This window comes from Ylistrum balloti, unplaced genomic scaffold (assembly GCF_031769215.1).
Source record: "Ylistrum balloti isolate Yb309-2 unplaced genomic scaffold, AGI_CSIRO_Ybal_v1 Utg369616, whole genome shotgun sequence".
Classification (NCBI taxonomy): domain Eukaryota; kingdom Metazoa; phylum Mollusca; class Bivalvia; order Pectinida; family Pectinidae; genus Ylistrum; species Ylistrum balloti.
The window spans coordinates 1,021,632-1,165,810 of record NW_026781889.1 but is presented as its reverse complement, the minus strand read 5'-3'; the positions used below and the strand labels follow the sequence as shown (position 1 = coordinate 1,165,810).

General features: G+C 35.2%; 8 protein-coding genes across 9 annotated transcripts; 4 read left to right on the top strand and 4 right to left on the bottom strand.

The window, feature by feature from the left end:
* Nucleotides 1-37,941: 37,941 nt before the first annotated feature.
* On the top strand, nucleotides 37,942-41,894 carry LOC132548428 (post-GPI attachment to proteins factor 4-like). Its single transcript, XM_060212296.1, has 2 exons — nucleotides 37,942-37,966; nucleotides 40,053-41,894. The coding sequence occupies exon 2, from the start codon at nucleotides 40,063-40,065 to the stop codon at nucleotides 41,308-41,310; it is 1,248 nt and encodes a 415-aa protein (XP_060068279.1). The 5' UTR covers nucleotides 37,942-37,966; nucleotides 40,053-40,062; the 3' UTR covers nucleotides 41,311-41,894.
* A 1,675-nt stretch (nucleotides 41,895-43,569) lies between these two features.
* On the bottom strand, nucleotides 43,570-54,577 carry LOC132548327 (trichohyalin-like). The gene is made up of 11 exons (XM_060212187.1): nucleotides 54,425-54,577; nucleotides 54,028-54,177; nucleotides 52,389-52,524; nucleotides 51,784-51,833; nucleotides 51,272-51,388; nucleotides 50,590-50,707; nucleotides 50,049-50,162; nucleotides 49,021-49,216; nucleotides 48,012-48,203; nucleotides 46,617-46,765; nucleotides 43,570-46,076 (listed from the first exon to the last, which is right to left on the bottom strand). Exons 1-11 carry the CDS (start codon nucleotides 54,575-54,577, stop codon nucleotides 46,027-46,029), a joined length of 1,425 nt encoding a protein of 474 aa, XP_060068170.1. The 3' UTR covers nucleotides 43,570-46,026.
* Nucleotides 54,578-54,703: 126 nt separating this feature from the next.
* On the top strand, nucleotides 54,704-64,235 carry LOC132548372 (transforming growth factor beta regulator 1-like). Of its 2 annotated transcripts, none has more exons than XM_060212245.1 (10): nucleotides 54,704-54,910; nucleotides 56,124-56,251; nucleotides 56,722-56,839; nucleotides 57,056-57,126; nucleotides 58,135-58,346; nucleotides 59,282-59,418; nucleotides 59,968-60,114; nucleotides 60,449-60,546; nucleotides 62,887-63,110; nucleotides 63,596-64,235. In XM_060212245.1, the coding sequence occupies exons 1-10, from the start codon at nucleotides 54,713-54,715 to the stop codon at nucleotides 63,712-63,714; spliced, it is 1,452 nt and encodes a 483-aa protein (XP_060068228.1). In that variant the 5' UTR covers nucleotides 54,704-54,712; the 3' UTR covers nucleotides 63,715-64,235. The 2 variants fall into 2 exon arrangements, with proteins under 2 accessions (XP_060068228.1, XP_060068220.1); XM_060212237.1 differs by having other exon boundaries at nucleotides 59,267-59,418.
* A 2,279-nt stretch (nucleotides 64,236-66,514) lies between these two features.
* Nucleotides 66,515-69,747, bottom strand: LOC132548418 (uncharacterized). Its single transcript, XM_060212285.1, has 2 exons — nucleotides 69,391-69,747; nucleotides 66,515-67,117 (listed from the first exon to the last, which is right to left on the bottom strand). The coding sequence occupies exons 1-2, from the start codon at nucleotides 69,692-69,694 to the stop codon at nucleotides 66,885-66,887; spliced, it is 537 nt and encodes a 178-aa protein (XP_060068268.1). The 5' UTR covers nucleotides 69,695-69,747; the 3' UTR covers nucleotides 66,515-66,884.
* Nucleotides 69,748-69,982: 235 nt separating this feature from the next.
* On the top strand, nucleotides 69,983-120,097 carry LOC132548399 (uncharacterized). Its single transcript, XM_060212267.1, has 8 exons — nucleotides 69,983-70,118; nucleotides 70,994-71,102; nucleotides 75,024-75,114; nucleotides 75,523-75,629; nucleotides 76,426-76,549; nucleotides 114,299-114,469; nucleotides 118,493-118,587; nucleotides 119,465-120,097. Exons 1-8 carry the CDS (start codon nucleotides 70,018-70,020, stop codon nucleotides 119,834-119,836), a joined length of 1,170 nt encoding a protein of 389 aa, XP_060068250.1. The 5' UTR covers nucleotides 69,983-70,017; the 3' UTR covers nucleotides 119,837-120,097.
* On the bottom strand, nucleotides 81,717-113,166 carry LOC132548704 (testicular haploid expressed gene protein-like). The gene is made up of 7 exons (XM_060212586.1): nucleotides 113,132-113,166; nucleotides 101,019-101,049; nucleotides 91,975-92,037; nucleotides 89,732-89,866; nucleotides 85,489-85,626; nucleotides 82,550-82,805; nucleotides 81,717-82,088 (listed from the first exon to the last, which is right to left on the bottom strand). Exons 1-7 carry the CDS (start codon nucleotides 113,136-113,138, stop codon nucleotides 81,798-81,800), a joined length of 921 nt encoding a protein of 306 aa, XP_060068569.1. The 5' UTR covers nucleotides 113,139-113,166; the 3' UTR covers nucleotides 81,717-81,797.
* A 2,789-nt stretch (nucleotides 120,098-122,886) lies between the features above and the next one.
* On the bottom strand, nucleotides 122,887-130,221 carry LOC132548438 (uncharacterized). The gene is made up of 7 exons (XM_060212307.1): nucleotides 129,860-130,221; nucleotides 128,747-128,939; nucleotides 127,080-127,321; nucleotides 125,626-125,724; nucleotides 124,864-125,012; nucleotides 124,243-124,450; nucleotides 122,887-123,798 (listed from the first exon to the last, which is right to left on the bottom strand). The coding sequence occupies exons 1-7, from the start codon at nucleotides 130,095-130,097 to the stop codon at nucleotides 123,452-123,454; spliced, it is 1,476 nt and encodes a 491-aa protein (XP_060068290.1). The 5' UTR covers nucleotides 130,098-130,221; the 3' UTR covers nucleotides 122,887-123,451.
* A 4,549-nt stretch (nucleotides 130,222-134,770) lies between these two features.
* LOC132548586 (uncharacterized) lies at nucleotides 134,771-136,868 on the top strand. Its single transcript, XM_060212454.1, has 2 exons — nucleotides 134,771-134,816; nucleotides 135,940-136,868. Exons 1-2 carry the CDS (start codon nucleotides 134,771-134,773, stop codon nucleotides 136,866-136,868), a joined length of 975 nt encoding a protein of 324 aa, XP_060068437.1.
* The last annotated feature ends 7,311 nt before the right edge of the window (nucleotides 136,869-144,179 follow it).

The following is a 144,179-nucleotide window of genomic DNA, read 5'->3' as shown; positions in this document are numbered from 1 at the left end:
GGGAACTGTGACATCTCTTCTCCCTCTCTTACAATACACGACTACAACAGGGAACTGTGACATCTCTTCTCCCTCTCTTACAATACACGACTTCAACAGGGAACTGTGACATCTCTTCTCCCTCGCTGAGAATACATGGCTACAACAGGGAACTATGACATGTCTTCTCCCTCTTGAATAATACATGGCTAAAACCGGTGACTGTGACATGTCTTCTCCCTCTTGAATAATACATGGCTACAACAGGGAACTGTGACATCCCTTCTCCCTCTGGTAGAATACATGGCTACAAAAGGGAAATGTGACATGTCTTCTCCCTATTTTAGAATACACGGCTAAAACAGGGAACTGTTACATCCCTTCTCCCTCTTGTAGAATACACGGCTACAACAGGGAACTGTGACATCTCTTCTCCCTCTCTTAGAATACACGGCTACAACAGGGAACTGTGACATCTCTTCTCCCTCGACTAGACTACACGGCTACAACAGGGAACTGTGACATCTCTTCTCCCTCTCTTCGAATACACGGCTACAACAGGGAACTTCAACAGGGAACTGTGACATCTCTTCTCCCTTTCTTAGAATACACGGCTACAACAGGGAACTGTGACATGTCTTCTCCCTCTCTTAGAATACACGGCTACAACAGGGAACTGTGACATCTCTTCTCCCTCTCTTACAATACACGACTACAACAGGGGTCTGTGACATCTCTTCTCCCTCCTACAGGGTACATATCTATTACAGGGGACTGTGACATTTCTTCTCACTCTTACAGGGTACATATCTACTACAGGGGGCTGTGACATCTCTTCTCCCTCTTTTAGAATACACGGCTACAACAGGGTACTGTGACATCTCTTCTCCCTCTCTTAGAATACACGGCTACAACAGGGTAATGTGACATCTCTTCTCCCTCTCTTAGAATACACGGCTACAACAGGGAACTGTGACATCTCTTCTCCCTCTCTAAGAATACACGGCTACAACAGGGAACTGTGACATCCCTTCTCCCTCGCTGAGAATACATGGCTACAACAGGGAACTGTGACATGTCTTTTCCCTCTCATATAATATATGGCTACAACAGGGAACTGTGACTACAACAGGGAACTGTGACTCTTCTCCCTCTCATATAATATATGGCTACAACAGGGAACTGTGACATCTCTTCTCCCTCTCTTAGAATATATGGCTACAACAGGGAACTGTGACTTCTCTTCTCCCTCTCATATAATATATGGCTACAACAGGGAACTGTGACTTCTCTTCTCACTCTCATATAATATATGGCTACAACAGGGAACTGTGACTTCTCTTCTCCCTCTCATATAATATATGGCTACAACAGGGAACTGTGGCCTCTCTTCTCCCTCTCTGAGAATATGTGGCTACAACAGGGAACTGTGACATATCTTCTCCCTCTGGTAGAATACATGGCTACAACAGGGAAATGTGACATCACTTCTCCCTCTTGTAGAATACACGACTACAACAGGGAAATGTGACATTTCTTCACCCTCTCTTACAATACACGACTACACCAGGGAACTGTGACATCACTTCTCCCTCTTGTAGAATACACGACTACAACAGGGAAATGTGACATTTCTTCTCCCTCTCTTACAATACACGACTACAACAGAGAACTGCTTCACCCTCTCTTACAATACACGACTACACCAGGGAACTGTGACTGTGACATACAACAGGGAACTCTTCTCCCTCTCTCTAGAATACACGGCTACAACAGGGAACTGTGACATCTCTTCTCCCTCTCTTAGAATACATATCTACAACAGGGTACTGTGACATCCCTTCTCCCTCTCTTAGAATACACGGCTACGACAGGGGACTGTGACATCTCTTCTCCCTCTGGTAGAATACACGGCTACAACAGGGAAATGTGACATTTTTTCTTCCTCTTTTAGAATACATGGCTACAACAAGGAAATGTGACATCTCTTCTCCCTCTCTTACAATACACGACTACAACAGGGAACTGTGACATCTCTTCTCCCTCTCTTACAATACACGACTACAACAGGGAACTGTGACATCTCTTCTCCCTCTCTTACAATACACGGTTACAACACGGAACTGTGACATCTCTTCTCCCTCTCTTAGAATAATACAACAGGGAACTGTGACTCTCTTCTCCCTCTCTTACAACAGGGAACTGTGACATCTCTTCTCCCTCTCTTTATATAATACATGGCTACAACAGGGAACTGTGACATCTCTCTCACTCTCTATAATATATGGCTACAACAGGGAACTCTGACTCTCTTCTCCCTCTCATATAATATATGGCTAAAACAGGGAACGGTGGCCTCTCTTCTCCCTCTCTTAGAATACACGGCTACAACAGGGAACTGTGACATCTCTTCTCCCTCTCTTACAATACACGACTACAACAGGGAACTGTGACATCTCTTCTCCCTCTCTTAGAATACACGGCTACAACAGAGAACTCTGACATTTCCTCTCCCTCTCTTAGAATAAACGGCTACAACAGGGTACTGTGACATCTCTTCCCACTCTCATATAATATATGGCTACGACAGGGGACTGTGACTTCTCTTCTCCCTCTCATATAATATATGGCTAAAACAGGGAACTGTGGCCTCTCCTCTCCCTCTCTTAGAATACACGGCTACAACAGGGAACTGTGACATCTCTTCTCCCTCTGGTAGAATACATGGCTACAACAGGGAAATGTGACATCACTTCTCCCTCTTGTAGAATACACGACTACAACAGGGAAATGTGACATTTCTTCACCCTCTCTTACAATACACGACTACACCAGGGAACTGTGACATCACTTCTCCCTCTTGTAGAATACACGACTACAACAGGGAAATGTGACATTTATTCTCCCTCTCTTACAATACACGACTTCAACAGGGAACTGTGACATCTCTTCTCCCTCTCTTACAATACACGGCTACAACAGAGAACTCTGACATTTCTTCTCCCTCTGGTAGAATACATGGCTACAACAGGGGACTGTGACATCTCTTCTCACTCTCATATAATATATGGCTACAACAGGGAACTGTGACTTCTCTTCTCCCTCTCTGAGAATACACGGTTACAACACGGAACTGTGACATCTCTTCTCCCTCTCTTACAATACACGATTACAACAGGGAACTGTGACATCTCTTCTCCCTCTCTTAGAATACAAGGCTACAACAGGGTACTGTGACATCCCTTCTCCCTCTCTTAGAATACACGGCTACAACAGGGTACTGTGACATCTCTTCTCCCTCTCTTAGAATACACGGCTACAACAGGGAACTGTGACATCTCTTCTCCCTCTCTTAGAATACACGTCTACAACAGGGAACTGTGACATCTCTTCTCCCTCTCTAGAATACATGGCTACAACAGGGAACTGTGACATTTCTTCTCCCTCTCTGTGACATCTTCTCCCTCTCCTCTCTTCTCCCTCTTGATAATACATGGCTACAACAGGGAACTGTATGTCTCTTCTCCCTCTCTTATAATACATGGCGACATGTCTTCTCCCTCTTGAATAATACATGGCTACAACAGGGAACTGTGACATCCCTTCTCCCTCTGGTAGAATACATGGCTACAAAAGGGAAATGTGACATGTCTTCTCCCTCTCTTACAATACACGATTACAACAGGGAACTGTGACATCCCTTCTCCCTATTTTAGAATACACGGCTAAAACAGGGAACTGTTACATCCCTTCTCCCTCTTGTAGAATACACGGCTACAACAGGGAAATGTGACATGTCTTCTCCCTCTCTTACAATACACGATTACAACAGGGAACTGTGACATCTCTTCTCCCTCTCTTAGAATACACGGCTACAACAGGGTACTGTGACATCTCTTCTCCCTCTCTTAGAATACACGGCTACAACAGGGTACTGTGACATCTCTTCTCCCTCTCTTAGAATACACGGCTACAACAGGGGAATCTGACATCTCTTCTCCCTCTCTTAGAATACACGGCTACAACAGGGTACTGTGACATCTCTTCTCCATCTCTTAGAATACTTGGTTACGACTGGAAACTGTGACATCCCTTCTTCCTCTCTTAGAATACACGGCTACAACAGGGAACTGTGACATCTCTTCTCACTCTCATATAATATATGGCTACAACAGGGAACTGTGACTTCTCTTCTCCCTCTCATATAATATATGGCTACAACAGGGAACTGTGGCCTCTCTTCTCCCTCTCTGAGAATATATGGCTACAACAGGGAACTGTGACTTCTCTTCTCCCTCTCATATAATATATGGCTACAACAGGGAACTGTGACTTCTCTTCTCACTCTCATATAATATATGGCTACAACAGGGAACTATGACTTCTCTTCTCCCTCTCATATAATATATGGCTACGACAGGGAACTGTGACATGTCTTCTCCCTCTCTGAGAATACACGGCTACAACAGGGAACTGTGACATCCCTTCTCCCTCTCTTAGAATACATGGCTACAACAGGGAACTGTGACATGTCTTTTCCCTCTGGTAGAATACATGGCTACAACAGGGAAATGTGACATTTTTTCTTCCTCTTTTAGAATACACGACGACAACTGGGGACTGTGACATGTCTTCTCCCTCTTGTAGAATACACGGCTACAACAGGGAAATGTGACATGTCTTCTCCCTCTCTTACAATACACGATTACAACAGGGAACTGTGACATCCCTTCTCCCTCTCTTAGAATACACGGCTACAACAGGGAACTGTGACATCCCTTCTCCCTCTCTTAGAATACACGGCTACAACAGGGAACTGTGACATGTCTTCTCCCTCTCTTAGAATACACGACTACAACAGGGAACTGTGACATCTCTTCTCCCTCTCTTACAATACACGACTACAACAGGGAACTGTGACATCTCTTCTCCCTCTCTTACAATACACGACTACAACAGGGAACTGTGACATCTCTTCTCCCTCTCTTACAATACACGACTACAACCGGGAACTGTGACATCTCTTCTCACTCTCATATAATATATGGCTACAACAGGGAACTGTGGCCTCTCTTCTCCCTCTCATATAATATATGGCTACAACAGGGAACGGTGGCCTCTCTTCTCCTTTTCTTAGAATACACGGCTACAACAGTGGACTGTGACATCACTTCTCCCTCTGGTAGAATACACGGCTACAACAGGGAACTGTGACATCCCTTCTCCCTCTCTTAGAATACATGGCTACAACAGGGAATTGTGACATGTCTTTTCCCTCTGGTATAATACATGGCTACAACAGGGAACTATGACATGTCTTCTCCCTCTGGAAGAATACATGGCTACAACAGGGGACTGTGACATCTCTTCTCCCTCTCTAAGAATACGCGGCTACAACAGGGAACTGTGACATCCCTTCTCCCTCTCATATAATATATGGCTACAACAGGGAACTGTGACTTCTCTTCTCACTCTCATATAATACATGGCTACAACAGGGAACTGTGACATCCCTTCTCCCTCTGGTAGAATACATGGCTACAACAGGGAAATGTGACATCTCTTCTCCCTCTCTTACAATACACGACTACAACAGGGAACTGTGACATCTCTTCTCCCTCTCTTACAATACACGACTACAACAGGGAACTGTGACATCTCTTCTCCCTCTCTTAGAATACACGGCTACAACAGGGAACTGTGACATCTCTTCTCCCTCTCTTAGAATACACGGCTACAACAGGGAACTGTGACATCTCTTCTCCCTCTCTTAGAATACACGGCTACAACAGGGAACTGTGACATCTCTTCTCCCTCTCTTACAATACACGACTACAACAGGGAACTGTGACATCACTTCTCCCTCTCTTAGAATACACGACTACAACAGGGTACTGTGACATCCCTTCTCCCTCTGGTAGAATACACGGCTACAACAGGGAACTGTGACATGTCTTCTCCCTCTCTATAATAATACAACAGGGACACATCTCTTCTCCCTCTCAACAATATATGGCTACAACAGGGAACTCTCTCTTCTCCCTCTCTTAAACACGGCTACAACAGGGAACTGTGACATCTCTTCTCCCTCTCTTAGAATACACGGCTACAACAGGGAACTGTGACATCTCTTCTCCCTCTCTTTCTCATAATACATATGGCTACAACAGGGAACTGTTAAATCTCTTCTCCCTCTCGTATAATATATGGCTACAACAGGGGACTGTGACATCTCTTCTCCCTCTCTTAGAATACACGGCTACAACAGGGAACTGTGACATCTCTTCTCCCTCTCTTACAATACACGACTTCAACAGGGAACTGTGACATCTCTTCTCCCTTTCTTAGAATACACGGCTACAACAGGGAACTGTGACATGTCTTCTCCCTCTCTTAGAATACACGGCTACAACAGGGAACTGTGACATCTCTTCTCACTCTCATATAATACATGGCTACAACAGGGAATACAGAATACACGGCTACAACAGGGAACTGTGACATCTCTTCTCCCTCTCTTACAATACACGACTACAACAGGGAACTGTAACATCTCTTCTCCCTCTCTTACAATAAACGACTTCAACAGGGAACTGTGACATCTCTTCTCCCTTTCTTAGAATACACGGCTACAACAGGGGACTGTGACATGTCTTCTCCCTCTCTTAGAATACACGGCTGCAACAGGGGACTGTGACATGTCTTCTCCCTCTCGTACAATACATGGCTACAATAGGGAAATGTGACATGTCTTCTCCCTCTGGTAGAATACATGGCTACAAAAAAAGGTCACGGTCGCGTGGACCTGGTCAGTCGACTGCTACATCGCTCCTGTGAAATAGCCATTTCTTATATTTATACAGTCAACGTTGAGATCCAATTCTTCGACATGATCTAGATAAAAGTGTAATCTGGTCTTGTGTGTAAGGATCTTGAGTTTCATTCAGCGGAAATTGTATAGTTTGTGATAAACAGTTTTGACATGGATTGAGCTTCTCGACTGACCACTACTCAGCACTAGCCTTTATACGTATAATGCATACCTGACCGAACCTTTGTTTTGGCAGGCTTAGCACACTCTATTCGCAATTGTATATGTAACAGAGGTCATTTTTTATCTAAATGCCTCCGCTAGGAATCGAACCCGGGACCCCTGGCTTACTAGTCTGACGCTCAACCAATCGAGCTAAAGAGAAGTTCTCTCTAGCCGAGTGGTATATTGCGGCTAGTATTTTTACCAGGGTTACATACTCCCCCTTCAGGAAAGAACTCGTCCTCGAGTTTCCAGGGTTCACAGCGGTACTTGTGAAAGTAACGCTGGTGGTACTCGAGTTTCCAGGGGTTACAGCTACGCCGGTGGGGCATGGCTAAGTACTATTCCCGGGTCCCTACATGGTGATAGGTCTGGTCCCAGCACATCTCACCACAGCTAGTCGGTCATGGTGTCGCTCCAACTCTTTCTCCTGTAGCGTCATGCATCGAAATGCTAGGTAGAGCGGAGTCACTAGCCTTGCAGTCTGTAGGAAAGATGCGCCATGCTGGTCCCTGACACGCGTCATGACTTCTGAAAGTACGTTGGTTCCTATTAAAACGGGAACTGTTGTATTGTAGGGGCTCTGAGGGACAACTAAAAATATTCCCTTCATGATCTTGTTCTTATCTCCTAATCCAGTTCCGTTGAACTCCAGGTCAGTCTCAATGTAGCCTTCATAGGGTAGCATTTGTCCATCAGCGCACTCTATCTTCAAGATGGTATGCAATGGCTTTAACTCCAAGTGATGGAGATGCTGCTTGTAGAAAGCGTAGCTTATGGTAGAGACTGTAGATCCAGTGTCCAAAAGTGCTTTTGCAGGTAAATTTTCAATGGTCACTGAAATCTCGGTGGGTGAACCAACTAGGTCTGCAGGCCTACGTTTCGTCGCATGCTGCATAAAGTTTGTCCCTCTTGTCTCTAGACCTGACGTTTGCCCCTCCACGCAGGTCTGTTGGCGTTTAAAGGATGTCCGGTCCTTCTATCTACATGTGCTCGGCAACCAACAGCTATATGTCCTGGCTGGCCACATCGGAAACATGTAGGCTCCCCTTCAGCAGCTGGAACAGCGTCCACTCTCTGGGTCGTATGGTCCAGATTCTGATAGAAATTCCGTTGCTGATCAGAATACTGCTGTGAAGACTGTTGACGACCATGATTGGGCCCTGTCCTCTGGTTCCTCTTCTTATCCTTAGCGGTCTGGGTCTTCAAGGTATTGACATCAGTTGTCAGCTGCTGTTATCACTATCAAACCGAACTCTGACATCATCATAGATGGATATACAGATAAGTGCTTAACTTACCCTCGAGTTTGTGCTTTGTTGCATCATACTGAAGGGTCAGCCATTCCAGAGGACTTAGATATTGTGCCTACCCTAGTGCCGTATTATTACAACCAGCGGAAATTAGTTCAGGTCCACATTAGCAACGTGTCTACACGCACAGTTACCATACAGCCCAAAGCTTTGCTTTGTGAGCTGCAGGCTGTTACAGTGGAGGACACTGGGAATGTTATAGGAGATAACGAAGAAGATGTACTAGAGAAGGTTGAAGTCTGCACTGATGGACTTACCAAGGAGGAGATCAACAGAGGGAAACAGTTTCTGGAGAAGCACCGTAACATCTTCTCTACAGGTGACACTGACTTAGGACACACATCAACGGTGAGGCACAGGATTGAACTTACCAACGAAGTACCTTTCAAACAGAGATGTAGACGCATCCCACCATCGATGTTTGAGGAGGTGAGGAACCACCTGCACCAATTATTGGCTGCTGGAGTCATCCGCCGGTCCCACTCCCCTTGGTCATCTAACGTGGTACTAGTCAGAAAGAAAAATGGCAAATTACGTTTCTGCGTCGATTATCGTCAATTGAATGACAGGACGGTGAAGGATGCCTATGCCTTACCCCGTATTGACGAAATCCTAGACTCACTCGCAGGGAATAAGTTCTTTTCTACCATCGATATGAAGTCGGGGTATCACCAGGTTGAGATCCAACAGGAGCACAAGGAACGGACTGCCTTTACTGGGGGCTCCAAATGTAATCGGGGGTTGCAAGAAACGTCACAACACCGGAGTTCGTTCTGTATATTTATTACGATCATAAGGACGACACCCTGTAACAAATACAAATAGAACACATTACACTCTTGCCTCTTACATACTATTACAAACAAAAAAAAAGAAAACAAGGGGAGGTAACTCGTACAAGATAAAAAAGTGATCTTATTAACTGAAATATGTCACTGTACATTTCGTTTATCTCTTATAATTATACATATAATCTGGTATGAGGCTATATGCTTGGTTATTACAAAATATAACAATATATATCATACCTGCATGTAGTGCAGGGCCGATGATCGTCGAACCACACCCAATAAACTGAGGATCAGGATCACATTCTAAAAATAACAACATACACACTCTTACACACCGATATACACAAAGTCAACAGATATATAAAAAAAAACTCTCATGAGATAGACACATCTGACCATCATGTACTTTGACAATGAGACTTCATATCACACACGTTTAGCCATTGCCAATTGCATAAATTCAAATAAATAAATAAATAAATAAATAAATAGAGTAAAGTGTGAGATTAATAGTAAGACATTATAGATAATAAGACTTACATTAAATCGTCTGTCTTTGTCGGAGCCAGATCTATAGCACAACTGCTAGTTCCAAAACAAACTTGTCATCTGGCAAATTCCCGCCAACTGACCACACAAAGAACAACAAACACAATGACCACACCAACTGACCAATCAGAACACAAGACATAATAAAACACTATGACACTAACGCCACCAAAGGCAATCACACCTTCGGACACGGACGGACGCGGATATATATATATAACGACGTCAACGATAAAATAGGCAAAGCGAAAGCTGGTACTTACAACATGAAGTAATTATATTAAATAAAACAATAACAAATAACCCTGTTATATATAGTTACATATTTTAGATAGATAGATAGATAGATATTCTTTATTTCCTCTTTTTATAAGAGATCACAACATTGAAAAACACACAAACGGAATTACATAAATTATAGAGCAGAGTTCATATCATTCAAAAGAAGCTTGATGTTTTTGGCCACAGTCACCATAAGGTCGTCCAATTCAGTATCATCTAACGCCACTTTCGTACGATCGCCCAACAGGAAGCTGGCCTGGTCTACTTCATCTAATGCAGAAAATTCAACATAGGAATGGACGTTTATAGCATCTAACACTTTCTCTAAGAAAATATCTCTGCTTTGAAAAAGCACTGGACATTCAATAACAAAGTGCTTTACAATGTCGTCACTTTTCTTTGCACATAGCTTACACATTACCTCCTGCTCTGCCCAAGTAAACGATAATTTTAGTAGATCAACGAGATCCCACGTAAACCGGCTTTTCCTTTGACTCAAACACAGCAAATGATTGGGGCCATCTATCCTATGAATAAGCGAGTAGCGCTCTAGCTCACTTCTGAAGCTCAGCTTTTCTCTCCACTTATTAAAATACCAGTCTGAAAGAAATCTTTCCACAAAGCACTTCCATGCATGTTTCGGCAACGGAATTGAACAGGTGATAAAATCCCGGAACAGGTGCTGTATTTGGAAATTTGTAAATATATTGCATATGTCTGGGATGAATCCTCGATACTTTGTCAATGGATACCCGTACAAGAAACTACTGAGCCTTGCAATGAAGATGAGTTTCCACATAAAGTTGATCGTTCCATTACAGAGCTTTCTCCAGAACATCAACTTTCTTGTCTCTATTTCTCTAGAAATATCATCCAAACCGAGACATCGCGTTGTAACCGCAGTCGAGGATCGTTTCGTTAAGCCCAGACAACGTCGACACGCGTATCTTTGGGTTCTTTCAAGTAAATCTATCGATGTCTGATTAAAATCGTTCCACAGCTCACATCCGTACGTTATACTAGGTACGACGATCTTCTTAATTATCTTAACACTGGTTAGTGGATTGAGACCGTCCGGATGTAAACCAATACTTAGTAACGAGTTCAGTATTTTCCTTCCATTTGAACACGCTTCCCTAATTCCGGTATTAGATTCAAGGCTTCCGCTAAAATAAATGCCCGCAAACTTATTGACTTTAGCCAATGGTAGATCGTTGTTTCCAAGCTTACAATGCACTAAACACTGACTAACATTTGATTTGCTTTGACTGGTTGTAAATTCATTACAGAGCTTTTTGAATGGTTGTAGTTCAGTCTCCATTTGCTAGCGTACGCATACACAACATCTAGTTCATTTTGTAATATCGTTTTCGACGCTGCCAGTAGAAGTGTATCATCCGCTTATAAAACACATGGTATGTGCAGACTACCAATTTTCAGTCCTAGGTATAGCTCATCAAGCTTAACGATAAGGTCGTTAATGATAACTAGAAAGCACCACGCAGATAATGTCCTCCCCTGACCGACGCCCTGCAATATCGGGTACGGCTCGCTCTTCTTTCCATCGAGTAAAACAGAAGAACTCACATCCGTAAAGGAATCGAATAACAACCGCCAGAATTTGCCATTGAATCCTAAATGGTACAACTTGTACATAAGTCCTTCGATCCAAACACTATTGAACGCTTTCTGATTGTCCAAAAACGCGGCAAAAACTTGAGTTCCTCGTTCAATATAGTGAGCTATTGATTCCTGTACAATAAAAGCGGCAGTGATACTTCCACATTGTGGACGGAATCCTTGTTGTAGAGGATGAGGAAAAGACATCGTAGACATCACGGAACATATCCGTAGATATAACACTTTCTCAAGTAGCTTCTGTAGAACAGGGGTTAACGTTATGTCCCTATAATTGTTAACATCGAGTCTGTCTTTATTTCCGCCTCTGAACAGTGTTATAACTATCCCACGCTTGAAATGAGATGGATAATGTTCAGTATCCAATATCTGATTGTAGAGCTTCACAATAGCACTCAAAAAATTATCTCCAAGTGATTTGATATGCTCGACAACGATCCCATCATGACCTCCCGCTTTCCCATTGTTCATGTCAGAGAGCGCGTGCTTAACTTCCTCTATGTAGATTGCATTTTCGCATATACCATCGATATTCTGGTAGCTCTGATCAAATAATTCCCTGACACAGTGTGAAATATGCTGGCGATGTTTTTCATCGAAGTGTGGCTGTCTTAGTGGTTGGGATAATTTACTGAAATGATCCCTCCAGGCGTTTCTGATCTTGTCACTTTCGCGCAAAATATGACCATCTATACGTAGTTCGTTGACGATATTCGAATCTTTCTTTCTCGCACGAACAGCTCAGCGCACATTTCCAATTTACTGAATTGTTCTTTTTCGTATTCTTTCCTAGCGCGGTATAGCTCATTCCGGAAGTTTCTTTTCGCAGTTTTGTAGTGTTTATATGACGGGAATGCATTACCACGTGGTCATCCCATTTCAATCCACTTGATCCGCAAATGCCTCATTTCAACATGAAACGCCTTTACATTACCCCGGTTCCAATACGGTTTGAGAAAGTGCCTATAGACTTTATGTGGTAGTGTTAACTCCGCTGCCCTTTGTATCGTTGACACTATAGCTTCAAGATAGCTTTCGGCATCCGTGGCATTGCTCACTCCGTTGTTATCTAGAAGCAATGTTGCAACATCCCGGTAATTCCTTAACTGCTCGCTATTTACTGCCTTCCAATTAACCACTCGCTTTGGCTCACGAAGATCACTTCTTAAACATCCAGTATTAATACTTATTGTAATGGGCAGATGATCAGACACATTTAGAAAGTTATCATCACGAATGGCACAAGAGGTAACTAAATCCAGTTTCGTGTCGGAAATCAGAATGTGATCTATCGTGCTAGCATTATTACCATCACCAGAAAGGTAGGTATAATTCCCACCAGAAGACCATTCTTGTGAATTGACGGAAGTAAGATGTCTCTCTATCATGAACTTTTCTAATATTTTACCTCTAGCATTAGCTGCAGGATGATTCTTTACTCCAAACTCTTGCGATATTTGAGCGTTGAAGTCTCCCATAACAATAACAGTTCCTTCTTCAGAATAGCGGTCGTACATATCGGATAACATTTCCATATATTCACGATATTCGGCAGTGGATAAATTTTAAAGGGGGCATAAGAACGCCAAGTACGAAAAGATACGATCCTTTTGTTTGGACACGCACACCGATAATTCTATCATTTCCGTCATACAGTAGCGGCGAAACTCGTATCCGCCTGTTCCACTGAATTGCAACTCCTCCGAAAGCCTTACAGTTTCTAGTTTCAGGTTCCAAAGAAATTTTTTCGTCATCTTTACCAAACGCTTTAAAATTCAAATCTATTGTGTTTAGGAATCCCATTTGTTCCGGCATCAACCAGTGTTCTACAATAACACAAACATCTATCTCTTTTAAAGTTTTACATAGATAAGGAGCACCATACATGGCCCCACGCATGTTCCATATCTGCAGATTCATACCGACTGACAGCAGTAAAATTATTAGAATTGTTCTAGTCATAATCATTGCTGAAATCATTCCACCTGTCTGCATAGCTATCAGTTTCATACTGGTCCCGCCAATAGTTTCGTCTTTCTCTCAAGTCATCCTTTTCTTGATAGTCTTCCGAGTTGCCGATGAATCTCTTCCTTGGGTTTGTCTGTCAGTGCGTTCGTACCAGTCTCTGACAAGCACCCCCTCTGGCCAGAAGCTATTTTGTATTGCTACCTCATAGTCAGTTTCAAGAATGTTTAAGCGTGCTGTATAATTTGGGTCACGAGTATCCCAGAACTTCAAGATCCTGACATGTGTAACCTTGACACCATACCGTTCGGCATACGAAATAATAGAATCAATCACTTCTTCCCTTGAGCCATTTCCTTTGATTCTGGACATCAAAAGTCTTTTTGTCCTCTGCTTTCTCGACACTCCCTTGAAAACATAGCTGGATTTAGCCGGAGCAGCTTTCTTAACTTATCAAGTTTCGTAGCCTCGGCGTAAGAGTCATATCTGGACAGAGCACTTACTTTTTTGGTAAATTCCGATGTCGTCGAATCATTTATGTCGGGCATAGGACATGCTTTTGTACTGCCTGATGGTTCTACTTTACTTGATTCTTCGACATGATCTAGATAAAAGTGTGATCTGGTCTTGTGTGTAAGGATCTTGAGTTTCATTCAGCGGAAAATGTATAGTTTGTGATAAACAGTTTTGACATGGATTGAGCCCCTCGACTGACCACTACTCAGCACTAGCCTTTATACGTATAATGCATACCTGACCGAACCTTTGTACTGGCAGGCTTAGCACACTCTATTCGGAATTGTATAGTTACATATGTTATACCCTTGTATTCTCTGATATCTTAACCAGCAAGTAGTAAACCGTCTCCTGGTCAGAGTGTGTCCAGCCAAAGGACCAGTGGCATTGGAGCAAATTTGAACCTAGCAGTGAAATCTACAGATGATCGACATGATGAAATTTCTTTCATGCTAAAGTCGGTGGTTACAGAAGATGTCTTGGACAAAAAACTTGAAAAACTTCGTCTTGATATTCAGAGGGAACATGCCGAACGTATTGAGGAGTTGGAGAACAGAGTACTAGATCTAGAGAGAGAGAATGAAGATTTGAGACAAACAGTGGCGAGACTTGAGGACGAGTGTGATAATGCGAAGGACCGACATACGGAGATTTTAGGAAGATTCAACGACCTAGAACAGCAGGGACGCAAGAATTCCATCAGGATATAGGGACTGAATGACCTCGGGGAAAATGAATCGGTCGAGGATTGTGTACAGGCGGTCGTAGGTTTCGCACGTGAAAATTTAAAGGTGCAAGTTCGGGAGTCTGACATTGATATCGCACATAGGCTGGGTAAAGTGAACGAAAACACCCCAAGGAGCGTTTTTGTGAAATTCACCCATCGTCGCAAGAAACAGGCGATTATTCGCGCGAGACGGAACTTAAAGAACACTCGATATGTGATATTTGAAGACTTAACACGTTTTAATCAACAAAGACTGAAGGAAGTTTATAAGTTGGGATGTGTGAAGAGTTCGTACAGTGCTGATGGAAAACTCTTTGCAATCCTCAACAACGGGAAAAAAAGCATAGACTGACTTCTGATATGCCCATTGAGGATGATTTTCTGTTGAACGATTCCAACTTTAAGAGATTGATGTTAGAGACAACATATGATCAGTTTTGGACACTACACCAGTTTTAACTGGTACCGATCTGCTTTTTCTTAAAAGTGTGTTGGATTCTCATATATATGTGATATGTGTGTGTATTTGTGTATATTATGTGATCAGTGATGTGATTTCTTCCGTGTTTAGAAATGGATTTCACTAAACAGGCTTTCTATATCTAAGGTAAGGAAAATATATATAACTGATTCTAACAATTCTTTTTTTCTTATTGATCGTTAATAGTTATTTTAAGTATATATATATTCTTAATCAGGCCTTGATTCCGATATATTTAAGATTTTTATTCATTCTATTATAATACGGGCATTTTTTTCCAGATATCTATACGATATAGAACAATGGCTTTCGAGTAATGAAATGATTTCCCTGCCCGTTATTGAACGATAGCTATATATTTTATGTTTTCCCAATCCAAAATACACAACTATTATGTCGGAATTTAAACTTTTTATAAATCTATGAAATATATACTCTTTCTATTTAATCCGGTCCTTGGTGATTTTATGCTTGTCACCTTCTCGTATTAGAATTTATACGTAGTTTCCGGTTATCTACTTCCGATTGTGCTGGCTGCCTTTCGATGAAAATTATTTTGTTCGCGCTGTATGTTTATAGTCAGGTGTAGTTATTAAGTAAGTTGTGGAAGTGCTTTGTGGTGGGTCTGCTTTGTAATGACCTATATGATGATTTTAACTCAGCTTCTCCTTCTCTGTATCTTCTCTTCTTCTGCATATCTTCTGGGAGGTTGCCCCATGCACTTACCGTTTTGTAATGTTTACCATAGATAATATTTGTATACTTTCGGTAAATTGTCAGGGCCTTGGCGATAAAGTGAAAAGAAAAGATGTTTATTCTTATGTGAGGGATAAAAAGTATCACATTTATTGCTTGCAGGACACTCATTTTACTTCAGAACAGGAAAATTGTATAAGAAATGAGTGGAGTTATGATAGTTTTTTCAGTTCTTTTTCATCTTATTCACGTGGGGTCGCAATTTTTTAAAATAACAATTTCGAAAGCAAAGTTTACAAAGAAAAGCGTGATTCAAATGGAAATTTTTTGGGTATCGATATTGATATTGAGGTTACTAGAATAACTTTAATTACTATTTATGGACCAAATCATGATAATCCTGATTTTTATAATCAAGTCTCAGATGCCATAGACAGTTTTGGAAATGAAAAAGTAATAGTTTGTGGTGATTTCAATTTGGTATTGAGTCCAGATTTAGACTACGATAATACATATAGAAATATAAACAATGCAGCTGCTAGGGATAGGGTTTTAGAAATTAAAGATGCATATAATCTTATTGATATTTATAGAGAACTACACCCAGATACCAAAAGATATACTTGGAGAAGAAATAATTCTGTAAAACAGGCCAGACTGGACTTTTTCCTTGTTTCAGACTGTCTGTTATCTAGTGTTAAAAAATCAGTTATTGAATCTAGTTTTAGATTTGACCATTCAGCTGCAGTTACAGCCTTACAGTTAAATGAATTTAAAAGAGGGAGGGGTCGATGGAAACTTAAAAATTCTTTGTTGTGTGATCCTGAATATTTATACATGTGGTTAAAAAATGTATAGAGAATGTTAAGTCACAATATTGTTTGCCTGTCAAAAATATTAGAGCTATTAAAGATATTCCTGATAGTGAGATTCAGTTTCTAATTAATGATCATTTGTTTTTAGAAACTTTATTAATGGAAATTAGGGGCAAATCAATGTTATGCTTCATATAGAAAAAGACAACAGAACAGCCAAGAGGAATATTTAAAGAAGTTGATAGAAAGTCTAGAAGTTAGCTTAAACCCAGACCAGGAAGAATTAGATAATAGAAAACAAGAATTAGAATCTTTACGATTGAGAAAGATAAAGGGAAGTTTAATCAGATCTAGAGCAAAATGGATCGAAGAAGGGGAAAAGCCTAATTCCTATTTCTTGAATTTGGAAAATCGAAATTTCACTTCTAAAGTAATTCCAAAATTACAGAAAGATAATGGTGACGTGATTACAAACCAGGGGGATATTTTAAATGAAGTTAGATTATTCTATGAAAATTTATAGAGATTTAGAGAAGTTGATGCTGTCGATTTAAATTATCATCTTCAGGGTTGTGGAGTACCAAAATTAAGTAACACAGAGTCTAAGAATCTGGAAGGTTTGATCACTATAGAAGAGGCAGGTAAAAGTTTTGAAAGATACAAACAATAATAAGAGTTCTGGATCAGATGGTTTTACCCCTTGATTTTTTAAGACCTTTTGGAAATTTATAGGAGTATTTGTTGCCCGTTCAATAAATTATAGTTTTTCTGTTGGTCAGCTTTCTATCACTTAGAGACATGTCATAATAACCTGTATTCCAAAGGGAGATAAACCACGTCATTTCTTAAAAAACTGGAGACCTATCTCTTTGTTAAACATTTCCAACAAAATAGCTTCTGGAATAATTTCTCTTAGGATAAAATCAGTTCTAGGAAAACTTATAAATGAAGATCAGACAGGTTTCTTATCTGGGCGCTATATCGGTGAAAATATTCGTACTCTTTATGACGTAATGGCGTATACTGAAGATTTAGATATTCCAGGAATGCTCCTTATGGTCGATTTTGAGAAAGCTTTTGATTCTGTTTCATGGGATTTTATTGATAAAGTTCTTGATTATTTCAATTTTGGGCGGGATATTAGGAAATGGATAAAAAATTTTCATACTAATATTTACTCCTCAATTAATCAGGGAGGTAATATTTCTGCCTCTGTTGACATCCATCGCGGTTGTCGTCAAGGCGACCCTATCTCCCTGTACATTTTTATTTTGTGCGTTGAAATTTTAGCAGCAAAAATCAGGACAAATAACAATATACATGGTATACAAATTGATAATGTATCTATTCTTAATATACAGTATGCAGATGACACTGGTCTTATACTTGATGGCTCAGAGAACTCACTCAAGGAATCAATTATTGAACTAACTTTTTTTGCTAGAATGTCAGGTTTACATATTGACACAAATAAAACACAGGTAATTTGGATAAGAAGCAAAAAATATAGTGATGATTCTTTCCTTCCAGAATTGAACCTTCTCTGGGGCAATAATAAGTTTACTTTTTTGGGTATTGAATTTGCAGTCAACCTTAGTGAGATTCCTAGAATGAATTTTGACAAAAAAATAGTTAAATTGAAAGCAATAATTAACATGTGGCAAAGATGGAATCTTAGTCCTATTGGTAGAATTAACATTTTAAATCACTTCTAATTTCCCAGTTCAATTATTTATTTATAACTCTTCCTAATCCTCCCGACAAAGTTCTTGCCAAATTAAATTCATTACTGGTCGAATTCCTCTCGAATGGTAAATGTCATAGAATTAAAAAGGATGTGGTAATTCAACGCCATATAGATGGGGGGCTAAAAATGATAGATGTAGGAGCTTTTATTGATTCTCTTAAATTATGATGGATTAGAAGAATCACTCAGTCATCAGGAAAATGGAAAGTTCTATTGAATTCTTATGTAGAGGTAAAAAAATTGTTTCATTGCGGAAAGGAGTATGTTAAGTCATGTAGTAACAATTATAGCAATATATTCTGGAAAGATGTTTTTAAAAGTTGGGCTAGATTGAATAATTCCTTTCCTATGAGGCAAAGTAAGCCTGAGTCAATTTTAAAAACCCCATTATGGTACAATAATGACATTCAAGTGGGCAATAGATATGTCTTCTATCCAGTATGGTTTAATACTGGTATATATACCATCAATGACCTAATTAAAAATTCTGATCATTTGACATTTTTCTCCTTTGATGAGTTTCTTCATAAATTTTTAATCAATACCAACTATTTACAGTATTATGGCTTGATTACAGCCGTCAAGTGTTTCTTGAGAAAACATGACTTCCATCCATTAGGACTATTTCAGCCTTTTATACCACTTCTATGGGAAATTTTTTTATAAAAGTCAAAAAGGTGCCAAAGACTTCTACAATGCTATTATTAAACCAGCACCAACCCCTACTGGTATTCGAAAATGGAGTGATGAGTTTGACTTTGATGATCAAAAGTGGAAAAATATATTAATAATTCTGTTTACTATTACAAATGTTCTAAGCTACAGTGGTTTCAAGTAAGGATTATACATCACATTCTGGTTACGAACTCCTTTCTTTTCAATATTAATTTAATTCCTAGCCCTTTATGTACACTATGTAATATGGAAAGAGAAACTATCGTTCACTGTCTATGGGAGTGTATAGAGGTACAGACTCTATTGGAGAGATTTAAATCTCTTCTTGATATTCTTCTGATTCCTTTTTGGATAAACAAAGAAACATATTTATTTGGAATTATCCATCTTAATGCTAACACTGTAGATAACGAAATTTTAATTCTCATTAAACACTATGTTTATATGTCAAAATGTCTACAAAAATCTTATAAATATTCTTCTGATTCCTTTTTGGATAAACAAAGAAACATATTTATTTGGAATTATCCATCTTAATGCTAACACTGTAGATAACGAAATTTTAATTCTCATTAAACACTATGTTTATATGTCAAAATATCTACAAAAATCTTATAAATAAGATTAAGGATCATTTCCATGTTCAAAACATTTCCAGCAAAAACACTATTATGAAAACAAATTGCGAGAATAATTGAAAAAAATGGATGCCCATTTTGGAACTATAATATGTATGCTTACAAGTCTGTTCCCAATGACCATGGCCTTGACTTTACCAAACTGACTTTAAATTTATTGAATTTCCACAAAATTAGTGCTATATTTTATTTAATAATGATTATAACCCTCCCAATTCTCTCTCTCTCTCTCTCTCTTACTCTTCTCTCCCTCTCTCTTTTTTTGTTTAGGATGTATAATGTTTTTTATATATATATATATATAAATGTATGAATGAGTGAGTAAGTGTGTGTGAGAAAATAGCTTTGATAAGTGTGATATGATATTGTGTGTGTGTGAGTATTTTGATAAGTACATGTAAGTTTGCTATGTGAGTGTAAGTGGGTGTTGATGAGTGAGTTTGTGTGCAGTAAGTAGTAGATACATGTGCATGATGATTAAGATGATGATGATGCATGTATATGTGTAAGACATATTCAAGTAAGAGCACACAAGAGTGAGAGTGTGGGTGTATGTTTTTGTGTGGATTCTCTTGTATATTGTGTATTGTGTAATATGTAATAACTTGTCAAAAAATAAAAGAATTACAAAAAAAAAAATTTAATTAAAGAACACTCACAACCAAAAAAAAAAGAAGATTATATGGCTACAACAGGGAATTGTGACGTCTTCTCCCTCTGGTAGAATACATGGCTACAACAAGGAAATGTGACATCCCTTCTCAATCGTAAAATATATGGCTACAACAGGGAACTGTGACCTCTCTTCTCCCTCTCTTAGAATACACGGCTACAACAGGGAACTGTGACATCTCTTCTCCCTCTCATATAATATATGACAACAACCGGGGACTGTGACATGTCTTCTCCCTCTCGTATAATATATGGCTACAACAAGGAAATGTGGTATCCCTTCTCGCTCGTAAAATATATGGCTAAAACAGGGAAATGTGGCCGCTCTTCTCCCTCTCATATGATACATAGCTAAAACAGAGAACTGTGACATATCCTCTCCCTCTGGCAGAATACATGGTTACAACAGGGAACTTTGGCCTCTGGTCTCCCTCTCGTATAATACACGGCTACAACAGGGAACTGTGACATCTCTTCTCTCTCTCTCCCTCTCTTACAATACACGGCTACAACAGGGGACTGTGACCTCTCTTCTCCCTCTCTTAGAATACACGTCTACAACAGGGATCTGTGACACCTCATCTCCCTCTCTTAGAATACATAGCTACAACAGGGAAATGTGGCCTCTCTTCTCCCTCTCATATAATAGATGGCTACAACAGGGAACTGTGGCCTCTCTTCTCCCTCTCGTAAAATATATGGCTAAAGCAGGGAACTGTGGCCTCTCTTCTCCCTCATATAATACATGGCTACAACAGGGAACTGTGACTTCTCTTCTCCCTCTCATATAATATATGGCTACAACAGGGAACTGTGGCCTCTCTTCTCCCTCTCATATAATACATAGCTAAAACAGAGAACTGTGACATATCCTCTCCCTCTGGCAGAATACATGGTTACAACAGGGATTTTTGGCCCCTCGTCTCCCTCTCGTATAATACACGGCTACAACAGGGAACTGTGGCCTCTCTTCTCCCTCTCATATAATACATAGCTAAAACAGAGAACTGTGACATATCCTCTCCCTCTGGCAGAATACATGGTCACAACAGGGGACTGTGACATCTCTTCTCCCTCTCTTAGAATACACGGCTACAACAGGGAACTGTGGCCTCTCTTCTCTCTCTCTTAGAATACACGGCTACAACAGGGGACTGTGACATATTGTCTCCCTTTCTTCGAATACATGGCTACAACAGGGATCTGTGACATCTCTTCTCCCTCTTGTATAATACTTGACTACAACAGGGAACTGTGACATTTTTTCTTCCTCTTTTAGAATACACGGCAACAACGGGGAACTGTGCCATCTCGTCTCCCTCTCGTATAATACATAGCTACAACAGGGAAATGTGCCATCTCTTCTCCCTCTCTTAGAATACACCGCTACAACAGGGGACTATGACATTTTTTCTTCCTTTTTTTAGAATACATGGTTACAACAGGGAACTGTGGCCTCTCTTCTCCCTCTCGTATAATACAAAGCTACAAAAGGGAACTGTGACATCTCTTCTCCCTCTGGTAGAATACACGGCTACAACAAGGAGGTGTGACATCCCTTCTCACTCGTAAAATATATGGATAAAACAGGGAACTGTGACATCTCTTCTCCCTCTGGTAGAATACACGGCTACAACAAGGAGGTGTGACATCCCTTCTCACTCGTAAAATATATGGATAAAACAGGGAACTGTGACTTCTCTTCTCCCTCTCATATAATATATGGCTACAACAGGGAACTGTGGCCTCTCTTCTCCCTCTCATATAATACATAGCTAAAACAGAGAACTGTGACATATCCTCTCCCTCTGGCAGAATACATGGTTACAACAGGGATTTTTGGCCCCTCGTCTCCCTCTCGTATAATACACGGCTACAACAGGGAACTGTGGCCTCTCTTCTCCCTCTCATATAATACATAGCTAAAACAGAGAACTGTGACATATCCTCTCCCTCTGGCAGAATACATGGTCACAACAGGGGACTGTGACATCTCTTCTCCCTCTCTTAGAATACACGGCTACAACAGGGAACTGTGGCCTCTCTTCTCTCTCTCTCTTAGAATACACGGCTACAACAGGGGACTGTGACATATTGTCTCCCTTTCTTCGAATACATGGCTACAACAGGGATCTGTGACATCTCTTCTCCCTCTTGTATAATACTTGACTACAACAGGGAACTGTGACATTTTTTCTTCCTCTTTTAGAATACACGGCAACAACGGGGAACTGTGCCATCTCGTCTCCCTCTCGTATAATACATAGCTACAACAGGGAAATGTGCCATCTCTTCTCCCTCTCTTAGAATACACCGCTACAACAGGGGACTATGACATTTTTTCTTCCTTTTTTTAGAATACATGGTTACAACAGGGAACTGTGGCCTCTCTTCTCCCTCTCGTATAATACAAAGCTACAAAAGGGAACTGTGACATCTCTTCTCCCTCTGGTAGAATACACGGCTACAACAAGGAGGTGTGACATCCCTTCTCACTCGTAAAATATATGGATAAAACAGGGAACTGTGGCCTCTCTTCTCCCTCTCGTATAATACATTATTACCACCACTGACTCTGACGCTAATTCTCTCACCCGTAGATTCACGTTATACAGAGAAAATAACGTGATCCTTGTCTTACTACAGTATATATATCACAGGAGATTGTAACGTGATCTTTGCTCTCCACGATATTGGGAAACAGATTCATTTCTTCATGGAGGCAGTATGTAGATACATGTTATAGGTGATTGTAACAGGTTATCTGAATATTGTATAATATTTCTAAACTACACGAAATCCTAACTCCATTACCGTTGTTTCGTTAAGTATGTGAATTCCATTAACTGTTTATTGCGTACTTGAGATGTTTACTTCAGTATCGGTACGTACTACAGAGGTACTCAGTGTAATATGTGTACCTGAGATAGCGTTAGTGGCCTCTAAATATTGCCAAATTTATTTCGTATCTGATCTTAAAGAGCAGAAATCAAGGTAGAAAAATAAAACAAAAATGTGTACAAACAGATGAGATATTCATGTTTAGAATCGTAATAGAGTGAAAAATTCGCTCCTCAGAAGATTACAAAGGAGTAACGCCCAACTTCAAAAGAATTACAATATACGATTATAGGACATAGGAATTCGTTTGATGTACATCAAATAATCAAACTAGTCTTCTCCTGTCCACAAGATATCTAACATGGAACTTTCAATTTTGCCATGACTTGTTTAAGAGACGCAGGGAGCGAAAGTGATCGCAACCTCTTGAGTATCGGTGATGATTAAAATGGCGCCACAATACGGATTCTTTTTCGACTTCTCATTGTAAACCTACCATTTCCGTCAGTCTCGCGAGAGTTTACTTTTTGGTAAGTCCAAGGGATTACATACACATGTTCCATGTTTGACTGAAGTATACCAGAACAACCATGCCAGCATATATCTATATACGTGACATGTAACCGATCATTACAACAGTCATACTGAGCAGTACCAACAACTCTCATACAAACGAATGTCCACTTACTACTGACAACATCGTCACAGCCACCGTGGAATCACCATACAGAGCCACAAATTTTCATTATGATTTATCACTCAACAGATCCCTTTATGATACTGACAGCATATTCATACCTGCTAAAGGAGGAGTGCCAGTTTGGGCCTTCTGGTGGCCATGACGAATACTTTTTATTTTTTGTCTGTTAAAAAATTGAGGTCAGGCGGTAATGACATTAATCTAAGGTCAGCTCAAGGCTGTTCAGTTGTTATGGGGGGGGGGGGGGGGGGGGGGATCAAATTCATAATTATTGCAATCATTATCAAACTAAAATATATTTTTTATTTTTTTTCTCTTAAATGTCATTTGATGATATATTTCAAAACCTTCATTAGAAAAAAATGACCAAAAAATAATGCCATTGTTGAAAAATAGATCACGGTAATTAAGTGCCCTAATTACTAATTAAGTCACACTTGAGCACCGTTTTTTGTCGGAATATGTGTCTACAAAAAATAAACACCGTTTTAAGTGACGCCATATGTAGCATTTGGTGTAAGTATCTTGATAAATTTGGTTTGAAAACTGGATCACGTTCACAAGATGTGGCATGCTCAGGGTATCGTCCCCATTCTGTTGTTTCTCTTAAACTCTTAACTTAAAGGTTTATGTCAAATGAATATATATGTGCTTATATACAAGAAAGACGATATGTGCTCAAAATATTTTCTCAGTCAGAAAGGCAAGAATTGGCAACGAAAATATACATGGAACTTATCGGAGATAACAGAATTTAGCTTTACGACAGTCAATATTGTTTCTTCACTTCTGTTCTAAATCTGGAAATAATAGAAAAGGCCATAGAAGTAATTAAAGTTCGATAAAGGAATGAAAAAATATCAACATAATCATTTCACTTTAAACATGCATTGCCCGTGCCATGAGACACAGTATTATCTCGGTAGCAAAGTGAATTGGTCGACATGTAAAGACGATAAAGTATATTGCAACTGTTTCCTGCAGATGTCTATTATTCATTATTCATTTCAAGAATATATAAATGTAATGTAGATGGCACTTTATCATGTCAGACACAGCTAAATGTCTACATGATGATTTTATCCAATTTGCAACATATCGTGAAAAAAGGAGTCTGTAATATTTGAATATAGAAAAATTATACACAAAATGTTAGGTTAACTCTTTGAAGAGAAGAATTGAAAGCAGAAACAAACGTAGATATTCTCTTTAAGAATAATCCCTTGTGGTAACTGTAACAGTTTTACCATCAGGCAGTCCTCTTTAACCCGTTGTATATTGATGAGATATACACGAAAAACTCAGATATGAAGAGTAAAACATGTAAATTGTAAACCAAGAAATAACGCATACATTTGTATCGTCGGGTATTCAAGGTAATTAACTATACAGACTATTGATTACTGTATCTAATTAAAATCGGTTCCCTCCCACGAGGAAAGCCTCGGAGCGATTATTTATCCAATAAAAAGGATGATTAATATGTATAAAACACCATTCGTGTTCCTACACGCTATTTAAACAACTATCGAATTCTAACATATTAACCAAAACTCAATTCAAACTCATGATGAAACGACGTCAAAATAGAACAAAAACATTAACATGAACAGATCATGTGTTCCTGAAGGGTAAGCGTCTTCTGCTACAGCAATGACTCCAGTCATGTGATTTTTGGTTATTTCATGTAATACTAAAAAGTAAAAATAACAAACTTACTAACAAGGATCGAACACATCTAACTTCATATTGCAAAATGATGTCACTAAGTGGAAATGCTCTGAAGCCTTTAGTCAGTTGTCCAAGCAAGTGTGAAATGTGTGTAAACACTTTAGTTGGAAGAACCAGGAAGATTACATAAAAATGAAAAATTCCTATAGAGAAATGAAAATCACTACGCTTATCATGCAGTTTAGTGGAAAGTTGACCCCTTTAGTTGTATTGTGGATAGGAATCGAGAGACAATATCCTGATGTATATATTGATACTAATAAAATACGTTTAAATCAAAATCGAGAGACACTGTCGTATCATTCATTTCGACAGACATATTTCGGTATATACGACAATTATGGCCAAATTATTTCTTGTCTCTAAAATACATCTATATGTCATCAATGTACATACTGTGTAGCAATAGCGAATCCTTATCTGTTTTGATAATTTCAGACACGTATGAAAACTAGTCAGTCAAAAGGAAGACAAAGTCGTTTAAATATATACATGTAGCATGACCAACGAGGACAAGGTGCGGCAGTGTTGCCTAACAATACTTGCTTTCAATTCTACAGAGTCCGCGCCAGTCAAAGTCAAAGGTGAATCGACAAAGGAATCTATTGTAAAGAACCTGTTTTGAAAGTGATGATTGGTAGGAGTTGATTAAGATTACGGCCTGGTTCTGATATTAAACCAGTGATATCTAATTGGAACCAAGAACATTTTGGTTTTTCTCCAATTTACGGTCTCTACCAGATTACCAGCCTGGAGTTTCATAATCGATGTCATTGAAATTGACGACGCTTAACCTATCAGCTATCCGAAACTTTCAAGTACCTCGATTTCGATTGACTTTGTAAGATATTCTCATGTTTATTTCTTAGATAGAAAGAAATAAAGACAATCCAATGAAAGATTGGCTAAACAAACGTTCATGAATTATATAGGGGGTGTAATATCGCATTTGCTTGCTGCGATAAAAAACAGATATCAGACAAAAGCTGATGAAGATATATCAGGCACAGATTGTTTACACCTTATTTTATTCATTCATTTTATTTTGGACGTCACCTGTGGTTATTTAGCACGTCGAATAACGTATATTTATGTTTTCATGAATTAATAAAAAAAGAAAACGTTTACGTAAAATCAGAACGCATTTGATACGTCATTTGCATTCATTCAAATTTTAAAAGGTTTTGTAGAATATCGATACATTCTGCTTGTATGATGGTGTTTCAATCAGAATATAATTACATTCATGCAAGCTAGATTTGTCAGGAAAAATGATGCAATGAAATGTAATAGAAGAGGATAGTAATGACATTTACGTTGTTATAATGGGATCGACAGGTCACAGAGTACACAGACCAATCCTGTCGTTCGTGATTTGTCGATAAAGCGAGGGAGCGACATTATGCAAAACGATTTGGTCGAGTGTCGCAGTGGTAACCCACTATCCTTTCACCTAGCCGTCCGGGGTTCGATTCCCGGGACGACCGTGAAAAGGTATACGGGTAATCTACTCAACAACGTGGGTTTCCTCCGCTAACTCCATTTCCCTACCAAAGTAAGACCTCCCTCTAGCGCTTTAATCCAGGCCAATTCACATAAGTTGACAGCTTTTTTCGCAGTTGTTGTAAAACAAATGAGCGACAATGAGAGCTATGGGAAACACTGTGCGAAGAAAGAGAGCGATAACATGTGGCGATACGAAGGAGAGAAGTAGAGAGAGATACGCAAAGCGTAAGACGGGTAGACGAAGGAGAGAGAGATTGTGATGTATTATTTACAGCATTGGTAACAAAACCAGTGCATCAATGAAAAAACCAAAGATATTTCCACATTGTTATAGAGAATACAGCTCACAGCTGTAAACCAGAACTATCTTATACGGTAGGAAATAGGACATATTTAATTTGCCAGATCTGTTAAATTTATCTAGTATTTTTAGACAATATGTTTATAAGATTTCAATTATTTACACAAATACAAGAAGCCATGGTGGTAAAGATATACTTTTCTTGTTCAGATACAAACCATATTATCATTTCTTATATCTATTTTTAGATAACGTTCATCATAACAACGATATCATATATATCTTTCTTCTGGGAGAAAGGTCACAGTCGTCTTTGGTGTATCTCAAATAAAGATATGAACCACCCTTAGTTAATTCTTATTTAGAGTGGCTTACATTTAACAATAGCATAAAGTTCGATAAAAATGAATCGTGTTCAGTATAATTTCGATTTTCAAAAAAAAAAAAAAAAATCTTTCCTTTGATATGGTTGTCATACTAAATGTTTAAATGGTTTTCAGTAACATCGCTGGATTTTTCTCTAAACAATCTGAGTCTCTCGGTAATAACACGATTTTATCACATAAATGGTCTGTGTTGTTATTTGTACGCTCTGTCATAAGTTTTGTATAACATAGGTGTAAACCAATGTAGTGACGTCATAAGTAACACCTACGTCAAACGGCTGCCATAGTACAAAAAATGTCACCGGTTGTTTATTTGTTAAGAACTGGATGTCTTCACAACGAATATTATATGTATATATATGGACAACAACATAGAAAATCATTGAAGCATAGAGACAAGAAAAGGAAAGAAATGGTTGCTGAAATATGCAAATGTTGCCGTAATAATTGTAGCAGTTCAAATTTGGTATTTCTAATACAACTCCCGCTGTTTGAATAGAATTTTTTTGAAAAGTTGATGTTTAATAACTTTTGTGTAAAAGTTATGAGATAAATCTAAAGCTATATGACACTATTAGGAGACAGAGACAGGACATCTTCATGATCCTTTGCAATATAAACAATGTTATATTACCTAAAGTGGATTATTTAAATAGTTGCTCAGTGAGAAAACGTAGAAATCATACTACGTGAAAAACATCCTATGAAAACAAATTCTGGAAAATATTGGATACGTTCGTTCGGACGCCTTCTTAATCAAACGGACAAGTATTTGCATGATCAACACAATTATACTTTAATGACAAAAGGAATATTTCATACCACAGAGAAAAGGGAAAAAAGAGCAAACAATAAGGTCCTTCGGCATCACTGACGAGTCCTAAATGGTTGAAACAGCTGCATGGTGTAACATCACTGACAAGTCGAGAGGGTTGAAACAACAGTATCGTGTAGCGTCATTGACGAGTCCTACAAGGACGAAACGGCTGTTTGATGTAGCATGACTGACGAGTCCTACAAGGACGAAACGGCTGTTTGATGTAGCATGACTGACGAGTCCTACAAGGCCAAAATAGCTGTATGAAGCAGCTGAATACATTATTTGACTCTACTATATAAAATTCTTGATTGTTTTCAGCCATGGACGCTTTCGAACCTGATCCACTTTTTTTCTTATCAGTTTCAAAATCAAGTCAAACATATACCTTAATTCGTGTTATACCGAATAGTGCATTGACCAAAGATTTCCTCTGCTAACTTAAAAAAATCGAATATTATTTATAAAAGGTCCTATTTAAACAAGCGATGATTGTTTTACTCATAAACATTGACTCATTTGGGAAAGAAACAGTTCGTTTTTGGTGATGAATACCCTTAATGACGCAGAAATCTGTTCTTTCTTTCATGGATATGTTTACGATTATCATCAGATCGAGTACAGCCATCGCTTTTTCCAATTTCAAAGCGAGAATTTTTTTTATAATGATCTGACCAGCCTGCATACTGACACTTCCTTTAGTTACTTTATTCAATAGTGTTTAGATTTGTTCCGCTTCGTCATGCCTCCGCATTCAATGAACAGAAAGTGTTACGTTTGCTGGAAATCGCGTCTTATCTGCAATATGTATCAACGTAGGCTTAAAAAATTAACATATAATTTTTCAGAGAAAAATATCAATTATATATTCAGGAAGATCGTGTTTATCAGAATAGTTATGCTGTGCAAATTTCTAATTATCTACATTAATATTTATATCAAATGATTGATGCCAGTGTCCGCTTGACTGAAAAAACATCTGTTTCTATCCCCGAGCGTGAATGTCAATATACACATGTTACCTGCTTTCCGTCATAGCGAGGGCGAATATTGTTATAATTTCCGGTAGAAGTGTCAGTAATAAAAAACTGAATGAAAAAAAAATGTTTCAGTTAATATAAGTATTCTATCTATCATGGTCTCTCAAAGGCAAGCTCAGATATGCTTATTTCTCGGGAATCAAGCCAACGTCGTCATCATCGCGTTGGTTCACTAGAATACGGTACGTATGTTGTATGTATTATAGCATATCTTGTCTCTCAGAAAATATGTAATGATTTCGTCTAAACAGATCGTTTTCTGTGAAAGATGCAAACTTCTAACAAATAATTATTTGAAGCACAACCCGATGAAAACTGTTGATGACTTACGTTCGCCATCATGATCTTGATCAATGCTATATTAAGATCGATACCACTAGCTCTCATTTTGAGAACGTGACATTAAAATTATACATAGATTTACAACTGGGTGTCAGAAATGAAGCGAAGACGCCTTCTCCGAAGAAAACCCGGTCTTATTATTCTTGTTCTTCTTGAGTTATAATGAATGATTATTAAGACGCCCGTTCAACAGCTGGAATACGATGTACTACATTTTCAGAATGAATTGTTCCATTTGTCGCCACAAGGACTGGAACGTCTGTTTATTAAATCATTTTCAGAAATACAAACTACATGTGTCAAGCTGGAATTGTTGCGGTTGTAGTATTGCGCTGAAAAACAATTATGTTAATTGCATCACTTTATGTTGTTTATATAACGACTATTTTAGATGAGGAATTAATCATTGCGCTAATCTGCTGAAAAGTGATAAGACGCTTAAATTTGATTAGGTAAAATACATTTTCAAACTTTGAAAATAACTAACATTTTTTTAATCTCAAATCGGTAAAATAATGTCAGACTCTACAGTTTAGTTACACCAGACGAACCACCTAAGGACAAACACATTGGAAAGGATAGAGGTTACATGTGTCAAAGAGATTTGATAACAGATCATATATTTAGTTTAACAATAATACAAAGTTACATTTTAGTGCATGTAAATTAAAGCCCGACACGTTTCGGATAAAAAAAAAAACGTTAATCGAAGTACCAAACAGGATTTAAAATTCGTCGGAATCTTTTTCTTATTGCTATGTACTCACAAGAGATGTTATTAGTACAGCATTAGGTAAATATCATAAAGGATTCTTAAGTACCCTAAACCTGCCAGATATTCCTAATTTACATGACTTCCTTTATCAAATCCAGAAGTATAGAAACTCTATGCGCGTTCTTCTAAAGTGCCTTACATATGTCAGACATTCGGATCTGGATGTACGTGACTTCCTGTTTCGAATTCAGATATATCGAAACTCCACGAATTCTTGCATAAGCCAAAGTTCACGTATGGGATACAATTCATAAATCTCTGTCTTTCCCTTGTCTATGCACGTTTACGTGAACGAAACATCCATTAGGTCAAAGTTCAAATACTAGTAAGTTGTGGTGCATTCTAACCAAGGATAAGATGCATTTGAATATTCACACATATGTGTTATTTATTTATTTTATCGATCTCTTTTGGGATTGCTTACACTTGGTTTCAAATACATTATGTTTACTGGGGGAAATTTTGGTTATGAATAAAATTCCAGTTCAAAATCCATCCTGTTTCGGTCGAGCATCTGAAAATAAAAAAAACCGATTTAGTTTCTATAAAAGGGGTCTTTATTTCGTTTTAAACATTATTTCCAAACCTTCTAACTGTACCAGAGAAGTTTTAGATCACGGAAAAGTGCAGGAAAATGGGTATGCAATATATATATATATATATATATATCTTTTTCTAGTTACTGATATTATCAGGAGAACCTTTGGCCAAATAGTAAATTCAGTGGTGATCTAAGAAAAATTGTTTTCGATTTTCTATTGAATAATTTAAGTAGTTTTCTTGTGAAAGAAAACGATTATTCTTGGAGTAAGATTTGTACCCTTTGATATACTTACCTTTCCTACTGTAACAATAATTCTATAGTTTTGTTAAAGACCTTCCAGATCGTTTAAATGTTTGCATATGAGTGATATCTGTATTTCAACATCTATTTCGGTCGATTTCGGCTTTCCTCATTCGCCTTCTAGATTTCAACCCTTTCGGCGATCAGAATTATGACAAATCCTGAAATAACCAGACGTGTATGTTGTAGAATACTCCATTATTTAGAATAAACTATGTTTTATTATTAATACACTTATTTTGTTCATATTTTGCTCTCGTTTCGTTTTGAGTTTGAATTCAGATTTTGCAAACGTTGATATTTGTTTGTTAATTGTGTATTCGGAGATACTGTTCACTTGCTAATCTGAACGGTTCTAGATATCTATGGCTAGTTGCTAAATTATGTTTATTTCATTATGACGGTATAAATGGCAAGTTTTGTAAATTATTCAAACCCATTCTTGAGGATCAAATTTGCATATTTAAAGAAAAAACAGTTAAACTGAACTTTCATTTTTCAAATCAAACGATATTTATCTCGGATTGTCCAGTATCATACCTTACCTTTTTATATTAGCTTATGTTGACCCTGAAAGCCGGCTTCCTTGTAATCCTGTATTCGAATACTGAATCCGTTGTATACAACTTCCTTTGCATCTGTGTGTAAAACGTATCAATCTCATGGTCACTATAATATTTATGAGGAATAGATTATTTCTTTGAGTTGGGTGTGATTATGAAAAAAAAAATAATCGAGACTGAATATCGATTATGTTAAAATGTTGGCATCAACTTTGTTATTTTTGTAATGATAATTGGTAATTAATTTCTAGGTGATAACAGGGTAAAACTTTTAGCGGTATGTCTGTGTATCTCTTTGGTGTGTGGGGGAGTACTTGACTACAACAACACACCAGGTCGTTGGACTTATCCTTGCGGAGAATCTTCTCAAATAGCAACCAATCCGACGTATCAGGAAGATGTATCCCGGAACTACGTTGACGCCGCATTAGTCAGTCTTGAAGAGGCGATAATCCAAAGCACGCCATTGTTGAGCAAATTAGTAAGTGATATTTTAATAATTTAATATACCGAATGTTCATCTTTTATTGTCACCACCAACAACAAAATTGAAACAATATAATTTATTCTTTACAAATATATTTTGTTCTCCTTGTAGATTTGTTTTTAAATTAGTTTTATTAATTTTTTTTTGTTATGGGGTTGGCGTGTTTGATTAACCTCTTCTCGTTTGCTAAGATTCAGGAAGACTATCATTGACGATAATGGGGCCACTTGACCACCGCTTTAAATTTTCATCTCCCTTTTATTTCATAAGATGGTACTTCCATTATAAGCTATCAAGTAAAGGAAGTTAAATTTCGTTATTTTCATGAGCCGTCAATATTTTAATGCATTACATAAAACAGTTCGTTTTCCGGACTAGTAAATACTAGCCTTTATTTACTTTTATCCAAGTTTGAAAAGGTACTTCAATAAAAAATTGATAATATAAAAATGTTCTATTAATGTCGTGGTTAATTAATTAATTACACGTCTATAATACCACCAATCACAGGCCACGGATCGATTAGATAACCCCGAATACTTGATGGATTTGCTGCGAAATGCAACCCACGATGGACTCCCTCAAGCCGTAAACTGGGAAACAAGCAGCGACCTAAGAAATGTAAGTTAGTCGAACTTAGAAAGTCATTTTGTTGTCATATATATTAAAGGTCAGAATCTATTAAATATGTTGTTTTGACATATTTGAACCTACCAACTTTACATTATAGGCGGGATTGCCTGACGGAGTTTTTTCTACTCTCCGCCAGACTTCGCATATATACTAAAATACAAATGTAATATATATATTTTCAACGAGCGCAGTATAGCGGAGGAAAATTGTAACTTAATCAGGTTATCCTGTCTAGAATATATTACTTTGTGGATCTTCCTTTTAAAAAATGCATGAATTATCGTTTATGTTTTTAATTCATCCTGATCATGTAACCAAACGACTTAACGATGGTTTTTGCTTGTATGACTTATGAAATGTTTATTAAAGATCAATACATACAGGAGTTTTGACATAGGTAACTTTTTCTCTAAACAGTGTATTTTACATACCGTATCTAATTTTTCTAGACAGTTTGTCTGTGTTTCAATTTTCTTTAAAACCGTTGTTTTCATAAACATGTACAAATGTATCTTTTCTATCGTTAAACAGATGACAGCAAGTTTCAACGACGATTTCAGAATGCTATCGGTGTTTGCAGCGTTTTTAGAAAAATCGAAATGGGATGAACAACAATTCCATCACGGCGAATATGTAAACATGTATGAATCCCTAGAGGATAGACACTATGGTGCAATGTGTAATCTACAAAACATTATAACAAGTATCAACGGTACAATAGAGGTATTCATCAAAAGAGATGTACTACCCAGTAATTTTAATGAGGAAAATAAAGTTTCTAGAAGTATGCGAGATTACGTTTCTGTAAAGGAGGCTGAGGAGTTCTACAATGATCTCATCATCAAATACACAAATATCAGTAAGCATGACTCGGTTAACTCCTGAGTGGTTTGTTTTCACCTCAAACCTCCATGTATTATGATTAGCTTGTTACTACATTTAGGTAAACGTGGGGACATAATGTTTGAAAAATGTCTGATTATGTTGAAGTTACGATCAAATGAGCAGAAAGTGTATTATTTGTAGATTTTTTCATGAAATTAATCCTAAGATAAATTCTAGGTATATCATGACTTTTGTATAATTCACAATCAAAATACATCTTCATCACTTTAATTTCCCCGATAATATTATGTTTTGGTGATTTTTTTTAAGATGCAAGGATCTTAGGAGTCCTTTCTTTATTAATAATTTATCTTCAAGTTTTTTTTATCTTAATTTAGGATATTTTTTTTCGAACTTTTGCTATGATATTTGCCATTAACCGTATGAGAATGATATAGACAAATGTAAATAAGTATGTTAGTATGATTATGTTTATGTCTACAAACTATATAAAAGTTATTTGTTGACAGTTTGAATTCAATGTAGTATGAACAAATACATGAATAGGTTGTAACTTGTAACATGTGAACGCTAGTCATAGTGCTGTATTAATTTGAAACAGGAATATTTCATTGATATCTGACTTACGTGATAATCCTTTTTAGCAATTTATGTTGATCTCAAAATAATATTTATATATATTTATCTATATATTTTTTCTACCTATTTGTGTTCCTACACTGATTTTTTTGTGTTGTATCTTCATATTATTATTTACATACATGCATGCCCTAGTGTTAAAATGAAATCCTGCAATATCGGACCGGTGTTGTTTTTACTTTTTCGTCTTTGAGGACAAATTTGCACAAAAAAAACAACTCGTAACAATGTGTTGCTGCTGAGAATGCAAATAAAACATTATATTTATTCAACATTTTATCAACAATATTTTGTTTTATAAGAATCTAAATATCTTCCTAAACAACTAAACAACATCTTAATTCCGACCAATTTTAATTCCCCCAGCCGCTCCATTGCTTTTAATAGTTTAGGCCTTTAGCATCATTGAAGAGTCCTAAAAGGAGTAGTTGTAGGATACAGTTTGAGTCATACTTTGGCTCTAGTGCATGTTCTAAATTAGCTATTCACTTGTGTGTCTTTTAAACGATTCTATAAGATTGCTAGTAATCGACTCTGTTGGTGGATGCCTAGGTTTATTGGAATTTTCTTCATGCCATAAGTTACATAACGTAATTTAAAAGTTTCAAGTTTTCAAGTCTGTCGTTTGTTTTGGTTTTTAATCTCCATACAACTGCTAAGGTGTTAAAAGATTATGGGCCACTGACGGGTACCGTGGTGTGATCTCCATCTTGTCATATAGCATTCGCATCGTGTTGTATGGCAAGGCTTGGGGACATTATCACTTCTGTGGACGCCCTACTCTGAGGCCAACAATAAGTGCCGTCAAAAGAGACATTAGGAAGAAAAAATATAAAGACATCAAAATTAATATTATCATAAGTATGTCTCTTCAGTTTTAAATAAGGTTTGGTAGTGTACATATAGGGAAGACATTCGGACGTTCTAATATTATCTATTTATGTATATTCTTGTTTCGAATTCGACGTTAACTAATGTATATAGAATGTTTAATTTATTTGAATAGATAGTACGTCATGTTTTTATAACACTTCATTTCAAAAAGAAAAAAATCGATGGCATCTTTTTGTACTTTAAAATGTTATTCTTAGCTACTTGTCTTTATTTATCACATGGTATGCTACAAACGAATATTGCAAATTCTCATATCTTTAGCATTTTTACCTTAAATTCCATATTTAAGATTATAGAAAGCTGAAATTTTAAAACATCTTGTAAACATGCTGTATTTATAAGTGGTTGAAACCTACAGAAATATATTTGTGGAAAATGGAAGCTTGGAGAGGAGTGACATTTTTTAAAAACTTTTTATTCCGTAGCAGTGTCTGGCAAATGTATAGATAGGGTTTCTTTGGTTGTAAAGCAACCCCAATTCTTGACGAGTAAATATCGCAACATTTTCTCAATGTTAGCATACAAATCCTTGATTTTCACGGCTTGACCGAGATTACAAACAACATTCATCTCTGGAAAAATCAAGGTTTCCTCTATGATGGTACGAAAACATTTCCATTACCAAGCATTGAAAAAAACACTTATTTTTCTGGGATTGTTTACTCATTAAACTACCAACAAGTAAAGTTCAATTCAAATAAATAGATAAATAATATTAATGCAGATTTTTATGGCCTGATAAAAAACCCATACAGCCAAATTGAGATCACATCAATTGTCTTCAGTTAAATCATGTAACCGCGCCAAAATATGGCATATTTTGTCTATAATAAAACACCTTTGAAAGAAGCGTTGAAGCTTTTATTGCTGTATACTTGTAAATGTATACAGATATTATCCGTTTGAATAGAAACTGTCTTTTTGAAATCTTGAAAATGGAAGATAATTCAGTTGCATTTTTGCAAACTCTTCAATTAACGTGTATATGAATCACTGAATTAGTTACACTATTGACATCTACAGTGTACTTGCAATTATTCTTAAAAAATAGAACCAGTTTAAATTTTCCCCCATCTTTTGCCTGAATTTTTACCACTTAATCTCAAGTCAAAACTATGCCTTGTTCATTTTTTTCAACTTTGGTATATATACATATATACATATAAAATCATGAAAAGTTGAAAATTATAAAACCTAACGGGATGTCCACATAAATGAGGGGGCCAGAGATGACTTCATCCTATTTCAGAAAAAAATGAAGGTTACTCTTCTTTGGGTTCTCTAGTGATTGTCAGTTGCAATAAAAAAAATACATCAATCATCGATGTCTGCTGTCGCTTGTGCTCGGAATTGATTTAAGGTCGCTTTCGCGTAAGCGGTTAAAACGGTTGGACTGGTTAAAACTGCAAGGAAAACGCCAAGAACATATCAAATATTTCCGGAAGCATGAGTTAAATGGATGGTATTTTAATTTTCGTGAATTGATTTATGCTTGATAGAAAATTCTGAAATAGATCTGGCCTCACTTGTATAAAACATCTCAACTTGATATTTCCTCAAGCCCAGATTTTCCTCAGCTAATATCTCCTTGAAAATATCTTGTATGAAAATTCCTCAAGGAATTTCTGACATCCTAGCCAATGACTTCCTCCTGTTCCTTGAGCAAATTTTATACAAGCCGTTTTTGAGGAGATATCAGCTGAGGAAAATCTCGACTTGAGGAAATCTCAAGTTGAGATGTTTCATACAAGTGGGGCCTGGTGTATTTTGAGCTTTACATCAATTACGTCCAACATCCGGTACATGTGTTTTCGTGTACAGTGACAACCTGAACCGTTTAAGGTTTGGAATGTGACATTAAAATGGTAACCGCATGTGAAATTAAGTGAAAAATAATTATCAAGTATTGTAAACTGTATAGAACATTTTGACGCGAAAAAATACGAAACTAAAGCATAATATTAAAAGCTGACATTCAGAGCTGCAGAATGTCACATTCTTAAGGTTTGCCATTTACTTTCACTTTCAAACGACGTATTTTACCTCCAAACATAGAAGAACTCCGGATCCATATACGTATCCGGGTTGCAGAGCCTGTTTTTCGGTAAGTTTACATCATGAAAATGGGCAGCATTCAAAATGCAGGTTCAGAGTATTTCCGTCAGGTTAAAGAGAGAGCCGAAATTTAGATATGTAATAGTATGCCCTGAGATTACTTCTATAGGCAATAGGTACTTGATTACAAGTGTAGAAAATTATGGCATTGGCTAATGGGAATTTCTCTTAAGTCAAAGGAGCCGCTTGTTAATCTGGTGGTTTTCATGTCTTAGTCCTACTACAGATTTGGTGCCAAAGTCCATTCCAAGTGTAGAAGCTATAGGAGATTGAGATTCTACTTGGAGATATCGAACCAGATTTTTGTTGTAGTTTTTTTTTTACTAAATGAAGAAGGGATTAATGTAGAAGTAGTGAGTGGAGTGTTTTTCATTACTCCTTCCTATTACACTATAAAAATGTGTTTTCACAAGTGTTGCGTGCACTCAGATTCTGTTAGATTTAAGCTTTCAAACATCTATACTATTTTCAGTAAGCATAGCCTTCACATCACACTACTTTTGAAGACTAATCTTCTACCTCTACCAAATGATGGACCAATATACCAAACATATTGAGTATCATTTTTGTATAATGGAGAGTTGTTTATATGGCAAGTAGGAAAGAGAAATCTAAGGTAGTGTGTAATGGAAAGCTACGCATTTTGAAAACAAATTTTTCATTAAACCCAAGTACCTATGATATAGTCCCACTGACTGAACTGTGCTAGCTAGCTGACATCACAGGCACTCATGGACATGAATGTGATCTTTTTTAGGTAGGTTAAATGGGCCAATGCCTCAGTAGCTATGATCGCTAATACACCCGTGGGATTTATTTTTAGCATTAATATGCAAGGAGGTTCAATCACAAATTTAAATCTTTGGCAATTATTTGTATGACAATACCTATGGATGGCATTCATATTGATACAATTACCAATATCAGAGTTTTGAAGAACCTTGATCTCTATTAGCTCATCATTGGAAAATTTAAAGTCATTTCTTGATCAGCATTCGTGAAATCATGTATTTGCAAATATGTCTTTACAGATGAGTCTGCGAAATAAAGTAGCCACAAATTCTATTTGATTTACATTAGTCAGAACTTTTATATGTATGAAAGGAATGTTTAAGAATAATAAGTAAGATGTGTGATTAATGTATGTGTACTAAGGAGGTCGTAGTGCCAAAACCTTTTAATTTGAAAAATCAAAGTTTTTGCAACACAGAGGCCTAGTCATCAGGATTCTGTCCTTTTCTTGCAATATGCCAATGCTTAATAATAATTCCATTGTCACTTTTGATTTCCTTGTATACATTAGGGAATTTTGAATTCCTTGTACGCATTAGGGAATTTGGCATGGGTCTGATAATAAGTCCACCATCCCATTTTTACATGGTAGGTGTTGTCAAGGACATCTGGTCTTATTCTCCTGAATCTCTGTGTAAATCTTTTTTTTGCTCATATTTTGCCCTAGTTGTATTGAATTTGAGTTTGGATAAAGACTATGTTGGTATTTTCTTGTTTTTCGGCCTCCTGCAAGCTAACCAGGACTTCCATTTTGGTATATAGGAATGTAGATTTCTGTAAAATGAACTGAAGTCATGTACACCTTGTTTGATTTTATGCCAGTGATTTGGGCATTATGATGACTGATCATGTAATAGCAGTTGATTATACAGCTAGAGGTAATGTTCAGATGTAATGCATAGCACGATTGTATCTTGTGTATTAACATGCATACTGTTTGATACAGTAGATCCATAATCTGAAAAGAAACATACATAGCCTATATTTTGACAGTTCTGTATTATTTAGTTAAGTCAAAATTTGATAGATGATATATTTCTAGATGAATGCAGATCACTAAAACTTCTCGATAACAGAACAACCCAAACTTACCCCAACTAAATTGTATTGTCTGACCTGAACATAGAGGACACTTGATGTCACTGTTAGTGTTGAATTGTGAGTTATTAGAATTTTTCACATAACATTAAGGTCCAATTGACCTATCCTTGAAAGCTTTACAAAACTTTTGTTCCCATAATTGATTTATGGTTAATCTCTCTTTTGTTTCTTTGTTTTTTAAGGACATCAACAATGTGCAGACAATTTAAATGTTTGAAGGCAGTGGACAGAGTGTTTGTTAGCCAATTTACATGCCTGTGTGTGGTGACTTTCTGTGTTATCCTTCCAATCATCTGTCTCCACCTACGACACTCATTGTACTACCTGTTATGGGAAAAGAATGTTGCTAAAGGTCGTGATAGAATGAGGGCAGATAACAATAAAAGAATAGAAGAAGCAAATGAATATCTTAAAAAAGTCAGTGATGCAAGAACTCTTCATGAACCTAATGTGGGCCATGAAACTATGAACCACATTGATGTTGGTATAACTATAATAACTGTTTCCAGAAATCGACACCGTCTTGATAATTACGAGCCAAAATATTTGACACAAGTTGTTGCCAAATTTATGAAAGCCATAGAGGAAACATCCAACTTAAAACACACATATCAGCTATTTTTGTGTGATGTTGATCCCAATTCCTCCTCGTATGCTGAAATCAAGCCTTTATCCAAATTAGTGCCAATTTTCCAAAGATTTAGAAGTGATTTAAATGTTACTGTGGTATGGTCAACTATGAGCATCAGTGAGCGTTTGGAGAAAGAGAAAAGAGATTATGTATTTTGTGGCCGTAAGACGTTGAATGCAAATGTATCAAACATCTTTCTCGTAGAAGATGATGCTCTTCCACATGAAGATCTACTTCCAGTGTTGGATAGAGTAATTTCCAATGTATTTGACAAGACAAAATCAGATCATATACATCACCAAAAGAATGTTACTTATATCAAATTTTATCATCCAGAGCGTCTGCTCGGGTATATCAGCCTCGAACCAGAGAGAATTCCGGAACTTTTTTGTTTGAGTTTTCTTATGAGCACAGTAATGATGTTTTGTTATCGGAAATATCGTCCAATTACTTCGTCCTATACCCGCATTTTATGGTTTTGTTTTTTTGTTTACTCTTGTTCACTGTTATTACTAATTGGTCGTCAGAACTTATTAGAACTACGCCGAATGTCAAGTCAACTGTACCAGGTAACACGTGCCCCAGCATGCTGTACCCCCGCCATTTTGTACCCAAGTAAAGGCATGGAGGAAGTTTTAAGTTACTTATCATCAGTTCGTTGTAAAGAGACATTTGGAAAAGATTATGCACTTGAAAAATTTAGAACAACTTTTAAGAAAACTGGTCTTATGGTGCAACCTAATCTTTTTACTCACATTGGAATGTACTCATCTTTACGCAATGAAGTATTAGATCCATTTATTGTGTGATTGGTGCAACACGAGACGTCATTGTCTCATGAATCAGGGAACCAACTTTCATGACCAGTTCTGCAATATATTTCTATATGCCAATGTATTACAAGACCCACCACACAGTTGAAAATTTTGACATGTATAGAATTAGCCTTTAAAAGATATGAATCACAACGCTGTTGCATGTCTGTAATGCTTAGTTTTAATATTCACAATGATCAGAATATCTGAGTAGATAGGAAATGACTGTAATCTGATACTTGTATACATTAAATATTCCCTGGCAAATATATCTTTGAAAAAATATGTATTTAAATTGCCATATACAGTTCATTTTTGAAAGTATGAGATTATGGCGTTATGATCAAAACAACAATCTTCAGCCAATCACAGCTCAGTAAGGTGGTTTTGTATCTATGGTCATAACAATCTAGATAATGGGTGTAACAGAACCTATCTTAATTATGTGATTAATATAGGTTTAAACATTTTTTTTCTTACAAATTTTGTCTTTAAGTTCAAATTTATACATAAAGTAGAAATAGATTATTTATAACATTTTTGGGGTTTAAATATTGTACTTGTGCCATTTTTGATGTCTGATCTAGATACATTCAGTTATATTAATATTTTTATATCACTTTTTTATGGTCAATCCTTGTGAGGTATTGCAATTTTATGTCACATTTTCTTGTGAAAAAATTTCGTGTATTTTGATGTTAAAATTTACTACTGCAAGTGTAATATATAAAATGTACTGGTTACATTGCATCAAATGATGTGTGTCAATGAAAATATTAAAATAAAAGTTTCATTTATGTTGCTAAAATTCAGCTACTTTATGTGATAATGATTTGTCAGTTTTCTCTTCAGTCATATTGGAAGTTCACATCTATAGTTATCTACATTTATGTCTGCTTGATGTTGGGCTAGCAGTATGCTGGTGTGAATGACTATAGAGTTTGCTGAAATAAATTACCCTGATCCTCTTTCAATGTCACAGGGGTCAAATACTATTATATTAGGTCAATGACATAATTTGATGAAGGGCTAATAACTGGTCTAATAATAATGATAATAACAATATCCTTGGTTGTCTTATTTCACATGGAACCTACTGGAGAAAAAGGTATAACAGGAACATAATTTTTTTCTGACTATACTCTTCAAAGTGTTTCCTTGTGAACAGATGAGCTATAAAATTCTCATTTAGTCTCTGTATTAAATATGAATGCCTGTGGCTTTTACCACGCATTAAAGAATAAAATGTTAATTGTATTATCTTGTTTTCTCTTTTAATGTTCAGAATTAGAACTGTCTGCTATTAGTGTTGAATTTATTTACCTTGCCTGCAGAGCTGGTAGATCATACACTTTTCTTATTTCATTTGATCAAAATTCAGCATTTGAAATCATGCGAAAAAAGATGTAATTTCGCAAAAGAGTAGACAATACTATATGCATTTGCATTTACATTTGTCCATCGATCAGAAATGAAAGTAAAAAAATATTTTCATGCAGTTTTCATCCAATCTGTTTCATGCTCTGTAGACTTAAAACTCTGTGACATGAAAATGCATCTTCCTTGATAGCACACCATAATTTGATTTTACCATACTAGGAAGAGTTACTGATTAATTTTCTGAATCATGGTAGTATTAATAACAAACGCATGAAGTTTTGTTTTCCTGAATGATAGTTTGATTCACTTGTATTAAGCAGAGTTAGTGCCCCTTGTTGTTCATAATGTTAACCTTGTCTGGAGATTATCCTCCCTGTTTTCAACTCATTTCTCAGTATAATTATGACATAAAATGGTGTTTTCTTGAAAGACATTTTGTTTCAGCAATTTCAATCTTGTTCAGTCATCATCCTCAACTTTTCTCCAATTTTTCTGCAAGAGTAATGATGAACTTTATAGCAATGACATGTAATGATGTTTCACTGAATGGCATTATGATTTTGAATTTTTCTGCTGAGTTATTTACTTTTGTTTTTTCCAGTATTTTAATCCTGTCTCTATATGATTAAGAACAATGGATTAGAAAAACCAATCAATTGCTTTTATTAGAGAAAAGATCCGGTATTTGTGCAGTGTAAAATGATAATGTAATATCATGTCAATATAATCCTTATTGTATTCTCAAGCAAATTTTAATTTAGTATCCAATATCCAGTAAATTTTCTTTTGACCATAATTCTGTTTAAGTGTAATCAACTTGTGAAACTATTAAGTATGGTATTTGTGTATGGATAAAATAAATGTTTTGACTCTCATATATATAAATACAACAGCATACAAGGCTTGATATTATAAATATCTATTACAATTGATGAGAATTTTAAATAATGACATTATAAAACAAAACATAAAGCAATATTAATATCCCCTGTCACTTAGAACTCATTCTGACATCACTCATTCATTCCTAGTCTTTATCTTTTGTCTAACAGTCACAGCTTTCCCATGGATTCACAATTAAATATTACCTGTAATCTGAATTATTCTGACATTTTATCAACATTTATTTATAACAGTGTAGCAGCGAAGAGTAAACAACACCAAACTAATACCAAAACATTGATGGAGCATTTGAATAATTTAGACTACTTTGGTTTATGAACATATAAAAGTTCATGACATGAATTTGTCTATAGAGCAGCCAATTTGTTAAAAAAGATAATTTGTGACCGGTACCAGAGTGTTGTTTCAATTTGTTTCTTCACTGAATTACCTTTTGACATTTCTGTTTGATTTCTATACATGTATTTCTGATGTGTAATGATTTTGTCTTTTGATTAAACAAACTCCTTTGAAAATAGGGAGCACTTTTGAAATGTGCAAGCTCTCACCTTAAGGAAAACAAAACCAAATTTCAGCTTCTATATTTTGGATCAAACACTTAGATTTAAAACATATCTGAAAGATATATTTTTCTCTTTCTAAGATGGCATTTTAAAACATCATGGTCATGACATCAAAGTAACCTCCATTAGAAAAATTAATATCCTAAAGCAATTAGCAGGGTGATAATGTGGACAGGTCCATGGTCAAAGCTATATGACCTTGGTCATTTATTGGTGTGAGCATAAAAATACAGTATTACAAATATGTAACACAGTGCATTCATTAAAATTTCTGAAATCATGTTTTATTTATGACTAAAAAGAATTTCAAAATTGTTTTAAAATGTGATGCCAAAATAAAAACTGATTAAAAAATAAACAGAAAAATGTCAGAGACTGTTGTTATTATTATTATCATATTCTTAACGGCCTGGCAACACATAAAAGGTCATAAGGGCCATCATCCTTCACAAATTGTGTATATTTTTCATCAGACAAGGTGGTTTGGCTTGCAGCAGGGAAAGAGTTGAGTCCCTCAAACAACTTTCAATCTCGTACCCACCCTGATCATAACCTAATCATGACTAACTGTTTCATACATTCTCTCTCCTTCACTATTGACTGAAACCATGAATACAAAATTTAACACTATGGGTCTGACTAAATCTTTAAATTAACAATGGGAATAGCCTTTATACTTACATACATTAACAAAACCTGAAACTAATTAAATTATTACTAAATACAATTTTTCAAATGAAAAATGGCTACAATTTATACTAAGAATAATTCATTAATATCGACCATATTTACCTGACAATAAGTCTGTGTCTTGTTAAAAGTCCACCAACATATCTCATTACCCTGTAATAAGCCCTGTTCCTAACATAAGTGAGAGTTGTGTGTTTGCCCCTTTGACTTATTGTCATGTAATAAGCCAAGTTCCTGACATAAGTGTGTAAATGTGTGTTTGTCCCCTGGGGTTATTGTCTTGAAATGAGCCCTGCCCCTTTCATTAGTGAGTAGATAGGTGTTGGCCCCTTGTATTATTTTCCTATAATAAGCCTAGCCCCTGATATAAGTGAGTTAATGTGTGATGGCCATATGAGCTTATTGTCTTGTAATAATCCTTGCCTATTACATAAGTGTATAGTTGTGTTTTACCTCTGGGCCTATTGCTGGATAAATCAATTATATATGTGCATCAAATTCTAAAATAACATTAATTTTGATCACTTCTTTTCACATTGCAACTGGTATTTGTCCATTATCAAATACAATTTGCAAAGTCAATGCTGTTGTACAGTATACATCACAGATCACTTTCCTCTTAGATGTGCAGTGACTGCCATAGACAGACTTATCTTCCACCAAAAAAAACTTGTGAATGCATTCATTCTGTGGAATTCTGTCTGGAGTTTCTCTGATCTTGTACAAGATATCGAAATTCTGTTCCTTTCCTTAGGAAATATAAAAATACTACAGGTCTCCGGTTTTGGGAGAAACTAGATGTAAGCTATAGGTTCAGTACAGAAAGCTTTAAAGAAGGAAAAGAATCATGTGACCTGCACAAGCTTTCTGTAGCATCTTCAGGCCAGGTGTCTTGACTTGCATTCATTTTTTTTCAGTACTGCCTGTTAGGATGAATTCATTCTGTAATGAACATCAGACTTCACCACACATCATTGATAGCCTATCACTTCCATAATAACTTGCTACAAGATGCGGTCTGTCTACTTGTATGTTCCAAGTGAACAGGTATTCCCTTCAACTTATTGGTACAAAATGTTACATCCATCCATTTTGATGTGATACACTGTAATTCAGTTTTACATGATGAATGCTGAAATAGTGATCTTTGACTAGGCAGGACCAAGTCCCCTTATCAGGATACATCACAAGAAATCAGCAATGACTGCAGTGCTTTGGCAAAACCTTTGGAAAAAAAGCAGAACAGAACAATATTTAGTATAACAATTACTGAATGATATTAATTTCTTTTTTATGAATACTCAATAAATTCTTATTTTTTTCACTTTCCAATTATTTTTAAATAATTAAGAGACTAGAGAAAATAACTGGCTAGCAAGAATATCAGAAAAAAGTCTAACATGTTTTATAACAAAAATGATTTTGACCTATTATCCCATCAGATGTAGAAGAAAAAATCTTTTAATGTGACATGCCCACTTTGACACCCATAAACTAAGAGAGGTGTATGTAAAAGGTGTGACATGCCCACTTTGACACCCATAAACTAAGAGAGGTGTATGTAAAAGGTGAGTCATACTAGCCAAATGCACCTCTTTTATATCCAACGAGACAAAACCAGACAAAAATATTATTTTCAAAAGAACTTTTTACACTACGAATATGAGGAAATGCTTATCTTACTTCAGCGGATAGGTTAATGAACGTGAAATTCAAAAGCTTACAATAAAAACATATATGATTCACATTATAGGTCTGTCTCACCTCTGGGGTTTTTGTAGAATACACAGTTGTTTGCACATGTTTCTGGATTAGTATCCCACACTGTGTTGCCGCAGCAACAAAGGGGAGGTAACTGGATCCCTTTTAGTTCAATCTTCTCTCGAAGCTGTGCTCTAAGCGCCTCCACAAACCTTAAATACCAATGTAAAAAAACTGAGATTTACATGAATTGAAGTAGATATTGAATTATCAAAATATAAATTAAATAATGTAAAATGTTATCTGAATAAACTGTGAAATGGTAAATCATAGACATATCTACAAGTATATAATGCTTAGTCAAAGTATTTTTGTGGTATATTTCAGGCTAGTTCAACAACAATTTCTAAAGTTCCGTAACTTATAGATATGGGTTTTAAAAACTTGAGCGAGTCCCATATGACAAGCTGAAGTCAAATATCCGAGTCTCAAAAATCACTGTGTCTAAATATGGTAGTTATAGTCATTTTAAATGAAACAGCTCTGGAGACAAAAAAAAATAGCACCACATGATATGTTTGTTTGTAGCAATTAAAAGATGACATGTACTGTACTCCATACACCTAGCAATTCACAGGTCTCAATGTAATGTACTCTAAACACCTTGCAATTAACAGGTGGTTATGTTAAGCATTCCATACACCTAGCAATGAACAGGTGGGCATATAAGCATTCCATACATCTAGGATTAACAGGTGGCCATGCACGGTACACCATATACCTAAGAATTAACACGTGGGCATGTACTTTACTCTATAAACCTATAAATCAACAGGTGGGTATGTGCTGTGCTCTATACACCTAACAATGAATATGTTGGCATGTACTGTACTTATGTGCCTAATAATTATCAGGTAAGCATGGAATGTACTCTATACACATAGCAATTATCAGGGGGCCATGCACTGTATCCCATACATATAGTAATTAACAGGAGGGTTAAACTGTAAACCAAACTCCAAGCAATGAACATGAGGGCATATGCTGTAAGCCAAACTCCTAGCAATGAACATGAGGGCATATACTGTAAACCAAACTCCTAGCAATTAACATGAGGGCATATACTGTAAACCAAACTCCTAGCAATGAACATGAGGGCATATACTGTAAACCAAACTCCTAGCAATTAACATGAGGGCATATACTGTACTTTATACCTTAACAATGAACAGGCTTGCATGTATTGTACGCTGTACACCAAATGATGTAAATGTGGGCCTGGTATCTAAGAATTAATGTAAATATCCATGTGGACTATTCCTGGTAAAGCTAATGACCGATCACTCTGATATGACTACATATACCCTTAAAAAAAGTTCTTCTCTGTCTGGTAAAATTTAGATATCTTATATCTACATCTTTAAGAAAGAGATTTTTCTAAAAATAGAATGATCTCACCTTTCCATCTCACGGAGCTTTTTCATTCTGAGTTGATTCTTGCGAATTGTTTCCTTCACTTGCTCTTGCTCTTCTATTTCACGTGTCAAGGCCTGGAGTGATGTTTCTCCTGTGATGGGGTCCCGAGGCTCAACAAAACGACGTGACTTCTCCTCTTCTTCTCGTCTCTCTTCTTCCTTTTCCTTCTTCAATCTACAATTTACAGAAAATAAATGTGATTATATAGTTATCCATTCTTAGGATATGAAAGAACATGCTTTGTAAGGTTTACTTCCAGCATTCTAGTGCCTATTTTTATAGCTAGGTAAGCCTTTATCCACGTAATGAAATTGATGGTAGTTTTGCCATATAAGGATAATACTTTGGCAATGTTAGTTGTTATATTACTAAGAGAAGGTATTGTTTTGCCCACTTAGTCTAGTACAACATTTGGTCTGGGCCAGTCGTATGATAAGGTCTAACAGGCATTGTTTTGCCCACTCCGTCTAGTACAACATTTGGTCTGGGCCAGTCGTATGATAAGGTCTGACATAGTGTTTGTTTTTATAACCATACAATATCCATCAATACAACTTGATTAACCAATCCACATTACTTACCTACAATATTAATTCAGATATAAAATTCGAGATACTTTTTCAATAAATTACTTCAAATGATAATTATAATCAATGAATTTAACCTTTGACCTTTTGTAAAATATGTGTATTAATATTTACATACAGCATACAATATATCAGGAAAAGAAACATGTATCACTTTTGGTTCAATGTAACCTGTGACCTTTGGTGACCTATTTATAGATCTCACTACTATTTCCTGATATCAAACCTTTCAGTTCTTTCAATACTTTGATTTTTGTCTGTAACTGCCTTGTAATCAAAAGCTCTTATTCATGGAAAAATGCGGGTTAACCCTTTAAGTTCCTGTCAAAAAATTTGATTGCTATATCTGAGAAAACTTATCACAACCTCACTGCACTTATGATTATTAGAAATAAATTATTTACTTCTGAATGCGTTTCCTGTGTTCCTTGCGTTTCAGATTCTCTTTGACTTGTTCCCTCTCGATGTCCATAAACAAACGTCTATAGGTTGCTTGTTGACTTTTGAGACGTTGCTTTTCTTCTTCTGACTGCACGCCCATGTAAATGTTTGGCACATGTGGTATATTTCTGTTGATTTGTGTACCACTTATTGTTGTGACTGTAATTCAGATAAATACTCCCACTTATCCAACACAAAATCAGCATTAACATGAATGACATTAATAGGATAGAAATGTAAGTTTTGATTAAGATCACTAATCAGATACATTATAACATATGATATGTACATGTGCAGGAGAGGTTGAGTGTAGGTGTTGCTAACACACCTATCTTCCCTGAGGTTTAAATTCCCTGATCAGACAAGAAAAGAGATGGGATCACCTGCTTCCCAATTCCAACAATGTTAATGGTTTTAAGAACAAGTTACCTATAATTTATACACCGTAGTTAAATAACTTACACAATGACTGAATATTTTGATATTTACTGGTAATGATATAGTAAGTTCTACTGTGATCAAGGAAATGACATGAGGTGCACAACACCAAAACTGAAAGTATGATTATTATCATCAGGTTTGACTTTAAAGCTACTAACAAGAGTCATTTTTGAAACTTTCTTTCCTTTAGGATCTCTTGCAGAGAGACCATAAAGTACATTGAAAAGAAGAAGTTGAATTCATGATAAGTTAAAGGACAACAGTCTCCACACCTATGATATATATATATATTGTTTAACAAAAGCTGATAAACTGCTGTAAAATATCTAAATCTTAATTACATAGCACAAAATTTAAACATAGATTCTAGATCATAGCGATATGAATATTAAATAATTCAAAATCTTAACCTTAGTTATATTAAGAACACACTGATATTTCACTGGAACTTTAACCTTTGTGATACAGGCCATACAATTTTTTTAAAAATGCTGACAAACACATGAAATGTAAGTAAAATGATAGAAAATCTGAGAATCTAGATATCTACTTGTTTTTCTTGCAATTCTCTCCTGTCTCGATTCATCTTTGCTTGGTTCCAAATCAAAGTGGACCATTTTCATCTTCTGCATTTTTTCTACATTGTCATCCAAATCTTGACTTCCTAAGAACCAAAAATGATTAACAATACAAAAAAGATTGAATTCAAGACAGAATTATTCTATGCAATCAAATTAAGTTAAAAAAATTGAAATTTTAATTAAAAGATTTTTGCATGGTGTGAAAAATATTCCTGTAATTATTGTTTGATATCACAATATATAATAATAATTTGTACCTGTAAATAATGGTTATTTATAATAATACAGTGTAACTGTAATAATTGTTATAATAATGATAGAGAGTACCTGTAACTATTGTTAATTATGATAATAAAGAGTACCTGTAATTACTTTTTATTATAATGATAAAAAGTACCTGCCAATATTGTTCTCTATAATAATCAAGTGCACCTGTGGTGACAACTAAAGACATCCTTTGTACATATAAATGTTCATTTACTTTACTCCAAAAGAAAAAAATGATTCTACCTGTAGGAATGACAATTTTTGGCTGATCTATTTGTATTTTCAACATGTCAATCTCATTTTCATCTTCATCATCTAATTCAATGACAGTTGGTTCCATGGTGTATCGTGAGGATGGATGCTGTGAAAGTATTCAGATTAAAAGTGTAAAAGTACTCCGGTATAAACAAATCCCACAGAACAACTTAAAATGTACACAGAGCAACACAGCTGAAGTTAATGAGAGTCCGACAAGAGAACAATCAGGTTGTCCCAGATCAACTAAAGTAAGGACTGATGGAAACTGGGGTGATTAATATGGATTTTTCTCAATTATTTGAAGACAACCATCTCTCTTGAGTGTGGTACATGCATTTCATTGGAGCACCTTAGCGGTGTTTGAATAACCAATAAAGCAACTGATCAAGTTCTTCTCAAAAGAAAACATGTTTATCTTTCTATGTAAGATTTATAAGTATTATATTGAGAAAAGAAAAGAGTATTTCTGCTAGAAATGATATTTGGTTTGTTTGATTTGTGTTTGAGACAATTCAAGACAAGCAAAGAAGAGTATCAATTACTGTAAAACCATTGCATTTTTGTGAGGCTCAAATTTTGTAGTTTTCCATTAAGATACATTTTCATTGGCACTAGAGTTCATGAATAAATCTTGTACGATGAGATAAGGCTTTAGCCTGTCACTTACATCTCTCGTCCTAGAGACTTTCCAGACACCACCTGGTAGATCATCAGGAATGAAATCCTCTGTTATCACCTGCTTGGAACTGAGTTTTTTACGAGCTTGTGTTGTGAATTTATGTATCTAAAAAACAGCAATTGACATTAAAAACCTACATAAGCTGTCTAATTGTGAAGTAACTTTAAAAGAATCTAGCAATAAACATATATAAAAAAATTGACTAGCCAGTAAATTAATTCATCAAAAAAATTAAGAAAACCATGTCTATAAAATACTTTATCAATAAAACAAGTGACGTAATATCTGAATTCATTGTAAAAAGTGTATTTAACCTCACTCAGAGTAAAACCTTGTTTATCTATCAAAATCTACCATTAATTTCATAATCATCCCCTAGCTGGGAATAAAGGCATACATAATGGTGGCAGTATGTACCAACAATTGTGTGAAGGAATAGATGCACCATCAACTTAGTACATACAAGTCTTCAAAATGCACTTAAGATAAATTGAACTCACCTGGTTTGTCTGATCTTGAAAAGCTTTACTTGTAGAATCCCTATGTTCCTCTGTTAAAAATTGAAATGCAAATATATAATTTCATGCAAAATCAATCAAAGTAAGCTCATGCAGATACATGTGTATCTTCTGTCACATCTTAAACTGGCCAACAATAATATTATTACAAAAGTGGTTAAGTGTAACCCCTAACCTATAACCTTAGCCGATGATACCAACATTCAATCAGGCATAGATCTTGACGTTGCCATACTATTACAAATCACATACTTTTGTGAGGTTTAATTTTCCTTTTTTGTATTTTTTAAATGTCTTTTTTCAAACTTATACTTATTTTAAACAGTTCGTGAACATATACATTCCTGGATTTAAAGTACTCATGAAATCAATGTACATAAATTTCTACCAAAAATGATTTCAGGGTATGATATGAATATGAATCCAATGTGTTATGGGGTTCATGAGATATCTCATACACAAGCTTACTTGCAAGGCTATTTTTATTTTGCCAGTCCAAATGTGCCAGATGAGCTGAAAGAAATTTACCAAGTACATATAAGTGTAAATTTGAACCTGCTTTTACACAAATATTATTATCTACCTACCAGCAAAGGATAATGATGTATTTCGCTGTTTGATCGTCAAGGCATGGTTCTTCTGTACAATACAGTTATCTTTCCTTGGAAGTGTGTTTTCCTTTGAAAATGCACTCTGACGAACAATTTTTCTTTCATGTTCCACCTTGTGAAAAATATATACTTCTGATATAAACATTTATCTAATCTATTTTCCTGAACATGAATTAGAAACAATTGCAAAACAAGTGTAAAAGTATTAAATTCGTCACAGTACACAGGTACTTCTGACAGAGTGATCGTATAGTGGAATATTTTCTAGTTCGTCTTCTCTGTGGTTCTGTCTTATTATTCCATGGCTACAGACCAATAACTCAAGACAGGAATAAAAGTTAACGAGTTTATTAGTTACAACAGACAAATAAACATGGAGATATTTACAATGATGAACAAGATACACCGGCTCCGACGACGGCTATGACTTTACTTGGTTACACTACCAGTAAATTCCTACTATCCTAAAACAACTGCCACCCAGTTGCCCAACCCTGGGATATGTAACACTACCGTAAACCCTACCAGAACATAATAATAACTTTAAACAACTGCCTGCTAGGGGAAAATACCGCCCAACCCAGAGTAATTTAGAGGTCTAAGGCCGAAAGAGTCCTACTTACCTTTCTAGGGAGAAAGAGAGCTGACCAGCTGCATGAAAGCTACTGCCAGACTGACTTATACCACCCGAACACTCTGCTATATAGCTAAATTTAATAGTATGCCATGAATTACACGTGCGACCTGTCACCGGAGTAGGTATAGTAATGTACAGGTGTGGTGACAAGTGCCTAAAATATTAACCAATCAGAGCCGTCTAAATAATAAAAGTGCAAGGGAATCCCCAAACTGGAATATCCCTAGTAAACAAACAAGGCGGCGACGTAACAGAACTCTGACAACACATGACAGACACAATGATTTAACAGGGCGTAAGTACAATGAACTCACTACTTTTACACAAGTTTTTCCAAATTGATCACTCTTGTTGACCCTGGGAGGAAACCAGAGAACCCATGGAAAACCCACATGGTCAGGCAGGTGACCCCATACCTTTTCACATCCATTCCTGGAATTGAACCCTGGAGGGCCAGGAGAAATGCTAGTGTGCTACCACTGCAAAACCCGACCATCCACTAAACATAGTTTCTTTCAGGTCCTGTAATGCATTGCATTTTGGTATCTGATTCTTCACAACACAGTAGTGTCGTAACATATACATGAAATCTATCCTGACAAAATGGTTCTTATATTTATATCTTGCAACAAATCTAAAGAATCGCCCCATTACATCAGACTTAAAGTAGGGAGATGTGGCTTATTACAGGATAACAGCATTTATTGACATTTTCCATGAATCTTCTATAGGCCTAGATGTGATCAGGCTTATTTTTGGCTACGGATTTTAATTTGCCAGGTAAACGGGGAAAATCCAAGCATCAGATTTTGTTTTTTTTACTTTTGTCCAATAGCTATTTGACTTCTTTGTGTATTGTTGCTAAACTAGACAAGACCAATGAAGAATAGGGTATTTAAGGATGAAAACACCAACTACTGTTCAAAATTCTGTTTTACAATGTGAAATCATTGAAAAAGCCATCCCTTTCAAACTTACAGCTCTGTAACTCTTTTCAATTTCTTGCTGTTTTCTTGCTTTTTCCATTAATCTTACTCTGTTTTTAACATCATCTTTAAACTTTTGCAATCTCGCTTCTTTTTCATGTTGTATTTTTTTAATTCTTGCATCCTCTTCATAGGCTGCATTCTGAAAATAAGTACAACGTATTTAATTATATCTTAAATTTTTGTGTACGTGGATCTTAGAGTTAAGTCGACAAGTTTTATTCAGATTATATGAAATAGCATTTTCCAAATTTACTATCTGAAAATAATAATGAATCTATATTCATGTTATCAGTTTATAGGTTTGCAAATTTAAATCAATTAAAAAATATATGTACAAGTTTAGACATGTAAATTGTAACTTTAAACAGTATGTTTTATATACGTACAACGCCTTCTGAATGTACAGAAACGGCTGGTTGAACCCAAGCACCAACGGCCCTTATTTCAACATTTCTATTTCCCATAACATCCGTGCTAATAACCGGTTTTGATATCTTTCTAAGACAATTTTCACTTGCAGGCCTTGTTTTGGACGCCATCTTCAAACAACGATCTGTGTCACATAAACGTTTAAAATTTTCTTCCGTGAGAAGAGTTTTAAACACTTCAAAACACAGACGAGTGTTTCTCACGCAGGAGAGTTCCAGAAGTCAATTTGCTTAAAGAGAACGATCATGGAAAGAAATCACATACCGGGAGAAGCATCAAATAACATTTTCAGTCAAGATTCCGCATTTTTGCAACAGTATGAAGCTGGACTCCAGAAGCAAAATGTAAAACCAACAGCGTCGCAACATATAAGTCTACTGACTGGTAAAGTTGGAACGGCATTTACTGCAGATCAAACTGTTATGCCAGGGATGGCAGCCCAGGTACTGCAACTACTCAAACTTAAGGTTTCTTGTTTATAATTCGTTATCCAGCTAAAGATTAACTCGACTGACCAGTGCTCGAACACAAATATATGTATATTTTTGCTGTTTTGGTCCGAATAATTGTCAATGATTTTTCTTATTGATTTGTAAACTCCTAAAAGACATGTCGTGACCATTTTCATCTGTATTAAAATCACACGAAAAATCATTTAGTTATCGACAGTTGGTCCAATCGCTTTGGTGTGATATCGACAGAAGGTCTGAAATGAAATGATAATGAAAAACTGATTTTCAGTTTTTTATGTTATGAATATTAGTCATAAATCATCAAATTAAAATGTTCCTACCATAGTGTGATTTCATCATAAGCATCTGAAGAGTCAGGAAAAGTGTTGGTTTCAGATGTTGGTCAACTCAACATCCTGTGCCAGCAGTCATGTTTGATGTGATGGAAGTCATGGTTAAAGGCAAAATGTGCCAGTTGTAGCAACCTCAACATTAATAAACAGTCAATATTTCATTAATGAAATTGAAATTCCCTATTCCCATTTTTGAAAAAAAAACACAGAAATTGCAGCACACAGATGAAATTTTCAACTAAACACCATTATTTTAACATCCAAATATTCTGAACCTTGAGGTTCAACACTAACATAAATATCAAATATTTGATGATAAACATTAAAAATCATGTTATGAAACTTTGAAGGCATATATAATAGGTTTGACCCCCCCCCCATGTAGATAACTCTACAAAACCCTTGTGGACTAAGCACAGGTAAATATACTTGTTACTTGTTGCATGTATATTATATAGATCATTCTGATATACAAACCTTGACTGGGGTGATGAAATAAGCAAGGCTATTTACCATTATCATTATGCATCATTATGCAATCAATCTTTAACCATTATAATTTCTGCTTTGATCTATATTTAGTCAGATACTGAAACAAATCTGAGGGGTTGTTGAATGTCTTCCCTACAACTACTTCTGTCATTCATGTCAAAATGTCGTGTATGTATAGCCTTTACCTATAACCGACAGTGCTTCTGCAGTGCTACTAAGCCGATAAAAATATTTCTTTACTTAAAAAGTACCCAGATGGAAAGAATTGTTAAAATGTAGGTTTATTAAGGTTTTGTAACTGACCAGATATTGTTCTGGATTTTTTTGTGATATTCATGTTCTTTTGCAAATCATTACAGACAATAATGCAACCTGTTGGAGGTGTATCCAAGGTGAGACCAAATGTTATACAAGCCTCTCATCCATCTTTAGTCTCTGGATCTCCAGGCTCAATAGCACACTCAATGCTGGCTCGCAATCCTGTCCGGTAAGGAGAAAAAATGAGAGAAATGATATATCATTTTCTTTGAAAGAAATTCTCTTTCTCTTTAAAAATGATCTGATTTCGGGAATTCATTAATGGTGAATTGAATAAGATATTATTGAAAAAAGAAAACAGTTGACTTCATTAGGTTTTATTGTAGTTTACCAAGATCTGTTGGTCAGAGAAGTTAGTGTAAGTGTTTCATCTTGATTCAGATATTCTCTATTATAAAGCACAACTCTGAAACCAAATTTAGGTTTGTAGCCAGGTTCTGAAAACACTCAGCATTAATGATTAAATGATTACAAAATAAATTCATTTTGAGCAAATATCTAATTATCAGATCTTGAAAGAAATGAAAATGCGACATTTGTTCTTGTAGAATAGTTTAAAGTTATGAAATATTTCCTTTATAAGATTTAATTTGCATTATCTATGCTGAGGTATTCCTGTACATTTTTTATCTATCGTAGATTTCCAAGCGGTACCCATCCTGTACCTGGGAGAATCATCACCAGGCCTATCTTAGCTCCAAACCCTTATATAAGGAAATGGAGACGACTAAAAAAGGTCATCAAGGATTTGATGTTTGTAAGTTTTTTAAGATTAATCCATTTCTATGTCATAGAAAATGTCATTCATCAGAAATTTTCAGTGGAAAAATTGCGTTTTCAATTATGGCAAAATATTTTTAGTGATTTCAGATAAAAAACATGTAGTTATGAATTGATTAAGTGATATCAACTGTACAATAGCTGTCATTTGGCCTTATGATTCATGCTGTTACTCATTCTATTGTAAACACAGGTGAATGCTGCCATCTGTGATGAGGTCGTGAGAGTGGAAGAAAAAGTGGCAAAAGCTAAAGAAGAAAGACGGTACCTTCACTATGAGTATAGCTATAGATTATTATGTTTAATTTGATGTCAGGAAAAGGCAAGGGATTCATATCACATCCTTTGTGCATTTAAAGAAGTCAATGTTCTGACCTTAGTTGTATAGTTATATGCTTTAAAGACTTCAGAAGTTAATTAAAATAGATTGTAATGAATTATCCTGTTCAGTCCTGTTTTCAAGATAACAGAGTTCCATTAATTTTGTACCATCGTTAACTATCCCTTGTTTCTATCTCTGTGACACCAAGTCTTAAGGTTAATGAGTACATGAACTTACAATTAAAAAAATGTTTTCTGTGTTGAACTTATGTAGTCTGCAGATAGTTTTCTAAGCTTTGATACAGTGTGTTGTAATTATAAAGGAAAGTGCCTGCAAGCCCCAGGGGTTTGTGGGGCTCTCCCTCATTCTACTTCCCAAAAAATGTAATGGTTTTTAAACAATTTTTCTTTGTTAAAAGTTTAGATTAATCAAATGATGAATGTAACAATTAAAATTGATAGTGTTAGTTGTTTTTATTAAGGTTTGACAAGTTGCCAGTTGAATAAAATGGACATATCACCTATGCCCTTTTCGCAAGATATAGTAAAATGCATGCAAATTTTAAAATTAAGTGCATTCACAAAAACACCTGACAAAAATCTCTGAACCTCATGGGTCTGTGATTTAATCTGGAAAAAATGCAGATATAGAATGTTGTGCCAGGTACTGAACATTATTTTTCTAAACCAATGAATTATGAAAATATGTGGATATATTGTAACAAAAGTCATTAATGTATTTCATTGCCTCTTTCAGGGATCATAAACTGGACCTCTAGCATGCTAGTCTTTTGCTAAAATGATGAAGTTTAAGTGATCTCTCTATCCGAGGGTTACAATATCTTATAAACTATCATTTTGATATGAGACCTAAAAATGATAGAACCTGCTAAGATACTTGTTCAATGCACCAAATTTCTTGAAATTAATGATTGTATTTGTATATTTCAGGTTCCTGCTTCGTAAAGCTTTGCATTATCAATCTTACACAGAGGGAACACCTGTATCTGAGAAATCCTCACCAGGTGGCGCTTCACTCAAATTAAGTGGGTTGTCTCCAGGAGAGAGCAGTGATCCACAGAGTGTGAAAGTAAAAAATAAAACAAAAAAGAAAGTGCCTTCCACAGAACGAAAGAAAGCTGCTACAACTAAAGAGTTATTAGGTGAGAAATGACAATATAACATGTTGGATGTGTTTGTTTATCATTACAAAGAAATCATTATACAGTGATATATCTAAAGCAGTGTTCCCCATAAAAGCTGGTTGTCGGCTGAAGAGGACTTATTCATTAACTTCGAACTGGCTGTTCTTTTAGGATATATGTTAGATGTAAATACAAGTTGCTCTTCAGCCGGCTATTTCAGAATACCAACCAGTTGATTCAGATCTTTGTGAGAACAATGTATAAAGCTGTGATATTTTCATCCTGGATACCCAAGTATCCACCTGTCTTAATCTGGTTATCTAGGCATCCAGCCCCCTTTAACCTGGTTATTTAGTTATCAAGCTGCTTTTAATCTGGTTATCTAGGTATCCAGATGCATTTAATCTGGTTTTCTATGTATGACAAGCCACCTTTAATCGGGTTATCTAGGTATCCAGCTGTCTTTATACTGGTTATCAATGTATCATGTCACTTTTAACCTGGTTATCTGTGTATCAGGCCACATTTAATCTGGTTATCTGGGTATCCAGCTGCCTTTATTTTGGTTATCTAGTTTGTCCCACTATTGGGCCACCTCTAATCTTCTTTTCCCCTCTGATCTGTTTGTCCCACTTTTGGAACACCAAATGCAGTGGCACTTATTTTCTAGCTAACACTTACTTTGATTGTCTCACTATCCAGAGAGTATTTTGAAGAACAAAATATTATAAACGACCTTATGAATTCAGATTTTGATTTCGAAGAGAACAGAGGTGACTTGCCCTTCATGGCTGTAATATCCACAATGCGTATATGATGTACCTTAATTGTAGTTTGTATGATAACCACCATTCCATTCAACTTTGAAATTTATTGTCATCACTGTTTTTAAGTTTCATGTATACTGCAACAGTATTAAAAACAAAAAACTTTTTTAGATGGTAAAATTTCAGATGGTGTCCAGGTGAAACCAAAGAAGAGTAAAAGCCAAATCATAAAGAAAGTCATTCCTCCTCTACAACTGGACTCGACTGGACGTCCAGTTTTTCCTTTGGTCCTTGGCGAGTTGACTATTCACAGTATTGGCGAGGTAGCTATTATCATGATTTTGATGCATATTTTCCCATATGTCATATATAGCTTACAATTGTACATCAAATCAACTGCAAACCTGATCAAATGACCTTGACCCACTGTCAAGTTCAAAGAAGTCATATATGTTAAAATCCTCCAACAACTTTATCTGAATTTTAGCATACTAGTATGAAATGAAGTTTGTACAAATATTGGTTTAAATTCAAGTCAAATGTGACAAATCTCCAAAGAGATCTGTAACTTTTCTTGCAACATTCTGTGAAGAAAAGAGTTATCAGTTGGGGATAAGTATGAAACTCAACTCTTAATATCCTTGCTTAAAAACTTCATAACATATGAGAAATGCAGGCCTCTTTTGCCCCTTTCGATGTCGCTTTAGGGGAAACATATTCACATTTATATTTCAAGCAGATGCATAAAAGGTAAATTAAAATTTTTCTCCAGAAATCTTTGTAAAAAAATTGAAATTATGTGTAGTACAACAAACATTTGAAGCAATATCTAATCCTGAGAGAAAAGCTAAATAAGTTATTTTTTATGACAGATTGTCACAGATCGTCCAGGATTCCATACTCCAAAGTGTATCTATCCAGAAGGTTACTGTAGCACGCGAGTGTTTGCCAGTACTAGTGGAGATGATCAAAAGTGTCTGTACACATGTAAGATATCAGACAGTGGAAAAGGACCTATTGTAAGTACAAGGCCTTATCAAAGAACATTTGTTTGTAATTCTTCTGAAAAATAATTTTAGTATCACACTTTTGCTTTTTGATGGATAAATATGTTAAATGCTTGCTCAATTACAAAGGCTTCCTACAACCATTTTAAGTCATTACAACTATTTTATCACTTGATTAAACGAGGTGGTTGATAGTTTGCCTCCAAGAAATAAAGCATTGTGTTGGATTAGAAGGAAATGTGACTGCCCAGGAGTGGGAATAAATAATGGATTTTGTGTATGAATTGTTCGTAGTGATGTGAAGTCTTTACTGAGATTTAAATCAATAGTTCTTTATCACATGTAGTTTGAAATAGCCCCAGAAGACAACACTGACCGTGTGCTTAGAAGTGATTCTCCATCAGACTGCCACAACCTTCTTATCACAGCAGTTAACAAAAGCAGGTGAGTAATAAATACTCTGATATAATACTATAACATAAGCTTTGTTTTACAACAATTACAAAACAAGCTGTCAGCTTATTAGATCTGGATGACCTATAGCGATCGTGAATGTCATCGTCCGCCATTGTGTTTTGTCTGTTGTCTGCCATGCGTAAATTTTCCATTCAAATGACTTCTTCTCAATTAGCCAAAAGCCCAGGGTCCTGATATTGGACCTAAAGCATACTGGGATGAAGGGCTACCAATTTTGTTAATATGATTGACATTGACCTACCTTCAAGTTCATGAGGTGTAAAATGTATTCAGCTCTAAACAAACTCTTTACAGTAACGAATGGGTTGAGGGTGCAGATATTGTGATCATAGCATGCTGGGAGGATGGGTTACTAAATCTGTTCTTATGATTAACCTTGACCGACTTTCAAGGTCACAGGGGTAAAATATTATAAAAATTTTTAAGAACTTCTTCTCAATAACTTTATTAACCAGGGTGCTATATCATGCTTTTAGTATTTTGGTATAAAGGACTACAATGTTTTTAAAATTATTGATCTGGACCCACTTTCATGGTTAAACGGGTTAAGTATAGCAAAATCTTTAAACAATGTGTTTTCAATAATCAAAAGGCCCAAGGTGCTGATATTAGGCCTGTAGCATGTTGAGATACAGGGCTCCCAAGTTTGTTCATATTATATTGACTTTGACATACTTTCAAGGTCACAGATGTCAAATATGTCCAGACATTTAACTTTTTCTCAATAACCAAAATGCCCAGGGTGCCTTATTAATGGGTCTGCAGCATGCTAGGATAAAGCACAAGCTAATTCAAATTTTGATAAAAGACATCCGTATACTGAGATGAAAGGTTATCAATTTTGTTTATGTGTTTGACCTTGTCCTGTTTTGTATGTCACATGGGTCAAGTATGTTAAAGTATTCAATTAAATTCATCTCCGTAACCAAAATGTCCAGGCTGTTGATATTGGTTCACTTATTAATTCAAATGGTTGACATTGACCTACTTTCAGGTCCAGAGTCAGGGAATATGTGTAGAAGTATGTATAAGGAATAGGATTTCAATTTGTAGAAAATGTTTTTTAGCGCCTACAATGTTTTCTATAAAATTGTGATATTTTGATTAATGTTTGTATTAAATGTATTTATTTTCTATTATTTACACATTTATAATGTGATGCCTTGACATTGTGTTTTGTTATGGTGGTGCCACTATTTCATCATGGTGTTGCTTATTAATTTAATTTCTGCTCTAAAGATGTAATTTTTGCAATGTCAAATTAAAAAAAAAAGGAGGTTCAGAGAATTTTAGCTTTTTTTACCTTATAATGCCTACACACAGTTAATGTTGGGTTTGTAATCTGATGTAGATTTTATAAGAAGTAGTATTTTATGTTACTCATGGTGTATGTGCTGTCTTTTTTTACCTTATAATGCCTACACACAGTTAATGTTGGTATATTTGTGTTTTATAAGAAGTAGTATTTTATGTTACTCATGGTGTATGTGCTGTCTTTTTTTACCTTATAATGCCTACACACAGTTAATGTTGGGTTTGTAATCTGATGTAGATTTTATATTTGTGTTAGAAGTAGTATTTTATGTTACTCATGGTGTATGTGCTGTCTTTTTTACCTTATAATGCCTACACACAGTTAATGTTGGGTTTGTAATCTGATGTAGATTTTATATTTGTGTTAGTGTATGTGCTGTATTTTATACACACAGTTAATGTTGGGTTTGTAATCTTAAGAAGTAGTATTTTATGTTACTCATGGTGTATGTGCTGTCTTTTTTTACCTTATAATGCCTACACACAGTTAATGTTGGGTTTGTAATCTGATGTAGATTTTATATTATGTGTTATGTGCTGTCTTTTTTTACCCTATAATGCCTACACACAGTTTATGTTGGGTTTGTAATGTAGATTTTATAAGAAGTAGTATTTTATGTTACTCATGGTGTATGTGCTGTCTTTTTTTACCTTATAATGCCTACACACAGTTAATGTTGGGTTTGTAATCTGATGTAGATTTTATATTTGTGTTAGAAGTAGTATTTTATGTTACCAATGGTGTATGTGCTGTCTTTTTTTACCTTATAATGCCTACACACAGTTAATGTTGGGTTTGTAATCTGATGTAGATTTTATATTTGTGTTAGAAGTAGTATTTTATGTTACTCATGGTGTATGTGCTGTCTTTTTTTACCTTATAATGCCTACACACAGTTAATGTTGGGTTTGTAATCTGATGTAGATTTTATATTTGTGTTAGAAGTAGTATTTTATGTTACCAATGGTGTATGTGCTGTCTTTTTCCTTCAGGGGAAACAATATGCTTGACTTAGTTGGAAAAGGAGCAGAGTTTTTTGGTTTGTCTCATCCTGTTGTTCAGAATTTAATACAAAGCTGTCCAGGTTCCAAACGCTGCACAGGATACAAATGGGTCAAATTTGAAATCAACAAAATGGAAACTGTGGAAAACCTGGTCACTGATGCAACCAATGACCCTTCAATCAGCTTTGAGGCATTTAAACTATTAACTAAAGGTAATTTGGTCAAATCAAAATTAAACCCTTCTTTAATTCCCTTCTCTCAGGAGATATTGTAAAGGACACTTGGGTAAAAACTGGCATGACCTCAGGTTGTATTGATGAAATGTTATTTAGCAATGAGCCATGTCGAGTAATAAGTCTTATCAAATCTATTGCATTTTGAAGAGTCACCTAGGAAAGCTTTTGTTGGTGTTCTGTAATAAGCCAATCTGTAGGCCTTTAGGTACCACTGAAGGATAAATACTATATTTAATAAAATTGATCTATTTTGGAAGATCAGATACAAATTTCTTATAACTGAATAAAGTTGATTTAGAAACTGTTAACTATAGAATTAAATATGCTCAGCCGAAAAATAAAATATGGTTTCCATTGAGCAGACAGTAAAGTTTTGTGATTAGCTTTAGGGTCAGAAATCTTTTGTGCATTAATATAGTTAGGAGGATTTGGATTATGATTTAAGTTTATATCTGTTCCAGGGGCTCCTTTAGCTGGAAAGGCAACATCTCTTCTAGAAACATCTACCAGTCTGCGGTCATTACTGACCAGTAAACCAAATTTGACCGGAAGTAAAGCTGCCAGCAGTAATGTTGGATGAGCCCATCATTATATCTATCGAAGTATTGTAAACTTTAACTGACCAGTGAAAAACTTGACAATTTTTGATGTTGTCATCAGTAATGTTTGATGAAATCTGAGAGAATACATGTATTCAGAGAATTTTGATGATGACCCATGAAGTGACCCTTGAAGGCTAATTTGTGAAACTGCCATCAGTTGTGTGGAAGTCTATCAAAGTGGCTTCAACTTAAAATGACCATCGCCAAGTTAAAGCAAAGCTGCCAGTTGTCATGTGTGTTGAATCTGATATTATATAAAAAAAACTGGTAAAGTGGTAAAGATATACTTAGCCTATGTATTGCCATCCAACTCGTGTTAAGACGTGTATTGCAATATATTTGTTGCAATATGATGCCTATCATGTATGCGTAGTTACAATATTACTATATCTTTACTTCAAATGTGAAGCTTACTTATAAAATTTCAGTTTTATATAAAAAAGTTGAGTGATTATTAGATCATGATCATCTCTAACACAAATAAAACTTTCAGCAGCTATCTGTAGTGTTATCCATTAAACTGACTACCAATCAAGGGCCTCACTGGGATGACATCAAAATAGGACTTATCTACACCAGACCAAGGTCAACAAACTGCAATATATGCATTATTGTTTGACTCAAATTTTGTAGTTTATAGATCATTTGGCTGAAAGGTTGGGATGTTCCATATCAACTTGCTTCATCTGTCTTTGTCTGCAGTAGACATTTTAAACTTAGATCCACATGCAAGATTGATCTGAAACTTGCCCTGAAAGATTCTGAGATGCTTCTTACCAAGTTCCTTTATTTTTCAGGCAGGTTTGAAATCCAAAATGGCTGTCATCTTAAGCTTCTTCTGAAGTTTCTTAGGTGCCATTAAGCTGAAATATTGGGGAGGATGAATAGGACATGAAACCAAGTGTTTTTATTTTTCAGTCTCATTTAAAATTCAACATGGCAGCCACAACAGTCTTTTTGTAACATGATCATGCAATCATGGTTTATCTGGACAACATCTATTTTAAACTTCTTCTCAAGTTCCACCTATGAGATTCAGCTTAGATTTGCCTGAAATAATTATGAGATGGTCTTTATCAAGTGCTGATAATTTTTAGGTAAATCTTGCATTCAATTTGGCCACCATCAACATCAGTGTGGAAAAAACTGGTGCCATTTATTTAAAAAATTGTAAATAAAAGCTTATTCTTTTTATGCTCCCCAGTTTGTCTTTCCATTTATTCATGTCTCAATTTTGTCTGGAGCATAACACAAAAACTATAAGAGGTATCAACATTAAACTTCTTAGATAGATAGATCTCAACAAAGAACAGTGCTGAGTACAATAACTATAAATATCTTTTGCATAATATAGGAGTTATTGCTCTTTGTTATTTTTCATACTTAAAGTTTGTCCCATTCGGGAAGCATAGCCCATCTCTGATGTCCCTTGCGTTTAGCTCTTCTGGCCCAAAGGGACAAATGAATGATAGGGATAATGCTGTGTCTGTTGTTCCATATCTGGCAGCTTTTACTATATATTGCAACTATTCATGAAAGACTTAGCAGACTCTTATCAATTTGGTCTGAAGCATCTTTGGGGAAAGTGGGCCAATTTTGTGTAAATGGTAGGCCTGAGGAGCAGGGCCCAATAGGGAAAATCTATCAATTTCTTTAAAATCTATCTTGTTCTGTAGGAATTTCAGGATATTATCCAAATTTGGCCTGAAGTTTAGGTGAAGGAAAAAAGGTGGGTCTTGCCTAGAAATTCTTGGCTTCTCATAAGAATTTGTATGAAGGTCTTAAAGGAGTGTAAGTGTGGTTTATTTCACAAGAATTGTAAAATGTACCTTTAATCCTCATGGTAATTAAGAATCATTTCATAAGTTCATTTGAGTGCTAAGATATCTAGTTATATTTGGATCAAAGGTTAAAAATGGACAAAAAAGGACCAAGGGGAACCTTCCACAGTATAAATTTTGAGAATGATCGATCCAGTTTTTGTTAGTAAAATGGGATTAGCAAGCTTTTAATCCAAATCAATGATGGCCACCCACCAGCCATCTTGATTTTCTATATAATCTATCTAATTTATATAATCATATTTGGCTGGATGTTTCCTTGGATGAAGCCAAACGAGGTTTGCAAAACAAAATGATTTTGAATAATATTTGAGGTTGTAGGAGTCTAATTTGTTTCAAGAACTTATTCTCAAATACCAAATGGCAATGAATCAAGATATTTGACTGGAAGCTAAAGGTTCTTTGATAAATTCAAAGTTTACCAAAATTATATAACACTTATCCATTTTCAAAGTTACAGGGAGCAACTTTGCTAAAGTCTTCAATAAATTCTTCTCATCACTCCAAAGAACTAGTGTCATGTTGTTTGGCTAATAAGTTACGGTACTGGGATGAAACTTAACAAAGTATGGGAAAAAATTACCTAGACCGATGTTCAAGATCACTGGGGTCTTTATAATCTTCAAATGACTTCCTTCTCATTAAGAAAAAGGCCTAAAATCATGATGTTTGGCTGGTGGATTCCCTGAGAGCTTAACAAAGTTAGGGAAAAGAAACGACCTTAGCACTTATTTAATGTCACAAGTGCAAAATTTGTTAAAAGTTTCAGTTGATTTCTTGTCAGTGAACAAGACCTTGCCATTGATTTGAAAACCTTTGTACACAAGATAAGCAATGCAGGTCCATTGGGCCTGTTTATTTTTAGTGTAATTTTGATTTATTATTTATAACTTTCCAAACCCAAGATCATTTTAACAGAAAAGAAAGACTCCAACCATACAAAACAAAACATTTTAATTCTTACAATTCTTGTCAACATTTAAATAAAATTATCGTTCCTCTATTGTACACATCAACTACAAACATACATTTTCTCAAATACACTGTGCTTGAAATTAAGGGCAATTTTTTATTGATGGTCTTCACATGAAATTTATTCGTTTTATATATATGAAATGACTTTGACACATAAATTTTCTGTGCCTGTACATTTAGACACAGCATATATTCTGCTCTGTCTATACATTGTACCCGGAGAATAACCACAAAATTTTGGTGAAAACTTCCACAGTTGTGAGAGTTTTCCCCTAAAGTTTGTATGTTAACAGTTCAAACATCTTCCAATATAAATCTCATCACTCACTGAATTATAAATTTAAAGAATCTTCATCTTCGCCCAGTTCCTTTAATAACTCTTGTTTGACAATACGTAATCGATCCTGGTATACAAGTTTCTGCACACGTAGCCAACCAAACAAAGCTACAGCTGTCATTAATCCAAATCCAAACCTGACATTCATCAATCGATAACTCTTTTCAACTTGTCCTTTTGATGCTGCTCTCACTCCTACCAACATTGTGATGATGCTTCCAGCCAATCCTACAAGAGAGAAGTTAAAAAAAAAACACTTCAAGTAATAAATATTTGTTAATGTAGTGATACTTAAGTTTAATAGAAAATCTGACATTCTAATCATGATATATACCATATTATTTTTTTGGTACAAAAAAGTTGGCCCATTTACATCCCACTTAATCAATCACAAATTTTCACATATAAATCAATAATATAATCGCATAAAAAAAATTGCCAATTCTGTCTAAATCAGTAGATTAAGTTTGTAGGTTAAAATTTCAAGACAATGATCAAAAAAGAGATACACCAATTATAAATGATCTTAAAAAATCATTTAATATAACACTATTTACAACAAAATCAAGGAGAGACAGAAAAGGCTCTGAAAGAATTCTTCACAATTACTTTGTGCTACCTTAACCATTGCCTTGGGCCTCGGGATATTTCATTAAAACTAAAATTTTAAAAACAAACTTTGACCAAGTTTGTATTTAAATCTGTAAGTATCCACCACTGTTTACAAACATTCATCAGGATTTGCATGTGTCAGCTATTTTAAAAAGGATGAGTACAGCCTTGTATCCAAAGTAACAGAATATATGAATGACCTATTGTGTCCCCTTTATCCATAGTAACAGACAATATGAGTGTGGACTATTACATTAGGTACCTCAGAGTTCTTAGTAACAGACAATTAGAGTAAACCTGTGTCCATTGTAACAGATAATATGATTGTGACATTATATAACCCCTGCATACATAGTAATAGACAATAAGAGTGTGGCCTATTATATTACTTGTGTCCATAGTAATAGTCAGTATAAGTGTGACCTTTTAAATAATGCTGTGTCTACTGACAGACCATATGAGTGTGAACAAGAGATCCCACAGGGATCTTGGCACCCACCATTTGAGGATCTGTTTTCAGTTCTTGAAGATTTGTTTATTTTTTTCTGTTTAAAACAGGTGTTGTAAATGTTCATGAACTGGTCTTCATTGAATGTACTCAATGATGGCACAAGATATTTTTATTAAGCACCTATTAGCAAATATCATTTGAAAAAGATCCCAAAGTATTATTAGATAGCAGTCAGTTACAGGTGGATAATGGACAATATGCTTGTGCTTTATTACTGTCGACATCCAAGATGGCTGCCTGTGGGCCACCTTGATTTCAAATCAGTCCAAAAAGGTATAATGCACAACTTGGAACCAAAGGGAACCTGCATATGAAATTTGAGAAAGATCCATCCAGTACTTTCCAAGATATAGCAGTAACAAACTTTTACATTCAAAATCCAAGATGGCCACCTGTCTGCCATCTTGAATTCGAATCAGTCCAAAAAAGGTACAATGCACAACTAGGGACCAAGGGGAAACTGCATATGAAATTTGAAATCCATCCAGTACTTTCCAAGAAATAGCAGTAACAAACTTTTACTTCCAAAATCCAAGATGGCTGCCTGTCGGCCATCTTGAATTCGAATCAGTCCAAAAAAGGTACAATGCACAACTAGGGACCAAGGGGAACCTGCATATGAAATTTGAAATCCATCCAGTACTTTCCAAGAAATAGCAGTAACAAACTTTTATCCAGTACTTTCACAGAAAAAAGGTAGCACAACTAGGAAATAACAAACTTTTACTTCCAAAATCCAAGATGGCCACCTGTCTGCCATCTTGAATTCGAATCAGTCCAAAAAAGGTACAATGCACAACTAGGGACCAAGGGGAAACTGCATATGAAATTTGAGAAAGATCCATCCAGTACTTTTCCAGAAATAGCGGTAACAAACTTTTACTTCCAAAATCCAAGAAGGCCACCTGTCGGCCATCTTGAATGCGAATCAGTCCAAAAAAGGTACAATGCACAACTAGGGACCAAGGGGAAACTGCATATGAAATTTGAGAAAGATCCATCCAGTACTTTTCCAGAAATAGCGGTAACAAGAATTGTTTACGGACGGACAGACGCCCAGACGACGGACCACGGACGCAGGGCGATTTGAATAACCCACTATCTATTAGATAGATGGTGGGCTAACAATGTGCGATGTAATCCTGTGCTCCCAAGCGTAGCAAACAATTAATATGAACTGGAATTGGGTGACACTAATTAGATAATTGGACTGTGTATTCACCTAGAGGCATTATGTGGCCAGATGATCAGCCTCACCGATGTACATAACCTTAATCTTGTCAAAGCCACAATGTTTCAACTGGACTGGGCGACAAAGCCCGTGTGTTGAATCAGTAGAAAATTGTTTTTTTTTAACAAAAGATCAGTTTGACATTACCTAAAGGAACAAGAGGGTTGAGCTTCATAGAAGTAAGAATTCTGTCTCCCTGCGACATAGATCGCATGTCTACAGCACCCTTCATCATAGCCTCAGTGATTTTTTTGTGATCTTCTTTTTCTGCATCATCCAAAATTTTTTGTATCATTTTGTCCTTGGATGAGATATCACTTGAGTCACGATAAATTTTCCCGGGTGCAAGGTAAGAGCCGCCAAATCTGGCGGCCATATCACGCTTCTTTGCTTCAACAACAGCATCGTGAGTCTGGGGCTCTTCGGTTGGCAGGTAATCACTTTGGACCATATCTGTCTATCATCGGTCGCCGGTGCGCCTTGCAGTTTACAGGGTTTACAAACATCGGGGTTTACAATGTTATATAAGCTCAGCGGTAGTTTCGTACTTACAGTAAATAGCCGTTAAATCTGTGATGCATACATTTTAGCGATCCGCATCACTTAAGACTCATAACTTTATCAATGCATGTAAAAATATCAACATTGGAATACTTTGAATCTAATGTACTCTTAATATAGAAATTACCAATTATACGAAAATGACTCTGCAATTATATAAAGTCGACCATAACAAAGCACGTGGTCACAATATTGTAAATACACAAAATAATAATGGGTAAACCAACAAAACAACATCGAAAACGGAAATTCAATTACGACAAGAACAGAAGGAAAGAATGGCTGAAATCAAAAAAGATGCCAACGATTGAATGGTAAGTATTATGTGGCTCCAAATGACAAATTGATTACACCACACGAATTGAATTTCTACATATCATGATCTCATCTGTACTCAACTGAAGGCTATTTGCTGCTTAGACTTTGCTACAAAGCTGAAATAACCACATAATTTAATATACCGAGAACAGACCTGTAACTTTAATTCTAAATGCTGTATTTGTATGTCACACACGTAAGAAGTTTTTGTTATGGAGTCTGGTATAGAGGATTTAAACAGTCCTGCACCAGAAATAAACTTAACTAAGTAGCTGTATTTCACACAGAGAACGTCCCATTCTTTTGATTAGACAGCATTGATATTCATAATATCTGCTTAAGACTAGTAACTTAGAATTGATGCTTGCATGCATATGTCAATCAACTGAGAAGTCAGTACTCCTGAAAAGCTGTGAAATTTAACCTTTCCAGTCAGATTAGCGCTGCCAGCGAATTAATTTACGTAGCATTTTTAAGGTATTTAGGACAGAGCAAAATGGCTGAGGATTATATGGATATTCCATAAAGCCCTATCAATTGGATACTAATTACTTAAATATATGTAAAACTGAGTATTGAACGATCTATTTAATATATTAACACAAGTAGTTAAAATTATCACGGTTACCTCCCTTGTACTATACTAGCGTACTGAGGTGGTACATCTGATCAGTCTGTAGCCTATACTTCCCAAGTTAATCCCCTACTACCTTAGCAACTTATGAGGGACAAAGAGGAAGGCTATGTTTATTAAGGATGATTATAATATTTACGCTTAATAAATGTGTCCACTTGGAGTTATTATTGACAAGTCACTTCAAGCTGATGGACGGATGGTATTTTTGCTTTAGTATTTATTTTACCATTACAGTAAACAAGTAAAAAATGCATGGGACTCAAAAAGGTCAGTAAAGGAGAACATGCTGGAAATGGGTCTGGCAACTGACCCAAATAAGACCATCAGTATACCTAAAACTAAGGCAAGTATATCTTGATAAATTTATAGTAAATTTCTGAAAGTATTGAAATTATCTCTTTTTGTACTAAACTTGTAGAATGTTCTGTGTATTCCATGCAAGCTTAAGGCATACTGCAGTGTCAGTCTACTTCTACAAGCACAACATAGCTACGCTCAACTGATTAGAAAATCAAAGTAGCAAACAGGCCCACATTTTGGATTTGACACTTAAAGAATATCATTATTTCTTCGGGGAATTGTTAAATGTTTCATATGATAAAGAGCAAAATCAAAGAAAAGAACACAAACTATTAAAATCAAAGAAAGAACATTACTGGACATGAAAGATCTATCTGGGATCTATGTGTATAAATGGTGGGTAGCAGTCCCCTGTGGTGAAGCATCCTTTGATAATGAGGACTTTATTTTATCCAAAAAGAAAAAAAAATGGGTCTCACCCTCCTTAGGACACAGGGACACTTGGCCCAATAGAGTTGATACACGTAGAAGTTTTTTGTTCGTATATATATATATATTTCCCCTAACTCATCTTATTCTGTTGCAATGAAAGTATTTCGACCAAATCTTTCTTCCAATACTCTTCGGTGAAGAGGATTGATTTTTTTCTTTTTGTGAATCAAGGGTCCAAATACCCCATAGAGTTCATTTTTAGGTCATCTGACCCGAAGGGTCCGATGACCTATAGTCATCATGCTTCGTCTGTCGTCGTCCGCCGTGCGTCGTGCGCCGTCTGCCGTGCGCCGTCCGTAAACTTTTCATTCAAACGACTTCTTCTCAAATACTAGAAGGTCTACGGGGCTAATACTTGGCACAGAGGATACTGGCATGGAGCTCTACCAAGTTTGTTCAAATGAATGACCTTGACCCACTTTAAAGGTCACAGGGGTCAAATATGTTAAAATCTTTAAACAACTTCTTCTCATTAACCAAAAGGCTCAGAGTGTAGATATTGGGCCTGTGACATGCTGGGATGAAGGACTACCAAGTTTGTTCAAATGAATGACCTTGACCCACTTTAAAGGTCACAGGGGTCAAATATGTTAAAATCTTTAAACAACTTCTTCTCAATAACCAAAAGGCTCAGATTGCTGATATTGTGCCTGTGGCATGCTGGGATGAAGGGCTATCAAGTTTGTTTAAATGAATGACCTTGAACAACTTTCAAGGTCACAGGGGTCAAATATGTCAAAATCTTTAAATAACTTCTTCTCAAATACTAGAAGGCCTAGGGGGCTAATACTTGGCCCATAGCATGCTGGCATGGAGCCCTACAAAGTTTGTTCAAATGAATGACCTTGGCCCACTTTCAAGGTCACATATATTATATACAAAGGACTTCATCTCAATAAGCAAAAGTCTATGAGTGCCGATATTGGGTCTGTAGCATGCTGGGAGGAAAGGCTACCAAGTTTATTTAAATGAATGACCTTGAACAACTTTCAAGGTCGCAGGGGTCAAATATGTCAAAATCTTTAAATAACTTCTTCTCAAATACTAGAAGGCCTAGGGGGCTAATACTTGGCCCATAGCATGCTGGCATGGAGCCCTACAAAGTTTGTTCAAATGAATGACCTTGGCCCACTTTCAAGGTCACAGGGGTCAAATATGTTAAAATATACAAAGGACTTCATCTCAATAAGCAAAAGTCTATGAGTGCCGATATTGGGTCTGTAGCATGCAGGGAGGAAAGGCTACCAAGTTTATTCAAATGAATGACCTCAACCCACTTTCAAGGTCACAGGGGTCAAATATGTTAAAATCTTTAAACAACTTCTTCTCAATAACCAAAAGGCTCAGATTGCTGATATTGTGCCTGTGGCATGCTGGGATGAAGGGCTATCAAGTTTGTTTAAATGAATGACCTTGAACAACTTTCAAGGTCACAGGGGTCAAATATGTCAAAATCTTTAAATAACTTCTTCTCAAATACTAGAAGGCCTAGGGGGCTAATACCTGGCCCATAGCATGCTGGCATGGAGCCCTAAAAAAGTTTGTTCAAATGAATGACCTTGGCCCACTTTCAAGGTCACAGGGGTCAAATATGTTAAAATATACAAAGGACTTCATCTCAATAAGCAAAAGTCTATGAGTGCCGATATTGGGTCTGTAGCATGCTGGGAGGAAAGGCTACCAAGTTTATTTAAATGAATGACCTTGAACAACTTTCAAGGTCGCAGGGGTCAAATATGTCAAAATCTTTAAATAACTTCTTCTCAAATACTAGAAGGCCTAGGGGGCTAATACTTGGCCCATAGCATGCTGGCATGGAGCCCTACAAAGTTTGTTCAAATGAATGACCTTGGCCCACTTTCAAGGTCACAGGGGTCAAATATGTTAAAATATACAAAGGACTTCATCTCAATAAGCAAAAGTCTATGAGTGCCGATATTGGGTCTGTAGCATGCAGGGAGGAAAGGCTACCAAGTTTATTCAAATGAATGACCTCAACCCACTTTCAAGGTCACAGGGGTCAAATATGTTAAAATCTTTAAACAACTTCTTCTCAATAACCAAAAGGCTCAGATTGCTGATATTGTGCCTGTGGCATGCTGGGATGAAGGGCTATCAAGTTTGTTTAAATGAATGACCTTGAACAACTTTCAAGGTCACAGGGGTCAAATATGTCAAAATCTTTAAATAACTTCTTCTCAAATACTAGAAGGCCTAGGGGGCTAATACCTGGCCCATAGGTTATCAGCATGCTGGCATGGAGCCCTACAAAGTTTGTTCAAATGAATGACCTTGGCCCACTTTCAAGGTCACAGGGGTCAAATATGTTAAAATATACAAAGGACTTCATCTCAATAAGCAAAAGTCTATGAGTGCCGATATTGGGTCTGTAGCATGCTGGGAGGAAAGGCTACCAAGTTTATTTAAATGAATGACCTTGAACAACTTTCAAGGTCGCAGGGGTCAAATATGTCAAAATCTTTAAATAACTTCTTCTCAAATACTAGAAGGCCTAGGGGGCTAATACTTGGCCCATAGCATGCTGGCATGGAGCCCTACAAAGTTTGTTCAAATGAATGACCTTGGCCCACTTTCAAGGTCACAGGGGTCAAATATGTTAAAATATACAAAGGACTTCATCTCAATAAGCAAAAGTCTATGAGTGCCGATATTGGGTCTGTAGCATGCAGGGAGGAAAGGCTACCAAGTTTATTCAAATGAATGACCTCAACCCACTTTCAAGGTCACAGGGGTCAAATATGTTAAAATATACAAACGACTTCTTCTCAACAAGCAAAAGTCCATGAGTGCTGATATTGGGCCTGTAAGATGCTTGGAGGAGAGGCTATCAAGTTTGTTCAAATGAATGACCTCAACCCACTTTCTAGGTTTGGCTTGCTTTTTGTCAGATGACCGTTAAGGCCCATGGGCCTCTGGTTTTTTTTGCTTAGATGTATGTGTTTTGTTGAAATTTAGATTGAAGCTGCAGAATTCCTTATCTTTTGGGGAAAATGTATGAATATAATTTTAAATAAGACAGTTTTAAGTGAAAGCAATAATATCCAGAAGAGCAATATAGGATTACAAAGCAGTTCACAAATGATCCATGGTTATTATTACTTGCCATAACCATGGTTATCAGTCATGACTGCCTGAGGAGGATACAGCTAGAGTTGCCATTACATATTATATCCAGCACTGCCTAACATTGTCATTCTGCAGCTGAGTCATGTGTAACAAGCCAGTAAAGTACATATACATTTTGCCCAAAGATACAATAAGGTTTCCTTGTCGGCAGTCGAACAAGCAATGTTTTGATCACCAATCTAACATCCTATTTTCTAATAACATTTCCTGTTTTCTAATAAATAGTATGTTATCATTAGCCTATCTCTAGTCTTTTTAATCACATTTCAGAAGGCAGTTTGATATAATTTTTAATGATTATCTCCCTTGAATGAATTTGTTTCAGGATTCCCTAGTTACGAGCATTCCTGGCTCATCTAAAAAAACAGAAATGAAGGAGGAAGCTGCACCAGCTGTCAAGCAATATGTAGCTTTAGGTAAAGAGTTTTACAGTATGAAAAGCTGTATTAGAATAGATATTGCATTGTCAACACTTTAGCATCAATAACACTTTCTTATCATTCATAAACCCATAGGGTAGAGGAACTAATAGGTGTCACCAAGCTACTTCCAAATTTTGTGTCACATTCTAACTCAAGAGCTCTACTTAACTGAAGTGACCTGAAGTGTAGAATACAATTTTTTGTGATTCCTTTGGCTTGTTTAGAACATTTTAGATAATTTCTTATCTTAGGGAGGGTTGTATTATGGACCAAATATTCCAAGTATTTATCATTATAAATCACCAGATGATTTGGGAAATTTAATAAGTAAGGCCCATTTGTACAACTGTGATAAAAGAAACTTTAGCACCTTTGTTAATTGAATTTAAATACTGTTGACAGAGTTAGAGGCAGAAGCCAATATTCCCCAGAGGAGACGGCTGAGACTATCAGAGCCAGAAACGCGATATTGTATCTATATGATGGAGAAATATGGAGAAGATTATAAGGTGAGGAACACAAATACAAATTTAAGTCAAGGTTTGATATTACGATGCCTCAAAATAACAAATTAGAAAGAATTGTAATTTCACGTACTGTATGTATTATCCATCACATGACCTTTAGAACGATATCAGGGTCACCAAGTTCTCAATTTTATATAATTTTCATGATTACCTTGTTATTTAGTGAATATACTCATGTCATATTTTTGCAGATTACACATGTGTAATTAAGCTTATTGTGATGTTCACCTTACATATGTAATAAAATGGAATCACACACTAACAGATGTCATAGTGAAGTAACATTGATGACCATAGATATAGAGTAGACATGACTTCAGGTTTGGTGTAGAAATGTCTGTTTTCTACAATATTTACCTGGAAAATCTTATTTATAAAATGAATCTTTAGAATATTGAAACTTGTGTGCAAGATGCTAGATATATATTAGTTAAAGACAAGTTATTATCAAATTGGACAATAACATATGAAGGAGATGTATGAGATAAACTTATATATATTATATTTTTAAATTTATTTAGATATAACTTACAGCAGGGATTTTTACAAGTTAAAAGAGTTCTTTCAATTTGTTGATCCTGCATGTAGATGGGTATTTTGAAAACCTGTCATCGATATAAGAGCAACGACCACTGGGGAGTCAAAGAATATTTTGTTGACGATTGAGGATAAGAGGAATGTATCTTATATGATAATTGTCAACCCATGGGGTTTGGACTGTCACAGAAATTGTATGAAAGTAAACATTACTAATGAAATGAATTTACATATTCAACAGGCAATGGCGCGAGACATGAGGAATTATTACCAGGACACACCCAAACAAATAAAGAGTAAGATCAAAGCGTTCAAAAGTATCCCAGAACAGTATGGCGAGTATCTAAAGAGCAAGGGAGTGAAAGGTACGTCCTCATGACAGAGGTCAAGGTCAAACTATCAGCATCATCTACCCAAAAAAATTATTGCTTGTATAACACAAAGGCTGTGTTGGATGAGATCACTACTTGCAGGCATCGACCTTTCTGATTTGCTGTTTGAACTGTTTGTTGGACAAGATAAGAGATCACATCATAGATACAGTCAGTTATTTACTTCAAAATAAATGAAAGATTGGTGTCGGAGAAAGTGACTGGGCTTCATTGACAGCTGGTGATTGTGGATGGAGAGTCTGGTTACTGTTGGTTTGAGCTAGGGAGGTGAAAAACTTAAATTGGAGGATGATTTTCATCTCATGACCACAATTCAAAAAGTGACCTGAAGATGCTATTTGAGTAGAAAATTGTTATTTATTTATTTCATCCTTATCTCTGAAATAATATCAATCCATTTCATATATAACATCTTAGTAAATGTTCATCCTTGCATTACACATCATCAGCCTCATTGAGTTCATCAATTTATCCAAGATTCAACTTGAAACAAACCTTACTGGTCAGGTTGCTTGATGAAAGATCAGTTACTTTAATGATTTTTTTAAGAAACCACTCTTATGCATAAAATATTTCTTTCAAAAAGATTTCCCTTCCTGGGATAAAATATTACGATGAAAAAAATGGGACATTGAAAGGGATTATTTTTGTTTTTGTCATGTATGATTATTATACAATTTTCCTTTAAGATATCATCAAATAATTATCATTACAATTAGTACTTATTAAACTTGACAAGTCACATGGAGTACTTTCAAAGCAAAATTCAGCATAGGACTTTTCAGTTGTTGATGATTAGTCAAGATATTATACAAATAGTTCTTGTTTTATGATAAGAATAATCTATTGTATAAAAGAAATAAAGAATATTGTTTCCAAATTTTACAGATCTTTTGTGATGGAATTGATAGTGAAAAGGAGATCACAAGGTCAGCATCACCTCTCTCCCACTGACAAGCCAGAATGACCATTTACTATCAATAAAAGTTTTGTTTCCAGTATTTGTTTTCAAATGGGGATTCTTATTAATATGGGTTCCCAGTTTCACTAACAGTTTTTGACTTAAGAAAATATTCTAATTTCAGTTTTCTATAGGAAGGAATTAACAGAGAATAAAGAAACTGGTCCATTCTGATGTAGCAGGTTTTTTTGCAGTTTAAAAGAAGTTTTGTTTACTCTACTCAAAATGTTCTGACTTCTCATAATACTTGGAAAACTTCTCATAAAACTTCAAATGTTTATGAAAGTATCAAAGATTGATTAACAGATTTGCTGTATTCAGCATGATGAATTTGATGAGATGTGGTTTCTGTCATATAGGTCATTTGTGTGCTTCAAAAAGGGAATCAATTACTTATGCTTACTGAAAATGATTACTGATTTTGATTGAGAAAAATATTTTGATAATATATGTCCTTGATGCTGTGAAATATACTCTTCATGTTCATTATAGCAACAGATGTCAAATAAGAAATTCTATTGGGTATAGAACTGGTGGTGAGTGTTGGCCTATGCAACCTCAGGTGAAAATCAGAGATTCATGGCTCAGTGCTGTCTACCTATGGTGGTTTGTGTACCTTAGGCAGCTTAGAAACAGACAAGTCTGTGCTTACTAGGCTATGTGCTTGGGTAAGACACTTACCCTATTGCTACATATAACATGTGGCAGGTTTCCGGTATACTATTGACGTAGCCACCAGCTACTACAAGGAGACTATGCCTCAAGATAACCAAAGCTGTTACATACATTATGTGATGATAAACCCAGCCAATTACATATAATTTGGTTATACCCATAAAAATGATCAACAGTTTTCCACAAGAAGGTGGAACAAAACACAAAAAGATTTTTTGGAGAGGTGATGCTGACATTGAGACCTATTAACAATAGAACTGTTTTGTATATGTCATTTTCAATATGACAGTCACAGAAGTCAATATACCTTGCAATTGTTTACTAAAATACGAAATGTATTTTCAAATATTGGTATACCAATTTCAAAGTTATGAATTTGACTACACCCTTTGGGATATCTCAAAAATCTTTATTTGAGAAACAGCTTTCTCAAGTCACCGGACCCCAGTTTCATGAATCTTATAAAACATTACATAGTTAAAGGAACTTCCTGAAATTTAAGTTTTGTCCGAATTTATATAATGCTGTTCTGTGAGTTAAAATTTCCTTAAGTTAAGGAAGACTCCTGAAACTGGGGGCCAAGAAATTAGAGAAGTGATGAATATTGTATTAGAAAATGCCTGCAAAGTTATGTGTGAAATGACAAAACCATTACTTTGAAGTTAAAATGAATCTTATTCATATCAGATGAAACCTGCAAAGCTTTGTGTGAAACCTCAAAAATCTTAACTTTTTGTTTCTCTTATGTGACTCAGAAATGATGTATCAAAAAACCATATTTGCATACTAATGAAACAATTTATTTTCAATGATAACGGAAAGCAGTTTTTGTTTTTATTGACATTTTAATTCACATTACACACGTGTAGAAGGTTATTTGCTGCATTTGTCTCACTCCTGATAACAATGGTATTTTAAAAAATAAAACGAAAAAACAAGACGCATACAACAAAACCTAACCAAAATATAGTATGGTTGTCATAATGATTTAAACAGAACACACAAACAGTTTCTTGTTTTCACAGCAAAAGTCCTCATAATAATAAGAATCACTTGGCGTATCTCTGAAATCGTTACAAATAGATTGTTATTGAAATCTATGTGAGAAAAATCCAGAATTTAAATACATTTGTTGGTGTACAATGTCTACGAATGCACACTTTTAACAGATATATAATAAAATACCACAATATTCAGAGGGAAAGTGTCGTATTGTATATGAATAGAATTGCTAGTAAGTCAGCAAAATGGGCCTACTGTTCGAAACTACAATTATCTGCATAACAATTAGATCTGACCGGAATAAATGTCAATAAATACTCTCAAATATTCAAATAGTTTTACATATCTCGTAGACCCATCAATAACTAAACAAGATTTGTATATTCTTTATTTATCTGTTATTAAGCCCACACCTGGTTATAAGCCCACACCTGGTTATAAGCCCACTTATATATGTGCACAATAAACAATATACTAATGTATTTCATTGTCCTGTAATAAGTCCTGTCACTGAATAAGAATTGATGTGTTGACCATCTGGTCATTTTATAGGATAAATAAGGTAATATTGTCTGGCTATCTCACAGGATAAATAAGGTAATGGTGTCTGGTTATCTCACAGGATAAATAAGGTAATAGTGTCTGGTTATCTCACAGGATAAATAAGGTAACAGTGTCTGGTTATCTCACAGGATAAATAAGGTAATAGTGTCTGGTTATCTCACAGGATAAAGAAGGTGATCGTGTTTGGTTGTCCCACCTGATGAATAAGGTAATGGAGTCTGGTTATCTCACAGGATAAATAAGGTAACAGTGTCTGGTTATCTCAAAAGATAAATAAGGTAATAGTGTCTGGCTATCTCAAAGGATAAATAAGGTAACAGTGTCTGGTTATCTCAAAGGATAAATAAGGTAATGGAGTCTGGTTATCTCACAGGATAAATAAGGTAACAGTGTCTGGTTATCTCACAGGATAAATAAGGTAACAGTGTCTGGTTATCTCACAGGATGAATAAGGTAACGGTGTCTGGTTATCTCACAGGATAAATAAGGTAACGGTGTCTGGTTATCTCACAGGATAAATAAGGTAACGGTGTCTGGTTATCTCACAGGATAAATAAGGTAACAGTGTCTGGTTATCTCACAGGATGAATAAGGTAATATTGTCTGGTTATCTCACAGGATAAATAAGGTAACAGTGTCTGGTTATCTCACAGGATAAATAAGGTAACGGTGTCTGGTTATCTCACAGGATGAATAAGGTAATATTGTCTGGTTATCTCACAGGATAAATAAGGTAACAGTGTCTGGTTATCTCACAGGATAAATAAGGTAACGGTGTCTGGTTATCTCACAGGATAAATAAGGTAACAGTGTCTGGTTATCTCACAGGATAAATAAGGTAACGGTGTCTGGTTATCTCACAGGATAAATAAGGTAACAGTGTCTGGTTATCTCACAGGATAAATAAGGTAACGGTGTCTGGTTATCTCACAGGATGAATAAGGTAATATTGTCTGGTTATCCTACAGGGTAAAATACCAGTAAGTGTATCTGGTCATTCTACAGGAAATATTAGGTTAATTTAGAGTAACAGACTTTCTGGTGTTTGGAATGATTTAAATATATGTATGTTGAAATGTAAAAGATTTGACACTAATATTAATATGCATTCTGTGATTTGTCTGTATCTTAAACTCTCAGGACATTTTTCATTAGAAAACGAGCAAATATTCCCTATAGATTGCATTTCCAAATTTAATGGGACAGTTTAGAAAAGTATGCATCATTTGTCCCAAGACTTGTAGTTTGTTGATTACTGCTCTTATCATCCAATATTCATTTTAAAAACATATTGTTATAAAAAAATTTAATTCAGCAATACTAGGTAAGTGTGCAATTTATCTGTAAATGTATGATTTGGTTGTTTGTTTGCTTTGCTGTGTAAAGTTTATCAAAGTTTTAAAGTCTGACCTCGTAAAAGTCAAAATATATCCATTTTTTTAAAAGGATAAGTTCTTATAGAAAATTTAAAATATGGAAAAGTTTTAAATTACTTGTCAGGAAACGTTATATTAATTCTAACTGGCAATGATTGAACAGGACACATTGTATGTTATTTATCTGTACTGGACATAATCAAACATTACTGAGAAATTATTTTGATCAACTCAAAATCACTTTCCTTTTCCTTTCCTCAGACCTTGATCCTTTAGAAACAAGCAATCTATTCCAGATCTTCGTTAACAGAGATTTTATTACCAATTTTTACATTCCAATTTTCAGTGCAAATCCATTTCATGGGAATGCATGTAGTTATTGTTATCAAAACAAACATAGAACTAATCACATGGTACATATAACTTTAACAATAATACTGATTAAGTGACATGTCACATAATGATAAATAATACTGCTCTCATCAAGTTGTGCTAACACGGGTAATCATTAAGAGTTATTTCCCTTTAAGAGATTCTCCAAAGGCCAAAAAACCCCATAAGAATAAGTTTAACTTTCACCAAAAGTTTCTGTAAATAAGTAATTTGTATCACAGTGGCAAGAATTCCAGTTTGAACTGATCTGCTAGCGCAGAATTGGTTGAGATAGTTCCTCCACACGTTTAGGTACCACTCCCTTTAAAGCCGATTCTTTAACCAAGAAAGCATCTGGATTAAATTGCACATGATCCATTGAAGCTCTCACAAGTGGTTTACATAGTTCCTGAATCCTGCCTGATGCACTGCCACGTTTTGCCGCACGTGTAACAGACCACATCTCATCCCGTGGCAGCTGGTACCCTTCGACTGTTGCCTTGGGACGAGCAAGGTCAGCACATCGAGTCGAGGAAATGGCATTTCTGGCTCCAGGTGACACCTAAGAAAACAATGATATGAAATGAATGAAAAGAAAAACTAAAATCATGTTTCCGGACTTACTTATTACCCTTGTGTTGAATTTTGAAAATAAATAAAATAGCATCGGAAAATTGTACAATAGTTATTGTGGAAAGAGGTGAATATTAAATTGATATTCATTTTCACAGTATTTCTCATGATGATATTGTCAATTCATCAGAAATGCCAATGAATGCTTTACCATTGTTTCAACTTCCCTATTTACATTGAATATGGTGAATTTGGCCCTACATGGTCTCATTGTTGGATAATTATAATCAATATTTGTTTGATGTAGGCCAAATTTGGGAGCTGTTTCAAGTCAGGAAAATGAACTTTTGATCACTATGGGCCACCCCAAACACAGCCTTTCCATATTTGTTTTTTTGTATAGATTTTCAGTGAAATTCTATATACTTCTATATAAAAATCTTAACTCACGGGCCATTGTGGTGATCTAAATGGCCCATTTGGCCTCTCTTTGGGTATTGCTAGGCTGTGTATCCGTTCTGAAGCTGAGGCACTAAGAGCACCTCCTGGTATAATTGTCTCCACTTGACGACTGGGCTGGAATTCCCGATGTGGTGGACGGGGGTACGCTAGCGACAGAGTGCGTGGGCGGTCACCTGCAGACAGTGCCCCCTTTTGAACTGTCCATATAGGGCTTGACCTCCCACAGCTGAACAGGTACTGCGGTCTGCAACAAAACAATCACATTTAAATAAATCATGGGTTTTATTGATATAATGAGATCATTATCTGTTTCTAAAAACAGCACAAAAAATTTGACATGTCACAGACAGAATTGTATTTCAGCCATTTGTTAAACTTATGAGAATTCAAGAGAAAAGGTTTGTGTGAAGTGCCATGTAATGGGAAGTATTTCTTTTTTCTTTCTAGAATTCATTCAATATCACCAACTTTTGAAATAAAAGTAGGTCCTCCTCTATATTCATTTTTTTTTGTCATGAAAAGGTAAAATGGCAGTGACATAAAGAAGGCATGTATCTCTCTTACCATTGTAAATATTCTGTTTATTTTCATGTATAAGATTTGACCACAGAATTATGCCACATTTGTTGTATAACCAACAAGGGAGGTAATTCTGTCAAGGTTTAGACATAGAAATTGACAAATGGTTCATATAAAGTCTTAAAATTGGAATGAGAAGAAGGTGTAATAACCTTATATTATGAAAATTCAGAGGTCATTCTGATGTTTTGTAATATCTAATATAGTAACAGTGTTTCTTTTCTGTGTCAAGATAAATTTTACTTCAGTAAGACATAAATCCCACCCAAGTTTTCAAGGTTTTGTGAGTACCACCCTTAGAGCTAATAAAAAATATTGCTTAGAAGTTACAGACAAGGAACTTAAACATGGACAGAAATGATTTATTTTTGGGACTTTGGTCAAATGGATGTTGTACTGGAAAAACCTTAAAGAATGTTCAATATACTGGTAATTTGATTTAATTGTAGGATGTCTCTTGCTATGAGGACATCACACAGTAACTGGAGTATCAAAACAAACAACACAGAAACAACATACATTAAACACATGTTCTAAATGTTAAACTAATAACACCTTTTGAAAAAAAGTACACATGTAAATTAAGTTTACTTCCACACTCTCTCTAAAAAATCATTGTAGCTTTTAATTGTGATTGTTAAAGCCCCAAAAGAAATTGTTAGTTCCAAAATGATTTGTATTTACTTTCGTTCTTTAGGATACATTTCTTTTAACTTTAAGAACATGATACTTCTTGCTATGTTCATATTCAATATAAAGGTCCATTAATAACCTCAAGTATAAGTTAGTAAAAATAATCTTCAGGACAAGATATTAAGTATAGAGAGTTATTTGGATAAGGGGTATAATAAAAGTCAAATCAAACATTGGTCTCATGAAACAAAAGATGTTTAATAATATTTTTTCTCTTCCTTTTAACCAATGATTGATCCATTAGACAAAAGATGATTTCAATGCAAAACATTGCCACATTTTTATTTTCACTTTTAACCAAAAAAATTGGTGTTCACATATGTATTTCAGTATTTTGTCTACTCTTTTTTTAAAATCATGCTATGTCCTTCATGAATGATTCATTCAGAAAATGATATATGAAAAGGGGAAAAGCTTATTAGGGCACCTCAACCTTTGGTAGTATACATTTTTTTAAGGTTAATAAAACCATACAAAGACCTCATCAAAAGACTGTAATTGTATAAAATGTAATGTTACTGTGTTAGTTTGACCATAATATATATTAGTATAAATGACAGTACACCACCTTTTTCCATTAGGAAACATTCTTTTCATGTCTTGTTCAGTGAAAGGCTCCCTGTGACAATAAATACATTCATGATTTCAAAAACACTATACACCCCATCTTATGAAATGAAACTGGATACAGAAACAGTGGTTTCCCAAACAAAGTTAATTAGTCATACACCACTACCAGACATCTGTTGATTAAGTTGAAGAAAACAGCAATTGCTAATCATTATACCAGGGTGTCCTCTGCTGTGTCATATTGAAAAATAGCCATTCATACAGATACTTGAAATTAGGTATGATTTATCCAGAAAAGTCCTCATGATGAACAAGAATACTCTAAATCTATGATACCACAGGCACTTGGCACAAATTCAAAAATACACTGATGGATATAATACATATACACGTATACACTGATCTTAGGACTAGGAATTTGTACCAAGTCCCTGTGTTAGATACTGTTAAACATGGGTTTTGCTCGAAATCAAATAATTCTTTATAATATGTTGTAGACTTTATTTAAACAACCTTCATCATTATCTCATAATTTTTTTATGAACAAACCCAAGACAATCTATATTATATGTTTCCAAATTGATCCAGATTGAATCTCAGAAATCCAAACTGACAACCTGCTTTTACTACTTGCATAAAACATCCACTCTTTTGAAGAAAAAAGTAGGGACAAGGCTTATTTGTAAGCAGCCCTCCTGTCTAATCATTAACTTGTCTGACTTCTTTGGTTGTACTAACTCAACGAATACTCTCTGATGGTTACTATTTGTTAACAGTTGAATTTTTTTATTTTGTTGATGTTGGAAAGAATAATCAGAACAAAAATCTGAGTTAATTAAAATCTTTAAAATGACTATGTCATTGACTCCTTTTATACTCTATGAAATCCTGCTTTCATGAACCATATTGTTACCTATCTTGCTCTATAAAATTTCTGTTGATATAACCCCTTGACTTTTAGGTTCTATGAAATCATGCTGTTACTGACCTATTGACCTTTCTTGCTGTGTGAACCCTATAGAGCCATGACCTCTGCCATGGGATTTGATTAATATATGACCTATATGTTAATGTGTAGCTCTTACCTCACTTCCTGGTTTGTGTACTCCTTACTGGGCTGTTTAGGAGCTGACAGGTCAATAACTCGCTCGCTAGCTTCCTTCACATTGGACTTATTCTCCCATATCATAGATGGGCGACCACAACTGTAGTAAAATAGCGGCCTGAAACATAACACATTTATTTATTTATTTTCTGAAGTGTTTTGGCCATCTCCTTTTAAAGCATGTCTCCTGTTTTTACTTTATCTTGAGACTCTAGAGTGTCCAATACGTCATGATAAATCAATTTTAACAATGTACTCATTCACTTTGGTATCAAGAACAGCAGCAATTTGAATGATTAAGATATCTTTTCTACTGCCAACCCCTATCACTCTCTTCCATGGGAGGCAGGTTTTGAACCTGGGCAATTGTAAAGTGAGTAGAGTTGGCATATTATCATGACAGAGGTATTATATTTAGAAATAAGAGTTAGTTCCCTTCTTTTTTTCAGCGTGCCTTTCAGAAATATTGACTTTACATAATGTATTATGGATTTTGGGTACAGCATTGCTTGTCCATTATGAATTCTTATTTGCCTTAAGATCTACCACAATTTTGATGACACAAAATTGTGCTTTTCTTGGTGCAGTGGCATTTTGATGATAGTTATTGTTTCATTTAAATATTTGTAAATTTTCAATACAATAACAAATTTCTCTTTGCAGTGGGCAAGTGTATATTGTATCGCACCACAGTATAATTGTTGGAAGATGTCAAATTAGCTAATGAAAAATTGTCATTTTTAGCATCTGTAGTGACAAGAGAGGTTGATTCACTGAATACAAATGGTTTAACTTTTAATGAAATATATTCAGAATTTAAAAAAGACAGATTGGAGTTAACATATATTGCCTCCTGCAAAGTACCTAACACACTGTTATGGTAATAATATTCAGCTAATTCTATTTATGTATATAATGGTGAAATCTTAAGAATTTCATGCCAGGGCTTGTTAAATGTGTTTATTTTAACATGCAGGTATGTGAGGTCTTATCTTATAAATTTTACATATACCTGGGTATATTGACATTATCTAAATTAAATACAAGTCAACCATAGTAAAATACATTTTAAAAATGATGATTTTTATGGTTTGTTTATTTAAGGTTTTTAGATTTTAAACATTACAGTGAGCTGAATTACTGTAAGTTGTACATGATTTACTATAATTTATCTGTTCAATTTAATTATTTTTCCGAATTTCACCAACATAGGCTATGAGGGTTCAGTTGATCAATACAACACACAATACATACAAAGAATACAAAAAATCAATTCATTAATAATGGAAATAAAAGACAAAAAACCCTCATAAAAACTCCATCCTATTTCATTCTGACATTTGATTGGTGATAATAAATCCTGGAAGTAGACTGGATGATCCAGTGTGTAGCAAACTGAAAATGGTGAACACCTATCTACAGAACAATGACCTTCATTCAAGGTCAACATTAAATAGGCATATAAAAATTTGTTAAAGGCCTGAATGTCCTTAAGACCAAATTACGTCATATATATGGTACAATAGGAAGTTTTTGAATTGAAATTTGTTGCATCTAAAACAGTGGGATCATCACAATTTCATAGCTTAAAAGACAAAACATTTAGTAACCCTATCTGATAGAGGAATAACCTTGAAATAAATACAACATATCTTGAAATTGATTTTGAAGTTTTGAAAACGTTTATACAGTGTAAAGTAATAATACTGGTGAAGCACTCTGTCACTGTTAGGATAGATAAGCAATAATGTTGAGGATTTTTCTAGAAATTTTAACATATCATTGACCTTGATGTTGGACATTCGTAATGTAAGTAAGGTCTTGTTTGTCTGAAATTTTCAAAAGGTTGAAAAATTGTACCAGTTATTTTCTGACATCAGTAGATATATCTTCATGCCATACTTGAATTATGAATCTACTTGATGACTTGTGAAGTCCCCTTATATTGAAAATTTATTGCATTATAGGGATATCTCCCATCATTAACAGTCACTTCCTTGATTTGTATGATGTACTTAAACACATTTATTTGGCCAGTTGTTCATTTGTATTGAAAGGTGTTTCCTTTTGTGTTGTTGGTGTAATTTTCTAAATCAGCTGTTGGTGACCTTGACCTGACATGTAACCTCTAAACATTTTACAGTGAATGCATTATTAAGCACTGGAGCAAAAATATCAAAATGATGATCCAAGCTCTTTCATATATAAAGTCGGAAAGGATAAAAAAAAAAACATCGAAGTTTATTATTGTAAATCATATAGCACTTGTTTAACTCCCAAGTAACAGGATGCAATATGAATGGACATATAGATAGACAGACTTCACATCACAAAACTATCCAACTGATGGTATACATACCTTAAATTTTCATTTTCTTCTGTTCTTGGTGTAAGAAATGTCCATTTCTTATCACTGCCAATATACATACTTTGGATTCCTGTGTGTGCCCTGTTTTTGCGTATGTTTTCATATTGATCATATTTATTGTATACACTATAGTCCTTCACCAACAAGTCATCGTTTGCATCAATAAAGGATTGACTTGTCATCACACGATTTGATAGAGGGGGCATTAGGGGTGATTTGGGGGGAGTAGGAGTCCTAGCCATGATAGGGCTGTTCCTCTCCCCCTTTTCATCAATAACTGTTATTTTCACTTCCTTCTTCATTGCAATCTTTTGTTTGTTAGAATGCAGTTCTATAGAAATTCCAAAATTTGAATTGTACTTTTTAACACTTAACAGTCCTAATGCATAATATTTTTCATTTCTATCAATGTCAAAAAATGTTCAGACATGTTTTTACTAGATATACATGTTTTTCTTTCTATCCAAATGTATTTGGATTAGCTAACATGTTTCAAAGAAATAATTCAAATCCGTCTGTAGGTTATTTATCCTGTGAATGTCCTGAACACTTGATGTTCCACTCTGATGAAAATGTTGCACCTTTTTTTTGTAGTTAAAATTCAGATAGAGAGTCCTTTTTAATACAGAAAGTACAGATCCTGATCATATCGTCTACAACTTGGAAAATGTAACAGGAAGACAGGTCTGGTTGTGAAGGAAGTGGTACTACGTTATAATATACCGCCAAACGTCACAACTACCCTAACACACTGGACTTAAATACTGGGCTAAAAGATTCAAAGCCATATTAACAGATACATTTTTTTTCTTTATCAATATTTCCAAATGTGACAGATAGTTTTAATCAGATCAATGAACTCGTGTATTAAAATCAATCAATTTATTATGATATTGTTTTAATGTCTTCAGAATTTTATGTATATATTTAATTTTGAAACTAAAATTGACAACTGGTTAAGCTAACAATAGAGTTTCACCACCTGACCCTTGAAGATCAGGATTAACCTGTTCTGGGGCGAGTAGAGTTAGCCTAACCATATGAACATAATATAACAATAATCTGATTTTGACTTAATTGAAATTGAAATAAGATAATCGTTGTTAAGTATGTGAATTTTTTTTGTATGGTACATTATAGACATTGTATTACAAAATTCACACTTGTTGCCTTTAGGTAAATCTAGTGAAAACCATCAGGTTTATAATCATAGGTATTAGTAATATCTAATATGGATATGTATTGTGAATACCTGTACTTCACACCTCATTGAATAATCAGTGCTGTCCGTTAAACTTTATCAGCTTGCTTGGAATGATTTTACCCCATAATGTCTTTTCTTGCCATCCACGTTTAATAGAGGGTTCAGTGTTATGTATGTCATCACACTAACATCAATTTAGAGGAGTTTGTGTTGGTTCAATGTCAAGGTCACTTTTACTGATTGTAGAAAGGTATCAAGGTACCCATTCATTGACATTTGTTCTATCAACTTCTAAAGGGAAGTTTTAATAAAATGTTTGCAAAGGTTTTGTACATGTATTGTAATATACCTGAGGAGTTTGTGGTTTTAAGTTAAAGGTGATAGTCATTGTTAGTATTTATAGAAAATTAAACAACGAAGTGACATATCTCATATAACTTCATTTCTTAAGCAAACTTTATACAAACGAAACTATGACAATACTCCGGTGTGAATATTTCCGATTGTCAAGGTCAAAACACTTTATGTAATAAATTGAAATCAAATCAAAATGTTTTATTCTACTACTTACCTAAAATTTTATAAAAAGATAAAAATCTAAATGGCTTTATGGAAAGCTGTCTTAAAAAATTGAGTAAAAATTTGATTTACCTCCCAGCATGCATTCCTGTTTGAAAGTTTTTCTTTGGAGTTGCAAGGTTAACTACCCGATCTGTTGGAGTGGCCTCTTTTGCCTCCTGGCTGATGGGCCATAACATCTCCTGGGTCCCCCACATAACATTTGGTCTGAAAACAAAGCAGACCATACATTAACTCAAGACTGTCACAGTCATCCATGGAAAATTCCACATAACAAGAGGCTCAATTGGACTTAATGTATAATGGATCAAGGTCATTTATTTTTTTAACACATTTTGTAGTATTATGTCCAGTTGTTAAAAAGATATCGATTTTTTTTAAATTTGACCCTTTATGCCTTACTGAAAGTCAAGGTTTTTTAGCCTTTACAAATTTGATCACTCAAGAAATAAATTATATAAAGTAAATGATTATGGATCTTTACAGTTAATCATAAGAAATTATTTGAATGTTTCTACATATTTGACCCCTTTGACCTTCGCTATAGGTCAAGGGCATTTCTTTTCGCAAACATTGTTGGTATTATTCCTTTAAACTTGTAATGACCAAATATCAATATTTAAGGCCATTTGGTGTTTTTACAAATTGGACATTTTGTTTTTATAACCATCATGATTCGCCATATATAATTAATCTTTACATTATGCATTGGTTTAAACTGTTTTCTATGGCAACTTTTTATTTCATTTTTCATTTTTAAGAAGAGAAGTAAGGATATTGTCCTCAAACATGCTAAAATGTAAAAGTCTGTCGCTAACTCTTAAACCTCACTTTGAGATCATTTTTGATTGAAATTTTACTTTTAGAAAATATAAGCATTATTTCATTGTAGATATCTTGCAATTAAATGCAACAGTCTCTCTTTTACAGTACAGGGGAGGGGGTCATTTAAATTACTTATAGAGTACATTGTGATAGCTGTCTCTCCGGATATCAATGGAGAACAGCCATATTGGAAAGTGTCCAACTGGCAAATCATTAGCACTGAACATGAGCACTCAATAGAATCGCTATCAGTGCTGGCCTTCAACATGTCTGTCACCTGTTCAAGCATGTGATTCTCTGGCAATTCAATCTCCTGATTATCTCCACAAACAATCAATTGTAACTACTGAAACCCTATCAGCCATATCAGTATGGTGACTGTTCTTCACTTAGTTAATGAAATCTTGGGCTTAACTACCTTGGAACATTTCTAATCACAAAAGGTCTAATTCAAATGATCTTTATTCTCCATCACCTTCATCTGATATAAAAAATTAATGAGTAGCTATTCATATTAACAAGATAGTTTTTATTATGTATAAAGGTATTGAGGGTATATGGAAATAATAGAACACACAAGTATCACCCCATAGCTTCCTTCCTGTCTGTCTTTTCCATGGACGTATGGGGGAACATAAGTTAAGAATTATAACACTGTAGTTTTCAGTTCCATTTTATTCTGCATTGATTTCCTGAGATTTGAACTAAATCACTAGATCTTAATCATGCCATTTCTCTCTCCTCATTTCTTCTCTTCCTTACCTTGTGTATATTCCTTCCCCCTACCCCCCACCCTCTTTATACTAAAAACTTCTTAATCTAATTCTATTGTCTATTAGGTGTACATGCTTCTGTTAAGTTTAACCACAATGTGTGTCCTGGTCACCTCCTAAGAATTACTCTCTTTGTAATTGCTTTGTTCAAACTCTTCTGATCTTATTCCTTACCATATTTCATTATACATGTATAGAACACAGTGATAATCATGGCCCATTTGCTTTTCTATCTCGATGAAACTTGGCCCTAATAAACACATCCTGATGAGATAGAAATCTACGGTAGCTGTTGCTTTTGTCAAAGATGGACATTATAGGTCAGTGAAATTTATTCAGGTGTCTTATTTCTTTTTCATTCATTAATAATGAAATATCATTTTGGTAAGAAAGAATACCTAGATTGGGTATATCTCAATTAACAAGGTTATTAAAAGCTGTTTAATTTATTTTAGAGACAAGTTGACAAACAGTATGTGCTTAATCTGTTGATATTTTTTCACTTTCTCTTAGTCTGTTGAATTAGTCATATTTTAAAAACAAAATAAGTATCACTCAATTACTGGATTATTTTGTGTTTCAACTGTGTTTGTAATGGTATGCAAACCATACATTTCAGTAACAATTGATGATCTTTTTAAGATCCTTAAAGAATAAAAAATGTTTTCTATCATCAACATATTAAAAGTTAGTGATATATTTGTACACAAGACTTACCCGACATTTGTCCACCATTCTACTTTTGGTTCTTTTGGTTTGGATAACTGTTGTAACCTCTCTCTGTAAAAAAGACCAGCATTCTGATACACATTTTAGATATCAAGTAAAAAATCCTGATAGGATGATAGGAGAAAATGGGTGTCTTCAACTAGGTTCTCTCATTTTTGTTGTTAATTCAGCTTGTTTCTAAACATGACATCTTGACAAAAACTCCTGATCAGGATTTTCAATACTCATGTCCATATCAAATCATTTGCTCTGTTACTTCTCTCTACTTATGTATAATAATTTATTATGCATTGTCACTGATTTTGTGTGTATACTTTCTCCACAAATTCATGTCCACTATGTTTTAAGAGTAATATAAGTACATGTGTTGACTGATATTTATCCATAAAATCAATTGTCCACAAAAAAATTATTTTTCTGAAAAACCACGAAAATTGAGCACCACAATTTCACAGTAACATCTACTGAGCATAACTGATTGACTGTTTCGCACCCTAAAGGTCAAGGATATGGCAAAGGGTTAAAGTTCAATTAGCCTAATTTTTTCAGAATCCTAAACTTTAGTTATATGTATTTCAGGTACCTGTGAATAAGGATTAAGGGAAAATAAAAATTGATTGATTCAGTTTTTCATTTTCACCTTAAGGAAACAGGCAGTTCATGCAAACATTATGACCTGCTTTGTCCCAATACATGATTACTTGGAGCCACTTATAACATTAAAAGGACTTTTTATAGAATTTTAATGTCTATAGCCACAAAATCAAACAGTTATTGAAGTGATATACAAACAAACTAGAAATAATTAATCTGTGTGTACTCTGTTACCTGGTTGCCACCCAGAACCTAAATATTCTGTTATTTTGAATATAGTTCTTTTTGTTTCTGGCTACCCTAATAGTTCAAAGTCTTTACTGTGCTTATAAGCTACAAATTTTCATTATTTCATGTCATTCAGAGTATATTTTTTTTCCATGATTTGAACTAACACTTGATTATTTTTATCTGATAATTATGAATACTGAACCAATATCTGAGATTTTCAAAAACTGTTTACTGCTGAGATATATCTTAACTGTTATTAGTTTAACTTTCTTTGAAAATTGTCTAATATTCAAAATATAACAAATTGATTGAATCATTGGGTCTCTTCTTTTATATTGTAACGGGACAATTTTACTTCGATTTTATAGTTTTTACATATTAATTTTAATTGATTTTAAATTTCAATGAGGCTAGTCTTGCTTTCCTTTCTTCCCTTGTTAGAATGTCCCTAGTATCACTGACAAGTTCTAAAAGGACAAATAAGTGGTGAGATGCCACTTACCTCATTATTTAGCATTTAATGTATCTATTCATACTAGATTTGCTTATATTGAAATGTGTATGTAATTCACTTGTCTTTCAAACAATTCATTGTTGCTATCAACGGCATGGATCAGCGAGACTCTTGACATTTTGACCCTACATTTTGGTCATGCGGTATTGTTTAACTTGATCAAATGTCACAGTACCTCATCTGGTCAAGAGATCAAATGCTCACCTGAGATCAAAATCTGACTCTTCATCCTCATAAAATCCACGAAAGCCTTTAATCGGTTTTACATCCGGCATTTTGGCATGATCTGATGTGCCATATAATGTACATGTATCAAGCTCGAATGTTAATATGTAAACATTACCTACAGACACTGGTAACTGTTATTATATCTCGATAGAATTTCTCTGTTTTGTCTGGCATTAATCCCATAGTTTTAACCCCTGTACTCCCTCACTGCCACCCTAAAGTTATAATCACAGACCAAAAACAAATGCCATTCAACTCTTATCTTACTGACAAAAAAATATATGTATATATAAAACCTTTGATAATTAAAAATCAACCAATGATTGTTGCTTTTCTTCAAAAAAAAAAACCCAAAAAGTTTCAAATATCATATTCCAATTCCCCTACATTACCCCTTTATCGATCCTTGTTCAATTTTGCATTAATTTATTGTAATGAATCAGTCCCTAGGCGTTTTCATTATAGGTATATATATATATATATATATATATATATATATATTTGCTCTGTTAGGTGCAGGTGAAGAACTCCATAGGAGGTACAATGATATTGTCCTACGGATAAAATAAAACGCCTTGTGGTTTCGTAAATTAAATTGGATATATAATAATTTGATATAATATGTAAGATAATGTGTGTATATATACCATAGACCTTAATCTGACTATATTTAATACTTGTCCTATCAGATAAAACTTGGCAGCAAGCAGCTGAAAGGATGTATTTTTGTTCAAATAAGAACAAAAGCAGATCTATCCATTAAAAATTTATTTCAAAGGAGTTTCAAATTTTAAAGAAGGATAAAGTAGCTAATAAAAATGAATTTCGGTTTTTAGAACACAATTTAATTATTATTAATAAATCTATTTAAATCAATTACCCCAATGCAAATTGAATGTTGAGTGTTTTTTTATCTGGCATTTTATCAGGGTAGAAGCGTCCAATATCAGATATTTATTCCATTGATAGACCTGACTTTTTTATGGGTCATTTTAAATGTTTAAGTTATCAAAGATAATCTCGGTTCAGAAATCCCAATCTACAATGCATCAGACTAACTTGATATAGCAACCTGATTGTGTCATCGGCTCAAAAATCGGTGAATTATAAATCAGTGGTGACTGTTGAATTAAAATTTATCAGGAAAAAAAATAACAATAGGTTGTTATCACAGGAGTTATTTATTAAAAAACACACCAGGAACTTGGGGAAATTTAAAACATATCAAATTTTCAGTAGAATATATAATAAAAGAAAATGTGAAAGTGTGCTGTAACATTTCAGTAGGTGAAAAAATTGTCACCTTCATTGTAGAATGAGGACTCAATCCACTTCTATAAGGCACTAAGATTGTAACTTTTTAATCTTTTGGTTAGAACCTTGTTAGTCTAGAAACTTTTTTCGTCTGTTCACAAAAACATTGTTGGTCTAAACTCTTTGTGTACAGTAGAACCTTGTAAGTCTGGACACTTTGATTTGTCAGTCTAGACATTTTGGTTTGTGTGTACAGTAGAACCTTGTTAGTCTAGACAATTTGGTTTGTGTGTACAGTAGAACCTTGTTAGTCTAGACAATTTGGTTTGTGTGTACAGTAGAACCTTGTTAGTCTGGACAATTTGGTTTGTGTGTACAGTAGAATCTTGTTAGTCTGGACAATTTGGTTTGTGTGCACAGTAGAACCTTGTTAGTCTGGACAATTTGGTTTGTGTGTACAGTAAAATCTTGTTAGTCTGGACAATTTGGTTTGTGTGTACAGTAGAACCTTGTTAGTCTGGACACGTTGATTTGTGTATACAGTAAAACCTTGTTAGTCTGGACACTTTGGTTTGTGTGTACAGTAGAACCTTGTTAGTTTAGACATTTTGGTTTGTGTATACAGTAGAACTTTGTTAGTCTAGACATTTTGGTTTGTGTATACAGTAGAACCTTGTTAGTCTAGACATTTTGGCTTGTGTGTACAGTAGAATCTTGTTAGTCTGGGCACTTAAGGTTTGTGTGTACAGTAGAACCTTGTTAGTCTGGACACTTTGGTTTGTGTGTACAGTAGAACCTTGTTAGTGTGGACACTTTGGTTTGTGTGTACAGTAGAACCTTGTTAGTCTGGACACTTTGGTTTGTGTGTACAGTAGAACCTTGTTAGTCTGGACACATTGGTTTGTGTGTACAGTAGAACCTTGTTAGTCTGGACACTTTGGCTTGTGTATACAGTAGAACCTTGTTAGTTTAGACATTTTGGTTTGTGTGTACAGTAGAACCTTGTTAGTCTGGACACTTTGGTTTGTGTGTACAGTAGAACCTTGTTAGTCTGGACACTTAGAGTTTGTGTGTAGTCTAGACATTTTGGCTTGTGTATACAGTAGAACCTTGTTAGTCTAGACCTTATAACAGTAGAACCTTGTTAATCTGGACACTTTGGTTTGTGTGCACAGTAGAATCTTGTTAGTCTGAACACTAGTTTGTGTGTACAATAGAACCTTGTTAGTCTGGACACTTTGGTTTGTGTGTACAGTAGAACCTTGTTAGTCTGGACACTTTGGTTTGTGTTTACAGTAGAACCTTGTTAGTCTGGACACTTTGATTTGTGTGTACAGTAGAACCTTGTTAGTCTGGACACTTTGGTTTGTGTGTACAGTAGAACCTTGTTAGTCTGGACAATTTGGTTTGTGTGTACAAAAGAACCTTGTTAGTCTGGAAACTTTGGTTTGTGTGTACAATAGAACCTTGTTAGTCTGGACACTTTGGTTTGTGTGTACAGTAGAACCTTGTAAGTCTGGTCACTTTGGTTTGTGTGTACAGTAGAACCTTGTATGTGTAGACACTTTGGTTTGTGTGTACAGTAGAACCCTGTTAGTGTGGATACTTTGGTTTGTGTATACAGTAGAACCTTGTATGTGTAGACACTTTGGTTTGTGTATACAGTGGAACCTTGTAAGTCTGGACACTTTGGTTTGTGTGTACAGTAGAACCTTGTATGTCTGGACACTTTGGTTTGTGTGTACAGTAGAACCTTGTTAGTCTGGACACTTAGGGTTTGTGTGTACAGTAGAACTTTGCTAGTCTGGACACTTTGATTTGTGTGTACAGTAGAACCTCGTAAGTCTGGACACTTTGGTTTGTGTGTACAGTAGAACCTTGTTAATGTGGACTCTTTGGTTTGTGTGTACATTAGAACTTGGTTAGTCTGGACACTTTGGTTTGTGTACAGTAGAACCTCGTAAATCTGGACACTTTGGTTTGTGTGTACAGTAGAACCTTGTTAGTCTGGAAATTTTGGTTTGTTTGTACAGTAGAACCTTGTTAGTGTGGACACTTTGGTTTGTGTGTACAGTAGAACCTTGTAAGTCTGGTCACTTTGGTTTGTGTGTACAGTAGAACCTTGTTAGTCTGGACACTTTGGTTTGTGTGTACAGTAGAACCCTGTTAGTGTGGATACTTTGGTTTGTGTATACAGTAGAACCTTGTATGTGTAGACACTTTGGTTTGTGTATACAGTGGAACCTTGTTCGTCTAGACATTTTGGTTTGTGTGTACAGTAGAACCTTGTACGTCTGGACACTTTGGTTTGTGTGTACAGTAGAACCTTGTTAGTCTGGACACTTTGGTTTGTGTGTACAGTAGAACCCTGTTAGTGTGGATACTTTGGTTTGTGTATACAGTAGAACCTTGTATGTGTAGACACTTTGGTTTGTGTATACAGTGGAACCTTGTTAGTCTAGACATTTTGGTTTGTGTGTACAGTAGAACCTTGTACGTCTTTGTGTGTATACAGTAGAACCTTGTTAGTCTGGACACTTTTGGGTTTGTATATACATTAGAACCTTGTAAGTCTGTTTTGGTTTGTTTGTACAGTAGTTGTTAGTGTGGACACTTTGGTTTGTGTGTACAGTAGAACCTTGTTAGTCTGGACACTTTGGTTTGTGTACAGTAGAACCTCGTAAATCTGGACACTTTGGTTTGTGTGTACAGTAGAACCTTGTTAGTCTGGAAAGTATGGTTTGTGTGTACAGTAGAACCTTGTTAGTCTGGACATTTTGGTTTGTGTGTACAGTAGAACCTTGTTAGTCTGGACACTTTGGTTTGTGTGTACAGTAAAACCTTGTAAGTCTGGACATTTTGGTTTGTGTGTACAGTAGAACCTTGTTAGTGTGGACACTTTGGTTTGTGTGTACAGTAGAACCTTGTAAGTCTGGTCACTTTGGTTTGTGTGTACAGTAGAACCTTGTTAGTCTGGACACTTTGGTTTGTGTGTACAGTAGAACCCTATTAGTGTGGATACTTTGGTTTGTGTATACAGTAGAACCTTGTTAGTCTAGACATTTTGGTTTGTGTGTACAGTAGAACCTTGTACGTCTGGACACTTTGGTTTGTGTATACAGTAGAACCTTGTTAGTCTGGACACTTTTGGGTTTGTATATACATTAGAACCTTGTAAGTCTGGACATTTTGGTTTGTTTGTACAGTAGAACCTTGTTAGTGTGGACACTTTGGTTTGTGTGTACAGTAGAACCTTGTAAGTCTGGACACTTTGGTTTGTGTGTACAGTAGAACCCTGTTAGTGTGGATACTTTGGTTTGTGTATACAGTAGAACCTTGTATGTGTAGACACTTTGGTTTGTGTATACAGTGGAACCTTGTTAGTCTAGACATTTTGGTTTGTGTGTACAGTAGAACCTTGTACGTCTGGACACTTTGGTTTGTGTATACAGTAGAACCTTGTTAGTCTGGACACTTTTGGGTTTGTATATACATTAGAACCTTGTAAGTCTGGACATTTTGGTTTGTGTGTACAGTAGAACCTTGTTAGTGTGGACACTTTGGTTTGTGTGTACAGTAGAACCTTGTAAGTCTGGACACTTTGGTTTGTGTGTACAGTAGAACCTTGTTAGTCTGGACACTTTGGTTTGTGTGTACAGTAGAACCTTGTTAGTCTGGACACTTTGGTTTGTGTGTACAGTAGAACCTTGTTAGTCTGGACACTTTGGTTTGTGTGTACAGTAGAACCTTGTCAGTCTGGACATTTTGGTTTGTGTGTACAGTAGAACCTTGTATGTGTGGACACTTTGGTTTGTGTGTACAGTAGAACCTTGTAAGTCTGGTCACTTTGGTTTGTGTGTACTTTGGTTTGTGTATACAGTAGAACCTTGTAAGTCTGGTCACTTTGGTTTGTGTGTACAGTAGAACCTTGTATGTGTAGACACTTTGGTTTGTGTGTACAGTAGAACCTTGTAAGTCTGGACACTTTGGTTTGTGTATACAGTAGACCTTGTTAGTCTGGACACTTTTGGGTGTGTGTACAGTAGAACCTTGTTACCTAGACATGGTTTGTGTGTACAGTAGAACCTTGTACGTCTGGACACTTTGGTTTGTGTGTACAGTAGAACCTTGTTAGTCTGGACACTTTGGTTTGTGTGTACAGTAGAACCTTGTAAGTCTGGACACTTTGGTTTGTGTGTACAGTAGAACCTTGTTAGTGTGGACACTTTGGTTTGTGTGTACAGTAGAACCTTGTTAGTCTGGACACTTTGGTTTGTGTGTACAGTAGAACCTTGTTAGTCTGGACACTTTGGTTTGTGTGTACAGTAGAACCTTGTCAGTCTGGACATTTTGGTTTGTGTGTACAGTAGAACCTTGTTAGTGTAGATACTTTGGTTTGTGTATACAGTAGAACCTTGTAAGTCTGGTCACTTTGGTTTGTGTGTACAGTAGAACCTTGTATGTGTAGACACTTTGGTTTGTGTGTACAGTGGTCTTGGTTTGTGTGTACAGTAGAACCTTGTATGTCACTTTGGACACTTTGGTTTGTGTGTACAGTAGAACCTTGTATGAGTAGACACTTTGGTTTGTGTGTACAGTAGAACCTTGTAAGTCTGGACACTTTGGTTTGTGTGTACAGTAGAACCTTGTATGTCTGGACACTTTGGTTTGTGTGTACAGTAGAACCTTGTGCGTCTGGACACTTTGGTTTGTGTGTACAGTAGAACCTTGTAAGTCTGGACACTTTGGTTTGTGTGTACAGTAGAACCTTGTATGTCTGGACACTTTGGTTTGTGTGTACAGTAGAACCTTGTAAGTCTGGACACTTTGGTTTGTGTGTACAGTAGAACCTTGTATGTCTGGACACTTTGGTTTGTGTGTACAGTAGAACCTTGTACGTCTGGACACTTTGGTTTGTGTGTACAGTAGAACCTTGTACGTCTGGACACTTTGGTTTGTGTGTACAGTAGAACCTTGTATGTCCTTGTTAGTGTGGACACTTTGGTTTGTGTGTACAGTAGGACCTTGTTAGTCTGGACACTTTGGTTTGTGTGTACAGTAGAACCTTGTTAGTCTGGACACTTTGGTTTGTGTGTACAGTAAAACCTTGTTAGTCTGGACACTTTGGTTTGTGTGTACAGTAGAACCTTGTTAGTCTGGACACTTTGGTTTGTGTGTACAGTAGAACCTTGTTAGTGTGGACACTTTGGTTTGTGTGTACAGTAGAACCTTGTAAGTCTGGACACTTTGGTTTGTGTGTACAGTAGAACCTTGTATGTGTAGACACTTTGGTTTGTGTGTACAGTAGAACCTTGTAAGTCTGGTCACTTTGGTTTGTGTGTACAGTAGAACCTTGTATGTGTAGACACTTTGGTTTGTGTGTACAGTAGAACCCTGTTAGTGTGGATACTTTGGTTTGTGTATACAGTAGAACCTTGTATGTGTTGACACTTTGGTTTGTGTGTACAGTAGAACCTTGTAAGTCTGGACACTTTGGTTTGTGTGTACAGTAGAACCTTGTATGTCTGGACACTTTGGTTTGTGTGTACAGTAGAACCTTGTATGTCTGGACACTTTGGTTTGTGTGTACAGTAGAACCTTGTATGTCTGGACACTTTGGTTTGTGTGTACAGTAGAACCTTGTAAGTCTGGACACTTTGGTTTGTGTGTACAGTAGAACCTTGTATGTCTGGACACTTTGGTTTGTGTGTACAGTAGAACCTTGTATGTCTGGACACTTTGGTTTGTGTGTACAGTAGAACCTTGTACGTCTGGACACTTTGGTTTGTGTGTACAGTAGAACCTTGTACGGCTGGACACTTTGGTTTGTGTATACAGTAGAACCTTGTAAGTCTGGACACTTTGGTTTGTGTGTACAGTAGAACCTTGTATGTCTGGACACTTTGGTTTGTGTGTACAGTAGAACCTTGTACGTCTGGACACTTTGGTTTGTGTGTACAGTAGAACCTTGTACGGCTGGACACTTTGGTTTGTGTATACAGTAGAACCTTGTAAGTCTGGACACTTTGGTTTGTGTGTACAGTAGAACCTTGTATGTCTGGACACTTTGGTTTGTGTGTACAGTAGAACATGTTTACATATTACAACTTTGAGCTCTTTTTTTTTTTTTTTTACAGGAGTTTAATCAGAAAAGAAAGATTATAGTTGATATCACTGGGTATGAAAAATATATGACAGAGTCTAAACTTACCTTCCACACTGCCTGATCTGTTCAAACTCCACTGAAATGAAAGTGAAAGCAGAAATTGAAATATGTGTTAAAATCAAATCATATGCAAATTCCTCCAAATCTCCAATTCTCAGGAAAGGAAATTGAAATTATTTCTGGATTTACCCACACCAACTTTCTTTCCCAAGAGAATAATTGATACATTGTAAAATCATTTGAAATTGTATTTTTTGTAATACAAATTGAAACATCAAGACAATGTTAATACAAATTGTACCTACCATGTTGCTTATATTTGACCTCTGCCACCATTGTAACAGTCATTAAACAAAACAAAAAAATAACTTCTAAATTTTTCAATTAGAGTTGACCATATCCATGTTTTTTTCTGTGAATTCCAGAGTCTGGTTTAAGACCTGCAAAGCTTCACAACACTTTGGAATAATTAAGAACATTATAAAGCTCACTGTTTGTTTGTCTTGTTCGTCTACATATAATAGAGTGGTATACAACCATGACAGCTACAGAACTTCATTGTTTCAATCAAAATTTGTCCTTACTGAACAGTACTATGTCAGCTTTACCTACAAGTCAAATGAAAAATTTTGTACCTGAAAAAAAATCTGAAAACTGAAGAAAATTGCCTTTTTTCATTTACTTTTTACACATTTCATTTTGAAATGTGACATTCTAAATATCTAGATTGAATACTTCGTCTTGTTTTTTCTACTTTGAGCTGTAGCCATTGATGTGAATGATTTAAGCTAACGGTGCAAACTTTATGTAGTACCACAGTCAGCGTTAGAAGTTTTGTCTCTACAAAGCTGTAATCCAGTTGTATTGTACTTTTGTGATTCAGATAAGAACTGGTAAGTATGTAACCTTACATCAAGGTCACTGTAGAGCAACAAGGTCATTGTAAACTGACAGGGACAATGCAGAGCAACTAGAATGTTATCACACTTTGGTTGTGTTAGCACCTCCGATTCATTAGATATGGCTTTTGTCAATGTTTATGGGTGAACAGCTTACCATTCGGGAAAATTTAACACCCTAGACAGTTAACAGACCAAAGAAGAAACAACTATTGTTTTAATTTTGGAAAAAAAAAACCTGTGATAATTTAGGCCACATATAATAAATTTGTATGGTAATTCAAATCTGCATGACTGCATGAAAAAACAAAAACATAAATAAGAATATTGTATGAAATACTTGTTTTATACACAGATCCATTATCCTAAATGAAATGGATTAATTATATATTGAAAGATAAAAGGATTATTTTGATTTGAATTAGGAAGTTAAAAACAAGAACTGAGGTAAAATTATTTGTTTTACAAAAATGTATAAAAGAAAATATACAAGATTGATTTATTCAAATTTGACTTCATGTTCAGTAGATTCATTTATAGTACACATTTATACTTTTGCAGGACAATTTAAAAGGAACACACAATGAATAATTATTTTTAATGACCTTAATGGTTGGTATGTGAACAAGTTTGAACCATATAGTTTTACATGTTTATACAAAATTTGTATTTATAACGGTTGATGTATGAAAAAAGACTTTTTCAAGCTGCATTGTGAAGCACACTTGGATATACATGCACTTTGGTAGGAAATCATACCAGGTATCAAGGAGACACCAAGACAAAAGGGAAGGCAACATGAATGCTTGCAGTAAAACATGTTCCCTTTCAACAACTGTTGAAACCCCAAGAACTGAGGAAAAGACACATTTCGTTATAGTTTGTATTTGGACTATATTTCTACTTTTGTTTTGTTGGGGTTTTTATATTCAAATATATGTAAATTTTAAATGTACGCTATCAAACACTGAATCAAACTCACACACTTAATCAAATGTAGCACTCAATTCCATGAATAAAAAAAAGCTGAAAAGAAGAAAGAACTTAGAATTAGAAATTTAATTATGAAAAATAGATCTCAGAAATATCACAGTCAATTATTACAGACATTTAGTCCACAGAACAAGACAGAAGATCTTTTAGACATTAGAAATTCTGCTTGTCAGTATTAGGAGTCAGTTGTCTGGGGTTAATGTCTGAGGTAACAGATAACATTGACAGATTACAAATACTTGTTCGTATTTGTTCTCCCACCTGGGGTGGGTAATGATCACATGATCCTTGGATGTCACCAGCATTACATAACGTCTGGATAATTGTCTTTATAGGGGTCAAACAGGTACAAAACTAACATGAAACCCCACAAACTGTGATACTACCAATACCCTACACTCCAACATAGGAACTACTCCACCATGGTATTTATTGGAGCGAAATGCTCCTCCCAGTGTTGCAGGTTCATCACTGATAAAGGATGTATTTTTCCATGTTTTTGGTGGTTACACCAAATATTTGAATCAAAAGCTTTTAGAACATGAGTGTGTCTCACTGGTCATCGAGAATATGCTAATTAGGCCTTAGCCAATAGCTTTAAGTATGCCTCTCCATCATATCCAAAGAGATTTTCTCTATTGATTTAATTTTTTAGGTATATTAATTTTTATAAAAGAAGGGTATATTGATTTAAAATTAAATTGATAAGAGAAAATCACCCCTCCTCCAAGTATCGCCAAGGATATGATGGAGAATGTATATTCTTCAAGAGGCTGCAATAACTATGTGGGTTAGAAAGTTTGCTTATGTTACTTCATATGAAGCTCCTATTTGTTACCCCAACCAAGAGCAGTTTGTATTTCTGAGGAAGCTGAGAAGCAAACCAGTCTCTGCTGAAGTGGGCAAGACACTTTTACCAAAATCAGGGACAAATATAACAGTGTATTATACGTCCCTGCCCTGATTTCTCTTGATGGCATTAGACAAGTCTCTGGTATGTTGTTTGGTGAAGTAGTCACCTACTACTCCAAGTAGACCTGCCTCAGAATGACTAGTTGTTCACTGAGTCACAAACCCAGTAGAAACCAATCTCTTAATTGAGAGTTCTACTCCATCCTTGAAAATAGCAAAAGGATTTTAATACACTCCAAAAAAAAGTGGGTTGTTTAGTAAGTTTGAAATGCAATATGAATTCAATTTTATTATTTGTATATTACTTTAAATGTGTAATAAGTAAAATATAACTGAGAGAGTCAAAACTTTAAAATATATATTTGCTATCGGTTTAGTGATGTCACAAAGCACAGTACCAGTAGTCATTCAAAACTGTTCTTTGTTGTTCAGCTCTTGTATAACACTAGCTATTGATTAAAATGAAACAAATTATTTTACAAAAAAGAAAATCATTTTCAGAAATCGAAAGTTCATTTGACATGCAAAAGGTTATATGACCTTTATATAAATGATGACAATATTTCCCAGTACAAAACCAAGTCCATAATATTTAACAAAGACTTAATGATATTCATACATCAAGAAATATTTAGTTTATATTTAAAATGTGTTATAAAATCAATATCATGTGATATATGGTAGCATGTTTTTTAATTTAAATTCAATTTTTGTGCACTTGGGTACCTTAAAATTAAGACATTTCATTTCCCAGTCATTTTGTTGGATCTCGGCTATGGATTTGTTTTATAAAAAATTACCTGGTATCTGAATTTTCAGAACAAGAAGAGCACCTAACAGTTTAACAGAGGTTTTCATTATATCTCAAATTGATTTTTCGAGACTCATAATTATACACATTACTTCATTCTGTTAGACATTTTTAAAAATTCATTGTAAATAAAATTTCCCTGTATATAATGTGCAACACGTACAAATTATAAAATTCAGATTCAATAATATGCCATAGTAATCTGTTTAACAGTACTTAAGCTATTGGATGACCCTTTTCATAGGAACTTCAGACATTTACATATTTAAGGTTGAAAATGTTCGTTTTCATAATTAAGTGCACTGCATTATTAAGTTAGATTGTAGCTATTTAAAAATTATATTTCCAGAAAGGATTACAGTTGGCTTTTAAATAAATCTATTTTCAGAATGTATTATTTGGCATAATTTTTACACTTTAATTGCAAATATGAATTTTTGTAAATAGATAGGAACATTTAGGTATTTGACATCGATGTTAGAGAAGATCTTGGAGCTGTTTTTTAATCATTTATATAGTAGATTTTACTAAACCAATTACAAAAATGATTGCAAATTTAGCAACATGGATTTTGGACTTTTATAGCTGTGACTTCCAATAATGTTTGAAGACTCCAAGTGCCATCAATGGTTGTAGGGTTGAATGGCATGGAGCATCTTTTGGTCAAGAATATATAGTTTAATTGGGTGGTCTCCCTTGAAATGGATGAATGAAGCTCATATGAGCAAATTGAGATAAATGAAGTACCTGTTCCTTCCAAATACTGGCTTCTTGCCTGAGTATCAGTGCTTCACTTGATTTTTATTGACAAGTACATTGGAATCTACACTTAGTTCTTTTAGACATGAGTGTTCAACACTAGATTCTGGAGAGAATATACAGGTATACACATACCCCTTGGTTACCTAGTAAAGGGTCCTTCAAAAATACTTATTATCAGAAATGAAGTACTGAAGTATTTTTGGAATGACCATGTACAAATACTAAATACTCTAAAGTGACACAGTGTGCATGTGGACACAGGGAAGGAAACATATTTATTTCAGACAGTTTTAATTTTTCCAAGTCTCCTCCTAGCTCTAGTTTCAAGCATCAGTGACAAGTCCTAGATAGACAGCTGTATGTTGCAGTTGTATTCATTATTTAGCTCTATTGTAGCTAAAATTCCAAATTAGTATTGACAGGTGCTATTCACCTGTAAGTCTTTTGTACAATCTTTAGAGGTACATGTAATTAACTTATATTATACTACTTTCTTTTATGACTAAGGATAATATACTACTTTCTTTTATGACTAAGGGTAAAAAAGCTTGGTATATATAAATATGGAATTAGAAGGTGTATGGGTTGGGTGATAAATTCATTAAAGCTAGCACTTAATCCTGGCCGCTTTAAATCTAACATGTAGCTAGCCACAAACAGACTGGTTATAAGTTTAGGTGTTGGTGGTATACAAACAAAGCTATGCGGTAGGTTGATCACATATGTATTTGTAGCTTAATACTATCAATGTAAATTCTTATAAATATTGAAGTTATGATCTTTGTGAGATTACAGATTATTCTGCCAAAACTGTATGAAATAATTTCTCTTTCTTCATTGTGAAATCTTTCTCATTTGCTTACCTTTTACATTGGTTTTCATCCTTGTTTTCCTTTACTGGTTAATCATAATGTTTGTGGGTTTTTTGGTTTTATTGATTTCATGTGTAATCTTAATCTATAAATTAGTATAAACAGATCTGTTGAGCTATATCTAACCATGAAATCAAGTGTACAAGAAATAGTATTTTTGAAAACTTATGAATATAGTCCTGTGTAGATATATGATTTTACAGTACATTATCTGTTGTATCCAAACTGACCAGTAGGTTGACCCAATTGTATTCTTATTGTAGCAGTTCGGATTATATCAGTATTGTTATTGTAGTAGGCTACTCTACAGATCTATACACTTGTGACAAACGTTTTTACTGGAGTTTGTATTCCATTGGTAATGTCCTGTCAGTCCCTCCTCTGTAGTATCCTGTTTAATCAAATCCATCTACATTAGTTTAACATTCAACACACGAAGAGGCCAAAGTTTCAGTATGAAACAGCAAATGACAAAAATAGAAAATTTTCAGATTCTGAATATTTTTGTTTTGTGTACAAATTATTTTTAAAAAACCATATCAAATATGTTAATAGTACTGTTGGACTGAAGGAAGTTTTAATACATGGCATTAATTGGATTCACAAGGGAAGAAACTCAAATATAAAAGGATTTTAGAAAACTACAAGAGATTTTCAGAAACGACAAGGGAAGCAACTCCACACTGTAAAATTATTTTGAAACTCACAAGGGCTGAAACCTCACTCTTTTTACAAAATAGGAAAAAAAGTAACTGTAGGATTCAATCAGAGTGAAATAAAGACCTAATATTCAGCAATCTTTTCTGAATTTTTGTATCAAATATTTGAATTTCTAATACTCATCAATTCTTATCTAAATCAGTTAAGTACTAGATACAATTGAAGAGCTTGATGTATATATAAAACATAATGTTTCATCCTAGACATTACAAATGTAATATTTCAGAATCAAAATGGTTCAATTTTTAAAATAACATTAAATCAATTATTGTATTTTCTGACAATAAGCCCTATGATGACTGAAGACACCCATCTGTGCATTGCTGTTTTGTCCTGTTACACTTAACTCCCTGACTCTGAATAAAAATAGTTATTATTGACTCTTGAGTCTGAGTAAAATGCTTACGCTTGTCTCGGAGGAAAACACTTATTCTGGACTCTGAGTAAGACATAAGGAGTATAGGCCTATCAGGTCCCTGAGCTTATTACAGGGAAAATATGTTACATGAAAAGTTCAGAAAAGATTACTGATATTCCAATGTACAGGATAATATTCTATAGTCTTGGCAACCAATTTAGCCAAGGTATTCATGCTGTAACGAGGTCAAAGGTTGTTAGAAGGATTATATTGTCACCATGCATTATGGCTGAAGAATTTTACCTTGGTCATCAAAATATTTGTCGTCTGGTGAAAATTCTACACCTGGTGTTTAAAGAAGAAAAGGTAAGGTTCCATGACAGGTAACAAAACATATAGAATATTCACAAATGAGTTTTCAATTCATACGAGGTTCAGTGGAACAAGCCCTGAAAATGTTGTTGGTTTTTTTTTCTTATATGGGCCTTGACGAGATGAAGTTAAAACTTGGAGTCAAGTTTCATAAAATATCTTAGAATAAATCATTTCTGAAAACAAATGTAAGATACTTTTTAACATAAAATATCATAAATGTGCTGGATAGTATCAAACAGACAACCATTTTGTTGCACGATTCGAATTCATGACACATTGTCATTGTCTATATTATAACATTACAATCAGTTTGCTGGTGCATTCAGTGAAAAATACTCCAGGGTATATCAAACCAGGTGTCATTTATTCAGTTCTTGATAAAATTAGCAAAATAGATAAAAAAAGATATAAACAAAAAATTATTTACTAAATTAGATATCTTATGTACCAGGTAATATGATTATGAAAAGATCAGCATTTTTTTTTTCTGTAAAACAGCCTTTAGATATTATTGAATTCTAAGTGTTTTCACAAGCTCACCTACAACTGGTATCTTACCAAACAGAAAGAGGAAAATAATCCGCTGTTCAAACATGACATCTTGCCATCCCAGGGTATGTTACACATAAGGTAAAATATCACACATGCAAATCCACTGAATAACGGCCTGATTATGTGATCAAGAAATATATCTTCTAATAAGGTACATGATGGATAATGGGCCAACCATGTGACAAATGAATATATCTTTGATTACAGTACATATAGAATAATGGGCCAAATGCGATAACAGGCCAATCATGATAAATGAATATATCTTCTGATACAGGCATACATGTGGGATAATAGGACATTCATGTGATAAATATATCTTTTAATATCATACATGTACATTCTTATAACACAATTTTACTGAAATGTTTAGAATGAACACATGAGATTTTAGTTACAGTTCTGTCAGTGGGAATGTGGATTAGGTCATGATATAGACATCAGAACCAAAACCTTTTTTGCTCACTTGAGATAAAGTGGTCAATGATTGAAATGATCTGGGATTGATTTGCTATTCTATGTAAAGAGTGTAGTTTCTCAACACTATGTAGTACGAATAGTTTTGTCTCTTAATGAATGAGCAAAGTTATAAATAATTTTATCATAGCAGTAATTTCTGTATAAACTTGAGAATCTCTAGATCCGTTCTTGTGAAGATTACCAGATGCCAAGTCAGTTTGTTTCTGTTTTTATTGAATAATTCATAGTGGGTGCAGGAACAAGGGAATCAATATCCATACAATTGTAGTTAATACATAGTATATAAGGTATACTGACAACGCTTCATACAATATTACGTGTACTTAGCAAGGTAAAGGTTTTGATATTTGTGCATTGTTAGTTTAAACAGTTGACCAGCCATATTGCAAATGTTGATGTATGCTAACGATGCTTGAAACAATACTACTGCTCTGACTTCAATAAAGATTTAATATAAAATTCATCGTCAACATACTATGTACCTATTTGTTTACAGTTCTTAATACACTAACATATGCCTAAAATCATACTGTAAATGAAATGAGGTTTAAGTTTGATAGTAATTCTGTTGAACAGCCTTTAAATATTATTGCATTCTATGTGTTTTCACAAGCTCACCTACAACTTGTATCTTACCAAACAGAAAAAGGAAAATAATCCGCTGCTAAAACATTTTTCTTAAGGCTTTGTATCATCTATTTTTATGGTGGGAAGATCAAATATCTTGATTGAGTATGTAGACTATTCACTTACCTGTTGGAAACAAGAGATGTCAGAGAGTGTGTCTGAAATTTCTGTTGGAAGTGACAGAAGAAATGACAAAACCATGCCTGTTTACCTAGTGAGAGTGACAGAAGAAAGGACAAAACATGCATTTTTTCCTGGTGAGAATGACAGACGAAAGGACAAAAACTTGCCTGTTCACCTAGTGGGAGTGACAAAAGTACCTATTGAGAGTGACAGAAGAAAAGACGAGGCATGTTTACCTGGTGGGAAAATGTGCAACTTGCATAGGCAACAGTAATCATTTAAGAGAAGCCAGATTATATACATTCAAACTGAAAATACATTGAGCGTTAACAACATGGGTTTGCAAACACTTTCTACTGCTCTTTTATTCATATATAGATATCTCTTGACATTTCAGTAGGATAAATAAAATTCAAAACCAACACATACATGTATAGGAGGTCAAAAGCCTGTCATGCCTTGCAAAATTCTCATTTCTTTCATATGTCTATTCAAGTGGATATTTCATGCATAAATTGCCTATACTTCAGTAAAATGCCCATTCTCCCCAATATGGAAACCTCCCACCTCCCTCCACCTTCCCACCCCTCCCTAAACCCTCCCCCACCCCAATGTATATTTTCAGTATTATTGGCTTATGCTGCAGCAAAATTTCCATTCTCCCCAATATGGGAGACCCTCCCTCCTCCTTCTGTTTTTTTTGTTTTTGACTTTTAGGAGAACATGTTAACATTTCTGTGTTATTCTGTAGATACTTTAGAGAGCAGACCTATATATTTCTCTGAATTAGGAGAAAAGCCTACTTGAAAGGGACTCAAATGAGTCACTGCCAACAATTACATACAGTAGGATTATTCGGTGTTAGCATGAAAATGTAAAAAAAAAAAAAAAAAAGATGTAGGCAAAAGTTGAAAGCAATGATTTTTTTTCAGGAGATTACCTGGAATGTGTTGTGACAACAATTTAAATATTTATACAAGAAATAAATGCCTCAATATTGACAGGTATATAAAAGTGAGGGTATTTTTGGTGTCAATTTTATCAAATCTTTCATTTATGACTATAATTAATAAGATTTCCCTTCAACATTATCATAAAACTGTTGTTCACAGGAGGTGAAATGTCTGTTCAATAAATTTCATTGCATTGTTATGTCCTGGTGTTGTTCACAGCTATAGACAGATATTGAACATACCTTAATAAATGGACTTTTATCATATCAGTCAATATATCATATAGATAGATTTCTATTGTGTTCTGATAAATGTCCGCTAGACCATTCATACCTAAAGGTCATAGGGAAAATGTAATCACTATTTTCAATTCAAAATGATATGTTCACGTTGTTCCAAAGCATGATAAACTTAATGCCAATATTTCTCTTCATTAATTATCTTATCTATTGATTTATCTATCTGTCGCTAGATATTTCAGACATAAAGTTATGTCATAATTTCTGAACATAAGTTGTTTTCTGAATGGTTAAAAAACACAGGAAGAAGTTATTTGTATCTAATTCAAGTTGTATAGGTATTAGTACATGAGTTTGATATGAATTGGTAACTTCACTTCAATCATGTTTTGTGTGAAATGTATAGTTAGTCATTAATATTTCTTACACCTCTGTATTTGAATACCTAAAAGCATACCGGTGTATGGATTTTCGCTGGCCTTCAATCAGATTTACCAGTAGCTAGATGTATATAATTAAAGTAGCTATAGTTTCATCATTGATTATAACATATATGTACAAACTTTTTAGATGACTGAAAATTTCTATACAAGCAAAAGTAAATTTCATTTCCATTTTTTTTTAAATTCTATTTCATTGTATATAATTCTTTATAAAAGCTTGTATGCCTTATTCTACCTTCTTGTAACAAACTAAAAAGTTTCATGATGAAACAAGTTTCCAGTCCCTGAAGACAAAATGGCTAGTATTTTTACAAAACACTTTTAAGAACTGTGACTTCAGTTGTGTGTATCAAATTATCTTGCATATCCTGCAGTATTGAATCAACTTGAAAGAAACAATATCTCAATGTAAGTTAGTTAAAAAAAATGTTGTATATTACTTCCATTAAATGTGAAAGGATGAATGTTAATTTGTACCTGTAGAAGTGAGAGGCTGAAGTTTATTCAATGATGCCATGAAAATGAAGAGCTGAAGGATGCTTTAAACTATTAAAAGTGATATGCTGAGGGTTAATTTATTCCATTAAAAATGAGAGGCTGAATTTTGAGAAACTTAAGGTTAATCATTCATAGCAAGCAAAGTTAGAGGTTGAAGTTCAATTTAAATAAAAAGTGAGAGGCTGGATCTTAATTAATACAATTAGAAGTGAGAGGCTGCAGGTTGAATTAATTTAAGGTACTGAAAGTGATATATTGAGAGTTAATTTATTCCATTATTTTTTTCACTAGTGAGAGACTGAATGTTGAGAAACCTTAAGGTTAATTATTCATAGCAAGCAAAATTTGAGACTGAATGTTATCTTAACCATTAAAAGTGAGAATTTATACCATTAGAATTGATAGAATAATGTTAATTTATAGCATTCAAAATCAGGGACTGAGAGTAGTTGACTGAATCTATTAAGGATAAGAGGCTGAAGGTTAACATGAAAGGTGTTATATGAGAATGATATGTTCAGTATACTAACAATGGATGATAGTTACATGCATCAGTGGGTATAGACAGAACAACTATTTGCTCAACATTGAAAGTTAATTATGAGGTCATAGAACTTGCTAAATGCATATGAATCACTCTTGCTTCTCCCCCTTCTCTCCTTTAGTTTTGTATGTCCTCATTTTTATTATTCTTAATAATAAAAAAAGTTAATTTTATATTCCAAATAAAGGACCTGCACTGGTCAATATTTTGTATGCCCTGGTGACCAACTGTCTTCTGTGGTCTTTGTAACATGTTTGAAAATAAAAAAAAATCATTGTAATAAATACAGATCTGATAAAGTTACAAAGATAAAGATATAATTTCTATTGACATGGTAAGGTCGTGACTTCTACAGTATCAACAAAGAACTTAACATTTCTGTTAAAATTGTATCAAATTACTCTGTTGGTTGTAACATTTGAACATTGTATTTGTTCGTTTGTAACAGTATAACGTTACTCTCTGCTGTCGGCTGTGAGTTACACAAGTAAAATGAAACATCAACTTGGGTCCGTTTACACTAGTAACTCTCCCCAATAAAGTTCTACTTCAAATAAGTTTAAACAGTGTCAAATTTATTTAGTACAATCAGACGGATTTAATCGGGTAAAGAGATTATCTGAATTCCCAATAGCTCGGCCCACCGTTGATAATGAACAAAAACTCTCAATTGAACTGTACAATCGTCTGCTTTCAGTAATCATTCAGTTACCAATATATAGGCCTGTGTATTGGCGAAATAAAAAGAAATCAACTTGAGTTCAATTTCATATAAATAATTACTGTTTAAGTAGTTTATGTAAGTGATCGGAAATACGATACTATTGTCTGTTGCATATGATATTTTTAATGTCTTGACTATAGACAAATTAATTATCAATTAGCAGATCATCTGTCCAATTATCGTAGCAGATGAAGCTGTTCCGTCACTGATGCCAGCTATTTAAAAAGAATACACGATATTTTTTGAGAAAGCACAATAAGAGAGATCGCCTACCTGACATTTTGGGTTTAAATCCCGTTACTTGAATACCCAGACGGAAACGATCAACTGTGCAACATACACATGGCCTCAGACGAGAGCGAAGGGAAAGTACAGAAATAGCGCGCGTAGCAACGACCCCTGACCCCAATAAACCATGTGACGTCACAATCGACGGAAGGCCTTATTGTAGTGTGTTGGCATGCAATATCGATTCGGGGTATGGATAGAGGTGGATAAACGGGACTCTTGATTATCGAAAAAGTATGCTTGTATTGGATGAAACATTATAAAACAATTCGGTCTTATTTATTTTGGGAGAAAATGTTTACCATATGTCTATGCAACTACGAGTAACGTCAGTGCTTTCAGTATGTAAATATGATGCATGTCGACGGTATATAATGCTTTACATCTGTAACGTTAAAAATTAACTTTAAATTATGTCAGTACTTGAAGATAATAACAATATGGCACTTTAACACTTTAACGGACTTCTATAATATGTGGAGATTTTCATATCTGCATGTGTAAAGCAATTTTTAATGGAGTCGTGAAATACCATTTAAAGTTAAGTTTACGGTCCGTTGGTTTTGTAATGAACTTATAAGAGTATGTTCTGCAGTTCCTATGTTATCGTAAAAATAAATTGCAAACTGTTAGCTATATGTCACATGTATCCAAGGTTACTGAAATTGTCAAGCTCCCATAGGAGCGTAATACTCGTACGCAGTACGAAACACGTTTTAAGTTCTTGGCGGGAATACCTTCGAAATGGCACCTGACAGCCGGAAGTTTTTAAAATCAGTTTTTAGGGTGACCATGAAAATGAAAATACAAATAACCATAAATTCTTGAAAACACGGAATATCGTCTCGGCCTATAAACCTGTGGGTCGATAGCAAGATTGCGTTTTTCCACAGTCCTCATTGGTCCCGTTGCCTTGTGACTGTTCAGTCAACAGCAAGCGTTATTCTTCCGTTTACTATGCCCCGTTTTTTCTGGCATCACTATCGGACTACATCTTCGATATTTTATTCGTCTAACTTGCTCTGTATTATTTCTGCCTCATATCCGACATATCTGACGTCACAGTCAAGAACGTGGTCTGTAGTAAACGTTTGTGACGTCAAATCATTGTTTCCTATCTCCTTGACCACAGTATATTTGTGTTTGTTTTAGACGTCTTATCGGAGGAGGGATTGACCACGCCGACACGCCGGACAATAGATATGGCTGTCGTTCAAAGACACGACACCCGGAAACGCCGGGCAAAACGTAGAAATGGTCACTACACCACACCTCCGGGACGCGTCCCCACCCCTGCCAAACGAAGTGGCACCAAATCAGAAGGTACGTATCAACCTTTTCTCGTGGGAAAAACTTCAGTGGTATTGTAAAATCTTTGTCTTTTTCTTTACTTTTTAAAGATGGAAAATTATTTGTATGTTTAACAAATAAAAAAGATGTTAAGGACTGCATGCTGCTAAAGTATTTGTTCCAGCCAGTCGTTACTGAAGTGATATTGTATTTTATTGTTTAAAGGGGCTATAATATTCAATGATGGCGAATATAAAGTCAAATGCGCTCACTTAAATTAAGACAGATAATCAAGAGAACAAAGAAACGCTCTTGAAAGGAGAGTGGCCTTTATATAGAGGTTAGTTTACTACGTATTGTATGTCAAATGACCTTTATGTAGAGGATAATTTACTGCGTATCATATGGCAAGTTACCTTCATATAGAGGTTCATTACTACGCATTGTATAGCCTATGGCCCTTTTGTAAAGGTTCGTTTACTGCGTATTGTATGGGAAGTGGTCTTTATATAGGGGTTCGTTTACTGCGTATTGTATGGCAAATGGCCTGTATAGAAAAGTCCTATTATTATGTGTTGTATTACATCGAGAACCAGAACAAATGCCGGTATGACTGGTTTGACTGATAATTTGTTGAAAGTTGTCGTACATGCTCTTTTCGTTGGAATGATCCGACCTAGATATCCATCCAATATCCCATGAATCGAGCACGGTCGAAAATTGATGTGTATGAGGGTCAAGTTTCACATATTCGTCTCGTTCAAAGAAAGTAGATTTGATGCAAATGCTTACGGTATTAACATTCAGCTTACTTTTATCGACTTACTTTCACATTGTCATGAATGGATAATCCTATTACGTATACAAGTTTTTAGTCGACTGGATTTGAAATGCTCATTATCCTGAAGAACGTCATATTACATGAATGGATTAATAGTTATATCTTCTTTGTAAAAAGGCCGTACAACCTATTTATACCCCTACCGACTTTCAAATTAGAGTAAAATGAAGGGAAGTAACTCTGGGAGATCAGAATGGTTTCGTGTATTGGCATCAAACTTAAAAAAAAGTAAGTACGACATAAGACGGCGAGTTTCGTACTAAATCGAGGATGATCCGACCTCTATTTTACTTCAGTACCCGACTGAATATCATTATAGCACAGATTTCTGGAGCACATCTCGGCTTCTGTTTCGCGTATGATTAAGACTGTAAGAAGGCATCTTATGCGAGATGCAATCCCTGTTAACCAATATATACGACATGGGTCTTGCATCCCTTATACAAATGCACATGCAAACTATATGCTTCTTCGACTTCTGATTGACAAGCGGAATGCCTTTCAGGACCATAAAAACTTTTATATATGTAGATAGCATGCTTTGTGTACAGTTGTTAAATACAAATAGCACAAATCACCGTTTTAAAATCATCAAGCTGTTTGTTTCGTGATCACAGGCAGTAAAGACTTAAAAAACTCTTCTTGATGCAAAAGTTAAAAACGAATTTAGACGATGTGCTACAATTAATAACTTATTCCCGTAATAAATCCTTATGTACGAATAAAATAATTCATCATTTAGAATTAAGCTCCGGTCATTGGTAAATTACAAAACTTTTCGTTCGCTTGGTTTTTCTCGACATTGGGGTTCAATTTCAAATGCAACACGATTAGGTGACGGATATGCCTACTGATTTGGAGGTAAACAGCATTGCTGCGTTACACAGAACTTGTGGATAAATTAGAGGAGAGATGTTGTCCCATTCATTGTGCAAGGCTTTTGACAGCTCCTGATTTTGATGTTCTCTCACAAGCTGTCCAATAACATCCTCAGCATTTCAATTGATATTCTGCTGCTAGAACGTGTTGTTTACACGGCTGATGTGCGCTGGCGAGTTATCCTGCTATGAAATGGTGCCGATGCCATGGCGTCTTCAAGTAAGAGTCGTAGAACCACTGGTCGTATAAGTTCGTCCCGATATAGAATGTCGTCCGAATCCATAAACTATCTGCCACAAAAGTGGACAAATATCCGTCTCTAAAATGATAGTTAAATGTCAATATTCACATTTATTATATGCTGTTGTTGTAATTGACACTTTTACTGATAATGCTCCGAGACAAACTTTTCGGTCTACCGCTTAGGCGGTCCCTTTTTGCGCTTTCTGTCATCGTGTTACAGCAAAAATAAGGACTTATTGAAAAAAAAACATTGTTCCGTTGTCGTAAGGCCCAGTTACGGCCATTTTTATGGCAGCATTGCAACAAAATGGGTCCTGTATACGGACGCTGCGCTTTCAAATGGTAGACTTCCAACCTGTTGCGCACTGTTCAGTCAGACACGCAACGCCCAAACAATGTACTTGTCATCTCTGCTACGGTTACGAAACGATTGCGCAAGTGTATCAACCGTATACGACGGTCATCCCTATCGTTTTTTTTTTCGCGGAATCAGCCATTTCGGAATACTCTGATTTCCCAGGGTAACTTCCCTCCATTGCAATCTGTCAGATAGCGATTGTAGTGTTTTCATGATTTATTGTATCCACAAACTCCCCGGAAGGAGGTAAAAGACTACAACAGATGAAACAGAAAGGAATACAACCATATTTACAGAAAGAGATATCAATTAACATTATCTAACATAATCCTAGCTCACCTTTTAGGTTTACCGAACTCTTAGTACTTTGATTTAAGTTGACTAGATATTCAACACAAATAACAGACAATAAAATGCCTGAAATCCTGTACAGAGTATACAAATAATAGCAACCTTTCTCCTCAACTGCACTTATGAAGTATCAATAACAGAATATTCAATTTATATACTATATCTAAAAATGACAATTTGGCTACTGAGATAATGCTTGGACGAGCTGACTTACTCTAGCTTTGACTTGAATAGTAAATACTTAAATCAGTTTGCAATGTTATACTCACATAGCATCTATAGTAAGCATAAATCAGTAGTTAATGACACATTAATAGCTTACATGTAAATATATCTTGAACATGACGAGATTTGTTTACATCGCGAATGACGGACGATTGACAAATAGACCTTTCCTAACTTTACAAAACATTTTCCTGATTAGATCACAGTACAAATTTGACAATCAGTGTTCAATTATTGAAGATTGACATGGATGGGGAGTAAACTCACCCTGTGGGGGACCTAAAATTTCCACTGATTGTTGTGCCGGAGCACGCCATGATAAACTTCTTGTTAAACTACTAACTAAGGGCAACACTAAATTCGTGATGCCCGGATCACAAGGGAGATAACTAAACAAGGTAACATGACAACGATAAGCTTGACAGCCGATGGCGGGCGACAACACATCGTGAACGGATGTTTATTTAAACGGCTTCACAAAACAACTGTAAACTGTCTTAACACTGCAACTAACATGCTCTGTCAAACAACACCGAAGCATAATGGAAAAAGACATAAATAACAAGATTTGATGTATTCAAAGTGCTGGAAATATATAAATTAAAAAGTCAATCGCAGAAATCCTCGTTCTTTCGTGCGTGTGGTAAACCTTGGATTTTCTTGCTAGCCGAAGGGAGATCATGTAGTCGTCTTTTTGTCCGTCCGTCATAATTTAGTCTGGAACACAAAAACTATAAGAGGTATCAGTATAATCTTAGGAAATTAGATCTCAACAAGGAGAAGTGCAGCGCACAAGAACCATCACTAATATGAAAGACCTATAAATCCATGTTGTGACTGATCACAGCCTCCCTCTACTATGGTTTGTTATTGATATTTTACATACAATAAGCAATCAAGGGCATTTACAGACGTGCCTTGTGGAGGAAAGACAGCGTTCTGAATGAAAAAACACCCACCTGTGGTCAGTTTCTGGCGACTACCACACGTACGACTTTGACCGGCCACTCGGAGGTGGAGTGTTAGTGATACAGATGGTCAGACGACCCCAACCACTCGCCCCCGCGGTCTCTCTGCGTACTGACGATAACTGGATGTGTGTAGCTATCTATGTAATTTTAAAATGAATTAGGACATATTGTCTTCCTTTTATTGACAGATATCCCATGGCACAAAGTGAAGAGAAAGTTACATTTTGGACGAGTACCTCCCCGACCTCGGACCAACTCCAGCTCACAGGCTGCAAGACCATTGGTATGATAAACAGGGATACAACACTTACAGTAAATTAATCCTTTTGTGGACTTTGCCTGATACCCTCCAATTTTTTAAAAAATATTTTGTAAGGTTTCCTCCTGTATCTGTATTTTAAGCACATCACCAACAGACTAGAGACTTTTAAACTTGCACGTTGCTGCTTTGTCATCATCTGTTCTCAGTTATTTGTACATTTCCTTAAAATTTCATATGAAAGTTAACCTAGGTTTCTTGTGCCCTTTCAAATTCTAGATTATAGTTAAGTTTTCTTGTATATACTGGCAAACAATAGGGTATAATATCTCCCACATATGCATGTGAAAGAGATATTAGCCTGAAAACAGCTGTTGTTTCATTTGTAGAGAAAAGACCCTTTATGTCACCTTGGACATCATCAATTACATCAAAGTCATATAATTGCATATTGTAGTGTAAATATGTCACATTTTGATAACATCATTGATAATGACACAAAGTTCACAGTTCAGCACATCTTCCAACAATAAAGTGTTTTAAACAATAATCAATCACCTGTTTGTGATGTAGATAGTTACCTTAATCCTTGGAATAATATTTATTTAGTTTAGTATTCAGAAAAGCATTTAGGTAAAATTTGCAAATATTACCCTTGGTTTGAGATAACTGTCCACATAATACAAAGGTTGCTATTAAACAAAATTAACTGTATATAAATTGAGTTAGTAAATATATATTAGGGTGTCTTTCTTAACTTTGTAAAGTTTTTACATAAGATATTCAAAGTATACAGGTGGGGGTTACTTTCAGTTACGAATGAAAGTATTATGTTTATCATGGTTTTCTGAATTGACTTAATAGCTATTGAAATCGGTATAACATTTGTTTTATAATTCAGAGATTTCAAAAGCCCAAGGGAGGTCATTCTCCCAGAAAGTCTGTCACTGCCAGCGTTGCCCACAAACCAGGCTTGTCAAGGGAACTCCACCATCTTCTAACATCAGCTTGTTTTGTTCCTGTGCGACTAAGGTCAACCTTTAAGAACTGGGGTCATAACTGTCATGTTGACCAACCAAAACAGCATGGATGTAAACTCCACTCCTCACATGAACTCACAAACTTAAAAATCACAGACGCAACACATTCACAAATCTCCCGCAGCAAACGAATCTCTAGAAGAAGTTATAACAGAGGCTACAAATTACATTCTTCACAAGAAAAAACCAATCTGGTGCTGCCCTCGCACAGGAGTCCACAGGGAGCTCGCTAGTGTTAAAGGAGTCCGCAGATAAAGAGATTTTTTCCAAACAGTATAGCGAAATTGGTGCTGAATATTTCTAAGAAAAAAATTCTATATACTAGTTTAAGTCTTTTGCTGTATTATTTTGACCTTTGGTTGAACATACCAGACTATAAATTGTGATCAAGTAGTCTGTATTTAAAAATGAGATCTCCACTTTCCTTTTCAAGATATTTTGAGTGGTATTTCTTTTCCAATGTTAATGATTTTCTTTGATAATTAGTATTTCAGTTACAGAGTATTGTGTATACATTTTCTTTTAAAAAATCAGTTTTCCTTGATTTTTGATGCTTATATTCTGATTAATGTTTACAAGTATCTGGTACAGTAGTATGTATTGTTTTGGTATATATTTGATATTTGATGATATTGTATTTAGTTCAGAGATAAGGAAGTCATTTAAGTGCTGAACATATGAAGAAATACACCTTTAACATTTCTCCTTTGTTGTTTAAATAGTAACCCAATTGGTTTTACAAATGAAGAGGTGCTTCCATTTGTTACAGCTGCATGAAAACTGATATACGTGTTAAATGTACCTTGTTACATGTTATCTGTATAGATTATGATTTGTTAATGTTTTGTTACTGTTTGTTTACTAGGTCTATTTGTTGTTAAATAAGTGATTAAGATGAAGAAATATTCATCAACCTTCCTGTTTTTCATTCCTAAAGCTGAAGCTTAGGTGCTGTACAGTTTGGTGAAATGAATTAAAGTAGCCTTACATCATTGTCAGAATCATACATGATCAATGTCACTGGTGTAGTGTATTTGTTATGTATTGGTGGATTTGATAAAGCTTTCAAATTTTCTTCATTGTATTGGTTTAGCTTTGGAACAGGTTATGTAAATTATCCATTGATAGAGTAAGTGCTAAATGTTTAATTCTTTGTAAAAATTTAATATTGAAAATATTTCCATTGTAAACTACCAGTTGTGAGACCAGCAACTTACATTTAGTCATATGTTTACACTATTCATGTCAATCACACAAAGAAGATGTGTTTAAATTGTTTTGGTCACTACATTTTGTGATGTCTGGTAGTATGTTATATTCAAATTCACAGTGTTGTGGTTCTTTTGATGAGTGCAAATGATCCAAAATCTGTCTAACCAATCTAAAGACTAAAGATTTGAGGCTGGTTACAAAGTCACTACCCATAATAAAGCCAGTGATATAGTGGACATATTGAAAGTTTGCTGCATCAATCCTGCGGTCTTGTATCTTGCCAATTTGCTGGGAAGGAAAATGTCTCTACTTTCAAGAATTTCTGGATCATTTGATTTCAAGGATGAAAAAAATCTGCAAATCATACTCATAGCTAGTAAGTGAACTCCTAGTTTTACTGTCATTCATTATAAACTGAAACTGAAATGCTGGCATTAGATAATATTGGAACAAAGAGAGTTATCTCCCTTGTAAAAAGTTTTCATTGATTTCCACCAAACAGTAGTTTAGTGTGACATTGCATGTTTTTTCATAAGATCATTTTACACTTACTTGTGTTATATATGAATAAAAAATCTGTTCATAATTTTAAAGAATGGCTGGTTTTATTTATTAGTAAACTTAAAAAAGACTGAGAATTCTGGAAGCAGACTTACAATTTACCATCCAAGTCTGCGTGAACCGTGGGAAACACTGCCTCAGATTTATTTGAAGGGAGAATTGGATGACATGACTATTGAATAACTAACCAAGTTTGAAATACCAATGTCCATTGTAGATTATTGTACATAATATATAATGGAGTGAGGCTACAAGTCATATGGACCAACATATTGTAGTGAAAACCAGGGGAAATTATCTCCTCTGGTTGTCACCACTGATGCAAGGTGACATTGACACCACAAGATCTCATGGAGCTCCTGTGACAGTTTGGTGCAAAACCACCTGACAGTGCTCTCTTGACTCTTGACTAGCTAATGGCACAGACGTGGACACTGAACGTATGAAATATCCCTGTACCATTTGTAAGTAAGGAGTTGGGAGCAACCGTGGAGGTTTCTGTGTGAATATATACACAGGATATTTCTACAATATACAGGAAAGTGTTAATACGAATGTTGTTAAATGATGGCTTGTTTGTGTAACATACACAATACATGAATATAAAAAGTATTCATTGACGGAGTAATTACTATGGTATAAAAGTTCTACAAGTGTAAGAAAACATTCCCCTGAACATGGATTCCTAATTTTAGTCACATGTTAAAGGCACTACAGTAGATAGAGAAGTGTATGTAGTAACAACTTGTGGAATGGTTATACATGTATATATGAAAATCAACATATCTACATGGTATAAAACCAATGATTTTAAAATGTTTGAAAATCATTTTAAGAAAATAAATGAAATAAGTTTAGACTGAAAATGCATAAAATAGAGGGTGGGCTTATTGTTGCTTATTATTACTGAGATGGACATAGCTGGGCTGTTCACCAGCCCTGAGCTTATTGGCTGATACAAAAAGTAAAATATTTCTTCAATGATTTTCTCACAACCTCATCATATACCCAGGTATGCATTATTGTAAATTTGATCTCCGTAGTGTAAAATGTTTTGTCAAATTTTGTTGTAGCTGATTAAGCCCATCACAGTAAGAAGATCAATATACAAGATTCATTGTTGCGAAAACGGAAATCAAGAAAGTTATCCGACAATAAATCAACAACATATAACAGAATACAGTGAAACCTCGCTATTAAGACCACTTTGGGGACTGGACAAAAGTGGTCTTAATAGGGAGGTGGTCTTAATAGTAAGGTGGATCAGATTGACCACAAAGAACCGTAACTCTGTTTAAAATAAAGAGTATATATACCATTAAGTAATGTACATGTATATTATTCATCAATAATAACTAATTATAATAAACTAAAATGTTGAATTTCATGAAATGCATGTAAAAAAGACAAAATTGCTGAATTGACAGAAGAATAATTATGTATATATTCCTTAGTTGATATCATAATATACATTGTAAACATTGAATGAAAGGAAACAAACAATCCATTTTAAGTTTAATTGGAATTTGACGTTAATTTTGCAACTATTTCACATAAATTTACGAACACATTTACTCAGTAATTGTAACAACTTTAATGAAGTCACTATAAAGTCTTTCAACGCTTCATTTTTCACATAAATTCGCAAACACATTATCTTTATCAGTGTATCACTCAGTGCAACACATTTTTCTTTTTACTTAAAAAAAAGAGTCCAGTGCACAATATTGCGAAGAGCTATGGATCTGGACAGCCTCCTCTTTCATACGTCCTTTTTACCGATCGCGATAGCTCGTTTCGTTTCTGTGGTTTCGTCATTGCTTGATAAAGTTCATCGGAGTTTTGTGACAGAGAAAATGTGTACACATTATCATGAAAAACCATGATAATCACAAACTGTAGTATACCAATAAAAATCTTGCCACTGATGCTGGAAACAATATCCACCCAAACCTGCACACATTTAGAAAACTACAACGGGATCAGAAAGATTTAAAGAATAATATGAACATGAAAATACAATCTCCCAACTAGGCAATTTGAAGGCAGGACAATGTTTTTTAAGAATGTTAAATTCATTCAAAGTTGAAAAACATTCTAGCATTTTGGGTAGATGCAGAAGCCAGCTTTTTTGGAGGGCAGTTCATGCAGGACGCGATAATCTCAAGCAAGATAGACAAACTACTCGGTTCATACTCCAGGTCTTCCATTGAATTATCATAATGATAACTCACAGTACAATCCTGGAGGTACTTCATTTCATCTGGTTCCAGTGTCTTACACAACCTCTCATATTCTAACTTTGGCACACCAGTAGATGGAGCATTGCTGGCCAATATAATCTTGTATGGAGAAATAAAACCTTTCTTTAGCCAGGTCTTAAACCAAGTCCACTCATAACCACCAGCTTTTTTGGAAGTTGCTGAAAACCAAAGCAAAATCAAAAGCAAAATGAGAAAGGAAAATATGTCTTACAAACAGCTTCTAATCTACACAGTCTGGTACTGTAAGGAAGGCTTCATACCAATACCATTACTGGTAAGTACATCCGCCGCAGTTTAGCAATAAATCTAATCTGGTTTTTCTAAAAGAAACTCTTTCTCTGCATAACACAGATAAGACTTTTAAAACAGGGTGTCTTAAGTGGGCTGGTTTCTCTTATCTTATCTTAAAAGATCAAAATTCTCAATCTAAAATGAATTGCTAGACTCAATTCTAAGACCACTGATTATAAATGTCTTCAGTTAATACCACACAATAATGATAATTACAACATTTCAAGTGGTTTTGTCTCTACATTATGACTAAGGCCTGAAACCTTACATAACTTCAGAGAATTGTTTTAGACCTCCATGTTGAAACTTACATGACACAGAGACATAACATCCCATTTGTAGAAGTTCCCAAAGTCTTGGTATTCTGTGTGGAAATATTTTCAACCCATATGGTATATACTCGCCAACACACATTGCTTTCAGTCGATCTTTATACTCGTGTAAGATGGGTATCAATGTGTCATCTGCTGCCAGTGAGCAAAACCACAAGGGCTTTTCAAGTTTACATGCCAACTCAATCTAGAAAACCAGATCATGAAGGAACTGATGTTAGTTCTTAACTCAAAAGAGTGCAAACCACAAGAAATTCTGCTTTACAAGAGGAAAAATCAATTTAAGACTGGATTAAGAATATGTAGCTTGATTTGTTTTTGATTAAAATCAAGTATTGTTTAAAGTAACTCTGTCTTTGCAGATCATTTGAGGTGATACTAAACCAAAATTTACATTCAATCATTATCAAAATTCAATATCAAATGTTAAGAATATTCTCCCATCAAAGTTAATTTAGTTATTGATAACAACATACTGGTCACAGCTTGATTAAATACCTAAATATGTTATTATAATCTAAAAAAATAAAACTATCTATATAGAATAAAATATGATCTTGATCCCCATCAAGACAAATTCAGATCGTCCCTACAACTCACCTGTTGTCTGAAGACCTCAACCTGTTTATCTGTGTTAATATTTGACAGGCCACATTCACCTATTGCTACACATTGAGAATGTCCAGCATACTTCTCTAGCATCTCTAGGCTGTCCTCTTTCCAATGTTCCATATTAGATGGATGAACACCTACAAACAGTTTTTTTTTCTTGTAGTCATAAAGAAATGTATGTAGACTATACATAATTTAACTTCAAATAAAACTGTACATAAAGATCTGTCTATACTGACTAAATTGACAACCTGTCTATACTGACCATTTGTCTACACTGACAACTTGTCATTAAGGACCAACTGTTTATATTAACTATTTACCTTTCAGACCACCTGTTTATTTTGATCATCTGTCTAATTCATCATGACTGTAATGACCATGGGTATACTCTGATTCTATATATATATATATTTTATATATATCAACTCTCTATACTGACCAACTGTCTTTAATGACCTCCTGTATAAATATTATACATTATCTTGTATTTATATATAAAACCCTTTAACGGTCTTTAATGACCTCCTGTATAAATATTATACATTATCTTGTATTTATATATAAAACCCTTTAACGGTCTTTAATGACCACCTGTATGATCCTAAAATCAGCTTTGTTTTACTTCATCAACATCAATTTAGCATTGATCCTTTTTCACCCTGGAATTCACTGATGTCATCACCTGATGTTGATATTTCAATAAGGTCACAAATCTTTGTAAACATTTTAAATACCTATCATTCTCACCTGCTGTGAAAAACATATATCCTGGGTAGAGTTCACACAATTTTACAGCATGTTTGATCTGCTTTAAGCTCCGACACGTGAGTACCATACTATGGATACCTGTAAATCAGGAAAACACACCTAATGTCATATCATTCAACAACACATAACTTTCACATACAGAAATAATCTGTCTTATGCTGGATGTTTTTGTTGCTTGACCTCCTATTAACAGCCAAAGTAACTCAAGGACATGCTAGGTTTGCTTGGTGGAGGAAAGTGATATTCCCAGAGAAAAACCACTGACCTGTGGCCAGTACGTGGTGACTGCCCCACACAGGCCTTGAACCCTGACCCAGAGGAGGAGGGCTAGTAAATAAGACGGTCAGATTCCTTAACCCCCGTGCCAATGCAGCCCCCTTTTTATGCTTAAAATATCCTGATATATAATTATATAATTGACCAAACAAATGATATATCACTGGTATAACACAACTAAGAAAAAGTGAAAAAGTTGAATGTAACATGATGTTTTTCACTTTTTCTTCTACATGTTTTCTGCTTATGTGACTGCCTATTGCTAGGGCTAGTCTCACACTAAGCAAGAAGTGCTCTGTCTGTGCTCATGATAATAACTGAAAGATGATTCAATGAAAAAAGAACATTGAAATTATTTCATATACATCAAATTAGAATTTTAGATGAAACATACGTCAAGTTTGAAACTAAAATTTGACTGCATCCTAATTCTAAATGAAAGTTAATTCACAAAACTAACAAAAGTCTACAAGTTGTTGTTTTTTTTAACTTTCAAAGGAATTTACTCATTACCTTTCTCATTTTAAATGGCGATACCATGTACTATGACTTTTCTCATTTCAAGGAGGATAATTCTGACTTGTTTTTCTGTAACATGACTTGTTCTCATTTCAAGGAGGATAATTCTGACTTGTTTTTCTGTAACATGACTTGTTCTCATTTCAAGGAGGATAATTCTAACTTGTTTTTCTGTAACATGACTTGTTCTCATTTCAAGGAGGATAATTCTAACTTGTTTTTCTGTAACATGACTTGTTCTCATTTCAAGGAGGATAATTCTAACTTGTTTTTCTGTAACATGACTTGTTCTCATTTCAAGGAGGATAATTCTAACTTGTTTTTCTGTAACATGACTTGTTCTCATTTCAAGGAGGATAATTCTAACTTGTTTTTCTGTAACATGACTTGTTCTCATTTCAAGGAGGATAATTCTAACTTGTTTTTCTGTAACATGACTTGTTCTCATTTCAAGGAGGATATTTCTAACTTGTTTTTCTGTAACATTACTTGTTCTCATTTCAAGGAGGATAATTCTAACTTGTTTTTCTGTAACATGACTTGTTCTCATTTCAAGGAGGATATTTCTAACTTGTTTTTCTGTAACATGACTTGTTCTCATTTCAAGGAGGATAATTCTGACTTGTTTTTCAACCTACCTGATTCATTGGCGTTAAACAAGACATCAGATAAAATCCTTCTGTCTATATCCATAATATGATTGCCACCATCAATAATCACATATTCTGTGAAGTTGCTCATTTTCCACGCTTCGTTTTCATAATCCCTTTCCCCGACGGATACAACAGTTGGCTTTAGACAAACTCGTTTAAAATCCTTTCTTAGTAAATGTTTTCTTTTCTTAATTTCTTGTATTGATATTTTTCTGTCATCTAAAACTCTGAAACAAATAGTACTAAAATGAGCTGACAATAATACATTTTTGTTAACTCACACAAAATATTAAGATATTTAAAGAGAAACATTGGCAAAAACTTATGAAATCCTACTTTCAAAACAACCTTTCATAGCACTGTCATTGGTATCACAAACATTGGTATCTCATCAGTACAAACTTTTAAGGCAGCTGATATTTATATTGATATCATTTCAAAATGACGATATACTTTTTTATTATAGAGATAGTTATTTCACAAAACAGTTGTCTTTAAAAACCATAACATCATTTCTTGGCCTAATACCCCAAATTAAAATTTTGATGAATTTTGTTGAAAAAAATAATTTAAAAAAAAACTAAAATATAAATTCTTATTTTCTTATCTCATGTTCAGATGCAAAATGGAACAACCTTTGAAAATAATTTAAAAACCACAATATCTAGAAAATATGTCAGTTTTGAAAATAGACCATTATTTCATTGCAGGGAAAAAATATCTCAAAAATAACATTGTCTTAGAAATAAGTTGTGACTGAAAATAAGCAGGAAACAATATTATAATCAATTTAAATTCAAATATATACTTTGCAACTTTGGTAACAGAAAAGTTGATTTTGCAGTTTTTCATAAAATGGATCATTATTATTCAAATTTCTGTTGGATTTCAAAATGTCACCTCATTATTGAGATATTGATGTTAGATCAAAAATAAAGTATGGTGTCATGGCAGCCATTTTGTTTTTCCAACAAAGATGAAAATCGTGTCAGAATTTAGAGGGCACATTACCAAACCTATTCTATAACAATTAAATAAAATTTCATTGTAGGATCTTGAAGAGCAAACTTTTTGTCTGCACTTTACATTGAACTATCGGAATTTTAAAAAATGACGTAAAACATCAAAGAAAAACATCACAGGAGAAATGTAGACACTAAAATGATCAGAATGACATTCTATGTTGAACTGTGGGGAAAAAAATTGACTAAATCTACTAATAATTTTTTTCTTTTTTTAGGTGACCTTGACCTTTGGCGAGCTCTTTTATTTGAAAGGATTTCTATTGTTATGTAGAAACAAAATAGTTATATATGACCCTCCTCTATATAAAATATACTTGAAGCAAATTTGTAGGACAAATAGTTTTCAAGTTATAGCTGTTTTTAGAATTTTTGGTAATTGGGTCATGGCGGCCATATTGGAATTTTGACCTACTTAAAAATGCTGCATTAACAAGTTCAGATTTACTTCCATTACATACTATATAGGTTACTGAAAAAGAATATTTGCATGATTTAAGGGTACAACTGAATATTGGAGTACATCAACTCAAAAGTTCTATTTATTTAAAAAGTTGTAATGTTCATCAGAAACAAAGTAATATAATTTCAACAATGATCAGTCTGGTGTAAACAAGAAATGGCCCTCACCTATTGTTGTATGAGGGTAGATCACATGACTTAGTACAATGATAAGGTATTTGTACAAGTGCCTTTCTAAGGGATGGGTTTTTCGGATCTACGGTAAAATTGATGAGGATATCTGAATCTGTTTTCTGTCGGATGTACGATGAAAGTAAAAGTCTTCTAAGGCATTTTTCATCCACATCTGATCCAAGATTACCTAAAAAATTTGCAACAGAAATGTTATAATATTACCAACACTCCTGGGTAAATATACACATATAAATTATCTCATAATTTCACTGAACTAATTGACCCATGTTTAGCAATGGTCATTTTGAGGATAGGTCATCTTGCAATAGCTGGTGGTCCATTGCATGCTTTCCAAAGCAACTTGGATGAACTGTCTTGCCTGAAAGCACACTACAGTACAACAGTACAACTTCCTAATGAATATCATAGACATCTGCATAACAGAGAAAATATGCATGACATATAATCTATATATCATAAGGCATGTATGTTTTGGTTTGAAGTTCACAGAGAAAAAGACCTGTCTGGTCTGTGCTGATAAGGTAGTAACATCTGGCAAGACACGTTTCCCAAATGTTCTGGATGGGGTACAACATACTAGTCTGAAGGGTTCGGACTATCTATGCACAATTTTATTTTTCTCTCATCATAGTTGATACTGAAAACATGAAAACAAAATAACGCATATAAATGCTTGAAACGCTTCAGACAAGCAACAGGGTTCCCATATGTTGATCAGTAAGATAGCCAACAGCTACTTCACAGAGACTGAGCCACAAAATGACCCTGCAACCAATACAGGTGGATGAAAGAGTCAAACTGCCCAATCAAGTGGAGATCGAAACACGCTAGCAGTGACTACAAAACTTCACAATTAAAGTTTCATACATCAATTTTCTTACAAATAAGTCATCACAGTCACAGATCATTTACAGTTATACAAAAAAATCATTTATAATGATGGTGATGCATCTTTGAAGTAATCAGCAGAACATCTGTACAGAAGTTTCCAAAATATATATTGCAAGATACCAATAATATATTTAAATAGAAAACAATTATTGGATTGAACACCATCAAAATGGTTTAATGTACAGCGGTACTCACTAACAACGTAGGAAGAATAGGTATCAATAGTTTCTTCCGAAGTGTCAATTTTGTCAAGCGTCTTCCTCCATTTGCCAGAACTCCGGTAAAATGATATCAAATTTTTGTAGTGATAAAATAGTTTTAAACAACTCTCGTATGATTCGGTTGTTGAAAACCACCTATTTATACAATAAGCTAAAATTGTAGTTAAAACAAATGATATTAGAAAAATAATATTTCCGTAACTGAAATCCATGATCCTGCGAAAGTGACGGTCATGAGATTTGTCTCGTTGCTGCACGTTAGAGTCGAAAACAATGGCAGCTGAGGTGATTCGGCGATGTTTCTTATATGAAGAAGATTTGCTGATATTGCATGAAAATATTTATGATATTTCAAATAAGTTCCTACTTGTTGTGAAATGTATTTAGTTCAAAACCGGATGTTTACTTCTTGTGTCTAAAATTAAAACCGAACCCAGTAACTGTATTATAATACACGAGTTACTTCCCATGATCCATCAATTTACAAAATATGTAGGTCTTGTGGACATATTATGATTGAGCGAACAGTAGACATAATAACAGTGAAGAAAAAAACAAACATTCTTCAAAATGATTTTTCCATGATTATAATGTGCAATGTGACTGTAACCCTGACTCAACAGTACTTAAATGGTAAGAAGCTTCCTAAGGTTTGGTTGAAAAGCAATGTGGATTCTTGTGAAGTTTAGAAATCCAACGTAAACGAGGAAGGTCTGTATCCTTAATGTTATTTGGTAATAAGACACATTGTAACTAACAGTGTCTTCCTTTGCACGTAACAGGGTATGATGTGAAATGAGAGATATGATTTTAAAATACAATGGTAATACCGGAAGCTAGTTAGTTTCGTCTTTGGAAGGTTATCATACTAGCCAGGTTCTACCAATTCAGCCATTTTGAAAGTGAAACCGTTTTCCTGTGATGTTTCTCAGTTACAGTTTACATTGAGTACACTGAGAAGGGGAAAAGAAAAAAAAATATTCTGGTGAGGCTAATATTTTTGAATGCAATTTAAAAGCAAATTAATTAATATATTGCTACTGAAAAACTGAAAAAAGACTGAAATACTGTAACTGAGCATCTTCGACTTTGACATTCATTTTCATTTGTTTATTCATGTAAAACATTTTTAACGGGTTTTAACGTCCTCACCAGAGCATAAGAAAACACCTGATTCCTAAGTAATGCAAATAGGGACGACAGATCCAGTGAGATAGAACAGGAATAGTCTTTCCCCGTCACCGATGTACTTACTTGTGGTAAGTCACAATATATGTGAAAAACGGCGGTTGTCAAGTAGTTTCTTTTCACTCACCCCGACCCCTGCACACCACACATAAAAAGAACACATGCTGCTGATGTCCTCATTTGATATTGATATATTAAAACTATTTGTTTTCACAGACTGAAGTGACATGTATCGGGGTGTATATATCGTCGTTGCAAACGCATTATACAATTTCTGTCAATTCCCCACCCCCACCCCCTGTCAATGTTACAAAAAAAAAAAAAAAAACACACACACACAAATCAAATGCAGGTCCGTTGGGCCTCTTGTTGCGAGAAATAAAGGTATTTGATGTGTTTTTTAAAAAATAAAAAATAAAATATGACAAATCATGGAAAGAACCCCTGTTGTTTGTTTGTTCAGTTATCTCATATTTCTATTTATCCTGCAACTGGCACTGCCATTGTCGGAATACACCGTCCTGCCACATATATTTCGCTGACATTTCGTAGTGCGAGGGAAAAGAAGGCCAAATGAAGACGACCGTGAAATTAGACGACAGAAAATGTAAGTATTCCTTTTCGATTTCCGTTGTAAGACATAAAAGTATGTATATATATATACATCAACAAAACTGATGGAGGGGAGACAATTCTTGATTGGAACATTAATACGATACAAATGGCTTTGTTTCGAAAGAATTTTATGCCGCCAATGTCCACGTATCGACACAATCTTCTTCATATCTGATATGATTTGGTTCTACAACTTCGCTACGGTATTTCATAATCAAAGTACTGAAAGTACTGAGAGGCTAAACGTATTGAAAAATGTTCACAAATAACCGCTACGCTATATTACTTTCCCCATACTCCTACACTTTGGAATGCAAAAATTACTAAAATAAGAGAACCAGAGGCTATTTGTCTTAACTTTAAGCGATTTTATATCTTCTTTAATTCTTATTTCAAATTTGACGATAATAATGTGAATAAATCAAAATAGGTAAAAAAAAAATTAACAAAATACACACAACCATATATTTATCGCCAACAAGCCAAATGATAAATAGCTCTATGATGAAGTTGACTAAATAAAACCTTTGAAATACCCAAGATGTTGCAATTACTATCCTATCAATATGAGGATTTAGACCAATCGAAAGGACTTTATACCTACTTCTTTATTTTGAATGAATTGAAAAGTTATAGTCCTTACTTATTATAGTTATATTTGTAGTTGAGGAAAGTAGATAAGGTATACACAGCATTTCAGATTAAATGTATTTACATGCCTATCTTCCTTGAAGTATCATGGTTAGACTTTCCTTCCAGTAATTATGTCTATAAAGGCATAGTTCTATGAGATTAAACCAGACTTCCAGATATACACAAAATTTACAATATTTTCAATATAGCTACTACTTTTTCTGATCTCCAATGCATTAGATAATGTCACCATGACACGCTAAATGAATAAACATGTTATGGAAATATTTCGTTTTAGTTAATTGATAATTATAAACATGAATATTTTGGGGTTTTATATACGCGCTTTGTTTGAAGGAATATTTTCATTTCATTTCAAGGAACTTTGATAGACATTAACAAACCTTGAGAAATCAGCACAATCAACCTTCATCAAGTAAAACTAAAAGACAAAAAATATAAGTTATAACAAAGTCAACATCTTGATCAGTACAGTATTAAAATATATCATTCATAAATCATGAGCACCAAATGTACCTTGCCTATGAAACGCAAACTTTTTATCTTCATGGTGGTTGGGTGTGAAAATCCTGAAAAAAATGTCATATCGGCGGGTGTGCGCGTAGGACGAACAGTCCAATTTTGTGACGTCTAATGAGGTAAAGTGATGGTATATATTAAGACGATCTTGCCACAATGACAAGAATTAAAGCAAAATTGATGTTCTGTTTGTAAGTTTTGTTTGTTTATCAGTGCTGTTAGTTGATAATTCAAACCAAGCCCCCAGACTAGCTTCTTATCATGACGCCAACTCGCACGTACAGTGTTCTGTACGCTTACGTCATGTTGGGAATTCCGTAAAATATATTGTTCAAAATTTATCAATAGTTCATCCACACTGTGCTTCTTTTTTGAAATATATAGTAATCGTATTGATATTACTAAAAATAAACTAATTTTGGATGCTTTTAAAATAGCGATTTGAAAAATCGCGGCATTATTTAAGCAGAAAATTTCCGCTAGAGGGCTCTAACTCTTTTCGATATTTCAGCCAATGAGAAAGCCAGGATCGGTAAATTTTGTCTGAAAGGCCGTCGCAATAGGCTATGCGTACGGAGTACGTTTAGCCTAATAAAAAGTAGATATGTGTTTCATATTTAATTCATTACACTCTGGTATTTTATTATTAGATCAACCTCAGCTCCTCAGGTTGACCCAGACGGACATATACGTCCCTGCTATTAACAACCGGTAATTAAGGACGTGCTGTGTTTGTGTGGTCGAGGAAAGTCTGAAATCCCAGAGAAAACCGCCAAGCTGCGGTCAGTATCTTGCGATTCCTCAACGGTGTAAAGAAACCGCATTGATGAACCTTCCAGAGTTACTGCCCTTCATTTTCACTCTGTCAGCGTGTATAGCGACAAGTTTGACAGCCATAGGGTGCCGAGAATGAGAAAACGGAGAGCCTCAGAGAAATTCAAGAAGTCAGACAGGTCACTCATATCTTTTCTTAATCTTGGTTATCAATATGTACAATAATCTATGATGATTCAGTGATTTTGGTCGACGTTTTTAAAAACCATTTGCTGAACGTCCATTCCTATTTTGGTATGGCTTATTTTCCAAAGAAATGAACACATTTTCATGGACGCAACTTAATACTTTAGAAATTCACATATGAAGGTCTGGGTAATTTATGCAAGTTTGAAACTATTGAAAAAGTTATCCTGACTTTATCTTACTATAATGTGAAGTCTTCGTAACGTGCCAGTCATATTACTCCCGAACCTAATTAACTTGGCATTCTAAATGACTCCAATATATACCGTTCTAGTTATGACAAAGTGGTGCTATCAATTGTTTTTCATTTGTTTATTCTTTTGTTTTACCCTTTCAATTTCATATTCATTTTTTAAAATTTAATCATAAAATGTACACAAAATTGTGATTAAAAACTGGAGAGCAAAATTACCTACACTGTATATATAGGCATATATCCCAGACAGAGTATGTTTTCCTTAATATAAATATAAAAGAGAAAGTAGAAATTTTCTATCTCTATCTCCACCAAATAAACAATAGAAATAAACGGGAATGTCGAAACTAGAAGATGAAATATTACGAAAAAGATGACCGATAAAAAAAAATGACGAATGTACCTGTGTAATGTACAATGTCATTTAGGAATTTTATTAGGACTCGTACATAACATTCAACAGAAATTATTTCATACACGATTAAATTCCATAAATATTACTCTTCAAATCATAACACACGCCGCTAATGGACGAAGATTCAATTATGTTTGATTTAAGGATCTTACATTAAACATGATAAAGAGATCTGTCAGAAATGCATACCGATAAAAACCGGTACATATATTCAATAGCATTGAATAGGAGGAATAAACTACATTCTGAATGATCGTTCTATATAAATACCTGCATAAATGGCGGCCCGTGTCATTTGCGGTGACGCCCCATTAGAGAACTTACGTCAGAGATGGTATTAGGCCACTAAATATAGAAATAATGATTTGCGTCCATACGTTTTCAAAATATCATGTTTTTTATCATCTCTGCTGAATTTATTCGCCGTTCTGTCTAATTATTTCTTCCCTTGAGGCATTCATTCCACATGAAAGATGAAACGAAACACTATCTTTATTTGGACTACTTAATACTAGTATGACGAGGCAAATATTTCCCAAGTCCCGTTAGTTGAGCATGGGATTGGGTTACTTTAAACCCGTGGTTTGAAATTTCACCCGTCGTCTTATATAAACATATAATAAATTTTGAAATGTTATCAATATAAAGGAAACGAGGCATATTTCACTTATCTTGATTTCACATATGTTTCTCAGTCTATAATTTGAGTCTGTTGTGTAATTACAGTACAAAAGACACGCAGGTTAAGAGCAATGAATTAAACTGTATCATATAACTTAATCGTCATTCTTGGACTCGTCAGTCGATGCTAAGGGTATTATATTTTTTCATCTGAGAAATTAACATAGAACTTTATTGGATACGAAATATCAAGGGAGTAAAGCGGACCAGGATGTTGGATGAGGGGAGGGAATTATTGAGAAATAAGTCGGATATGGAGATAAAAAATATGCAAGAGGTCAGCCGAAGAGGGTGTGTGCATTAAAGTAATTAAGTGGTTTAATATCAGATAGTATTCATATCGACTATTCTGCTCCCATGGTCCAACATTAGTCACCTTTTGGGTTTAGATCAGGCTAAGAAATTGTTTCTGTAGGGGTTTGATGTGTGTACATAATCTTAGATCACGTGAGACATACTTGATAACATTAGACAGGATGTCTTCAGTTTTCAGAACAGAAGATATTTTGGAATAGCCATGTGTCGTGTTATAGAGGGTAGCCGAATACTCAGGTGCCGTGTTAGACAAAATTTCGGAATACAAAAGTATTGTTGTTGAGAGAATAGTAGAATACCCGGGTGTCGCGTATGACTGAATAGCTGAATACTCGAGTGCCGTGTTAGGAAAGTAGAATACCCTGGTGTTGTGTTAGACAGAATATCGGAATAAAAAAGTATCGTGGTAGACAAAATAGTAGAATACCTAGGTGTAAATGTTCTTTTACAGGATATCGGAATACAAAAGTATCGTGTCACCCAAATGCCTTGATTGACAAAACATCGGGACGCTCTGGTTTCTTGCAGGACAGAACATCGCAATACACAGGAACCATACGAAACAGAACATCGGAATACCTCGGTACCATACGAGACAGAACATCGGAATACCTCGTTACCGTACGAAACAGAACATCGGAATATCTCGGTACCATACGAGACAGAACATCGGAATACGCAGGAACCATACGAAACAGAACATCTGAATACCTAGGTGCTGTACAAGACAGAACATCGGAATACCTCGGTACCATACCAGACAGAACATCGGAATACCTCGGTACCATACGAGACAGAACATCGGAATACGTCGGTACCATACGAGACAGAACATCGGAATACGCAGGAACCATACGAAACAGAACATCAGAATACCTAGGTACAATACGAGACAGAACATCGGAATACCTCGGTACCATACGAAACAGAACATCAGAATACCTTGGTACAATACGAGACAGAACACCGGAATACCTCGGTACCATACGTAACAGAACATCAGAATACCTAGGTACAATACGAGACAGAACATCAGAATACCTAGGTACAATACGAGACAGAACATCAGAATACCTCGGTACCATACGAAACAGAACATCAGAATACCTCGGTACCATACGAGACAGAACATCGGAATACCTCGGTACCATACGAGACAAAACATCAGAATACCTAGGTACTATACGAGACAGAACATCGGAATACCTCGGTACCATACGAGACAGAACATCAGAATACCTCGGTACCATACGAGACAGAACATCAGAATACCTAGGTACAATACGAGACAGAACATCGGAATACCTCGGTACCATACGAGACAGAACATCGGAATACTTCGGTACCATAAGGGGCAGAAAAGTGGAATACTCAGTGTAACAAAAAACAACACTCAAAAGCCATGTGTCATGTTAGACAGAATATCAATGTACCCACACGAACTGATGGATAGAATACAGGAAAACCCATATCTTATGTAAAACAGAACATTGGAATAAATACATGTGTCGTGTTAGACGGAAGAGCGGAATATAGGGGTATCATAAGGTTTTGTTTAAAGCAGAATATCAGATTTCCTTGATGGCGAATTATCGGAATATAGAAAACTTCTGGTGTTTTGACCATGCGTAAAACAAGATAGTTACAAACACGTCTTGGAAAAATACCAATAAATTTGAAATAGTTCTGACGTAAATCTGTTAGTCGCCTTGTTTGTAAATCTGCCGCGCTGTCAGCATTTCCTCGTCTTACACAATCTCTAGCCGTAAAGAAACTCCCGAGCTCTTTGTAGCTTGTTTGTTCTAGTGTGTAAATCTATCTGCAAAATAAAAAACAAGCATAAACATGGCTGGGGGCAATTCGCACAAACGCCATCAAAGAGGAATGTGCTATCCCAATCGAGATCTCAAGGTCACGACTTATCAAAAAATAGGTTTTCAATTTTTGGCATAATTATAACAGAAGTGAAACCCAAAAACGGAATGACATGATTATTTTTTATTCATTTTTAAAGATATAATGACATTTGCTCTATCACGTGTGTCAGCCATGGTAGTCCCTCATCAATCTACACTGAAAGAATTCGTGTTATCGCTATTTCTTGAGAAACATGGTATGGATCTTTTACAAAGTCAATATGCAGTCTCCCATCCACCCCTTATCAGATCCTCAATTGTCGACTGGACTGGATTAGATCCTCGGATAACGACAAGACCGGATATCAGATCCTCGGGTATTGACTAGACCGGATATCAGATCCTCGGGTATTGACTAGACCGGATATCAGATCTCCAGTTGTCGACTAGACCGGATATCAGATCCTCGGGTAACAACTAGACCGGATATCAGATCTCCAGGTGTCGACTAGAGTGGATCAGATCCTCGGGTAACGACTAGACCGGATATCAGATCATCGGGTAACAACTAGACCGGATATCAGATCCTCGGGTAACAACTAGACCGGATATCAGATCTCCAGGTGTCGACTAGACCGGATATCAGATCCTCGGGTAACGACTAGACCGGATATCCGATCATCGGGTAACGACTATACAGGGTATCAGATCCTAAGGTATGGACTTGACTGGATATCGGGTCCTCAGGTGTCGACTAGACTGGATATCACATCTTCGGGTAACGACTATACAGGGTATCAGATCCTAAGGTATGGACTTGACTGGATATCGGGTCCTCAGGTGTCGACTAGACTGGGTATCACATCTTCGGGTAACGACTATACAGGGTATCAGATCCTAAGGTATGGACTTGACTGGATATCGGGTCCTCAGGTGTCGACTAGACTGGATATCACATCTTGGGGTAACGACTAGACAGGGTATAGGATCTTCAGGTATGGACTTGACTGGATATCGGGTCCTCAGATGTCGACTAGACCGAATATCAAACTTACAGATATTTCATGTACGAAATTTTTACCTGCAGAGTGGAAAAGAGTAATTTTCATTTTATATAATATAAAAGGATATCATGGGGATCCCCTAACCTTCGTGCCACTTTAAGTCTTAATGGTAAAGCAATGGTAAAACATACAGATGAATGACATCTGAAAGTTCGTCGAGTTTGCTACACTTTCTATGAATGAAATATACACGATTTCAGGTTTATAGAGCTATAAATCCCGTACAATTCAAAATGTCAAAAATCACACTTAATGTTCGAACGTCGTTAGCGAAGTGTCCTTATGTTGTAATAAATCACCATAAACAACTTTGTATGTCAACTCTTGGCTATGCCAACTAGCGCATTTCCTTGTGTACGAAGGAATGACTACGTCACAGTGAGGACTTGGCACGTCCAAGTTGACTTTCTTTACGATTTGCTTGTTGATACGTCCTCTCAAGAAGTGGCGAACCTCGTTAAGTTAAATCCAACTATTTTATTACTTGGTGAATATAAACAAGAAAAAAATCACACGTGCCTCGAATCCAGGCCTATTTTCCTTCTTCACTATGTACGATTTACGAGCCATTTTGTAACGAAAATATTGACATTTCCAACACTTTGATTTCCGATATAAACTTGACCTCTATGTGACCATTTTACGAACTTTGTACTATTTCAAAAATATCAATGTTTTGCACTTCAGTTTTTGATCCGATTGAATTGGTGAAATTGTCACAACTCAGTCCATTTTATTCCGACGAAAAATGATTTTCAGAAATGGTTTTGAAGAAAGAATTAGTGATACGAATATTGAAACTTTTTCAGTACGTAATACTGCTAGTAACATTTAACATCGAACATTTAACTTGCACGTACATTCTGTTACGGTCGAACGGCTCCCATTTCTAAAATATCCACATATTTTTGTCGTAAGTGTTTTGATTGAATTCCCAATAATTGACATCGAATGGATTTTTCTCGTATTTTCTAGGCAGGTTTCTTTTGGTTCTTCCCTTATAATTTTGGAGACAATCAGAAAAATAAAATGTCTGACAGGCGACCATCTTGGATTTTGACAGTTAAAGGTTATTTTCGCTAATTTCTTAAGGGGAAATTTCAAATGTCATTTAATGAAGAGTAAAAAATGGAATGAGGAAGAAAAGGGGAAAATCTAACTTTTAAAGAGCAAGTAAAGACCTAACATTTGTGGGCGCCAAGATCCATGCGGGATCACTTGTTTCCCGTTCCGCTCTCTTTACTATATAACTAATTATTGTACATCGTTTTACGAGGAACGTTTCTTTAATTTTGTCCCTTTCATTTTAAACTTTCGGCGCCTTTCCTGGATTTTACAAGGCAAGATATCACTCTCAACAGAAGAAAAGATATAAGGGTGGACTGCAGAATTAGATATTTTGTAGGTTTAGATTAAGATTTATTCGATGGTATACATACCAAGTATAAGCTTATATACCTAAAGGCCTCTCATTAAAGATAAACTTCATCGTTTGACATTTTCCCCCTGTTTCATATCATACTTGTTAATTCTAACGTGTAGCAGTGGCTCATGAATGTGTATTCCTGGAATGGTGATCATTTATTCATGTGAATGGCTTTATCATCAAAAGAACTGAAACGAAAAATAGGAGGAAAAATATAAAAATATGATGGTGAATTTCTTTGTCTCTCGTAAATGCGTTTGAATGTGTCTTAATAAAGAACTATTCAAATTGTAACTTTCTCGCCTGGAGTGATATTTTGACTACGATGTCGTTGAGATGGACAAATTTCAGCAGTCAATTATCTAGACCATTACAAATAATGGAGCAGGTTTGGGAAAAGCTAATGATACCGAGGCAGTATCACTTCTTGGAAACAAGCCTTGTCATCCATCATTTTTGACAGACGTGTATAAAGAACAATTATTTAGGTTAATCAATACCTAATCACGCCGATAAGAGGACGGCTTCACTACTCTCACACCTCCATAAGTTGTGGTGTGGTTCAACAAAAGGTCAACCGTTTTCAACGTTGATCTAGCCTCACTCTACTGAACATAGTAAGTCCGGAGTTCAAACTCCGAAGTCAGCTTATACTACACGTACACTCTAAATGGAGTTGGTGTTGTTTGTCGATTTTTTTGTGATTTCGAGTAAAATCGCCGTTATTGGAGCATTTAGCAGAAAATAACCCCTAGCAAGTTGTGAAAATTCGACAGCGTCATTGCGCAGCGTATTCGGACATATGCTTAATTTTGACGCAGTAATGTATTTTTGAACGCTTCCCAATGATGCAAATTTGCAGACAGCGATCATGGTCCGTAATTATATACAGATTGTGCTTAATGTACCTCACGAATTTTCGTAATATCTCGCCAAACTTTATTCCTTAATTATCATTTCTTAAAAATAAAACAAAAAAAAACGCACTTAGTAAATTTCAATATTTTAAATATGACATGTATCATATAACGCAAAGCATTTTCTCTCTTAGATGTGAAAAGTACATTTTGAATGGAAATGACGGACAACAGTGCTGTGGCCTGATTCGACTTTATAGCGGTACATAACCATACAGCTATGCTGACATAAACAACTAATTAATGATAAGATTGTGATTTGTAAGTGAAATACTTGAACACTTTTTGACTGCGTTCCATATATGGCCGTGTCTATGTGTACACCTAGGTGCAACATATCGGTTGTTTTTAAGATAAAAATCCTGTATTGTACAATAAACTGGGTTCATATCTACACTAAATGAATGATCTAGTGCAAACTCATTATCATGTTTATCAGCGTATCACTGGTCAGATTTGCAATATACACAAAACGTGTGTGTACATACAGATAGCCATCAAGTGTAAAAGGCAACTCCCAAATACAAATCCTGATAACATTATAACCCCCTTGACTTCTTCGACAGATTTATTTTTTGTTGGTAGAGGGTTGTAGATTTGTGATATATAGTGAAAAGTTTCTGGGCCAATATCGGCAGTATTTTATTGAACTTTCATTGGATATTTGATTTTAGAGGTACATAAACATTCATACACTTCGCAGTCAACGCACAAACATTTCTGTGTGTGTTAATCCACCTAGTTACGGAAATGAGTAGCGGTATGGATATAAGGATACGATCACAATGGATGCACGTAAGGTGAGTAAATAGAGAGGAGGATACTAAGTCTATATTTTAGTTTTCTTTTGGCAGTAGCGACACCTATGTGAACAAAACATTCACGAACTAAAAGATAAATCAAAGCACCCTGTTACCAGTCCAAACAACATGATCCCTACCTAATACAATGACTCCAATCCAAGCACTGTGAGACCTATATAAGCATCAAATTGAGCTTATAGACACCAACCAGACACTATTCGACCTATATAAGCACTTTATCAAATTGAGCTTATAGACACCACCCAGACACTATTCGACCTATATAAGCACTTTATCAAATTGAGCTTGTAGACACCACTCAGACACTATTCGACCTATATAAGCACTTTATCAAATTGAGCTTATAGACACCACTCAGACACTATTCGACCTATATAAGCACTTTATCAAATTGAGCTTATAGACACCACTCAGACACTATTCGACCTATATAAGCACTTTATCAAATTGAGCTTGTAGACACCACTCAGACACTATTCGACCTATATAAGCACTTTATCAAATTGAGCTTGTAGACACCACTCAGACACTATTCGACCTCAGACACTATTCGACCTATATAAGCACTTTATCAAATTGAGCTTGTAGACACCACTCAGACACTATTCGACCTATATAAGCACTTTATCAAATTGAGCTTATAGACACCACCCAGACACTATTCGACCTATATAAGCACTTTATCAAATTGAGCTTGTAGACACCACACAGACACTATTCGACCTATATAAGCACTTTATCAAATTGAGCTTATAGACACCACTCAGACACTATCCGACCTATATAAGCACTTTATCAAATTGAGCTTATAGACACCACTCAGACACTATTCGACCTATATAAGCACTTTATCAAATTGAGCTTGTAGACACCACACAGACACTATTCGACCTATATAAGCACTTTATCAAATTGAGCTTATAGACACCACTCAGACACTATTCGACCTATATAAGCACTTTATCAAATTGAGCTTATAGACACCACCCAGACACTATTCGACCTATATAAGCACTTTATCAAATTGAGCTTGTAGACACCACTCAGACACTATTCGACCTATATAAGCACTTTATCAAATTGAGCTTATAGACACCACTCAGACACTATTCGACCTATATAAGCACTTTATCAAATTGAGCTTATAGACACCACTCAGACACTATTCGACCTATATAAGCACTTTATCAAATTGAGCTTATAGACACCACTCAGACACTATCCGACCTATATAAGCACTTTATCAAATTGAGCTTATAGACACCACTCAGACACTATTCGACCTATATAAGCACTTTATCAAATTGAGCTTATAGACACCACTCAGACACTATTCGACCTATATAAGCACTTTATCAAATTGAGCTTATAGACACCACTCAGACACTATTCGACCTATATAAGCACTTTATCAAATTGAGCTTATAGACACCACTCGGACACTATTCGACCTATATAAGCACTTTATCAAATTGAGCTTATAGACACCACTCAGACACTATTCGACCTATATAAGCACTATGAGACAAAGAAAAACATCTTGACACCTTTCTGATTTCTAGGCACCATGTCACACACAAATTATATGTAAACCGCGATATTAGAGCACTACGTAAAATAGGACCTACGTCGTATATTCAATCACCTAGATTCTTCTATAATTATCCTGGTACTTATCTAAGCACAGAGACTCACATATTCACCTGGTGTCGTCCGTTCTACCTTCATATAAGCTTTATATAAACAACCATTCTCGTTAGGTAGTGTTATAGCAAGATTTCAAGTCGTCTTTCACGTGCACGCGCATTACTAATGGTAAAAAAATGAAAGATGTATAATGTTTTCCTACTTATCGCAAAGGTTTACTATTGAGTGAAATAGGGACAAAACTGAATCATTGACGGTGAGATGGAAAAATCCAATCTGCTTATATAATCAAACAAATATTGACACAGATATCGTATCAGATTTATCATTATTTCTTATCGACGCACATCCCGGAAAACCAACAAGTTGTGTGATTATGAAGTGTTTACGACCAGATCAATGCCAACATTATAGTCGTCAACTAGACCCTGTTTCTAGAATACTTTATTTACATTTTAAAATAAGTAGATATATTATCCACGATACTTCAAAGTCTGATTTCTTGGAAATGTCAGAGTCGGAATTATTTTAAGGAAAGACAAGCATGCAGAAGAACGCGTGTAGACGAACTCTATAGTGCATTTACATTAATGAATAAAAGTCGCCTTAACTCTGACACAATTGGGTCATAGAAAGGTTTCATAGAGTCGAGAGGTGGGCTGAAAATATACCTGTCAATACATTGCCACTAAATACATTTGTGAATAGAAATATTTTTAATAAATAAGTTAAAGTTAACCGAAGTACCCTAGAGCGCATGGGATGTAATAAATGGAAGTATCGTGTGTGAGGGGGATGAATGTCGTCCGCTCCCCCCCCCCCCCCCCCCCCCCCCCCCCCCCCCCCCCCCCCGCATCCTTCATGTCGCCAGAACACTGACGTTCGTCAGTGAGACGATAATCGGACATGGGAGGATTCTCGGAGACGGAAAACCTGTTAACCAACAAACCAACCGTT

Excerpts from the sequence above, each read along its gene's own strand:
- LOC132548428 (XM_060212296.1), top strand. The coding sequence starts at position 40,063 with ATGTGCAGACAATTTAAATGTTTGAAGGCAGTGGACAGAGTGTTTGTT.
- LOC132548327 (XM_060212187.1), bottom strand. The coding sequence starts at position 54,577 with ATGGCGTCCAAAACAAGGCCTGCAAGTGAAAATTGTCTTAGAAAGATA. Across the intron at positions 54,178-54,424 it reads CTGTACATTCAGAAGGCGTT|AATGCAGCCTATGAAGAGGA; the intron begins GTACGTATATAA and ends ACTTATTTTCAG. Across the intron at positions 51,389-51,783 it reads TTCAAGATCAGACAAACCAG|ATACATAAATTCACAACACA; the intron begins GTGAGTTCAATT and ends GCTGTTTTTTAG.
- LOC132548372 (XM_060212237.1), top strand. The coding sequence starts at position 54,713 with ATGGAAAGAAATCACATACCGGGAGAAGCATCAAATAACATTTTCAGT. Across the intron at positions 57,127-58,134 it reads AAAGCTAAAGAAGAAAGACG|GTTCCTGCTTCGTAAAGCTT; the intron begins GTACCTTCACTA and ends TGTATATTTCAG. Across the intron at positions 59,419-59,967 it reads CTATTCACAGTATTGGCGAG|ATTGTCACAGATCGTCCAGG; the intron begins GTAGCTATTATC and ends TTTTTATGACAG.
- LOC132548418 (XM_060212285.1), bottom strand. The coding sequence starts at position 69,694 with ATGGTCCAAAGTGATTACCTGCCAACCGAAGAGCCCCAGACTCACGAT. Across the intron at positions 67,118-69,390 it reads CAACCCTCTTGTTCCTTTAG|GATTGGCTGGAAGCATCATC; the intron begins GTAATGTCAAAC and ends TCTCTCTTGTAG.
- LOC132548399 (XM_060212267.1), top strand. The coding sequence starts at position 70,018 with ATGGGTAAACCAACAAAACAACATCGAAAACGGAAATTCAATTACGAC. Across the intron at positions 114,470-118,492 it reads AAGTGGCACCAAATCAGAAG|ATATCCCATGGCACAAAGTG; the intron begins GTACGTATCAAC and ends TTTTATTGACAG. Across the intron at positions 118,588-119,464 it reads CACAGGCTGCAAGACCATTG|AGATTTCAAAAGCCCAAGGG; the intron begins GTATGATAAACA and ends TTTATAATTCAG.
- LOC132548704 (XM_060212586.1), bottom strand. Across the intron at positions 85,627-89,731 it reads ACAGGAATGCATGCTGGGAG|GCCGCTATTTTACTACAGTT; the intron begins GTAAATCAAATT and ends GTTATGTTTCAG. Across the intron at positions 82,806-85,488 it reads TACACAAACCAGGAAGTGAG|ACCGCAGTACCTGTTCAGCT; the intron begins GTAAGAGCTACA and ends GTTTTGTTGCAG.
- LOC132548438 (XM_060212307.1), bottom strand. The coding sequence starts at position 130,097 with ATGGATTTCAGTTACGGAAATATTATTTTTCTAATATCATTTGTTTTA. Across the intron at positions 125,725-127,079 it reads GTTTAACGCCAATGAATCAG|GTATCCATAGTATGGTACTC; the intron begins GTAGGTTGAAAA and ends CCTGATTTACAG. Across the intron at positions 125,013-125,625 it reads ATATATGTTTTTCACAGCAG|GTGTTCATCCATCTAATATG; the intron begins GTGAGAATGATA and ends AACTGTTTGTAG.
- LOC132548586 (XM_060212454.1), top strand. The coding sequence starts at position 134,771 with ATGGCGGCCCGTGTCATTTGCGGTGACGCCCCATTAGAGAACTTAC. Across the intron at positions 134,817-135,939 it reads CGCCCCATTAGAGAACTTAC|GATATCGGAATACAAAAGTA; the intron begins GTCAGAGATGGT and ends GTTCTTTTACAG.